Here is a 144,179-nt window from a genome sequence, read left to right as displayed (position 1 = left end):
GGACCAATAGCTTTTGCTTTCTGTTGTATGCAAGCTTTGTTCAGATGGACAAGTGGAACCTCCTTTGCCTTTTTGTTACTCCTGTATTTATTAAGAGGACTATTATGCATAATGATAGAATTTTTATTTCTGAGCCACCATCCTCTCAGGTTTGATGCTGTTCAGGCAGCGCCACAGCTTTCTCCTCAAACGTCCCAAGCTTTAACGGAGTCACAGGCAGTGCCCTGTCGTTCTTTTCATTCTCCTGGGGGAGTATTTTTGAAAGCAGAAATCGCTGCCCAGGTATCTTCTGCGGTATCTGAGGCATTAGCTGCTATTCCCATGCTTCAGGGAAAACGCAAGAGGAAATTTAGAGATTCAGATAGTAAGGTTTCTGATCCTGCTCTGACAAATCAAGTTTTTTCTCATAAATCTGAAGAGGAAGATATGTCGGTAGCCTCTGAGGGCGAAGATTCGGATAGTGTAATTCTTTCTTCTGATTTTGAAGTCGTATCCTTCAGTGTTGCTAACCCTAAGAAATCTAGTAAACGTAATAAATATTTTGATGTTCCTTCCCCTGTGGAGGTTTTTCCTGTGCCGGACTGTGCTACGGAAATTATTACAAAGGAATGGGAGAGACTTGGGATACCTTTTTCCCCATCTCCTATTTTTAAGAAGATGTTTCCTGTGGCTGACTCTATTCAGGAGTCATGGCAGAGGGTGCCTAAAGTGGATGGGGCAATTTCCACTCTGGCTAAGAGAACTACTGTTCCTGTTGAGGATAGCTGCTCTTTTAAAAATCCAGCAAACTAGAAGCTAAAGGCTTATTTAAAGAAGATGTTTGTTCATCAGGGTCTGCAATGGCAACCTGTGGTGTGTATTGCCACTGTGACTAGTGCAGCAGCCTATTGGTTTGACACATTATCTGAGTCTCTTCAAGCAGAGACTTCTTTGGAGGAGCTCCAAGATAGGATTAACGCTCTTAAATTAGTCAATTCCTTTATTACTGACGCTTCTTTACAGGTCATTGAGTTGGGAGCTAAGATTTCTGGTTGTGCAGTTCTAGCGCGCAGAGGTTTATGGTTAAAATCTTGGTCAGCGGATGTTTCTTCCAAGTCCAAGCTTTTGGCGATTCCTTTTAAAGGGAAGTCCTTGTTTGGACCTGGTCTGGCAGAAATTATTTCTGATATCATGGGAGGTAAAGGGTCTTTTCTGCCACAAGATAAAAAGAATAGATCGAAAGGACGCCAGAGTATGTTTCGTTCCTTTCATAACTTCAGAGTTCAGCCTTCCTCTTCCTTTTCAAAGCAGGAGCAATCCATGTCTTCTTGGAAACCCAATCAGTCTTGGAACAATGGGAAGCATTCAAAGAAACCCACAGCTGATTCCAAATCAGCATGAAGGGTTTGCCCCCGATCCGGGACTGGATCAGGTAGGGGGCAGACTTTCTCTTTTTGCTCTAACATGGATTTGGGATGTTCCAGATTCTTGGGCCGTGGACATAGTATCCCATTGTTACAAATTGGAGTTCAAAACTGTTCCTCCCAGGGGCAGCTTCCATCTCAGGATTATCTGCAGACCAGATAAAAAGAGAGGCGTTCTTGAAATGTGTTCTGGGCCTTTTCGACCTGGGAGTAATAGTTCCAGTTCAGGAACAGAGTGTAGGTTTTTACTCCAATCTGTTCGTGGTTCCCAAAAAAGAGGGAACTTTCCAACCGATTTTGGATTTAAAGTGTCTAAACAAGTTTCTCAGAGTACCGTCTTTCAAGATGGAGACAATACGTTCCATTCTTCCTTTGGTTCTAGAGGGTCAGTTCATGACGACCATAGACTTGAAGGATGCGTACCTTCATGTTCCAATTCACAGGGATCATCACAAATTTCTGAGATTCGCCTTTCTAGGCAAGCATTTTCAGTTTGTAGCTCCCAGAATTCTCTCAATGGTTCTGGGGGCTCTTGGCAGCGATTCGGTCTTGGGGTATTGCTGTAGCGCCCTATCTGGACGACATTCTGGTTCAGGTGCCATCTTTTCAACAAGCAAACTCTCATACAGAGATCTTGTTGTCTTTTCTACGTTCCCATGGATGGAAAGTGAATCTGGGAAAGAGTTCCCTTGTTCCAGCTACAAGGGTAGTTTGCCTAGGGACCATTATAGATTCCCTATCAATGAAAATATTTCTGACTGAGGTCAGAAAAACAGTCATACACATAAAGGATAGAGTGGTGTGAGTAAATTAAAAGTAATTAAATAAAGTTAAACTTTTAGCATTTGAAACACAAACGCTTCTCTGCAGGATCAATGTTAGAACATATAACAAGTCACCTCACTGTGATTGTCAATTCAGCATAAAGCCCAACTTGGTAATGCACATAGGGGTGGGCATCAACAGTGCTCTCTTACCCTCCACCTGCAACTCTGCAAACTTTGGAGATTACTGGGACCACGACAAATCAATGAGAGCTATCTGCTCCCCGTTGTCCTCCGCCTCCCTCGGCGTCTCCAGCACAGAGCGATCCTCAGGTGACCAGGCACTTCCGGGTGACGTCACTCGTTACTTGTAATTTGCGACTTGATCCTGTAGCAGAGCGTGGAGTGAACAGCTGTGCGGCTGCACGGATCTCTGGATTTAGCAGCAGAATTCACAGGAAAAGAGGCGATCCACGTCAGCCAAAGTAAAAACTTGAAGTTTTATTGAAATCAGTTTAAAATAAAATGGAAGAATACAACATACAGAGTGAGCGCAGCACTTGGCTTACGCGTTTCGGCTAGCAAGCCGTAATCATAGCCTATGGTGCTGTGCTTGCCTCTGTTATTTAAGAGCAAAAGAAAAGAGCCCATTGGCTCAGAGTCAATTGAAATTAATTCATTAATTAAGAAACACATGTGCGCTACTCTGTTAACCCTATAATGCCTGGTTCTGCAAGAAAGAGAGGGGGACAAAACAAATGATCCTAACAAACCATATATATATGAAAACATTCAATGTGCAAAAACTGACATAACTGGCAACATGGGATAATTGTCATGAAATAATCAATGTGCATTCACAGCATGTTATGAAAAATTATTTATATTATTTTTATTTAATGAGATATCTAGTTCATGTCTCACTTATTCCCAGAAATTTATCATGTCAAATTTAGAATTTAATCCATTTGGCACCCTGGTTTCTAGTTTTAAAATCCAGAAGATTTCTCTTTTGGCTAAAAGTCGGTCTAGGTTACCACCCCGTTTTGGCAAAGCTACCTTTTCAATAGCACACAATCTAAAGGTGTTTAAATTGCCATTGTGAATTTTTGCAAAATGTTGCACCAATGGGGTGGATGCCTTACCCAAACTTATAGTGGAGAGATGTTCTCTAATTCTTGAATTCATGTCTCTTGACGTAAGACCTGTGTATTGCATTTTGCACTGAATACATGTAATAAGATATGACATAATTGGTTCTTCAGTTTAAACATGAACGTATGTCAAATCTATTGCCATTCACCATAGACTCAAAACATTTGGTAATCTGGACATATTCACATGGGCGACAATGATTGCTCCCGCATCTATACATCCCTACATGTTTGAGCCAAGAACTGTTGGTACTGGGTGACTTTTTCAATTGTGTAGGTGCCAATAATGAACCAAGGTTTTTGCTTTTTTTGTATGAACATCTGATACCTTTGTCTACTACCTTATTAAGATGCTCATCAGCCGCCAAAAGTGAGAAATTCTTCCTCACTATTTTGCAAATGTCCTGTTATTGGGCACTGAATTCTGTTACAAAATTGACTCCATCAAACCTCTTTCTGTTGGAACCCCTCCTCTTATCAGCTCCAAACAACTGGTCTCTTGGAACAGAATCCACAACTGCTTGTGCTCTGGTAATATCTTGTTTAGGATACTTTCTCTCCATCAATCGTTTACTGAGGTCAGACGCTTCTTTCTGATATTCAGAGGGGTTAGAACAGTTGCGCTTGAGCCTAATAAATTGGCCTTTCGCTATTGCGAACCTAATTTGCTTCGGATGACAACTGTTGCCATGTAAAATAGTATTCCCCGTTATGGGCTTGCGATAAACACAAGTGGCTACACCTTGGTTGGTTATACCTTTAAGCGACAAGTCCAGAAAGTTAATTTCCACTGGATTTGTCTCACAAGTGAAACTCAAACCCACATCATTTAAATTGAGGAAGTTCATAAATTGCTCAATATCCTCTGCGTTGCCTCTCCAGACCAAGAGCAAGTCATCAATGTACCTATAGTACAACTTGATTCTATCTCTATAAGGATTGCTATCTCCATATATGCGGCCCAGCTCCCACCAGCCTAGATACAAATTGGCATAGGATGGAGCAAACTTGGCCCCCATGGCTGTGTCGCTTCTCTGGAGATAGCAATCACCCTCAAACTGGAAAAAATTATGAGTGAGGAGGAACTTAATCACTCTCAAAAAAACCAAGATTCTTTCTGCTTGCCTCTCTACTGTTCGGCCATCAGTGGCTCAATGTATGGAGGTAATTGGTCTCATGGTTGCTTCCATGGACATCATTCCTTTCGCTTTGTTCCATTTTAGAACTCTGCAGTTATGCATGCTCAGACAATGGAACGGGGATCACGCAGATCTGTCTCAAAGGATAGTTCTGGATCAGCAAACAAGAGATTCTCTTCCGTGGTGGTTGTCTCAGGAACATCTATCTCAGGGAACATGCTTTCGAAGACCTTGCTAGGAGATTGTGGCCACAGATGCCAGATTGCTGGGTTGGGGAGCAGTCTGGGACACGCTAAAGTCACAGGGATTCTAGAATCGGGGAATCAGCTCTTCCCATGAACATCTTGGAGTTGAGGGCAATTTTCAATGCTCTGATGGCTTGGCCTCAGTTAGCTTTAGCTGCAGATGTGCAGTCTTTTTGTCAGGCCTTGGTCAGAATCAGGCCTGTGTTTATCGGTTTCTTCTCATTGGAATCTGAAATTTGTTCTTAAAGTTTTGCAACAGGCTGCATTTGAGCCAATGAATTCCTTGGATAATAAGTTATTATCTTGGAAGGTTTTGTTTCTTGTTGCTATTTCTTCTGCTCGGAGAGTCTCGGAGCTCTAAGCTTTGCAGTATGATTCACCTTACCTTATTTTTCATTCAGATAAGGAGGTTCTTCATACTAAGTTAGGTTTCCTTCCTTCAGTTGTTTCAAATAGAAATATTAATCAGGAAATTGTTGTTCCTTCTCTATGTCCTAATCCTTCTGGTCATAAGGAACGTTTGTTGCACAATCTGGATGTTGTGTGTGCTCTGAAATTCTACCTTCAGGTGACTAAGGAGTTTCGCCAGTCTTCTGCTCTATTTGTTTGTTTCTCAGGGAAAAGTAAAGGTCAGAAAGCTACAGCTACCTCTCTTTCTTTCTGGTTGAGAAGTGTTATTCGTTTGGCCTCTGAGACTGCTGGACAGCAGCCTCCTGAGAGAATTACAGCTCATTCCACTAGGGCTGTCTCTTCTTCTTGGGCTTTCAAGAATGAAGCTTCTGTAGAACAGATTTGCAAGGCTGCAACTTGGTCTTCGCTGCATACTTTTTCCAAATTTGATACTTTTGCCTCAGCCGAGGCTTCTTTTGGGAGAAGGGTTCTTCAAGCGGGTGTGCCTTCTGTTTAGGTTACCTGTCTTGTCCCTCCCTAATCATCTGTGTCCTCTAGCTTGGGTATTGGTGATGCCGTGGACTCGCCATATCTTAGGAAAGAAAACATAATTTATGCTTACCTGATAAATGTATTTCTTTCCGGATATGGTGAGTCCATGGCCCCACCCTTTATTTAAAGACAGTTATTTTTTACTACACTTCAGGTACCTCTACACTTTTTATGTTATCTTCTTTTTCCATTTCCCTTCGGCTAAATGACTGGGGGTTATGGTTAAGGGAAGTGATATTTAACAGCTTTGCTGTGGTGCTTTTTGCCTCCTCCTGCTGGTCAGGAGTGATATTCCCACTAGTAATTGATGAGGCCGTGGACTCGCCATATCCGGAACTAAATAAATTTATCAGGTAAGCATAAATTTATGTTTTTCTTAGTTATATTAGTTTAAATATTGACAAAATAAGTGTAAACGTTTAGCTTTCATAAAGCAATGAATAAAGTTTCCCTCTGTGCTTAGGCCAGATAGGGACAGTTATTAATTAGTCATTACTAGAAAGTACAGCCAATCACTGTGTGGAATAGTCTGGAGTCTCCACTTTTAACAGTAATTAGTAATTCCACAATTTTCTGTAAAAAATTACAGGGAAATGAGACAAAAAACAACAACAAATAATGAAAGTATATTTTATGTTTTTAATTCATATAATTTAACGTTTTTTATTACAGTCTCAGTGTACAATGTACCTTTTAATGCCAAAGTTTTAGTACTTGATCTAACACAAAAAAGACAACTATACAGTTCCTATTGCCCTTAAAGGGACAGTCTACACCAATTTTCATATAACTGCATGTAATAGACACTACTATAAAGTAGAATATGCACAGATACTGAGATAAAAAAATCCAGTATAAAACATTTTAAAACTTCCTTAGAAGCTCCAAGTTTAGCATTGTTAATGAGCTTAGGCTGGGACACCCAGTGAAAGGGGCTGAGAAATCAGGAAGAACAGACACTCCTCCCTTCCCTGCATATGAAAAGACCCATTTGACAAAGAGCAAGCTTGAATCTGTAGACATCAGTAGACATCTAAAACTTTGGGGCTTGCTTAGGAGTCTAAAATATCAGCACAATGTTATTTAAAAATAAGCAAAACTATACATTGTTACACAAACACTCCCAGATAGGCTATATAAATGGATCCTGAACAGTATAACCAATGTAGCTAGATAATATCAACAACTCTAAACACAATGTTCCAGCATCTGTTTAAATACAAGTTCCAATTTATATGGTAAATATGGCTCAATGTGGGTTAACGGATTCAGTCAGGTTATGTGTCGTCGTGATCTGGTAATGTTGCACCTGCTCTGCTCTCCTATACCGGATGGTCTCAAGCTCTGTTTCCAGACTCGGCTGGCGGGTGTAAGAAAAAAATGCTGACCCTATCGCTGTGCAGCATGTACTCGCCCTTACAGCTTGACCTCTTATCACTTCTGCAGAGAGGTACCCCAGCAGCCTTTCATCCTCAGCAGCGTGTTTCTACTCCTCTCGTCTCACCTTACTCCGTTCCCAATATTCGACCTATATAGATGATGTCACGCCGCTCCATTAGTAGAAAACTTTATTAAAAAACGTTTTGTTCCTTCTCTTGCCTTTTATATATTGGTCAGCGGCAACATGGATTTTCTGCCTGGATCCAGATAATCTCCTCTGGAAAACTCCTAACTTCTGAATGGGAAAGGTAACTGGTGCACTCTGCATATATCAGCAAGCAGAAAAGTGGATTCCCAAACGAAGCTGTTTATATAAAACGTTATCTTTATTTCAAGAACATCTTAATATAAGCAGCAGGGTGATAAAACATAGAACAAGCTCAGACACAATAGTCTAACGCGTTTCAGCTTCCAAAGCCGTACTCATAGACCTACTTAGTGTCAAACAAATGGTTCTCTTATACTCTAACAAATAAAAACGCACACACCTGAGCTTGATCATTAATTAACTCTGTTACCTTCTCATTACATCATTTGTTTTGCTATTGGCGCTATTAAGCTCTCCATCTTCAGAGTGTATAAATATACCCCTTGCTGCAGATATTAAACGGAGTTAACCTATTATACATTAATTTTACATATTACTTAAGCAATTATAAATCATTGCTTTATCCTTGTACAGGTATACCTCACTTTACAGTGCTTCACTTTACAGCGATTCGCTAATACAGCGCTTTGTGGAGCTGAAGTTCATCCTCCAAGCATTATGAAATAGTGCTGTAATCATTGTGAGATTGCGAGAAAAGTGACTGGTACTATTTTGTTATGCGCAGTTCACTCTGTTTACAGCTTTACAGTGCAATCTGTGTCTCAGTGCTATAGTTTGGCAAATTTTACTACAGTAATTGTCACTATTTTACAAGTATAGTATTTATTGAAATCTGTGCTGTGCTAGTGTTAAACGAAACTTAGCCCTATTGAACCCATAATATATGCTAGTTCAAACATGTTTTCAAGTTTTTAAACACACTGGCAAGTGGAAATAAAGCTAAAACTGCCTTGTTTCACTTTAAGGCGGTTTTCACTTTACAGCGGGGCTCCGGTCCCTAACCCGCTGTATGAGCGGGGTATACCTGTACTTGTTTCTTTATATGTGTATATATGAGAAGACAATAAACTATGAACGATAAACAAATGTATGTTCGAATGCCATATATAATATATAGCGTGTGATAATATATATACACATATTTTCAAATTCCACTTATGAACTATAGCGTTTAACGATATATATATATATATATTTCCAAAATGTTTAGAGCTATCACTTCCCATATAAGTTAAATGCATATAATATATATACACCTGTTTTCAGATTCCATATATGATCTATAGTGTTCAGAGATATATATATATATATATATATATATAATATATATATATATACACACATATATTTCCAAGTGTTTAGAGACATCACTTCATATAAGTAGCAAATACATATGCAGCAAATATACAAACATATCATTAATATTCAGCATATTTAGATAGCCGCTCTTTGTATATTAAGAAAAGAAACTGTTACTGCTATATCTTATCATCATTCACAATCATATGTAATCTATTAGCAATGATTTTTTATTTCTTATATTGCTTATCTACATCATACCTTTGTGTTTTATCTGTTTTATGTATTAGCGTGTAACTCCATTTGTTTTATTTCCAATAGTTAAAGGGACAGTCTAGTCCAAAATAAACTTTCATGATTCAGATAGAGAATGTAATTTTAAACAATTTTCCAATTTACTTTTATCACCAATTTTGCTTTGTTCTTTTGGTATTCTTAGTTGAAAGCTAAACCTAGGAGGTTCATATGCTAATTTCTAAGCCCTTGAAGGCCGCCTCTTCTCGCAGGGCATTTTGACAGTTTTTCACCACTAGAGGGTGTTAGTTCATGTGTGTCATATAGATAACACTGCTCACGCATGTGGAGTTCATGTGAGCCAGCTCTGATTGGCTAAAATGGATGTCTGTCAAAATAACTGAAATAAGGGGGCAGTTTACAAAGGCTTAGATACAAGGTAATCACAGAGGTAAATAGTGTATTATTATAACTGTGTTGGTTGTGCAAAACTAGGGAATGGGTAATAAAGGGATTATCTATCTTTTTAAACAATAACAATTCTGGTGTAGACTGTCCCTTTAATTAAATCAAATCTAGTTCAAACCCAATGGTAGTCTAGTATCCATGGAGTTACACGCTCATACATAAAACAGATAAAACACAAAGGTATGATGTACATAAGCAATATAAGAAATAAAAAATCATTGTTAATAGATTACATATGATTGTGAATGATGATAAGATATAGCAGTAACAGTTTCTTTTCTTAATATAAAAAGTGGCTATCTAAATATGCTGAATATTAATGATATCCACCATATACAAAAATTTCTGTGCACCTATATTTTTGCACACCCTGATTTTTTTTACCCACTTTTTTCACCATCCACCATTTTTGTTTTTTTGTTTTCCATTCATTTTTTCCCCTTTTTTTCTCATTTTTTCTCTTTTGATTTTTCACTTATATTTTTTCACACGTGTTATTTTGGAATCACTATCTTCAACATCAACACATTGGATTTCTTTTGCAAGATGTACCGAGTCCACGGTTTCATCCTTACTTGTGGGATATTGTCCTAACAGGAAGTAGCAAAGAGAGCACCACAGCAGAGCTGTCTATATAGCTCCCCCCTTAACTCCACCCCCCAGTCATTCTCTTTGCTGGCTCTAAGCTGGAAGGGTAAAGAGAAAAGGTGTTAAACTGTTAGTTTTTATTTTATTTTCAATCAAGAGTTTGTTATTTTTAGTTGAAATAATTTTTATTGAAAAAAAATAAATCAAGAATACAAAATACATCACATTGCATATGTTTTCTCATTATAATTTTAACAATTCTCTTCTCTTTTCCTTGGAATGAGCCTTTTAATTAAAAGTCTTTTGTATTTATTAAGGCTCAACATACATGACCAAAAAGTCTATGGTACTTCCAGTTTCAAAAGTATAGTTTGGTCTTTAAGTCCGAAGAGAGCTAATAAACAATGTGATTCAACTTACATTCATTGAGAACTACAAAGATTGAGAGATGCATCAAATCAAAAAAAACAGAGGACATGACATTCTTTAGTGGCAACCTCTCCATCTTCGCGTCATTATATAGTATTCTCTGTTAAAACATTTCCCTCTACCCCTTCCCCCCTACATTATAACTATAAACCAAAACTCCCCCCCCCTTCCCCCCCTTCCCCCCCTCATTGAAGCATCTAACATTCACTTGCCTGTTTTAGTATTACATCAGCCGCCGGTCCAGGGAGAGAGAACCCCATTGCCTCCGTATCAGCAGCCGTCATCGTCCCCCAGAGTCACCCTTTGATTCCTTATTTATAGTAGCAGTGTGTCTAGTCTACCTAATTGTGTTCGGTCAGTGGCCACTTAGTATCCAGTAATTCCAGATTTTTAAAAACTGCTCGTGATTTGCTTGTATCAGTGATGCTGATTCAGCTAGCGTGTATGTTATCTTAATTTTCTCCATCACTTCCCCCCAGGAGGGAGCTCCCACCTTCCAATATCGTGCCACACAAATCCTTGTAGCTGTACATAGTGTATGTATGAAAGTGTTTGTAGCTGAGTTAAAAGGTTTTATGTGTTCGTTTAATAAAGCTTGAGTCTGTGTTAAGGTGATATTTTCCGACAGCACTTCGCTCAATAATCGAGACAATTTGGACCACACTTGTTGTATGTGTGGGCATTCCCACCACATATGGATATATGTTCCAATATCTTTGCAACCTCTATAACAACTTTTGCTGCCATTTTGGGTATAATGTGATGTAACTATTGGGGTGAGGTACCATCTAAAGGCAGTCTTAATACAGTTTTCCCTGAAATCTGCGCTGATCATACCCTTTCCCGACTCGTGAAAGATCTTTTCCCATTCTTCTTTGGAGTGTATTTTGTTAGTGTCGCTTTCCCATTTTTCCATTAAAAGGGATTTAGTAGTGTGCTTAGCAGTCTGCAGCGTGATGTATAGAGTGGAGATCTGTTTCTTATGTCGGAATCTAGTACTGCAAAGTTTTTCAATCACCGTCTTGGGTTGTCTTGTATGTGGGGGTAAGGTCTTAGTAATGACTGAAGCTATCTGCAGATATAGGAACCATGGTAGTTTTTCTGGAAGTATTTTGTCTTGTATCTGTTGATAAGTTGCTATTTTACCGTTGTGTAGAAAGTCAGCTACTCTATAAAGTCCCTTATTTGCCCATTTACTGATCAGCCCCTGTGAGTCCCTATCCATCAGTGTTCTTAGTGGTCTCATTAGTGAGTCTGGTGGTAGTAGCTTTAGGGTGGTGGTTAATGAGTGCCACATCGACATCATCTCCCCTGTAAATTTCGAAGCCCCAGTCACTTTGACCTTATCTCTTGGGTACCTCCATATAACTTCGTCAGAGTGATTATACCCCATCATTAAAGTTTCTACTCTCACCCACACCAACTCCATGTGTTGGTTACTCATTAAAGCAGTTTGTGCTAGTCTTGCCGCTTGGTAATAGTTGAGTAAGTTTGGAACTCCGACCCCTCCTAATTGTCTATGTTGCATTAAAATTTGGGATGGTATCCTAGCTTTTTTGGCTCCCCTTATAAATCTGATTAAATCGGCTTGGAGTTTGTTAAGCTCTGGTATGGGAATCCTGATTGGCAAGGCCCTGAAGAGATATAAGAGCCTCGGGAGGATGTTCATTTTAATCGCCGACAATCGGCCGTACCACGAAAACCCTTTAGTTTTCCAGGTTGTAATCTCCTTTCTTATTGTCTTATATAGGGGGATATAATTTAGTCTATAGAGTTCTGAGGTGTCGCCGGATAACCGAATTCCCAAGTATTTAATTGCCTCTTTGGCCCATTCAAATGAAAAATTAGTTTCAATGATCTTTTTAGTGTGGGCGGGGAGAGCGATGGATAATGCCTCACATTTCTCTTGATTAATTTTGTATCCCGAAATGTCTGCGTAATCCTGTAGGATCTGGTATAACTGAGGCAGAGATTCCATTGGATTGGTCAGGGTAAGAAGAACATCGTCTGCAAACAAGGATATTTTAAATTCCTCTTTACCAATCAGGACTCCATGGACCTCTGGTGTTAAACGGATCTTCGCTGCCAATGGCTCTACACAGAGAGCGAACAGAAGCGGTGACAGGGGGCAACCCTGTCTAGTACCATTCCGGATGTTAATTCTCTTAGATTGGTAGCCTGCCGCTCTAATGTGTGCTGTAGGGTGTAAATATATACCTCTTATAGCTTGAACAAATGGACCCTTAAACCCCAACCTACCCAGAACTTCAAACATAAATCCCCAGTCTATCCTATCGAACGCCTTCTCCGCATCCAACGATAGGATCAGAGAAGGCGTTCGTGTCTTATTTAAGTAATCAACCAGGGAGATCGTGCGTCGTATATTATCAGGGGCCTCTCTTCCCGAGATTAACCCCACCTGATCCGGATGGATTAGGGTTGGCATATGAAACTTAAGTCTATTGGCTAGGATTTTAGTGAAGATCTTTATATCTTGATTGATTAATGATATTGGTCTATAGCTTTGGCAAAATTTAGGATTTCTTCCTGTCTTAGGGATTACCACTATCTTAGCTTGTAAAAGGTCTGTGGGGATTGTCTTCCCTTGTAAAATATCATTGCAAAATGTTACCACATGTGGTACTAGAATAGATTTAAAAAGTTGGTAATATTCACCTGGGAACCCATCCGGGCCTGCCGCCTTTCCAGGCTTAAGGTCCTTGATAGCTAACACGACCTCCCTGGTCGTCACCTTTTCATTTAATTCGTCGCTAATAGTTTTATCTATTGGTGTTAGTTTGGCGTCATCTAGAAACCTATTCAATATTTGTCTCGTCCGGTCCGTCTGTGTTACTTTTTCTCCATTATATAAATGGGCATAATATTGAGCAAACGTGTCTGCTATTTCCTGTGGATTCGATGTGTTTGTACCATCATGTTTCTGTAGAACTGGTATAGAAAAGGACTTTACTTGTTCTCTGAGTTTGTGAGCTAAATATTTATCTGGCTTATTAGAATAGATGAAATACTGTGACTTCAATTTGTGAGCTGCTCTGAGGGATGCCCTATTCATAATTGTTGATAACTCTAGTCTCTTAGCTTGCAATTCTTGAAACACTGTAGGTGAAAGGTTTTGTTGATGTAGTCTGGTAAGGGAGTCTATTTGAGTCTGAAGTAAGTCTACTTGACTTCTATTAGCCTTATTTAGGGCTGCCTTTTCTTTGATAAGTAGTCCTCTAATATAAGGTTTGTGTGCCGCCCATGTAGAAATAGGGTTAGAGGTAGAACCCGTATTAATTGCCCAATACTCTGACATGCTTCGTGATATGGAGCTATGTGTATCTGGTTTCTGTAATACAAGAGGGTCATAGTTCCATGACCGTGCTGTACTGACATGAAATGTTTCTTTAATGTTTACTTGGACTATGGAATGATCCGACCAGGCGCAAGCGTGTATGGTAGAAGATATCAAATCAGGAATCCAGATCTGGCTTAAATAAACATAATCCAACTTTGAGTATGATTTGTGTGCGTGAGAATAGAAAGTATAGTCGGACGTTTTACCATATAAGGTGTCCCAGGAATCTATAATGTTATGTGATAGAAAGATCTCCTTTATCTTTTTAACCATAGAGTTATGCCTTAGTTGTTTTTGGGTCAATTTGGTCAGATTTGTATTCTTATATGGGTACATCTCTATATTAAAATCTCCTCCCAAGAGTATTCTAGCTTGGGACCATTGTGTTAACAAGTAAGAAATGTGTGCAAAAAAAGATATCTGTGTCTCATTGGGTGCATAAATGTTACATAATACAATTTGCTTGTCTTGCAGCCTCCCACGTACAATTAAAAACCTCCCTTCTGGGTCTCTAATTATCTCCTCCACCACAAACCTCAAGGACTGGTGTATCAGAATCGACACCCCCCTCTTTTTTTTTTCTGACGTAGAATGATAATGTTGGGTATAACTTCTAGACCAATATTTTGGGACCACGTCTTTGGTGAAGTGCGTTTCTTGTAGTAATATTATATTGGCCTTTAGTCTCAAATACTGGGAAAGTGCTGTCCGTCGTTTAAGGTCTGTGTTGAGGCCTCTGACGTTATGTGAAAGTAGGTGTATGCCAGCAGTCATTACTTACAGATTTGAGTTTGGGGCTCCCCCCCCGGACCAGCTTCTTCCTCATTCACTACCATCTTTCTTAGAGAATGTGGTTGGGTACTTCCCTTACCAAAGGATGCATTCTGGTAGAATAAGCAATGTAATAGAACGAAAAGAAGATCAGAAACAGTCAAGTTACATTTTGTTTTCAACATAGCATTCGTGCAACAATGAGTGATAACAAAAAAAACAACAAAAAACAGGTATCTCCTACATTTGATAACTACTTGTAGAAGATAAATATAGAAAGTCAAAAATTCTCTAAACATTTCCCTCCCTCCCCTCTCGTGTTCCATACTCTTTATGGATACTTTATACTCCTACTGCTAATACCTCTATGTCAGGCATAATAAGCAAGTATGTTTGACTTGAACCTCTTATCGATAGTTCCCTCTCTGGACTATCTATGTCGAGAGAGTCTGTGTTAAACCTTAGTATCCTCTTCCCCACATTCTTTAATGGAGATATATTACATCACCTCAGTCTTTTGTACCCCAAAATGTGTACCCTTTAGAAGTCTCATGTCTTTGTCTTCTTCTTCGTGGCTTTTGTCCATCTTTGTCTTTGCGGCTGGCTAGACCCAAAGGTTTGTTGCTTTGCTTCTTCATTATGTGTTGTTTGTGGTAAATCCGGAGTTTCCAGGTGTAGTTTACTGCAGATTGCTGGGATTTCCGACGGTTCTCTGAGACTCAGAGATCTGCCATTGTGTAGAATATATAGGTTGAAGGGAAACCCCCATCTATATCTAATCTGATGTTTCCTCAGGATTGTGGTGAGAGGTTTTAGACCGCTTCTCCTTTGCAGCGTTTTGACACAAATGTCTTGGTAGAATTGGATCACTGAACCTTGAAATTTAAACGTAGGGTTTTTCCTTGCAGCTGTGAGAATTTCTTCCTTTTCTTGAAATCTGAAAAATCTGGTAATAACATCCCTGGGTGAGGCTTCTTCTTTTGGTTTGGCTCGTAAGGCCCTGTGCGCTCTCTCTAATTGAAATTTCTCTTCCTTTACTTCACCTGTGATGGCTTGGAAGAGCTGATGTAGGTAGATATGCAATTCGTCTGCCGTGACAGATTCCGGTATTCCTTTCAGGAGTAGATTACATCTTCGGCTTCTGTTTTCGAGATCTTCCAATTTTTCTTGTATTTCAGCGACCTCCTGTTGTTGTGTACTGAGTTGCTGAGTAAGATTAGTGAGATCTTCTGTTACTGAGGTTTCAACCTCCTCCAGAGCTGCCACTCTAGAGCCCAGGTCTGTGACATCTTGCTTTATTTCTGCTAGACTACTAGTCACAGTGCATTGGAATGCATCCATTTTTTCCCATAGTTTATCAAAGTTTTTATTGATATCCTGTTTCGACACCAACTCCTTAAGGTCAGCTTTTGTAGCAGGGATAGATTCGTCTTCAAAGGTCTGTGAATCAGAATCAGATTCTATATCTTCATCTGCAGCATTGTTAGTTGTTTCTAGAACCTTTTCCTTCCTAGGTTTAAAAAACATAGTTGCCGTTGGAGTCTTAATTCCTTGGGAGGATTTAGTTTGTTTTCTAGCTGTCATTTTAGCTGTTTAAAGTTCGTTTTTGAAGAAGCTTAGTGTCAGTTTTCAGATGGGATTATTGGTAGATATCTTTTCTGCTTTGTAGAGCTTTTTATAACTTCAGGAAAGCATACAGTATATATTCATTTTACCACCGTGTAAAGGTTGGTCATTATCAGTATATTGTGATTACAACAAAATGTAATTTGCTAGAGCTCTAGTCTGTTAGTGGGTGATATTTGTTGCAGGATCCAGTGCCTTCATAGTTGAGATAGTTCAAGTATTTGTAGCTGTTTTAATGAATCTTTTTATGAAGTATTTTTGCAGGCATGGTACAGAACTTAAAACATTTTTATAATAGACATAGCAGTCTCCTCTTGTTTTAAGGTTAAGGTTCTTTTTATTGTGTCTGGCATAGGCTATTTACAAAAGGGTAGCAGTGTTTTCTCTTAGTACCTCAGGCCTCTGTCTATAATGTGTGTGTATAGTAGGCCATGCAAGGGTTAACTGAGTCTCCACTTCTTATTAGTATTGCGCCATTAGTTGTAGGATTATCATATCACGTTATGTATATGTACAGTTTGTCTGGTTAATACTTTCTTTTCAGCAGGCGCTTTTAAGTTCAGAGCCCTGTATATGATTATTTTGCTTCACCTCTCTCTTATCATCGTCTGCCTCTGAGAGGCTTTTACTGTTTATTAGTCTCTTAGAATTAGTGGCCACAGATAGGGGTTGTTCTTATATAACATGCCCCTCAGCGAGGGTCGTTTCATATATCATTCACTGTTGTTTATCGTTAATCGGCACTTCGCCGTCTGCACCTTTCATGCCTATTCCTGTTTAATTTGTCACTGCTCCGTTCAGGCTAAGAGCTCTCACTCCGTCCTCCCTTATTGCTAATAAATTCTTTCCGGCCCCGGCTCGGTATAGTACCGCCTAATCTTTTTGTAAGTAAGGGCTGAGGTCAAATTTAGATTGACGTTAGAGACTTTGTCTATGCAGGTTACGCAGAAAAGTTTTACCTGCTACATGCTGTGTTGGTGACCTCGTGGTCAAGATGGCGGAGCGCTCCGCATATTCCCCTCTGCAGCCGTTGCTCGTTAGTTCACTTGCTCACCGGATCAGCTTTCGGTCTGTATCCTTAAGGTTCACTACCCTTCCATAGCCATTTTCCTGACGTTGTGGGAAGTTATATGCCCCTTGAAAGTGGTTAATCAAGCAGTACTTAGCGGAGCTCTGAAATTACACCACCATCTCTGTAAGCCTCCAGGCTCCGCCCCCCGAGTTTGTTATTTTTAAATGGTACCGGTGTACTATTTACTCTCAGGCAGGACTTAGATGAAGATTTCTGCCTGGAGGATGATGATCTTAGCATTTGTAACTAAGGTCCACTGCTGTTCCCACAGAAGCTGAGGAGTACAGGAAAACTTCAGTGTGAGGAACGGTTTCTTGCTATACAGCAATGAGGTATGTTCAGTCATTTTTTCTGCAGAGACTGTGTTAACTCAGAAAGGCTGACAGTTTCCCCATTAGGGGAAGGGTAAGCAGTAATCCTGGTTATATAAGGGGCATTACTAGCTTACATACAGGGCTAATCTTATGGGCACTCAGTTTGTGTATAATATATTGGGCAAACGTTTGTGTTTTATGGGACGTATGTTTGAGGGTACACTTGGCTTATTTAAGGGTTTTTATAACCCACATGGCTTTCAAAAGAAGGTTTTTGTGTAGGCCCCAGCAACATCGAGTGAGAGGGGCGGGGCCTATTTTCACGCCTCAGTTGCTCACTTAGTTGATGCAGGCAAGCAGCAAGCAAGTCTCAAGAGGTCCTGGTACTCTTCTGGGGCCCAATCGAAGCTTTATTCCAAAAGAATCATTCCCTAAGGGCAGGTAGGGCTACAGCGGAGCTGTGGCAAGGTGCTGATAGGGTTTTTTTTTACCGGTTTTAGACATTTGTCAATCCGGTTTTTTTTACAATTTGGGGTATATTGCTTAGATATTTGTGGTGCAATCTTACTATAACTTAGTGGGTGTACTGTAAAAATTTCAGAAAATTTGAGGCAATTTTAAGCATTTTTGCAGTTTGTGTATGTCTTTTTTTTCTCTTAAAGACACAGTACCGTTTTTGAAAATTGTGTTTTTTTTCATTAAATAAAGTGTTTTCCAAGCTTGCTTGTCTCATTACTAGCCTGTTCAACATGTCTGACATTGAGGAAACTCATTGCTCAATTTGTTTAGAAGCCATTGTGGAAACCCCTCTTAGAATGTGTCCCACTTGTACTGATATGTCTATAAATTGCAAACAGCATATTTTGACTTATAAGAGTTTGGCATTGGATGATTCTCAGACAGAAGGAAATCAGGTTTTGCCATCTAGTTCTCCCCAAGTGTCACAACCAGTAACGGCCGCACAAGCAACGCCAAGTACTTCTAGTGCATCTAATTCTTTCACCTTGCAAGATGTGGCATCAGTTATGAATACTACCCTCACAGAGGTTTTATCTAAACTGCCAGGGTTGCAAGGGAAGCGCAGTAGCTCTGGGTTAAGAACAAATGCTGAGCCTTCTGACGCTTTAGTAGCCGTATCCGATATTCCCTCACAATGTTCTGAGGTAGGGATGAGGGAGAGATTTCTGATTCAGGAAGGATGTTCCCTCAGACAGATTCAGATGTGACGGCATTTAAATTTAAGCTAGAACACCTCCGTTTATTGCTCAGGGAGGTTTTAGCGACTCTGGATGATTGTGACCCTATTGTAGTTCCAGAGAAATTGTGTAAAATGGACAAATTTCTAGAGGTTCCTGTTTACACTGATGTTTTTCCGGTCCCTAAGAGGATTTCGGACATTGTTACTAAGGAATGGGATAGACCAGGTATTCCATTCGCTCCCCCTCCTGTTTTTAAGAAAATGTTTCCTATATCTGACACCATGAGGGACTTATGGCAGACGGTCCCTAAGGTGGAGGGAGCTATTTCTACTCTGGCTAAGCGTACAACTATACCTATTGAAGACAGTTGTGCTTTCATTGATCCTATGGATAAAAAATTAGAGGGTCTCCATCAAGGTTTTCTTCTTCAACCCATAGCGTGCATTGTTCCTGTAACCACTGCAGCTGCCTTTTGGTTTGAGGCTCTAGAAGAGGCTCTTCAGGTGGAGACCCCACTAGATGATATTCTGGACAGAATTAAGGCTCTTAAGCTAGCAAATTCTTTTATTACAGACACCACTTTTCATCTTGCTAAGTTAGCGGCAAAGAATTCAGGTTTTGCCATTTTAGCGCGTAGAGCATTATGGCTTAAGTCCTGGTCGGCTGATGTGTCATCAAAATCTAAGCTTTTGACCATCCCTTTCAAAGGTAAGACCCTATTCGGGCCTGCACTGAAAGAGATCATTTCAGACATCACTGGGAGGGAAGGGTCATGCCCTTCCCCAAGATAAGTCAAATAAGTCAAGGACCAAACCAAATAATTTTCGTTCCTTTCGAAACTTCAAGGGTGGTCCCGCTTCCTCTTCCCCTGCTGCAAAGCAAGAGGGGAACTTTGCTCAATCCAAGCCAACCTGGAGACCTAACCAGGTTTGGAACAAGGGTAAACATGCCAAAAAGCCTGCTGCTGCCACTAAGACAGCATGAAGGGGTAGCCCCCGATCCGGACCGGATCTAGTAGGGGGCAGACTCTCTCTCTCTTTGTTCAGGCCTGGGCAAGAGACGTTCAGGACTCCTGGACCGTAGAAATTGTAACCCAGGGGTATCTTCTAGATTTCAAAGATTCTCCTCCAAGGGGGAGATTCCATCTTTCTCAATTGTCTGTAAACCAGACAAAAAGAGAGGCGTTCTTACACTGTGTAGAAGACCTTTTTACCATGGGAGTGATCTGCCCAGTTCCGACAGCAGAACAGGGACAAGGGTTCTACTCCAATCTGTTTGTGGTTCCCAAAAAAGAGGGAACCTTCAGACCAATTCTAGATCTCAAGATCCTAAACCAATTCCTAAGAGTTCCATCCTTCAAGATGGAGACCATTCGGACTATTTTACCAATGATCCAGGAAGGTCAATATATGACCACCGTGGATTTAAAGGATGCGTATTTACACATTCCTATCCACAAAGATCATCACCAGTTCCTAAGGTTTGCCTTTCTGGATAGGCATTACCAGTTTGTGGCTCTTCCCTTTGGGTTGGCCACGGCGCCAAGAATCTTCACAAAAGTGCTAGGGTCCCTGCTGGCGGTCCTAAGACCGCGGGGCATTGCAGTGGCGCCTTATCTAGACGACATCCTAATTCAGGCGTCGACTTTCCAACTAGCCAAGTCTCACACGGACTTAGTGTTGGCCTTTCTAAGATCTCATGGGTGGAAGGTGAACGTGAAAAAGAGTTCTCTTATTCCTCTCACAAGAGTTCCATTCCTGGGAACTCTGATAGATTCGGTGGACATGGAAATTTTTCTGACGGAGGTAAGGAAATCAAAGATTTTAACCACCTGCCGAGCTCTTCATTCCATTCCTCGGCCGTCAGTGGCTCAGTGTATGGAGGTAATCAGACTTATGGTAGCGGCAATGGACATAGTTCAGTTCGCTCGCTTGCATCTCAGACCACTGCAACTATGCATGCTCAAACAGTGGAATGGGGATTATGCAGATTTATCTCCTCAGATAAATCTGGATCAAGAGACCAGAGACTCTCTTCTTTGGTGGTTGTCACAGGATCACCTGTCCAGGGGAATGTGTTTCCGCAGGCCAGCGTGGGTTATAGTGACGACGGACGCCAGCCTACTGGGCTGGGGTGCAGTCTGGAATTCCCTGAAAGCACAGGGTTTGTGGACTCAGGAGGAGGCCCTCCTACCGATAAATATTCTGGAATTAAGAGCGATATTCAATGCTCTTCAGGCGTGGCCTCAGCTGGCTTCGGCCGGATTCATCAGGTTTCAGTCAGCCAACATCATGACTGTAGCTTATATCAATCATCAGGGGGGAACAAGGAGTTCCTTGGCGATGATAGAAGTTTTCAGGATAATCCGATGGGTAGAGACTCACTCTTGCCATCTATCAGGGATCTATATCCCAGGGGTAGAGAACTGGGAGGCAGATTTTCTAAGTCGTCAGACTTTTCATCCGGGGGAGTGGGAGCTCCATCCGGAGGTGTTTGCTCAACCGGTTCAGCTATGGGGCACACCAGAATTGGATCTGATAGCGTCTCGTCAGAACGCCAAACTTCCTTGTTACAGATCCAGGTCCAGGGATCATCAGGCAGTACTGATATATGCTCTAGCAGTACCCTGGTCGTTCAACCTGGCTTATGTGTTTCCACCATTTCCTCTCCTTCCCCATTTGATTGCAAGAATCAAACAGGAGAGAGCTTCGGTGATTTTGATAGCAACTGCGTGGCCACGCAGGACTTAGTATGCAGACCTGGTGGACATGTCATCTCTACCACCATGGACTCTGCCACTGCGACGGGACCTTCTAATTCAAGGTCCATTCAAGCATCCAAATCTAATTTCTCTGCAACTGACTGCTTGGAGATTGAATGCTTGATTTTTTTATTTTTTTTATTTTAAATAATGTTTATTAAATATAAAGAAAAAGATACAATATTTCCCAAGTTGTTACAAATAATTATGGGAATATGTACAATTATAAGCAAACCTCTTTAACATGGGTTAGCTACGTGTGGTAAAATATGGATATCTGTAAGTCTCTGGTTAGATTCCATGAGCGTCCGTGTTACAGTTTCCTATTACAAATTTCCTTGAGTTCCTGTTAGATAAATGTCCAATATATCCCATTCGTAACATATAAATTGCCATCAGTAACCAAAACACTTATTCCCATAAGCAAAGTACAGAGATAACAATGATGTTCTAATTATATTAAACATACAGATATATGCAAGGCATTCAACCCTGCAGTAAAAAGAAAAACCAAAAAGAAAACACGACTCATAACAATAATTCAAGTATTACATCGAAGAATCCAATGTTTCATATATGTTGTATATTTCATCTAGTTCAGATGTGCCATACAGTTCAGTTCGGGCCCCAGACAGGTTCCCCCTCCCCCCCCCCCCCCGTGACACAGCCTGGGCTGTTGATGTGTTCCCCCCTTGACCACATCTCCAACATCATCTCATGTGTGTCCAGCTGACCAGATAGGAGTGGTATCTTTCTAGTTGCAATGTGGTATTTACTTTTAGCTTCCACTCTGATAGTGTAGGTATGCAAGTGGACTTCCAGTGAAGGGGGATCAAGATTTTAGCACAGGATAGGAGTATAAGTAGTGCTTTTTGTGCCTGATTCTGGAATTTGAATGGAAGGTGTAGTAGTAGTATTTCTGGGGATTTAGGGATTGTTAGATCAATGATTAAGCTAATTTCTTTCCATACCTCCTCCCAGAAGGGGTTTAGTAATGGGCAATCCCACCACACGTGGGCCATGTTACCCTCCAAACCGCACCCTCTCCAGCATTTTCCCGAGGTGTTAGGGTAAATCTTTTTCAATCTATATGGAGTGAGGTACCACCTGCTCAGAAGTTTGTAATGAGATTCCTGTGTGCGTGCTGAGATGGAAACCCTTTTTCCCAGGAGAAACATGTGCCTCCATTCCTCAGTAGTGAAGGTATATCCTAATTCCCTATGCCATTGTGTGGTGTATTGAGGTAGGACGTCATCAGATGGTATCAAAAAGAGTTTATAAATGATCGAGATCACATGTCTAATTTCCATGGGGGACAAACATAACTGTTCAAATTTCGTCAAATTTCTACCGAAGAGGTGTTTGGATTTATGTGAGCTGATATAGTGTAGTATTTGAGAGTACGCAAACCAAGAGTTTGCTAATGCGGGATGGTCATCGCATAGTTCCTGCTGTGTTTTAAGTCTCCCTTGGGTCAATAGGTTACCTATACAATTCAAGGGGGTGGCCGGGGAGTCCGCCGCCACTGTCATGTGCAGAGGTAAGTCGTGGTTATCGTAAATAGGTGTGAGAGGTGCATAACTGGTAGAGATGTGATTCTGTGGCTATTATTTTGTCCCATTCATTAAGCAGTTCCTCTAACAGTGGTAGTCTGGATATATCGTTTGGTCTGTGTTTTTTGTCAGTCCAGAACAGAGTAGCTGGGTTAGTCCTATTAATGGCCTGTGAACCCACCAGTTTCCAGGCTTTGTCCACTAAAGTTTGGCACCATTCTACTACCCTCTGAAGCAAGACAGCCCGTCTATAATATTGGATGTGTGGTATACCCAGTCCCCCCTGCTCTCTTGGTAGGTGCAGAGTTTGTCTATTAATCCTCGGTCTCACGCCTTTCCATATGTATTCCTCAATTAAAGCTTGTAAAGAGGGAATAAAAGGGCGAGGGAGTGCTATAGGGGCGGCCTGGAGTAAATATAATTTCTCTTATTAAGTGTATCCAGTCCACGGATCATCCATTACTTGTGGGATATTCTCCTTCCCAACAGGAAGTTGCAAGAGGATCACCCACAGCAGAGCTGCTATATAGCTCCTCCCCTCACTGCCATATCCAGTCATTCTCTTGCAACTCTCAACAAAGATGGACGTAGTAAGAGGAGAGTGGTGTATTATAGTTAGTTTTTTAACTTCAATCAAAAGTTTGTTATTTTTAAATGGTACCGGAGTGTACTGTTTCATCTCAGGCAGCATTAGAAGAAGAATCTGCCTGTGATTTCTATGATCTTAGCAGAAGTAACTAAGATCCACTGCCGTTCTCATATATTCTGAGGAGTGAGGTGGGAATGGCGTGCAGGTTATCCTGCAATAAGGTATGTGCAGTTAACATATTTCTAGGGATGGAATTTGCTAGAAAAATGCTGCTGATACCGGATTAATGTAAGTTAAGCCTTAAATGCAGTGATAGCGACTGGTATCAGGCTTATTAACAGAGATACATACTCTTATAAAAGTGTAATATAAAACGTTTGCTGGCATGTTAATCGTTTTTATATATGTTTGGTGACAAATCTTATTGGGGCCTAGTTTTTTTCACATGGCTGGCTTGATTTTTGCCTAGAAACAGTTTCCTGAGGCTTTCCACTGTTGTAATATGAGTGGGAGGGGCCTTTTTTAGTGCCTTTCTGTGCAGATAAAAATACTGACAGAGACATTCAGCTTCCCTCTGCATGATACAGGACATCTCTGAAGGGCTCAAAAGGCTTCAAAGTCGTGTTTGAGGAGGGTAACAACCACAGTAGACTGTGGCAGTTGTTGTGACTGTGTTTAAAAAAATGTTTTTGTCATTTATTATTCTGTTTTTGTTATTAAGGGGTTAATCATCCATTTGCAAGTGGGTGCAATGCTCTGCTGACTTGTTACATACACTGTAAAAATTTTGTTAGTGTAACTGCCTTTTTTCACTGTTATTTCAAATTTTGTCAAAATTTGTTTCTCTTAAAGGCACAGTAACGTTTTTTATATTGCTTGTTAACTTGCTTTAAAGTGTTTTCCAAGCTTGCTAGTCTCATTGCTAGTCTGTACAAACATGTCTGAAACAGAGGATACTTGTTCATTATGTTTAAAAGCCATGGTGGAGCCCCATAGGAGAATGTGTACTAAATGTATTGATTTCACCTTAAACAGTAAAGATCAGTCTTTATCTATAAAAGAATTGTCACCAGAGGGGTCTGTCGAGGGGGAAGTTATGCCGACTAACTCTCCCCACGTGTCGGACCCTTCGCCTCCCGCTCAAGGAACGCACGCTAATATGGCGCCAAGTACATCAGGGACGCCCATAGCGATTACTTTGCAGGACATGGCTGCAATCATGAATAATACCCTGTCAGAGGTATTATCCAGATTGCCTGGGGTTAGACGAGATACAGAGCGCGTAGATGCTGTAAGAGCCATGTCTGATACTGCATCACAATATGCAGAACCTGAGGACGGAGAGCTTCAGTCTGTGGGTGACGTCTCTGAATCGGGGAGACCTGATTCAGAGATTTCTAATTTTAAATTTAAGCTTGAAGACTGTCCCTAAGGTGGAGGGAGCAGTTTCTACTTTAGCAAAGCGTACCACTATCCCGGTTGAGGACAGTTGTGCTTTTTCAGATCCAATGGATAAAAAATTAGAGGGTTACCTTAAGAAAATGTTTATTCAACAAGGTTTTATTTTACAGCCCCTTGCATGCATTGCGCCTGTCACTGCTGCGGCGGCATTCTGGTTTGAGGCCCTGGAAGAGGCCATCCATACAGCTCCATTGACTGAAATTGTTGACAAGCTTAGAACTCTTAAGCTAGCTAACTCATTTGTTTCTGATGCCATTGTTCATTTGACTAAACTAACGGCTAAGAATTCCGGATTCGCCATCCAGGCGCGTAGGGCGCTATGGCTCAAATCCTGGTCAGCTGATGTGACTTCAAAGTCTAAATTACTCAACATTCCTTTCAAGGGGCAGACCTTATTCGGGCCTGGTTTGAAAGAAATTATTGCTGACATTACTGGAGGTAAGGGTCATACCCTTCCTCAGGACAGGGCCAAATCAAAGGCCAAACAGTCTAATTTTCGTGCCTTTCGAAATTTCAAGGCAGGTGCAGCATCAACTTCCTCTGCTTCAAAACAAGAGGGAACTTTTGCTCAATCCAAGCAGGCCTGGAAACCTAACCAGTCCTGGAACAAGGGCAAGCAGGCCAGAAAGCCTGCTGCTGCCTCTAAGACAGCATGAAGGAGCGGCCCCCTATCCGACAACGGATCTAGTAGGGGGCAGACTCTCTCTTCGCCCAGGCATGGGCAAGAGATGTTCAGGATCCCTGGGCGTTGGAGATCATATCTCAGGGATATCTTCTGGACTTCAAAGCTTCTCCTCCACAAGGGAGATTTCACCTTTCAAGATTATCTGCAAACCAGATAAAGAAAGAGGCATTCCTAAGCTGCGTACAAGATCTCCTTGTAATGGGAGTGATCCATCCAGTTCCGCGGACGGAACAAGGACAGGGGTTTTATTCAAATCTGTTTGTGGTTCCCAAAAAAGAGGGAACCTTCAGACCAATTTTGGATTTAAAGATCCTAAACAAATTCCTCAGAGTTCCGTCATTCAAGATGGAAACTATTCGAACCATTTTACCCATGATCCAAGAGGGTCAGTACATGACCACAGTGGACTTAAAGGATGCCTACCTTCACATTCCGATTCACAAGAATCATCATCAGTTCCTGAGGTTTGCCTTTCTAGACAGGCATTACCAATTTGTAGCTCTTCCATTCGGGTTGGCTACAGCCCCAAGAATTTTTACAAAGGTTCTGGGCTCACTTCTGGTGGTCCTAAGACCGCGAGGCATAGCGGTGGCTCCTTACCTGGACGACATCCTGATACAGGCGTCAAGCTTTCAAATTGCCAAATCTCATACAGAGATAGTTCTGGCATTCCTGAGGTTGCATGGGTGGAAAGTGAACGAAGAAAAGAGTTCTCTATCTCCTCTCACAAGGGTTTCCTTCCTAGGGACTCTAAAAGATTCTGTAGAAATGAAAATTTACCTGACGGAGTCCAGGTTATCAAAACTTCTAAATGCTTGCCGTGTTCTTCACTCCATTCCGCGCCCCACGGTGGCTCAGTGCATGGAAGTAATCGGCTTAATGGTAGCGGCGATGGACATAGTGCCATTCGCGCGCCTGCATCTCAGACCGCTGCAATTATGCATGCTCAGTCAGTGGAATGGGGATTACACAGATTTGTCCCCTCTACTAAATCTGGATCAGGAAACCAGAGATTCTCTTCTCTGGTGGTTATCTCGGGCCCATCTGTCCAAGGGTATGACCTTTCGCAGACCAGATTGGACAATTGTAACAACAGATGCCAGCCTTCTAGGTTGGGGTGCAGTATGGAACTCCCTGAAGGCTCAGGGTTCATGGACTCAGGAGGAGAAACTCCTCCCAATAAATATTTTGGAGTTAAGAGCAATATTCAATGCTCTTCTGGCTTGGCCTCAGCTAGCAACACTGAGGTTCATCAGATTTCAGTCATACAACATCACGACTGTGGCTTAGATCAAGCATCAAGGGGGAACCAGGAGTTCGCTAGCAATGTCAGAAGTCTCCAAGATAATTCGCTGGGCAGAGACTCTCTCTTGCCACCTGTCAGCGATCCATATCCCAGGTGTAGAGAACTGGGAGGCGGATTTTCTAAGTCATCAGACTTTTCATCCGGGGGAATGGGAACTCCATCCGGAGGTGTTTGCTCAATTGGTTCTCCATTGGGGCAAACCAGAATTGGATCTCATGGCATCTCGCCAGAACGCCAAGCTGGGTCCAGAGACCCAGAAGCGGCACTGATAGATGCTCTAGCAGCACCTTGGTTCTTCAACCTGGCTTATGTGTTTCCACCGTTTCCACTTGCTCCCTCGTCTTATTGCCAAAATCAAACAGGAAAGAGCATCGGTGATATTGATAGCGCCTGCGTGGCCACGCAGGACCTGGTATGCAGACCTAGTGGACATGTCATCCTTTCCACCATGGACTCTGCCTCTGAGACAAGACCTTCTAATACAAGGTCCTTTCAATCATCCGAATCTACTTTCTCTGAGACTGACTGCATGGAGATTGAACGCTTGATCCTATCAAAGCGTGGCTTCTCCGAGTCAGTAACTGATACCTTAATACAGGCACGAAAGCCTGTCACCAGGAAAATTTACCACAAGATATGGCGTAAATATCTTCATTGGTGTGAATCCAAGAATTACTCATGGAGTAGGGTTAGGATTCCTAGGATATTGTCTTTCCTCCAAGAGGGTTTGGACAAAGGATTATCAGCTAGTTCTTTAAAGGGACAGATTTCTGCTCTGTCTATTCTTTTACACAAGCGTCTGGCAGAAGTTCCAGACGTTCAGGCATTTTGTCAGGCTTTAGTTAGAATTAAGCCTGTGTTTAAACCTGTTGCTCCTCCATGGAGCTTAAACTTGGTTCTTAAAGTTCTTCAAGGGGTTCCGTTTGAACCCCTTAATTCTATTGATATCAAACTTCTTTCATGGAAAGTTCTTTTTCTGATGGCTATTTCCTCGGCTCGAAGAGTCTCAGAGTTATCTGCCTTACATTGTGATTCTCCTTATCTGATCTTTCATTCAGATAAAGTTGTTCTGCGTACAAAACCTGGGTTTTTACCTAAGGTGGTTTCTAACAAGAATATCAATCAAGAGATCAATCAAGAGATTGTTGTTCCATCATTATGTCCTAATCCTTCTTCAAAGAAGGAACGTCTTTTGCATAATCTAGACGTAGTCCGTGCCTTGAAGTTTTACTTACAGGCTACTAAAGATTTTCGCCAAACATCTAACCTGTTTGTTGTTTACTCTTAGAGGAGAGGTCAGAAGGCCTCGGCAACCTCTCTTTCTTTTTGGCTTCGGAGTATAATCCGTTTAGCCTATGAGACTGCTGGACAGCAGCCTCCTGAAAGGATTACAGCTCATTCTACTAGAGCTGTGGCTTCCACCTGGGCCTTTAAAAATGAGGCCTCTGTTGAACAGATTTGCAAGGCTGCAACTTGGTCTTCGCTTCATACTTTTTCCAAATTTTCCAAATTTGATACTTTTGCTTCTTCGGAGGCTGTTTTTGGGAGAAAGGTTCTACAGGCAGTGGTTCCTTCCGTTTAAGTTCCTGCCTTGTCCCTCCCATCATCCGTGTACTTTAGTTTTGGTATTGGTATCCCACAAGTAATGGATGATCCGTGGACTGGATACACTTAACAAGAGAAAACATAATTTATGCTTACCTGATAAATGTATTTCTCTTGTAGTGTATCCAGTCCACGGCCCGCCCTGTCCTTTTCAGGCAGGTCTAAATTTCTAATTAAACTACAGTCATCACTGCACCCTATGGTTTCTCCTTTCTCGGCTTGTTTCGGTCGAATGACTGGATATGGCAGTGAGGGGAGGAGCTATATAGCAGCTCTGCTGTGGGTGATCCTCTTGCAACTTCCTGTTGGGAAGGAGAATATCCCACAAGTAATGGATGATCTGTGGACTGGATACACTACAAGAGAAATAAATTTATCAGGTAAGCATAAATTATGTTATTCTCGGCAAGACGTTCATCTTCACGACCCCGACTCTGTCGAGCCAGGAGATGGACTTGTTTCCATTCAGAAAAGTTCCTGGCTATCTCTTTTTTCAAGAGCACATAGTTGGCCTCAAAGACCTCTAAGTGATTTCCCGAAATGTGGATTCCCAGATATTTCAATGACCCATTCCTTTGCAGGAATGGGGAGTGGTTCCTGAGCCAGGATTGCATTTCTGGAGTTAGGGAGATGCCCAAGATTTCTGATTTTGTGAGATTAAGTAGATAGTTAGAGACTAATCCATATCTTACAAATTCTGCTAAGACAGCGGGAATGGATGTGAATGCTTGATTATCATATAATATATAATATCTTGATTCAGGCTCGAAAGCCTGAAAGCCTGTCACCAGGAAAATCTATCATAAGATATGGCGTAAATATCTTTTTTGGTGCGAATCCAAAGGCTACTCATGGAGTAAGATCAGGATTCCTAGGATTTTGTCCTTTCTTCAAGAAGGATTGGAGAAAGGATTGTCAGCTAGTTCCTTAAAGGGACAGATATCTGCTTTGTCTATCTTATTGCATAAGCGTCTGGCTGATGTCCCAGACGTTCGGGCTTTTTGTCAGGCTTTAGTTAGAATCAAGCCTGTGTTTAAACCTGTTGCTCCGCCATGGAGTCTAAATTTCAGGGGGTTCCGTTTGAACCCATGCATTCCATAGATATTAAGCTTCTATCTTGGAAAGTTCTGTTTCTAGTTGCTATCTCTTCAGCTCAAAGGGTTTCTGAACTATCTGCATTACAATGCGACTCGCCTTATCTTGTTTTCCATGCTGATAAGGTGGTTTTGCGTACCAAACCTGGGTTCCTCCCTAAGTTTGTTTCTAACAGGAATATCAATCAGGAAATTGTTGTTCCTTCTCTGTTTCCTAATCCTTCTTCTAAGAAGGAACGTCTGTTGCACAATTTGGACGTGGTTTGTGCTTTAAAGTTTTATTTGCAGGCAACCAAAGATTTTCGCCAATCATCTTCTTTGTTTGTTGCCTATACTGGAAAGCGCAGAGGTCAAAAGGCTATGGCTACCTCTCTTTCCTTTTGGCTGAAAAGCATCATCCGTTTGGCCTATGAGACTGCTGGACAGCAGCCTCCTGACAGAATTAAAGCTCACTCCACTAGAGCGGTGGCTTCCACATGGGCTTTTAAAAATGATGCTTCTGTTGAACAGATTTGTAAGGCTGCGACTTGGTCTTCGCTTCATACCTTTTCCAAATTTTCCAAATTTGATACTTTTGCTTCTTTGGGAGAAAGGTTTTGCAAGCAGTGGTGCCTTCCATTTAGGTTCCTGTCTTTTCCCTCCCTTCATCCGTGTCCTAAAGCTTTGGTATTGGTATCCCACAAGTAAGGATGAAACCGTGGACTCAGTACATCTTGCAAAAGAAAACAAAATTTATGCTTACCTGATAAATTTCTTTCTTTTGCGATGTACCGAGTCCACGGCCCGCCCTGTCTATCAAGACAGATAGTATTTTTTATTGAAAACTTCAGTCACCTCTGCACCTTATAGTTTCTCCTTTTCTTCCTTGGCCTTCGGTCAAATGACTGGGGGGTGGAGTTAAGGGGGAGCTATATAGACAGCTCTGCTGTGGTGCTTTCTTTGCTACTTCCTGTTAGGAAGGACAATATCCCACAAGTAAGGATGAAACCGTGGACTCGGTACATCGCAAAAGAAATAAATTTATCAGGTAAGCATAAATTTTGTTTTTCACATCTATACTCTTGGATGAACTGTAATTGACACTGACACATTGAACTTTGGATACATTGATCACTATATATATTTTTTTCCAGGACAAACCTATAATGCTAGCCCATTGCTAGACAGTATATTTTCATTGTGCAATATCCACTGTTAACCCAAGTCTGTTCTATTTGCTTTAATTGTGCACACTTTGTACATCTAGTGCACATCACTGTTTACATTATTCTGTATTCTCATTATTTTTAGACATGGATCCATGTATTTTAATGTATTAGTTAATATATGTAATAGTTTATGTATGTACAACACATTAGGTAATATTGGTAGTATCGATTATTTGTACTAGGTGTTTATGTATTAGGTACTATTTTATTATTTATTACTAGGTATTTATCCAAGTGTAATTTGTGCTAGGTATTCACGAATAGCATGTACTATTTTTTATCATTAGCTACTTTTTATCATTAGGTATTCATTAAAGTGTTAATTATACTTATCTACCTCAGCCTTTTTGGCGCTTCCCTCATTTCTTACAATATTAATGATATGTTTCAACATACACAATCTTTTTCTGTTAATCAACTTATAAGACATATAAATATCTTTCACTTTTTTAATGCTTGATACATGGAAAGTATTACATAGCCATAGATACAGAACACTGATATTATTTATGTATATTTGCTGCATATGCATTTGATACTTATATGAAGTGATGTCTCTAAACACTTGGAAATATATGTATATATATATCGCAAAACACTATAGATCATATATGGAATCTGAAAACAGGTGTATATATATTATATGCATTTAACTTATATGGGAAGTGATGTCTCTAAACATTTTGGAAATATATATGTATATATATATATATATATATATATATATATATATATATATATATATAGTTAAACATTATAGTTTATAAGTGGAATTTGAAAATATGTGTATATATATTATCACACGGTATATAAAGCAATGATTTATAATTGCTTAAGTAATATGTAAAAATCATGTATAATAGGTTTACTCCGTTTAATATCTGCAGCAAGGGGTATATTTATACACTCTGAATATGGCGAGCTTAATAGAGCCAATAGCAATACAAATAATGTAATGAGAAGGTAACATAGAGTTAATTAATGATCAAGCTCAGGTGTGCGTGTTTTTATTTGTTAGAGTATAAGAGAACCATTTGTTTGACACTAAGTAGGTCTATGAGTACGGCTTTGGAAGCTGAGACGCGTTAGACTTTTGTGTCTGAGCTTGTTCTATGTTTTATCACCCTGCTGCTTATATTAAGATGTTCGTGAAATAAAGATCAAGTTTTATATAAACAGCATCGTTTGGGAATCCACTTTTCTGCTTGCTGATATATAAATGGATTGTCTACAAAGCATTTATGCAAAGAAAAATCTAGTGTACAATGTCCCTTTAAATATAACGTCATTATCTCTTCCATCATCCAAATAATTATTTAACCTACACAAGAACATGCAAGGAACATATTTACTAAACAGTATCTACATCATTTATGGTTATTTAATCTTGCCTTTATGTTTAAATATTTTTTATTGTCATTATTTTGAAACTTTGAAAAAAAATTACAGACATACCTTCCCCTCCATGTAATTCCCTCTACATGAAGGTTAGGAAGAAGACATTCAGTATAACATCATTTATATAGCAAACAATATAGCTAATGTGGTAAGGTTTACAGTGCTCTACTCATTCCCAATGAAATTTGAATGTCCTTTTGGTTTCTGGAATGAAAGATAGGTGGTAATATTCATAGGTCATCTTTTTCACATGATGATTTGAGTATCTTCCGTGGTGTTAGGGACCCTCTCTCAAGGGGTAGAGCAAATATCTAATTTAACTTCCATATTCACCTGTTATTGAGTTACGATAGCAATTTCACAGTATCTGATGTCACCTGAGTTAACTCTACATAAATTAACTTTAAAGAGGTATATCCTCCTTAGGAGGTAAAATTATATAAATAGGATATAAAGAAGAGAGAAAAAAAAAAGGGGGAAGGGGGGATGGGGGGGGGGGAGGGGAGTGACGACACAACCTGATGTGATTATTAGGGAGTGATTTCGCAGTAGGTAAAATCACTCGTTATTTTTGTGTTTCACTTTTTTATTTATTTAGCTATCCAGTAATACCATATCGCTAGGAAAGTTTCTCTATTGTCTAGGGTGTGAGATGCCAGCTCATACATAGTATATGTATATTGGATTTTATTATAAATTTCCGTCCAGGTTGGGCTGCCTGTCTTCCAATATCTGGCTATGCATGTCCTTGTGATTGTACACAATATCCTAATAAATGTGTTGATATGTTTATTAAGTGTACTAATATTTATGTGTAGAAGGGCCTGTTGGATGGTAAGATCTATACTTTCATTCAGTATGTGACTAAGGAAGGAGGATAGCTGTTGCCATATCCCTGTAATTTCTTTGCAGTCCCACCACATATGTTTGTATGTTCCTGTCTCCCCGCACCCTCTGTAACATAAGGGACTTCCCTGTGTGTGCATATGAGCCGTTCTAATGGGTGTTAGATACCATCGGTGTATAGTCTTGATTATGTTTTCCTTAAGATCTACACTTATAAGTCCCTTCTCAGCCTTTAGAAATATCTTTTCCCATTCTTTAGTTTCTTTAGAAATGTGGAGATCCCTTTCCCAAGCTATCATAGTAGGGGTTTTGATTTTATTCTGTGATATTTGAATATTGGTATAGAGGATAGTAATAGTATGTTTATCTCGTTCTTGCGATTTACAAAGATGTTCTAGTGGCGCGGTGTACCTTTCTCTTGGATGTTTCAGATATATCTGGGTGGCTGAATGAATCTGTAGGTATAAATACCATCTCAATTTCAAGGGGGATAATTTTTCTTGAAGTTGGTTAAATGTGAGTGTAGTACCTCCCTCTATAAAATCTGCTACTCTATAGAGACCCTTATTTTCCCATTTCTGCAGTTGGTCCCAGAGTTCTCTGGGCAAAATATATTTTATCGGGATGTATAAGGAATATTGTGGAATAAGATTGTATTTGGTTTTTGCTTTCTTCCAGGTAGTTATTGTGGTATTTGTAGTGTAGGGTCTATATGATTCTTGTTTGGATTGTGCTTTCTCAGGATCCCAAATAATGGTATCCGTTTCCCCCCAACCACCCAGCGTTGTTTCTAGAGTAGGCCAGATAATTTCTTTATTTCTTTTTAGTAATAGACTTGTGCTAATCTGGCGGCGTGGTAATATTCCATTAAATTGGGGACCCCAATACCTCCCAGAGTCCTGTGTCTAGTCAGGATAGATTTAGCAATCCTGTTCGTTTTGTCTCCTCTTATATAGATTAGTATCTCTTTTTGCAATGAGTCTATATCTGTTTTGACAATTTGGATAGGGAGTGTTCTAAAGAGATACAAGATCCTTGGCAAGATAGTCATCTTAACTGCGGCCACTCTGCCTAGCCATGAAAATCTATAGGTTTTCCACTTTGATAAATCTTTTTTAATTTGTTTGAACAATGGGATATAATTTACTTTGTATAGATGTGTAGGGCAGGAAGGAAGGTGAACTCCAAGGTATTTTAATGAATGTTTCATCCATTTGAAGTTGAAATTAGTTTCTAATAGCGTCTGAATCATTTGTGGTAGTGCAATGGATAGGGCTTCACATTTTTCTGTGTTTATTTTGAATCCCGATATGGTAGAGAAGGTTGCTAGTGTTTGGTAAAGGTTGGGTAATGATACTAAGGGGTTAGTCACAGTCAATAAAATATCGTCGGCAAACAAAGCCAATTTATGTTCCACTTTAGCTAACTTAACTCCCGAGATGTCTACTTGAGAGCGGATTTTGGCGGCCAGAGGTTCAATGCAAAGGGCGAAAAGTAATGGAGACAAAGGACAACCTTGTCTAGTCCCATTACGAATTGGGAAGGGTTGTGATTTGTATCCTGCAGATGAAACCTGAGCTCCCGGCATGGAATAGATAACTTTTAATGCCTTAATGAATGCCCCCTCAAACCCCATTTTATGCATCACTACAAACATATAATTCCAGTCAATTCTATCAAACGCCTTCTCCGCGTCTAACGATAAGAGCAGAGAAGGCGTCTGTGTTTCATTTAAGGTCTGAATTAAGTTGGTGACTTTGCGGATATTGTCTGGAGCTTCCCTACCTTTGACAAAGCCCACCTGATCTGGGTGGACTAGTTGTGGTATAATATGTTTTAATCTGTTTGCCAATATCTTTGTAAATATTTTAAGATCTTGGTTAATCAGGGATATTGGGCGATAATTTTGGCATTTCTTGTGATCTCTCCCTGGTTTGGGAATTACAACTATTTTTGCTGCCAGGAGCTCAGGTGGGATGGCCCCCCCTTCCATGAGATGATTACATAGTTTGACAAGGTGTGGAATCAGTGTTATTTTGAACAATTTATAATAGTCGCCTGGGAAGCCATCTGGGCCCGCCGCTTTTCCCGGTTTGAGATCTTTGATAGCCCCTAGTACTTCTACTGTGGATATGGGGGAATTCAGGGATTCTAACTGTTCCTTAGATATAGTCTGTAATAGGTCGTGGTTGAAGAAGGATGAGGTAAGTTTTTCAGTGTCTTTGTTGTGTAGGACTTTTTCCCCATCATATAGGGCACCGTAATATGTTGCGAAGGTGTCTACAATTTCTTGTGGGTGTGAGGTTACTGTGTTATGAGGTGTTTCAATCGCAGAGATTACTGAGGCTCTACATCGTTCTCGGATTTTATGTGCCATGAATCTGTCAGGCTTATTAGCAAATATAAAATATTGTGATTGTTGGCGTTGTATTGTTCTGGTGGCTTGTGAATGAAGCAGTGTAGCTAATGCTGTTTTTTTTAGGTGGAGAGCATTTGCATTGGCTTTTGTCTTATTGAACTTATGTCGTTTTTCCAATTCCTCAATTTCTGAGTAGAACTGTTCTAGTTGTTGTCTATATTTTCTAATCTGCTGCGCTTTTTCCTTAATAAGTATCCCCCTTAGGACTGCTTTATGAGCCGCCCACGTGATCCCTGGATTAGTTGCAGTATCTATATTTATATGCCAGTATTCAGTTAGTAATCTCAGTACTTTGTCATGTGTTTGGGGGTCTCTAACATATGATTTGTCAAAGGTCCAAGTTTTACTTCTGTTTGGGTCACACAAACCCTCTACCTGAAGAGTGAGGATCGAGTGGTCCGACCATACGCAAGTGTGTATCTGGGAGTTGTGTAATAAAGGTTGTAATATCTGACTTACATAAATGTAATCTAATCTGATGTAGGATTTATGTGCAGCGGAGTAAAATGTAGTGTCGTTGGTCGAGCCATATAGTGTTGTCCAAGTTTCTATGAGGGAATGAGGTAGTAGGTGTTCCTGGATTGATTTGACAATGCGATTATGTCTGTTTTGTTTGTTGGTTAGGGGTCTGGATTCGGTCGGGTTAATAGGTCTCATGGTGATGTTAAAATCTCCTGCTATAAATATTTTGGTGTGGGACCATTGTGTTAGTAAGTTTGAAATTTGTTGGAAGAAGCTGTGCTGATTCTCATTTGGAGCATAAACATTGCATAGGGTAATTTCGGTATCTGAAATTCTACCTTTCACTATTATGTACCTCCCTTCAGTATCTGCGATAGTGTCTTCCTGTTTGAAATTGAGTGAAGAATGAATGAGGATGGATGTGCCCCGCTTTTTAGATGTGGTGGTTGAGTGAAAATGGGTATTAAAATTTTTTGCCCAATACTTTGGGATATTATCTTTAAGTAGATGGGTCTCCTGGAGAAATAGAATGTTGGCATGTAAAGAGGTGTACTGTGTCATCGCCATCCGTCTTTTTATATTAGTATTTAGTCCCCTAACATTATGGGATATTAGTTTTATTTTGGGGATCATGTCAGTGTGTTTGTTTTGGGTTGGTGTAGTGAGATTTTTATTACCTGAGGATCTTCGGGTTGTAAACCTGACATTACCGGTTGTAGTCGATTTGAAATGTAATTGATAGGAAGTGTTGTGTCGTCACTGGGGATGGGAGGGAAGCTAGGAAAGAAAAACAATGTTAATAACATAGCAAACAGTGCTGTGGAATCCTCAACAGAAGGGTTCCTAGGAGTAAAACTATTATGCATTCTAAAAGTAAACATAAACTAGTATGATACTAATTTGTCCTGGGGGAAATTAAATTTCCATAACAACTGATAACTTTTCTAGTGGTGAAACTTAACAGGAGGCTCTGAGTGACAAGTGGGAAAGGTCCAAAGATTTGTAGTTGCAGATGCTTTCAAGGTGAACGAAGGCTATCTCTGGATATTTTTCTCTCAGTCCATCTTTCCGACTCTCAGGCTCCTAAAGTAGTATAGTTTGAGTTCCTGTATCCATGCCACAAACAGGATACCATCTAGGAGATTTTCCCCCTTGTTTCCTTTATTTTTTGTTTTTTATAATTGATATTCTGCCATTTTAGAGAATCTGGGTGTTTGTCTTGGCCTTTGTTTTTCTCTTGATTTGGTGTTGTGCTTGGGATACTGGGTGTCTCCAGTGATAGGATGTTGCAGATCTCAGGAATATCCTCAGGGTCTTTTAGTGTGACTGTTTTGGAGTCTTTAATAATGTGTAGGGCAAACGGGAACCCCCATCTATATGGTATCTGGTGTTTTCTGAGCATAGTGGTAAGAGGGCGCAGGGATCCCCTTCTTTGCAGTGTTCTGACACTGAGGTCTTGGTAAAATTGTATGATGTTGCCCTGGTGTTTATAAGTTGGATTTTTCCTTGCGGCTTGTAGGATTTTTTCTTTGTCTGGGAAGAAAGTTAGTTTAATTATTATGTCTCTTGGGGGCAGGCCTGGTTTGGGTTTGGCTTTTAGTGCCCTGTGTGCTCTTTCTAAGTGGAAAACATAGTCAGCTGGGGAATTTGTGATTTGGGAGAAGAGTTGGGCAAGATAGCGTGGGAGTTCTGTGGGGCCCACCTCCTCAGGAACTCCTTTAAGTCGAATGTTATTCCTCCTACTCCTGTTCTCCAGATCTTCCATTTTATCCTGGAATTCCTCCAATAATTGTTGTTGTGAGGACATGGTTTGGGACATTTCGTCCATTTGTTCCACCATGGAGTCTTTTTGATCTTCAAGTGTTTCAATTCTATTGCCCATCTCTTGTAGGTCAGATTTGATTTCGGATAGGCTGCTGGTCACAGATGAGTGAATAGTGTCAATTTTCTCCCATAGCCTGTCAAAATTCTCTGCAATGTCCTGTTTAGATACTAAATTTCTGAGGTCAGCTTTTGTCAAAGGACTTTTGTCTTGTGGTGATTGTTGATGGTCAGCGTCCAGCTCCTCCTCTGCTTCTGTGTCTGTCAAGTGTTTAGCTGTCTGAGATGGTTTGAAGAATGTGGACACAGCTGTTGTTTTGGTTGTTTTGTCTCCCTTTGTGAGTCTTTTAGTGGACATCTTGACGTATCACAGATATAGCCAAGAGAGTGGTATTGTTTACTGCTAGGGATGAATCTGCTATCTTCTGGAGTAGCTGTTTTTTGCCAGATCAAAAGCCTTGCAGTGTATGTACTTGTATTTTGATTGTGGAAACCCAGATTCAGTTTTAATTGTTTGTCTCGAGGAGGCAGATCATTTAGGATAACAAGAGGTAAGTTTATCAATCTTTAAAACATGGTATGACTCATATCAGTGTTATGTTTATTATTTTAGATCTCCTTCGGTTCCCCCATTAGAAATTTTCCTTTCTTAGGATGTAGTTTACATTTTATTCCTCTTGTTCTCCTATGTTATATTATCCCAGGAGTATATCAGGAGGTAGTTTAAGTGTAGTCGGACTCTGGGGAGTGCTGAGAAGTATGTGTTTCAGCGCCCGATGTGTCTGCTGTAGGTTACTTTTCTCAGTTGTAGGGTGACTTCAAGGTTAGTTGTAGAATATTATGAATTAGTGATCTCCCTCTCCTCAGGGTATTTATCCTCACAGGATGATCTCGGGAAAAGGTTCAAGGGGTATGACCTGCCACCACTTTGGGCTGGCAGGAAAGGGGGGAGGAGAGGAAGGTGACAGGAGGTCCTCCTATAGTACTGCCGCTATGCTATAGCTGATTGTTGGGGGGAGCTTTTAAGTGTCCACTTAATGATAGGAGCAGACGTTAGAATGTGGATAAAGAGTGGATAAGGTGTTTCTAATGTGCTTGTAGAACGTTACTTTGAGGATTCTTTTGTAGTGGCAGTTGAATGTATGCCTCTGTCTTGTGGTTAGAGTGTTAAGGTGTATAAAGTCACTGCAGAGGTTAGAGAGTAAGGATTTGGGGATTCCCCCTTCACTAGCCGGAACCTATATTGTAATATATCCCGGTTATCAACTGGGGTCCAGATCACCTGGGCTATGCAAATATCAGCCTGCAATGCAGTAGGGTAGTCTGTCTATATTGTATAACACACTGTTGTTTGGGAATCAGTTAGATTGTGGATCACCTGCAGCGTTTGTTTTCTTTTTTCAGTATAGGTCAAACCGCCACAGCAGCACACAGAGACTTTCCCTCTCCCAACTCTAATTATTAATCTCTTTTGTTTGTCAGATAGTACGATGTTACTTTATAGGAGTTTGTTCAAGAATTGATTGCTGCTGTTATTCAAAGGCAATATAGTATGATGCAGTGATCAGATTGGTCTTAAGGTTATCGTAGCGATCAGATCCTGTGTTATAATTTGTACCTTGCGGTTATAATGTTCCCACACTCTTGCTCTTACTCAGTGTCAGCAGGATATTTATATTATGTGTGTACCGGGAGTTTCTCAGTCTCTAAGAGAGCAGCTGAGCTGTGTGTTTTTACTTTCTATGTCTCTTGTTGGAGCCAGCTCTCTCCGTCTCTTCAGGGTATGCTACCGTGACATCACAGAGCAATGGCGCTGTTTCGCGCTCTTTTGCCCCGTATCGCCAGCAGTGACTACTGTTAGGGTATTTATCCCTCAGTGATCTTCCGACTCACCGGTACTTTCAGGCGGTCCCCTCATCTGTAGTCGGCAGGAGTCGGACTGTCTGCTTGAACTTCGGGTTCCGCTGCTGCAGATGAGCGGTTACTGTTTCGTCTGTGCTAGTTCTCCAAATAAGTAAAACAGAGTATATAGTCCCCAATCCTTTAGTGCCACCGAAGACCCAGTGTCTTAGTTTAGATAGCCAGCATCAGTAAATCAACTATAGTCCACTTTTTAATGTAAAATTATCAAAAGTATGCAGGAGCTCATTCACTCCACGTCTGTACTCCTCTCAGGCTAGCTCCGCCTCTTAATCTTGCCTTTAAAGGGATATGAAACCCAATTCTTTATCTTTCATGATTCAGATAGAACATGCAATTTTAAGCAACTTTCTAATTTACTCCTATTATCAATTTTTCTTTGTTCTGTTTGGTATCTTTATTTGAAAATCAGGGATGTAGGCTTAGGAGCCGGCCCATTTCTGGTTCAGCACCTGGGTAGCGCTTGCTGATTGGTAGCTAAAGATACCAAAGAGAACGAAGAAAAAAATATAATAGGAGTAAATTAGAAAGTTGCTTAAAATTGCATGCTCTATCTGTATAATAAAAAAAACACATTTGGGTTTATATATCGGCTACATTCCTATAATAAAATATGACAATTGGCATTAACAATATGTTAGGGCAAAAAGAAAAGCGTGTGGAACTGCTAACTTTGAATGTACTAGCCGACATATTTCATGAATATACAAAGAAAGAACAATAATGAAAGGTGTAAAAAAATTCACCCATGGTATGAATGATGGCCAGGATTAACCAACCCTGCACCAGTCACCTGTTTGGCACAGAAAGGGTTAAAAGACCCTCTCCACTTTAACCAATCTGTCTCAGTCTAGCCACTCCAGGGAAGCCTGTGACTTAGTTCAGTGGGTGCAAGGGATAACAACACTCTCTAGTCTGTCCTAGACTTAGAAAAAAATGCCCAAACTCCCCTTTAATGCCACCCACACTAAGCTATCTCTAAGATGCCACCACTTAAAGGGCCAGTTTACTCAAATTCTAAAGATTATCTTGCAGCATCAACACCATGTGCACAGATGATTTATATATTTATTATATATATATATAATTTATACTGAAAATGAATATGTAAAAACAAATGTTTATACCTTTTTGTATGTTGTATTTCACATGCAGTCCACAATGATCACGGAACGCCTGGTTAAAAGGGATGGACAACATCGCATTTTCTGCCCGCCTCCTGTCCAATCATATGCATGCAATTAATTAGATGCACAAAAATATTTTGTAATTATGCACATGCGCAAAATAGTCAGAGTGCGCCCCACTAGTAATTACCAAGCGCACAATGTCGTGGGTGCGTTGTCAGATGTGATGTTAAATTTATTATACTGTATTCCCAAAGTTATCATCATTTTACATAAGATCCCCCTGCCCCATGGAGCCACATATTAAATGGCTTGCTTCTATAGATCTAATTTACCTGATTGAAGAATCTACTTCTCAGAGGATGCTCAAACATGTACAACAGCTCCAAGCTTTTATGCAGCGCAAGCCAGTGTTCACACTTGCAGTGACGTCACCGTCAGGCAGGGGCGGCGCATGCGCTATTGGAGGATGCAGTATAGATGGACTGGACACTCGGCACAAAATATTGCTATGGGCTTAGGTTACCATTTTAAAAATGGACAATTCAACATATAACTTATTTAATCAAAAACCAAATACAATACAATAATCAGCCATACCAAAATTACATTTTAATTCTCTTTTGTTGTTTGTAATTGTATTAATTTTTGAGTAAACTTTCCCTTTAAGATTTATTATATGGGAAATCTTAAGGAAAACCCAGACTAACAAATGAAATCCCAGAATACTATTTAGCAAAAAATAATCTAAAATCACAGTAATAATTCCACCAGTTTCTTTCAGTAACAAGGTTCAATTATTAGACAAAGGCAAAGACGTAATAAAGGAATTATTTATTATGCAAAAAATGAGGCACATATGTTAACAAATAGGATTATACACAAGCAAACCATTTTAAAAAATAAAAAGGAGAAATAACAGACCTAATACTTTACTAGCTTTAGATGTCTGTGCCAGGGAGATTGACAAGAAAAGATGGTCACTCACTCTGTAACAGCCTCCCATGTAGAATAAACAACTTGTATTGTTAGACACACAATTTTATACCTTATTTTCTGATATCAAATTGCTTGACCAAACCTTTTCGAGGGGGGCTAGGAAACCCCTCTCTTTTTACGACATGTCATAAAGCTCAGAATCTTTGGCTGAAATTATATAACATCTTATAAATTCTGCTATGTATATCTAGTTCATATAAACAGATAGGCAATCCCTTAGTGATGTGAGGAGTATTTTGATACCAAACATTATATATTTTGCATTCTTTAAGTTTCTGAGGCATTATGACATAAAAACTATATTTGCAAGGCTAGTTGTCCTGTCAATGACCCCAGTCCAGTGCCTGGATAGAGGCACTGTGTTCCATCATTCTTGTGCATCTTACAAACTATTTATGAGGGCTCTGGCTTATCTAAGGGAAACACAGCAACAAATTTCTTTCTGAAAAACCAAATGATTTTAGCACACAAGCTAAAGAAATGTAACCCTTTAGCATCTAAATCATGATGTATTCATAACAGTATGTTTGGCAGAATTCTTCCAGAAATGCAATACTGACTTGGTATAGAGAAGACTGACTTTTGACTATATATATAGTGAAACAAATGGGTAGCGTCAGCACTTTTATTGAGGTAACAAACAAAATAAAAACAGCAACGTTTCGAGTCAACACAGACCCTTAGTCATTGTTTTGTTTGTTACCTCAATAAAGCATGGATACTTTTACTAAAAAGTGCTGACGCTACCCATTTGTTTCACTATATGTATATGTGAGGCTGGCAGACCTCACTAAGCATACGTGCACTAGTCAAGAAAGGATAAATATGTTGAAATATATGCTGGAATAACAAAGAAAGAAAGGTGCTGGACTTACCTATTGGAGTTGTGCCTATATATATATATATATATTTATATATATATATATATATATATATATATATATAAACACACACAGCAAGGGGTATATTACTGAATATATAAAATATGTACCAATGAACAATAAAACCTTATCACTAAAAAGAAACGTTAGGATCAGGTACAAGTAAAAAATATAAGAGTCAATTGTAAAAGAAGTGCAACAACAAGCGAATTCACCATCATTATATCAGACAGAGAAATTAAAGGGACACTGAACCCACATTTTTTTCTCTCATGATTCAGATAGAGCATGACATTTTAATCAACTTTCTAATTTACTCCTATTATCAAGTTTTCTTTGTTCTCTTGCTATCTTTATTTTAAAAGCAGGAATGTAAATCTTAGCAGCCAGCCAATTTTAGGTTCAGCACCATGGATAGCACTTGCTTATTGGAGGCTTACATTTACCCACCAATAAGCAAGCATAACCCAGGTTCTCAAACAAAAATGGTCCAGCTCCAATGTATCACATTCTTGCTTTTTAAATAAAGATAGCAAGAGAACAAAGAAAAATTGATAATAGGAGTAAATTAGAAAGTTGCTTAAAACTGCATGCTCTATCTGAATCATGAAAGAAAAAAATTGGGTTTAGTGTCCCTTTAACAGATTAGGCAGCCCTCACAATTAAAATTCAATCTCAGGTAAAGACACAGCAGCTCCCACAATTGAATTGCCCCCACTGGATGAATTTTGCACTCCTAATGAACTGAAATATAAGAAACCTCTCATCTGAAGAAAAAAAAAATCATCTTTACAAACTTACAAAATTACGTGATCTACACAGAAACTACAGCTACGAAGAGATTACAAGGACCTGCTCAGATATATACTAAATATATACATTTGAAATACAAGAGTTGTGAGAATATTTGCAGCTAAAAGGCACTGCTAAAATCACAAACCAAAACCAGTACTATACAAATTCATTCCACCAACAAAGACCCCTAAGCAGCGCTCTAACAGCAGTCCGTAACAGTTATGCATATATCCAAATGACTATCATGTGAACAGTACCTTGATTCCAAGATTAGCCCTCCAGCTCAAATGTCTTATGCTCCAGTCCCAGTGCTCTCCGGTATACAGAGCTCAGGCGTTAGTTCCAGTCGTGGTCTGTCACCTCCCACATAGATCCTCCTTCGGTTACGTCACGAGATGAGCACTGTGGCCGTGTCTAAGTTGTTAGCAGTGTATCGCATACAGCGAGTGCCCGCAAACCGCCAACAGACTTGCTAGTCTGTCACAATGTATCAGTAGAAAAAGCAAAAAAGGCGAGGCAGGGCAAGCAGGAAAAATTAAAACTTAACGTTTATTGCCAGAAAAAAAAAACAAGTAGATAAAATGCAAACCCAGAAACATCGGTATCTCAAATTTACTAAACAGAAGTCAACAGAAAAGACAAAAAAAAATACTAGAACCTCTCACTCTCATTAAAGCAGGAGCTGAAAACTAAGAAAGACAGCAGTTGATGCTTATCCCAAATAGAGTTATTAAAGGGACACTGAACTGAAAATTTTTCTTTCGTGATTCAGATAGAGCATGCAATTTTAAGCAACTTTCCAATTTTACTCCTATTCTCAATTTTTCTTCGTTCTCTTGCTATCTTTATTTTTATTTTATTTTTTAAAAAGGCATCTAAGCTATTTTTTTTGGTTCAGACCTCTTGGACAGTACTTGTTTATTGGTGGGTGAATTTATTCACCAATCAGCAAGAACAACCCAGGTTGTTCACCAAAAATGGGCCGGCATCTAAACTTACGTTCTTGCTTTTCAAATAAAGATACCAAGAGAATGAAGAAAATTTAATTATAGGAGTAAATTAGAGAGTTGCTTAAAATTGCATGCTCTATCTGAATCACAAAATAAAAAATTTGGGTTCGGTGTCCCTTTAAATTCTACTCCAGAATTATTATTTTTTTTTTTTTTTATTGTTTATTCTTACTGGAGCACAGTTAAAATAAGCAGGTAATTAGTAAACATCTTTATTAATCTGCTCTCACCCAAGGTAATCCTGAAAATTTGGCCTGTTAGGGAGGCCTGAGAACAGGTTTGAAAACCAGTGCCATAGCTGAACACATAAATAAACACAATAGGCCCCATACCAATAGACTAACTCCTTAGCATAAACATTCCCAATTACTAACTTGCAGCACCCTCTAGCTTTAACACACAAAAACAAAAGTACTTTTTAAAGGGACAGTAAACACCTTGGGCCAGATTACGAGTGGAGCACAAACGTTTGCGCCTGAGCGATAAGGGGTTAATCGCAGGTGTTTGCACTCGTCGGGCTTACCCCTGGTATTACAAGTTGAAAGTAAATGATTACTGCGACTTTAGAGCTCTGGGTAAATGTTTCTCAAAACAAAAAAGTTGCATAAAACATGTCAAAAATACATTACAGAGTTTAGTTACACTCATTATAACTAATAAATAATAATAAAAGTTATATATAAAAAAAAGATATACAGTATATTGCACACAAAAATTATAAGGGCTCAAAAATATGAGGTCTCAGGTGTTAGAAAAAAAAGACAGGCAAAGGGCTTTAACATTGAGATAAATACATATACACGGCTAATGATGCATATGTGTCGATAAATAGATAGATAGATATGTCTATATAAATATATATATGTATACATATATATTTATGTATATATATATATATATATGTGTGTATTTATGTATTTACGGGCATATATACACAAATAAATACATATGTACACATATATAGACGTATATAGACGTGCATTGGAGCCTTTTGCAGTTAAGTAGATGGAAACATGTAAAAGCATATTAATGTGATATTCATATTTAATAAAGTGTTATAATGTGTATTTACTTTAAAAGGACAGTCAAGTCCAAAAAAACCTCATGTTTTAAAAAGGGCATGTAATGTTAAACAACTTTCCAATTTAGTTTAATCACCAATTTTGCTTTGTTCTCTTGGTATTCTTAGTTGAAAGCTAAACCTAGGCAAGCTCATATGATAATTTCTAAGCCCTTGAAGGCCGCCACTTATCACGTAGTTTTTTTATTTGCTTTTCACAACAGGGGAGAGCTAGTTCATGTAAACCATATAGATAACATTGTGATCACGCCCGTGGATTGTGGCAGACACTGCACTGATTGGCTAAAATGAAAGTCAAAAGATAATAAATAAAATGTCATGTGATCAGGGGGCTGTCAGAAGATGCTTAGATACAAGTTAATCACAGAAGTAAAAAGTGTATTATTATAACAGTGTTGGTTATGCAAACCTGGGGAATGGGTAATAAAGGGATTATCTAAACAACAAAAATTCTGGTGTTGACTGTGCCTTTAAATATTTCACATTTCAATGTTCTGCACATGGCATTATATGTTCTAAGTATTTTTAATAGATATTCCTATGTATATATCTATACCTATATAAATCATATAGATGTATAGATATAGATATAGATATATATTGTACCATTTATATAGGAATATGTATTTTTGAATAAATAGAACATATTCTTCTTTGTGAAGAACATTGGAATGAGAAATATTCATATTTTCATGTGCTCTACTTGTAATCTGGCCCCTTGTAATTAAAATACATTTCTGTTAAGTTGCTACAGAATAACATATTAGCCAAGTCTTAATGATTTTAAAACAAATCAAATTAACATCCTTTCGTCATGGATACCAGGCTGCCAAGGCTACCCCCACCCCCCCCCCCTACTACTTGGCTCATTCCTTTTTACACCAGTTTTGGCCTTGTCAGGGTTTACTGGATCTCGCAGACTCTTCCTGTTTCTTGTTTTACTGTTTGTACCTCCTCACGGAAGAGCTGATCGCTGACCACCTAAACCCCTTTCAGCTGGTCGGGCTCCTGGAACTACTGTCCGGTCGCACCACCCCGGTAACCTGCTACCCTTTATCCAGCGGTCCTTTTGGGGTTTGGTACCCCCTAGGGAGGGCAAGAGGTGGGGTGATTGCCGGAAGGGAGCTCCCTTGGGAACTTGGGGGTTTGGACCCCCCTCTAAAACCCTACACCCCTGGCTTACCCAGTGTACATTTGATCAGTTGCCGCTCCGGCCCCCAGTGATGGATCGTGTCGCTTTTTCGACTGTGGCATCTGGGGACTGAGGGCTTTCCAACGACACTGGAAGTGCCGCCGCTCCCCCAGGATCACCTCAAACCCACCACCTCTATATCACTGGGACTCTATGAGACTATGGACACTATGGGGGCGCCAGCCTGTCTGGAGGGGCAGGAATGGCAGGAGATCTTGGGATCAGATAAGGCTCTGAATGTGTATATAAGCTGTGTGGTTTTCCCAATGAAGTCTGTTCATGTTTCACCTTAATATTGGTCTTGTCTGGTTATTAGGGAGGGCTACTTGCTATAATCACTTTCCAGCTATACAGCTACGGGGAGGAAGCAGGACCTTTTGGTGGATCTACCCAGTCGGGGTAGCCGGTGTCCGTCACACCTTTTTACTGCAATTATTTAGCCAAACCCACAATTAGCCTTATTTGGAGGAACCTATTGTGTGATATTGAGATTATCAGTTGGTATGAACCATATCAACCTGTTGTTATGTGCACAATGGTAGAGTCAGGAAGTGCCTCTTGCATTGTGTGTGTGTATAACATTCTTAATAAAGTTTACAGTTATGAAGACCTGTGCTTGATCTCCTTATATAAACTAAGATAAAACATGGTGTCAGAATAAGGAGTTCCCTGCTTCCATCTGAACTGACAAGCAAGGACTCTGAGGAATCCATAAGAAATCTTTGCAACAAATTGAAAGTGTGAGAATCAAGGCTCTGGCAGAGTGACTACAGCTTCTTGTCATAAGTGCATCATAACTTGTACAATTGACTGATTCTAACAGCACTATAGACTTTTATATTAATACTGCATAATTTACAACAAAAAGAAATCTAGAGTCAGTAACATTAAGAAGGAAAAATTAAATCCTCCACCAGAATTGAAAATGACTGGTAATATGGAAGATGCATGGCAGAGGTTTAAGCAAAGATTCCAGCTATTTGTTAGAGCTATAGGAGCTCAGGAGCAAGATGATGAACAAAAGATCACACTTTTTCTGAAGCAGGATCAGCAGCAATAGATGTATACAACACCTTCACATTTACAGATGAAGAAAGGGATGTTTATCAGGATGTTCTAGCAAATTTGAACAGTACTGTGTACCTAGACGCAATGAAACCTATGAAAGGTATCTTTTCAGATGTAGAATGCAGAATGAAACAGAGACTATTGAGGAGTATGTAACAGACTTAAAATTGAAAAGTAGATCATGTAATTATGGAGCAATGTGTAACTTATTTATCAGAGACCAGTTAGTCATGGGCTGCAGAAATATAAGGGTTAAAGAACGCTTGCTCAGAGAGAAAGATTTAACACTGGAAAAGGCAGTAGAAATTTGTCAAAGTTCAGAGGCAGCACAGGAACAAGTGCGCACACTCTGCCACAGTACAGCAGCAACACCAGTAATGTCAGTTACAGTGGGGAAAAACAAAGTGCATCCACATTATGAAAATAAAATGAAAGGAAAAAGTTTTATCACGCAAACAGCAAATTCTCAACCTGAATCAGACTGGCTATGTACCAGATGTGGAAAGCAGCATGGCATAAGACAATGTAAGGCTTATGGGCAAATCTGCAGAAAATGTGGGAAAAGGAATCAGTTTCAAAAGATGTGTAAAGCTAAAAAAACGGTTCACATTGTTGACCAGTCAGAAAGTGAGGAATCAGAAGAATTCTTTATTGGAATACTTGACTTAACCAAAGCTACAGATAAGGAGTGGGTCATTGAAGCTATTACAAATGGCACTAATATTGCTTACAAAGTAGATACAGGTGCACAAGCTAATTTGATGCCCGAGAGCAAGTATCACCAACTGAAGAACAAACTAGAACTGCTGAAAAGCTCAGTTAAACTAACGATATATAATGGGGATTTTATTCCAGTGCTTGGCAAGTGCAGTGTGTTCCTAGAATATGGAAATCAAACCCATACAATGAACATTCTGGTAGTTCCAGGAAACAAACCAGCTCTACTGGGTCTTCAAATGTATGAAACTTTAGGACTGATTAAAAGGGTAAATGCCATTGATGGAACTAATAAAGAAGAGGACATAGAACATTTATTAAAAGACTATGCTGAAGTATTTGAAGGAATAGGATGTCTTCCAATGCAACATAAAATACAACTAAAAGAAGGTTCTCGTCCAGTAGTGCATGCCAGTTGCTCTAAGGGATCGTCTTAAACGGGAACTTGCAAGGATGGAGGATAAAGGTATTATAAAGAAAATCAAGACACCTACTGAATGGGTTCATTCTATGGTGTTGGTGGAAAAACCGGATGGGGGTCTCAGAATCTGTATTGATCCCAAGGAACTGAATAAAAGCATCTTAAGAGAACACTTCCACTTACCAACAAAACCAGAATTGCTTGGGGAGCTAAGTGGAGCAACTGTATTCAGTAAACTGGATGCATCCTCAGGATTTTGGCAAATTCCACTGGAGGAAGAAAGCATGAAACTCTGCACTTTCAATACTCCTTATGGGAGGTACTGTTACAAACGACTGCCCTTCGGCTTGTGTTCAGCACCAGAAGTGTTTCATAGTACCATGCAGCAACTTCTTGAACGAATACCAGGCACAACTGTATTCATCGATGATATTCTGATCTGGGGTAAAACCAAATAAGAACATGATGAAAGGCTAAAGATGGTCTTATATGTTGATAAGGAGAATAATTTGAAGTTCAATAAGACAAAGTGTGAATTCAGAAAAACTTAAATTCAATATTTGGGAGAACAACTCACTGGATGTGGTGTTTTACCAGACATGAAAAAGATTAAGGCAATTACAGAAATGCCACAGCCAGAAAATAAGCAAGATATCCAACGCTTACTAGGAATGGTGAATTACCTTGGCAAGTTCATACCTAATTTACCAGACAAAACTGTACTAATGCGACAACTACTCAGAAAAAACTATGCCTGGTAATGGTCAGAGAATCACCAGAAAGAAAAGGTTACCAGATTAGCCACGGTCATAAAATTAGAATAAAATGCATTTGTTTGCAGTTGTTATCAGTTAAAGCAAATTAGGAACATGTGTCAAGCTCGTGACACACTGCACCTGAAGCCGGGCGCAGCTAGGGGAAGAGGCGATGCGCGGACATTTGCGTTCAGTGTGTCTTCCTACTTACCTCATGCACGTCAGCTTGCAAGGGCCCGCGTAGCTGAGCGCTGCAAGATTAAAAATGTCATCTTCAGCCAATCACCTCACGCGTAAAAACCTGCACGTCAGGACACGGGCAGCCAATCAGATTCCTCCAGACAAAGAAGCATCTGGTGAGAGGAATCTATTGGTCAGCGCACTGCAGGGAGAAGGGAGGGGGAAATGACGTAAATGCGTTATTTTCACTGCCTGTACTGACCATGTGTGAGGGAAGGAGGGAGCCAAGCTGGATCCTGGAGGACACGCACAAGGTAGGAATACAGTGTAGACAAGCTGCGAGGTGAAGGTTGCAAACTTTTCTAGCTGCTTTGCATTGCTTCGCATCGCTTTGCGTGCAGTGTGTCACAGCCTTTAGTCTTTAGAAGTCAGCAGGTGCATTTTAATTTCTAAGTATTAGACATTGCTCAATTTTCAGAGCTAAGTTACATGAAAAGGGGACAAAATAAATAATACAAAATATACTGCAAAGTAGTTTCATTATGCATGACTAAACATTTGATATACAAATCTCAAGGTGTTTATGGTCCCTTTAAAAATGCCATTATTTTCCAACATATAACTTGTGAGAAATTAGGCCCAGTTGCACTTATGTTAAATTAAAGCAAATATAAACGGGAGGCTGGGGATATGCAGTAGTGGGTGCTATGCTGAAGACTTGAGAGGGTTTCTGACTATTCCAAGGACACAAGGCATTTTAACCTATACTAAGTTACCACTTACACTGTGTAAAATGTATTTATTGGCTAGTATACATGCAATCTTATTTTATTAATCCTATATACCTACAAACTGCAGAAGAAGCAACTCTTGGAAGTGTGCAGTGCTGACTGCAAGTGTCTGTATCAACTTGTAAAAATGTTTAACAAACTAAATGTAATGAATATGTCAATACATTCAGAGATTGAATCAGAATCATCAACAGAAAATCTGACCCTCCTTAAAGGTGATAACAGACTCCATATTCATTTTGAAAACCCCAGGTACAGGTAGAAATCCCTTTCTGCTTGTTACTGGAAAACGTTTGGATTTCACAATATTTGTATATTTGCATGTGTAAAATGAGACAGCCTGGAGAGGAGTTTTGGGACCAAATGTAAACAACATTATCTTGTCTTATCTTGTAGGCATGTGCATTTGTAACAAAATATATAATGGGAAAAGGATATTTCTTTCCTTTTCATGAAGCGAATATCCAAATTATTGAATCAACTAAATTAAAGAAATACTGATATCAGTATTCATTTGTTTTCTTTAAATAGTCTTTAGGGGTTAACTCTAGCGTACTGGAGACTAACGCTAATCCTGACTCTTCTTCATAGAGTCTCAGGTCCATTAATGGAGACCCTGGGATCGACTGCGCTAAGCCTCCTATAAACGCAGCCTGGAGCTCTATGAAGCGCAGTTCTCCAGCACACTAGAGGCAAGTATAATGCTACATTGGAACTTTTTCACCTCTAGAAAAGGAACATTTACTTTGTTTAACGTAAAAAATGTAAATGTTCCACTAATATTCAGTATTCATTTAGTTTTAAACAAAACAAATATTGAATAATGCAGCAGATAAATATTCAGGGGAAACTAATTTCACTGAATATTCATTCTGAAAGATTCGGACAAACTGAATTTTTCCTCTGTTGCCCATGCAGTTAGGTCTGTAAATAATTGGACACTGACACAAGTTTTGTTATTTTAGCTGTTTACCAAAATAAATTCAAGTTACAGTTAAATAATGAATATGGGCTTAAAGTGCAGTCTCTCAGCTTCAATTTGAGGGTAGTCACATCCAAATTGGAAGAAAGGTTTAGGAATTTCAGCTCAGTAATATGTAGCCCCCTTTTTCTCAAGGGCACAAAAATAATTTGACAATTGACTCAAAAGCTGTTTCATGGACAGGTGTGGGCTATTCCTTCGTTATTTCATCATCAATTAGGCAAGTAAAAGGTCTGGAGTTGATTCCAGGTGTGGCATTTGCATTTGGAAGCTGTTGCTGTGAACCCACAACATACGAAGTGAAAGTGAAACAGGACATCCTTAGGCTGCAAAAACAAAATATATCAGAGAGGTAGCAGGAACATTAGGAGTGGCCAAATCAACAGTTTGGTACATTCTAAAAAAAAAAAAAACAATGTACTGGTGAGCTCTGCAGCACAGAAGGGCCTGGACGTCCACAGAAGACGACAGTGGTGAATGATCGTAGGATCATTTCCATGGTAAAGAAAAAAAACCTTCACAACATCCAGCCAAGTGAAGGACACTCTTACGGAGGTAGGCATATCAATATCCAAGTTTACCATAAAGAGAAGACTTCACAAGAGCAAATACAGAGGGTGCACCACAAGGTGCAAACCATTCATAAGCCTCAAGAATAGAAAGGCCAGATCAGACTTTGCTAAAAAAATATCTAAAAAAGCCAGCCCAGTTCTGGAACAGCATTCTTTAGACAGATGAAACTAAGATCAAACTGTACCAGAATGATGGGAAGAAAAAAGTATGAAAAAGGCTTGGAACGGCTCATAATCCGAAGCATACCACATCATCGTACGGTGTAGGCAGTGTGATGGCATGGGCATGCAGGGCTTCCAATGGCACTGGGTCACTAGTGTTTATTGATGATGTGACAAAAGATAGAAGCAGCCGGATGAATTCTGAAGAGTATAGGGATATATTGTCTGCTCAGATTCAGCCAAATTCAGCGAAGTTGATTGGACGGCGCTTCACTTTACAAATGGACAATGACCCAAAACATACTGTGAAAGCAACCCAGGAGTTTTTTAAGACAAAGAAGTGGAACATTCTGCAATGGCCGAGTCAATCACCTGATATCAACCCGAACGAGCATGCATTTCACTTGCTGAAGATAAAACATAAGCCAAAAAGATCCACGAACAAACAACTGAAGACAGCTGCAGTAAAGGCCTGGCAGAGCATCACAAAGGAGGAAACCCAGCGTTTGGTGATGTCCATGCGTTCCAGACTTTAACCACTCTAATTACATTTGAGCCCCTGAAATAAGAGGACTTTGTATGAAAATGATTGCAATTCCTAAACGTTTCATACAATATTTTTGTTCAACCCCTTAAATTAAAGATGAAAGTCTGCACTTCAATTGCATTTCAATTGTTTCATTTTAAATCCATTTGGGTTGTGTACAGAGCCAGAATTATGAAAATTGTGTCAGTCTCCAATTATTTATGGACCTACTTGTATCTATTAATTTAAACAACTTTCTAATTACCAATTTACTTCTATGATTACATTTTCTTTGTTTTCCTGGTATCTTTTGTTAAAAAACAAGGACGTAAGCTCAGGAGTGTGCAAGAATGTTGTCTATTTGCAAAAGGACAATATGGCAGCAGTGCCATGTAGTTCACCAGACACCTACCTAGGTATCAGAAAAAAAGAAGAAAGCAATCCCAGTGCAGATAAAAATACACACTTTACTGGATAAAAAACTTCAGTGTAGTGAAGAGACAAAAACGGTCTTACGCGTTTCGGCTTACAATCATGCCGTAATCATAGACCATCTAGGTATCTCTTCAACAAAGAATATCATGAGAATAAAGCAAATTTGATAATAGAAGTAAATTGGAAACTTTTTCGAAATCTTATGCGCTGAATCACAAAATAAAATTTTGGGTTTCATATTCCTTTAACCCCTTAACTCATACACATTTGAGTATATGAGTAAGTGCCATCAGGGGGCAAGAAACGTGTCAGACTGTAACTCCACGAGTTACCTCGCCATATCTGTAAGTCCTTTTTTACATGGAATAAAGTTTTGCTGTTTTTAAAATATTTTCCTTTTTCGTAAGTAGTACCTGCCGTTTTCTTCTCTCATTGTTCATTGATGCAGTTTGATCCACCGCTTAGGCTACAGCACTCCGGGTAACAAGGGTTGCTCTTCTGCTTTTTGGGACAATACTTCTGGTTCACTCTGTAGCACGCTGAGAGCTGCAGTACTACTCGCCTCTAAAGTCTACACCTTAGTTATCTTAATGTCTTACCTTAGATTAAGCTCCAAATAGCCTCCTGCATCTTGTCTATATCATTCAGCAGGAACAGTAAAAAAATATTTTAAAATTAATATTGTTTCTGACCACTTTGAAAAGACTGCCAAGCTCCGCCCACAGATGACATCACAATCTAGGGTGCATATGGCATCCAGTCACAAAAGGCTCACAAGTTGGATTCAACAGACTGTCAATGCTATTCAGCAGAGTGCATAGATGCAGCTCAGATTGTGATGTCATCAGTAAGCGGAACTTGGTAGCCATTTCAAAGTTGCCAGAAACAATATTTATTTTAAAATAACTTTTGTACTAATCCTGCTGCATGATATAGACAAGGTGCATGAGGCTGCTTGCAGCTTAATCTTAGGTAATTCATGTAATTGGCAAGAGTCCATGAGCTAGTGAGGTATGGGATATACAATCCTACCAGGAGGGGCACAGTTTCCCAAACCTCAAAACGCCTATAAATGCACCCCTCACTACACCCACAATTCAGTTTTTACAAACTTTGCCTCCTATGGAGGTGTTGAAGTAAGTTTGTGCTTGTTTTTTATGATTTCTTCTATGATAAGCGCTTCTAAGCATTCTGAAGCCCAATTCTTTTCAAAGTACAGTGTTTGTCAGAGGGATGTGAAGGGAGTATTGCCTTTTGATTTTATGGTTTTCCTTGCGGGAAATCTTTTCAAAGGTTCTCTATTATCGGTCGTAGGGTTTCATCTCCTACCTCCCTTTTCAGATCGACGATATACTCTTATATATCATTACCTCTGCTGATATATTTTCAGTACTGGTTTGGCTATCTGCTATATGTGGATGTGTGTCTTTCGTTAAGTATGTTTTTCTTGGCTTGCGAGGTCGCAAAATGCTGTTCTTTATTGCATCATTCTTAGCATGAGATTTTTTTGGCACAAAGGTACGTCTTTGATGACACAAAGTCGTAATTTCCGGCGTCTTAGTTGACGCCAGGTTTCCTTGCACGAGGTTGCGTCTGTTATGATGCGAGTTGTGTCATTTCCTGATGTTGTTGGCGCAAAAAAAAATTTCAACTTCCTTTTGTGTCGTGCGTCATACTTGGCGCCAAAAAAAATAGTTTTTTTTTCACCCCACTTCCTATATGCCTCTTGCCTTGTATATCCTCAGAGGGCTATGCTGTTTGCATTTTTTCCCATTCCTGAAACTGCCATATAAGGAAATTGTAAATTTTGCTTTAATGTTGTTTTTTCTTTTACATTTTGCAAGATGTCTCAATCTGAAAAAAATTACACTAGAAAAATAATTATATTTTTGGGTTAGTTAAATTTAAACTAATGTTGTTAGGGAGATATCAGTGGTGGCAGTAGTCACAGCATATGCTGTGAGCCTTAAACACACAGCTGAAAGCCAGGCAAATGCTAATAAGAAAAAAAAAAAAAAAAAAACGGCACGAAATATAGCCCTAAAAAGGGCTTTTTGGGGTGCTGTGCTTGCAGCAGAGATGAGTGGAGTCCTTCTGGGCTGTAAATACACTAGCCTAGCTATGTTTTTTCTATTAATGTCAGGAGCAAAAACACAACACGTCCTCTCATTAAAAAAGCAAGGTCGTTATGAGTCTAAAATGGCGGATTCCGAGTAGCTTGGAGTGTCTGTGAGGGAGTGTCTGATGTTGATTGGCTCTAATGTGTCAGGCGGCTGTGACATAAAGGGTCAAAGTTTCCACAATGATGACACATAGGGGCGGATCGAACATCGCCATGTGTTCGCCCACAAACGGGAACGCGAACAACCTATGTTCGCTGTGAACCGTTCGCGGGCGAACAGTTCGGGACATCACTAATCCAAATTAATGAATCAACTAAATTAAATAAAGAAATACTGATATCAGTATTCATTTGTTTTCTTTAAATAGCCTTTAGGGGTTACCTCTAGCGTACTGGAGACTAACGCTAATCCTGACCCTTCGTCATAGAGTCTCAGGTCCATTAATGGAGACCCTGGGATCCACTGTGCTAAGCCTCCTATAAACGCAGCCTGGAGCTCTATGAAGCGCAGTTCTCCAGCACACTAGAGGCAAGTATAATGCTACATTTGGAACTTTTTCACCTCTAGAAAAGGAACATTTACTTTGTTTAACGTAAAAAATGTAAATGTTCCACTAATATTCAGTATTCATTTAGTTTTAAACAAAACAAATATTGAATAATGCAGCAGATAAATATTCAGGGGAAACTAATTTCACTGAATATTCATTCTGAAAGATTCGGACAAACTGAATTTTTCTCTGTTGCCCATGCAGTTAGGTCTGTAAATAATTGGACACTGACACAAGTTTTGTTATTTTAGCTGTTTACCAAAATAAATTCAAGTTACAGTTAAATAATGAATATGGGCTTAAAGTGCAGTCTCTCAGCTTCAATTTGAGGGTAGTCACATCCAAATTGGAAGAAAGGTTTAGGAATTTCAGCTCAGTAATATGTAGCCCCTTTTTTCTCAAGGGCACAAAAATAATTTGACAATTGACTCAAAAGCTGTTTCATGGACAGGTGTGGGCTATTCCTTCGTTATTTCATCATCAATTAGGCAAGTAAAAGGTCTGGAGTTGATTCCAGGTGTGGCATTTGCATTTGGAAGCTGTTGCTGTGAACCCACAACATACGAAGTGAAAGTGAAACAGGACATCCTTAGGCTGCAAAAACAAAATATATCAGAGAGGTAGCAGGAACATTAGGAGTGGCCAAATCAACAGTTTGGTACATTCTAAAAAAAAAAAAAAACAATGTACTGGTGAGCTCTGCAGCACAGAAGGGCCTGGACGTCCACAGAAGACGACAGTGGTGAATGATCATAGGATCATTTCCATGGTAAAGAAAAAAAACCTTCACAATATCCAGCCAAGTGAAGGACACTCTTACGGAGGTAGGCATATCAATATCCAAGTTTACCATAAAGAGAAGACTTCACAAGAGCAAATACAGAGGGTGCACCACAAGGTGCAAACCATTCATAAGCCTCAAGAATAGAAAGGCCAGATCAGACTTTGCTAAAAAAATATCTAAAAAAGCCAGCCCAGTTCTGGAACAGCATTCTTTAGACAGATGAAACTAAGATCAAACTGTACCAGAATGATGGGAAGAAAAAAGTATGAAGAAGGCTTGGAACGGCTCATAATCCGAAGCATACCACATCATCGTACGGTGTAGGCAGTGTGATGGCATGGGCATGCAGGGCTTCCAATGGCACTGGGTCACTAGTGTTTATTGATGATGTGACAAAAGATAGAAGCAGCCGGATGAATTCTGAAGAGTATAGGGATATATTGTCTGCTCAGATTCAGCCAAATTCAGCGAAGTTGATTGGACGGCGCTTCACTTTACAAATGGACAATGACCCAAAACATACTGTGAAAGCAACCCAGGAGTTTTTTAAGACAAAGAAGTGGAACATTCTGCAATGGCCGAGTCAATCACCTGATATCAACCCGAACGAGCATGCATTTCACTTGCTGAAGATAAAACATAAGCCAAAAAGATCCACGAACAAACAACTGAAGACAGCTGCAGTAAAGGCCTGGCAGAGCATCACAAAGGAGGAAACCCAGCGTTTGGTGATGTCCATGCGTTCCAGACTTTAACCACTCTAATTACATTTGAGCCCCTGAAATAAGAGGACTTTGTATGAAAATGATTGCAATTCCTAAACGTTTCATACAATATTTTTGTTCAACCCCTTAAATTAAAGATGAAAGTCTGCACTTCAATTGCATTTCAATTGTTTCATTTTAAATCCATTTGGGTTGTGTACAGAGCCAGAATTATGAAAATTGTGTCAGTCTCCAATTATTTATGGACCTACTTGTATCTATTAATTTAAACAACTTTCTAATTACCAATTTACTTCTATGATTACATTTTCTTTGTTTTCCTGGTATCTTTTGTTAAAAAACAAGGACGTAAGCTCAGGAGTGTGCAAGAATGTTGTCTATTTGCAAAAGGACAATATGGCAGCAGTGCCATGTAGTTCACCAGACACCTACCTAGGTATCAGAAAAAAAGAAGAAAGCAATCCCAGTGCAGATAAAAATACACACTTTACTGGATAAAAAACTTCAGTGTAGTGAAGAGACAAAAACGGTCTTACGCGTTTCGGCTTACAATCATGCCGTAATCATAGACCATCTAGGTATCTCTTCAACAAAGAATATCATGAGAATAAAGCAAATTTGATAATAGAAGTAAATTGGAAACTTTTTCGAAATCTTATGCGCTGAATCACAAAATAAAAATTTTGGGTTTCATATTCCTTTAACCCCTTAACTCATACACATTTGAGTATATGAGTAAGTGCCATCAGGGGGCAAGAAACGTGTCAGACTGTAACTCCACGAGTTACCTCGCCATATCTGTAAGTCCTTTTTTACATGGAATAAAGTTTTGCTGTTTTTAAAATATTTTCCTTTTTCGTAAGTAGTACCTGCCGTTTTCTTCTCTCATTGTTCATTGATGCAGTTTGATCCACCGCTTAGGCTACAGCACTCCGGGTAACAAGGGTTGCTCTTCTGCTTTTTGGGACAATACTTCTGGTTCACTCTGTAGCACGCTGAGAGCTGCAGTACTACTCGCCTCTAAAGTCTACACCTTAGTTATCTTAATGTCTTACCTTAGATTAAGCTCCAAATAGCCTCCTGCATCTTGTCTATATCATTCAGCAGGAACAGTAAAAAAATATTTTAAAATTAATATTGTTTCTGACCACTTTGAAAAGACTGCCAAGCTCCGCCCACAGATGACATCACAATCTAGGGTGCATATGGCATCCAGTCACAAAAGGCTCACAAGTTGGATTCAACAGACTGTCAATGCTATTCAGCAGAGTGCATAGATGCAGCTCAGATTGTGATGTCATCAGTAAGCGGAACTTGGTAGCCATTTCAAAGTTGCCAGAAACAATATTTATTTTAAAATAACTTTTGTACTAATCCTGCTGCATGATATAGACAAGGTGCATGAGGCTGCTTGCAGCTTAATCTTAGGTAATTCATGTAATTGGCAAGAGTCCATGAGCTAGTGAGGTATGGGATATACAATCCTACCAGGAGGGGCACAGTTTCCCAAACCTCAAAACGCCTATAAATGCACCCCTCACTACACCCACAATTCAGTTTTTACAAACTTTGCCTCCTATGGAGGTGTTGAAGTAAGTTTGTGCTTGTTTTTTATGATTTCTTCTATGATAAGCGCTTCTAAGCATTCTGAAGCCCAATTCTTTTCAGAGTACAGTGTTTGTCAGAGGGATGTGAAGGGAGTATTGCCTTTTGATTTTATGGTTTTCCTCGCGGGAAATCTTTTCAAAGGTTCTCTATTATCGGTCGTAGGGTTTCATCTCCTACCTCCCTTTTCAGATCGACGATATACTCTTATATATCATTACCTCTGCTGATATATTTTCAGTACTGGTTTGGCTATCTGCTATATGTGGATGTGTGTCTTTCGTTAAGTATGTTTTTCTTGGCTTGCGAGGTCGCAAAATGCTGTTCTTTATTGCATCATTCTTAGCATGAGATTTTTTTGGCACGAAGGTACGTCTTTGATGACACAAAGTCGTCATTTCCGGCGTCTTAGTTGACGCCAGGTTTCCTTGCACGAGGTTGCGTCTGTTATGATGCGAGTTGTGTCATTTCCTGATGTTGTTGGCGCAAAAAAAAATTTCAACTTCCTTTTGTGTCGTGCGTCATACTTGGCGCCAAAAAAAATAGTTTTTTTTTCACCCCACTTCCTATATGCCTCTTGCCTTGTATATCCTCAGAGGGCTATGCTGTTTGCATTTTTTCCCATTCCTGAAACTGCCATATAAGGAAATTGTAAATTTTGCTTTAATGTTGTTTTTTCTTTTACATTTTGCAAGATGTCTCAATCTGATCCTGTCTCAGAAGCAACTGTTGGAACCCTGCTGCATGATCACAGTTCTACCAAAGCTAAGTGTATCTGTTATAAATTAGCTGAGATTATATCTCCAGCTGTAGTATGTAACAGTTGTCATGATAAGCTTTTGCACGCAGAAAATGTTTCCTTCAGTACTAGTACAGTTTCTGTTGTTCCTTCAACACCTAATGTACATGATATCCCTGTTGATATGAGAAATTATATTGCTGATGCAGTACAAAAGGCTTTGTCTGCTATTCCGCCTTCTAATAAACGTAAAAGGTCTTTTAAAACTTCTCATAAAATTGATGACATTTCTAATGACCGACAACATACTGAAATATCCTCCTCTGATGAGGATCTCTCTGATTCAGAAGATCCTACCTCAGATATTGACACTGACAAATTTACTTATCTTTTTCAAGATTGAGTATATTCAATCCTTGTTAAAAGAAGTATTGGTTACTTTGGATATTGAGGAGTCTAGTCCTCTTGATATCAAAACTAGTAAACGTTTAAATTCTGTTTATAAACCTCCTGTGGTTACTCCTCAGGTTTTTCCAGTTCCTGGTGCTCTTTCTGATGTGATTGCTAAGGAATGGATTAAGCCTGGTACTTCTTTCATTCCTTCTTCTAGGTTTAAAAGGTTGCACCCTTTGCCAGCAGCTAGATTAGAGTTTTGGGAAAAAGTTCCCAAAGTTGATGGGTCTATTTCTACTCTTGCCAAACATACTACTATTCGTATGGAAGACAATACTACTTTTAAAGATCCTTTAGATAGGAAAGTTGAATCTAATCTAAGGAAAGCTTATTTATATTCTGGCTATATTCTCAGGCCTGCCATTTCTATGGCTGATGTTGCGGCTGCATCAGACTTTTGGTTGAATAGCTTAGCGCAACAGGAAACAGATCCTGATTTGTCTAACATTGTTTGTTTGCTTCAACATGCTAATCATTTTATCTGTGATGCTATTTTTGATATCATCAAAATTGATGTTAAATATATGTCTTTAGCTATTTTAGCTAGAAGAGCTTTATGGCTCAAATCTTGGAATGCTGACATGGTATCTAAGTCTAGATTACTATCTCTTTCTTTCCAAGGTAACAATTTATTTGGTGTTCAGGGGGGGAAGGGAGTTTTTTTTTGCCTCAGGATAAAAGATCTAAGGGTAAATCTAAAGCTTCTAATTGTTTTTGTTCTTTTCTACAGAATAAGGAACAGAAAACCAATCCTTCCCCTAAAGACTCTGGTTCCAATTGGAAACCTTCTTCAAGTTGGAATAAATCCAAGCCTTTTAAGAAATCAAAGCCAGCCCCCAAGTCTGCATGAAGGTGTGGCCCTCGATCCAGTTCAGCTGGTGGGGGGCAGATTTAAATTATTCCAAGACATTTGGGCAGATTCTGTTCAAAATCAGTGGATTCAGAGTATTGTCTCTCAAGGGTATCGAATAGGATTCAGAGTAAGACCTCCTGTGAGAAGATTCTTTCTCTCTCACGTTCCAGCAAATCCAGTGAAGGCTCAGGCTTTTCTGAAGTGTGTTTCAGATCTAGAGATTTCAGGGGTAATAATTCCAGTTCGGTTTCAGGAACAGGGTCTGGTGTTTTATTCAAATCTATTCATTGTCCCAAAGAAAGAAAATTAATTCAGGCCAGTTCTGGATCTGAAGTTTTTGAATAGTTTTGTAAGAGTCCCAACTTTCAAGATGGTGACTATGAGGACTTTTTTGCCTTTTGTTCAGCAAGGTCATTATATGTTCATGATAGACTTACAGGATGCATATCTTCACATTCCGATTCATCCAGACCACTATCAGATTCTGAGATTCTCTTTTCTAGACAAGAATTACCAATTTGTCGCTCTTCCATTTGGCCTAGCAACAGCTCCAAGGATCTTTTTGAAGGTTCTCGGTGCCCTTCTATCTGTAATCAGAGAGCAGGGTATTGCAGTGTTTGCTTATTTGGACGATATCTTGGCACTAGCTCAGTCTTTACATTTAGCCGAATCTCACACAAATCAACTAGTGTTGTTTCTTCAGACATGGTTGGAGGATTAATTTACCAAAGAGTTTCTTTCAGACAAGGGTCACCTTTTTAGGTTTCCAGATAGATTCAGTGTCCATGACTCTGAATTTAACAGACAAGAGATGGATGAAATTGGTTTCAGCTTGTCAAAGCCCTCTCAGTCTCAATCATTACCTTCAGTGGCTATGTGCATGGAAGTTTTAGGTCTCATGACTGCAGCATCGGACACGATCCCCTTTGCTCATTTTCATATGAGGCCTCTACAGCTTTGTATGCTGAATCAATGGTGCAGGGATTATACTCGGATATCACAATTGATATACTTAAATCCCAACATTCAACTCTCTCTGACTTGGTGGTTAGACCATAATCGTATAGTTCAAGGGGCTTCTTTTGATCATCCTACCTGGACTGTGATCACAACAGATGCAAGTCTTTCAGGTTGGGGAGCTATCTGGGGATCTCTGACCGCACAAGGGGTTTGGAAACCTCAAGAGGCGAGGTTACCAAACAATATTTTAGAACTCTGTGCTATTTTCAGGGCTCTTCAGGTTTGGCCTCTGTTAAAAAGAGAACCATTCATTTGTTTTCAGATGGACAATATCACAACTGTGGCATATGTCAATCATGAAGGTGGAACTCGCAGTCCCCTAGCTATAAAATAAGTATTTTGGATACTTTCTTGGGCGAAATCCAGCTCTTGTCTAATTTCTGCGGTGCATATCCCAGGTGTAGACAATTGGGAGCGGATTATCTCAGCCGTCAGACCTTACATCCAGGGGTGTGGTCTCTCCATCCAGATGTATTTTGTCAGATTGTACAGATGTGGGGTATTCCAGAAATAGATCTGATGGCTTCTCATCTAAACAAGAAACTTCCCAGGTACCTATCCAGGTCCAGGGATCCTCATGCGGAGATGGTGGATGCTTTAGCAGTTCCTTGGTTTTACCAACCTACTTATATCTTTCCACCTCTAGTTCTACTTCCAAGAGTGATCTCCAAGATCCTTATGGAACAATCGTATGTGTTTCTGATAGCACCAGCATGACCTCACAGGTTTTGGTATTCGGATCTTGTCCGGATGTACAGTTGCCAGCCTTGGCCACTTTTAAGAACAGACCTTCTGTATAAAGGGCCGTTTTTCCATCAGGATCTCAAATCGTTAAATTTGAAGGTATGGAAATTGAACGCTTAGTGCTTAGTCATAGAGGTTTCTCTGACTCAGTGATTAATACTATGCTACAGGCTCGTAAGTCTGTGTTTCAAGGAAGATTTATTATCGAATTTGGGAGACCTATATTTCAAGGTGTTCTTCTCAAAAATTATCTTGGCATCCTTTTAGATTTCCTAGAATTTTACAGTTTCTTCATGATGGTTTGGATAAAGGTTTGTCCGCAAGTACTTTGAAGGGACAAATCTCTGCTCTTTTTATTTTATTTCATAGAAAGATTGCTAAGCTTCCTGATATTTACTGTTTTGTTCAGGCTTTGGTTCATATCAAGCCTGTTATTAAATCAATCTCTCCTCCTTGGAGTCTTAATTTGTTTTTGAAGACTTTGCAGGCTCCTCCTTTTGAGCCTATGCATTCTTTAGATATTAAACTACTTTCTTGGAAAGTGTTGTTTCTTTTCGCTATCTCTTCAGCTAGAAGAGTTTCCGAATTGTCTTGTGAGTCTCCTTTTCTGATTTTTCATCAGGATAAGTCTGTTTTGCGGACTTTGTTTAAATTTCTTTCTACGGTTGTGAATTCTAACAACATTAGTAGGGAAATTGTTGTTCCTTCCTTGTGTTCTAATCCCAAGAATACTCTTGAAAGATTTGTTGTCTTCTCTGGTTCTAGAAAAGGTCAGAAAGTTTCTGCCATTTCTTTGGCATCTTGGTTAAAGCTTTTGATTCACAAGGCTTATTTGGAGGAGGCACAGTCCCCGCCTCAGAAAATTACAGCTCATTCTACTAGATCAGTCTCCACTTCTTGGGCTTTTAAGAATGAAGCTTCAGTTGATCAGATTTGCAAAGCAGCAACTTGGTCTTCTTCTTTGCATACATTTACAACATTTTACCTTTTTTATGTATTTGCTTCTTCTGAAGCAGTTTTTGGTAGAAAAGGCAGCTGTTTCAGTTTGATCTTCTGCTTATGTTTGAAGTTTTTTTTTCTTTAAATTTATGAGAAAAACTTATTTTTTGTGGATTTATTTTTTTCAGCGGAAAATGGCTGTTTTGATTTTATCCCTCCCTTTTTTAGTGACTCTTCTGTGGACTTCAACATCTTGGGTATTTCTATCCCATGTGTCACTAGCTCATGGACTCTTGCCAATCACATGAAAGAAAACATAATTTATGTAAGAACTTACCTGATAAATTCATGTCTTTCATATTGGCAAGAGTCCATGAGACCCACCCTTTTTTCTGGTGGTTATGATTTTTTTTATTTTTTTAAAAAAAATCTTTTTATTGAGAGAAAACATGTGAGTACATACAACTATACCAACAATACATCATGATTCCCAATCTTTTTTTGATAAAACGAGGATTGAGTCCTTGTTGAGGTGCGCAAATATGAGATGCAAAACACATAAACCAAAACCAGTCTCGGGGGAGGCAAGGTAATACCACACCGCAGGCCACCCGATCTGACGGCAGCACTCCCAAAAGTAGGATAATGGCAGATATCTGTAGAAGCAGAGAACAGAGAGAGGCGCCTTATGGGACAGTATCGTAGTGTCGCTAATATGCAGATAGAGGCAGACAGCACACACAGGTGGAAGAATACTCACAAGTGAGGCGGCATAAACGTATGCCAAACTAGACAGGACGGAACCTTAGTCGCCCGCCAGACGGTCCAATGGGAGAAAGACTCTCACGTTCCAGTGGTCCAATCCGCTACGGCGGACAAAGGCAGACGTCAGGTGCCCACAGCGTCTGTGGGAGGATCAATGGCTCAGAGTCCTTAGTGCAAGTGATAGAATATTGCTCCACACATAGGATCTAACACATATGAGTTCATGCTGATAACAGGCTGCAATGTCTGTGCTCAGGAAGAAGGTTCCCTTATTCACTCCAGTTACATCAATACCTGATATCTCTCAGTGCTCTGGCCGTGTCCAGCTACAGCTCCACAGGAAGTAAATGGGAGGACTTCCTGTGGAGCTGTAGCTGGACACGGCCAGAGCACTGAGAGATATCAGGTATTGATGTAACTGGAGTGAATAAGGGAACCTTCTTCCTGAGCACAGACATTGCAGCCTGTTATCAGCATGAACTCATATGTGTTAGATCCTATGTGTGGAGCAATATTCTATCACTTGCACTAAGGACTCTGAGCCATTGATCCTCCCACAGACGCTGTGGGCACCTGACGTCTGCCTTTGTCCGCCGTAGCGGATTGGACCACTGGAACGTGAGAGTCTTTCTCCCATTGGACCGTCTGGCGGGCGACTAAGGTTCCGTCCTGTCTAGTTTGGCATACGTTTATGCCGCCTCACTTGTGAGTATTCTTCCACCTGTGTGTGCTGTCTGCCTCTATCTGCATATTAGCGACACTACGATACTGTCCCATAAGGCGCCTCTCTCTGTTCTCTGCTTCTACAGATATCTGCCAATCTTTTTTTACACAATATGTCTCCATGTTTGAAGTAAATAACATTGTTGGCAATCATCAACTTCATCATTTCAGTCACTTACATCATATCAATAATGTACAATATACTGCTTTACAAATTGTCAAAAGACCCACATGTATCTAACTCTCACATTTTATATTTTATAGAGAGACAAGAGTTTCTCTCTCACCTATCCTAAACTTAATTCAACAACAAAACTAACCTTATAGCTAAACTATCTAACTAAGTTAACCATTGAATTGTGCTATTATATATTCAGTTTATTGGTTGTTCCCAGCTATCTTGGTGGTCCGGCAAAAAAAAAAAAAAAAAAAGGGAGGGAGGGAGGGGACAGAGAGAGTGAGGAAAAGTCAGTGAAATATTATATGATTACATTCTCCCCGTAGGGAGTCTTCTAAGAATATATTGGTATTGCGAAAAGGTGAGAGCAACTGCCGCTGGATTTCCAGCTCAAATGTTAAAATTAGTCTACGCCATTTCCGCAGAAAAAAATTCAGTCTGTTACCCACATCCACTCTAACGTCAATTTGTTCAACAAATAATTTTGCTTTCAGCATATTTCGAAAATAGGCCATTGTAGGGCTCTTGGTATCAGTCCAGCGTTTAAGTATACTTTTCCTTGCCAGTAGTATAAGTAGGGTCAATTCTGAGTCAAATTGTCTGTACTGTTGGTTCCAACTCAAAAGTAGTATAACCTTAGGTGTAAAATCAATCGGAATATCCATCTTTTTATTGACCCAGTACTGTAATTTACTCAAGAACTGTTTAATCATGGGGCATTCCCATATGCAGTGCAACAGGCCAGGGGATTCTGCAGAGCACTTAGAACATGTATTAGGCCAGTCAGGAATCCATTTGGCCAAACATTTGGGGGTCATATATGCCTTATGCAAGAACCTGGTTTGTGTTTCTCTCAGATTAGCTGATAAAGTGTCTTTTCTAACTTTTTCCAATCCCTCCCGAGCCTCCTCCCATGTAGCATCCTGTAGTCCCTCTCTCTGCCATCCCACAAAGAAGTTTAGTTGAATTTGCCGTAAGCGTTGTTGCAGAAGAGTTTGGTATATCTCTGACAAAGAGAATCTCCCCATTTTAAATAAAGTCTGGGTGAGTCGAAATGGTGAGCCCTCCCAAAAATCTGGTCCATCTCTGACTAATGCATCCACATAATGGCGAACCTGCATTTACGCATAAAAGTGACTATTCGGAAGATTGTATTCTCTTTGCAATACAGAGAAAGGCTTCAAAGTTTTCATCAGTGGTTCTACCAGCAAGCCAATATTCTTCAAACCAAGTTTCTCCCATTGACGAAATGGTTTTGTATCCATACCCGCCGGGAGGTCCGGGTTTCCACTGAGGGGAAGAAAAGTAGAACCAAGATTTGCTTTATTTAAAAATTTATGAGCTAGGTGCCAAGCTTTTATAGGATCCTGATATAAAGGATTTCCTTCTAGTAATTTAGCTGAGCTTGACTTTGGCATATGCGGCAAGTACGCTAAGGAGATGCCTCCCAAAGTTGCTTGCTCCAAGTCATTTCTATAAAAGTGTCCCATGCTCACCTGCCAGTCAAGTACCAAACGGATCAAAGCTGCCCAATTATAGAGCCTAAAGTCCGGTAGGGACAAACCACCATTAAGTCATGGTCATCTTGTCTACCGAGATACGAGGTCTGCCTCCTCGCCAAATTAAGTATCACAAAGCAGAGTTTAAAGATTTCACATCGCTTTTAGTAAGCAATAGAGGTAGCATAAGCATAGGGTATAGAAGGCGGGGTAAGATCACCATCTTGAGAAGACCGACCCTACCCACCAGTGATATAGGGAGAGACTTCCAGCTTCTCATCTGGCTACTCAATTTAGCACACAAAGGCGCCAAATTGGTCGAATATAATTTATTGGGGTTCATATGTATCTGAATGCCCAAGTAATTGATTATCTGGTTTGCTATTGTGAATGGGTACTCATGGTCCAACTCCCTAATTTTATGCAGCCATAGAATCTCCGATTTTTGCATATTGGCCTTATAACCCGAAAATGATCTGAAGTCTTTTAGTGTCTGTACAATAGACAGTATATGGGTCCTAGGATCCTGCACAAATAGCAGCATATCGTCCTGCGACCTCAATACCCGGGAACACCTGATGCAATTTAATCGCCAAAGGCTCCAATGCCAGGTTGAATAGTAAGGGAGACAGAGGGCACCCCTGTCTTGTGCCCCTCTTCAACATGACATCTGAGGAGAATAAATTATTGACGCATATATTGGCAATGGGAGAAGAATAAAGATTCTCAATAAAAGAGACAAAGGGACCCAAGAAGTTGAACCTAGTCAAAGTATGAAAGAGGTGTCGCCACTCCACCCTATCGAAGGCCTTTTCTGTGTCCAAGGACAATAGAAAGGCCTCCGGAAGTTTACCCCCCCACCTCAGACTGCTTCACAGTCCAGAAGTACTGAAGAATCTGTAGCACTCTACGTACATTTACCACCGAGGATCTTACCAGCATGAATCTGGTCTGGTCTTCATGGATCAAATCCGGTAGGATAAATTTAAGGCATTTTCGCTAATAATTTTGTCAATATCTTATAGTCAGAGTTTAATAGCGATATCGGCCTATAAGACTCCGGAAGAAGAGTATCCTTACCCGCCTTAGGGATGAGAGTAATATAGGCAGCAGTGAAGGTCCTAGCTGGCTTGTTTGTGTCCGAAAAGTAACCTGCATAAAGATCAGTGAGCACCGACACCACTCTTGTTTTCAGTAATCTATAAAATTCTATAGGCAGCCCATCCGGGCCTGCCGCCTTGCCTAGATTCAGAGACATGATCGTCCTATCTACCTCTTCCCTAGAAATGGGCGCATTAAGCTTGTGTAATTGCTCATCCGACACCTGCGGCAGCTCAATGGAATTCCAAAATTCACGCATAATCTCCCCTGAGTTACATTGATCACTAGCATAGAGATTAGAATAGTAAGAAGCAAATGCTTCCACAATCCGTTTGGGGTCTTTAACCAAAGTATCCCGATCTTTAAGAGCAAAAAAAAAAAGGCCAAAATATCGCCCGTTAGAGCCACCTTTGCCATTTGCCAAAAGAGCTCTGGAGTCGACAAATGTTGTGCATTTTGGTTCGGAAATCATCCCAGCACTTCTCCATATATTGTTGAAACTCTTGAGAGGTAAGCAAATATTGTGGAAATCTAAGAGTTCTGCGATTGTTTAGGCATGGCAGAGTGTCCAAAAAGAGCCCTATAGGAGCATGATCAGAAACCACCACTTCCCTAATTTTAACGTCTACTATTTGGGGAATTAAGGAGGTAGAGGTCATAAATAAGTCAATACGAGACATGGTGGGCGAGGCCCGGGAGTCACATGTAAAATCTTTGCCATCCGGGTTTAACTTGCGCCATATATCAATAACATCCAGTGATGATGTCAGAGATTGAAACATTCTTAATTCAAATTTGTTGCTAACCTTAGGTTGCGGCCCATTAGTCTGTCTACTGTGATCCCTAAACCTGTCACACTGAGGATTGGGAGTGAGATTGAAGTGACCCCCAATTATAAGAGGGGTATCCAGAAATGGGGTCAGTATTCCAATCAGATTATCCCAAAATGCCTTGTCTTTTTTGTTGGGAGCATAGATATTACACATTGTGTACCTTTTGCCAGCAATTGTAGCCTGAACAAAAATATAACTTTCTTCCGGGTCATTCATTAATGTCACATCATCAATGTTTAGTTTTTTCCCAAATAAAATAGCTACCCCTCTGCTGGCAGATTTGTAAGATGCAAACTCAAACCTCCCAACCCAATCCCTCTTTAGCTTAGTGTGTTCTAAGTCAGTTAGGTGCATCTCCTGCAAGAATGCGATATCCGCGCCTTTCTTTCTAAGCTGTGTTAGTATAATCTTTCTCTTGACGGGGAATGTATTCCCCCCACATTCCAAGAGTAAATACTAGATTTCAATGACTGTTAAGATACTCAGTATGTGTATTGACATGAGGAATGCAAAAGGGAGAGAAGAAGGAGGAGGAGAGAGGTAAGGGGGAAAAAAAGGGGGGGGGGAGAGGAGGAGAGATTCTCACCCACCTCAGTGCTGAACCACCACATCCAAAAACATCTGAACAATATCGTCTGCAAAAGAGTCTGTAAAAGAATAATGTCAAGAAACACCATTTTGTAGCCTCAAACATCTTTGTCTTAATCCAATCCCATCTTCCAAACAGTATACCCAAGCATAAATATCAGTGGCAACTCAATCGGTTACCATTGAGGGGTACTCTCCCTCTCATGTAGGGGGCCCCCTCTTAACAACTGAATTTGAAAAAAAAAAAGAAATAGGTTAACAATGAACTGTAAACATATCTTTTAGCTCCTATCATAAAGTTTTCACATTTCTGCCTCCACATTTCCCAAGTTAAGGAGCAAATCATTATGTCCAACCAGGGCAAATTTATTAAACACATGTTGCCCTAACTTAACAAAAACCATTAACCAAAATAATAAACCTATGTCCTGAACATAGGGGCAGGAGATTTCCCTTCTAGGATGAAATACCATGCCTATTCTGGCTTCAAGAGCCATCACTTAAGCTAAATATTGAGAATCATTATTGTTCCTAGTACAGGACGATCATTCAACCCTCTCCCCCCCTAGCAGAACAAGGGCTCCTGGAACCACTCTCTGCATCTAGGAAGTCTTGCACCGCCTGTGGGGAGTCAAAGAATTTAGGGCCTCTGGAGGTGGCTAGTTTTAGTTTATCAGGGTATAGTAAGTAGGCTTGCCTACCTTCTCTGTGTAATCTAGATAGAACATATTGAGGAAAATTCCCTGCATCTTTTCATCAGATCTACAGAATAGTGTTGAAATAATAGGATCCTAGAGTTCTCATAAGACACCTCACCCATTTTTCTATATGCCCTGAGCACCGCCATTTTAGTCTGAAAGTGGAGGAATTTGATCATTATAGGCTTTGCTTGCGCATTGTGATCCATAGCCGGTTTTTCTGGGCCTACTCTGTGCGCTCTCTCTACACTATTCAGCAGAGCATCAGTGGGGATACCTAGTAGAGAAGGGAGGGTGGTTTCAACAAATTTTAAAATGTCAGCTGGTTTTACAGATTCAGGCAGTCCTAGTAAGCAAACATTATTCTGCCTCGATCTATTTTCTAGATCATCAACCTTTTGTAGTAGTGCTATTGAATGTTTCTCTAAGGATACAATTTTACCAATATTAGCATTTTGCGTGTCCTCAAGGTCAGAAACCCTTGTTTCCACCTCGATACCCTTGTCGAAAACTGTTTAACCTCTTCTGCTAAAGTGTCAACCCCTTTCTGAAGGTTTGTTTGACTATGGGGTGTGGGTCTAGGGAGTGTCCCTCTTGTAAGGAGTCAAAGGAGGATGCCTGAGTGCCAATGTCTAGTCCTAGTTTGGCCCTGCGATCAGCATTTTTGTTACAATTTGCCATTATAGTTGGGATAAGGTATTTCTCCATACACACCAAAACTTACCACTTCTAAAATGAGGTCATCAGATGTGTATGAGTTTTATTTAGTTTAGCAACGCACCTCCAGCTAATCACTACCACTCCTTTAGGTAAAAGCAATAGTAAATAAATATATAGCACCCCCTATAACAAATCATAAATACATATCAAGTATTGCAGAGGGATGCCAAATGGGGCACAATTATGATAGATATTTAAGATACAGTTATGAGTCACCTAAGCCCTAGAATTTTTTACAATCCTTCTGTGGAGAAATATTATCTACCCTATAAAAACAGAGGTTAGTTAAACCAGTACTTTTACAAATATAGAAACATACAACTTATGCTACACCTAACGAGTGTCCAGAGGGTCAATATTGTAGTGGTTTTCTAAAATGCAGTGAGTCACAGAAGTCTTGTAGTGAATCATATAACATTGCTGCAAGAAAAAGTGTTAACCATCCTGTAACAACAGAGATCATATACTCAATTAAACCAATACTCTATGAGCATGTAAATCACAGGCACACAACCTGTACTGCATTCAATAGGTTTTAAAGGGAGCACAGTATGATAAATATTTGATGCGTAGTTGTGAGTCAGAGTCACAGCAATCTTGAACAAGAGTGTGCACTTCTATCAAGCCTCCATTCAGCCTGTTTTCACTTATCCTTGCCAAGCATATTCAAAGGCAGCTGTGTTCAAAGTCAGTCCCAAATGTTATCCCAAGGGTTCTTTGCTCCAAGTTATGCCCCAATTTCAATAAGTTCTCAGTGGGAGGCCCCGCAGCGGTACCTGCACAGTCTCTTGTAACCCCTTTAGTCTCTAGTGTTATCGCCTTGCTTAAACATACAGGCAGAAGTCTCTGTCACATAGGCCTCTCCGCAGTAATGGGTAAACAAAAATAAAATGAGTCTTTGTCAGGTATCAGCAAAGTCTTACCAGCATCCGCTGAGAGATTCTCCTCTGTGGGCAAAGCAGTGACAGCAGGGTAGTCCGTTAATACGAGCAGGTGATCTGCTACATTACAAGCAGGCTCTTGATGTTGGATGGTGTCACACTGCCTTCTCACTGATTCCCTCTAATGCAGCACAGGGTAAGGTGGGTCCGTTGTTCCCTCAGGCACTTCAATGCCGTCTCTCTCACTGCAGGCCTCTCTAAGTAGCAGCGTGTTCGCTGCGCCACGTGGCCCCACGCAACCGTTCCTCCATCACAAACAGAGGCAAAGAATCTCACCCAAGCTGCAAGTGTGGCTAGCCAGGTCCGTTCCCAACTGATAATTCGTACCAGTCAGTCACACCGTCGGTGTGCCATGCTCCTCTTCACTCTTCTCCTCGTCTATCTCAAACCAAGAGGGCCGACACTACCTCCGTGAAGATATCCGTCTACCTCCAAGTAGTAGCTGTATTTTGGACCTCAGTGGGGGAAGATGTTTTGATTCAGCCCTTCTAGCACCCAGACACGATCTCCGTCAAGGGCAAACAGGCTTGGGCTTCAAATTTGACATAAATTTCACTTATACAGCTTATAGCATACACGGAGCTCAACACCAGAGCTGTTGTCTTTAAGCCCGCCCACCGGAAGTCCTCGTGGTTATGATTTTTTGTATAAAACCCCAATTATATTTTAAGTTCCTCTTTTTTTAATGCTTTTTTAATCCTTTTTCTATCACCCCACTACTTGGCTATTCGTTAAACTGAATTGTGTGTGTGGTGAGGGGTGTATTTATAGGCATTTTGAGGTTTGGGAAACTTTGCCCCTCCTGGTAGGATTGTATATCCCATATGTCACTAGCTCATGGACTCTTGTCAATATGAAAGAAATGAATTTATCAGGTAAGTTCTTGCATAAATTATGTTTTCAAAGTGGCCAGAAACAATATTTATTTTAAAATAACATTTTTCCTATTCCTGCTGCATGATATAGATAAGGTGCATGAGGCTGCTTGCAGCTTAATCTTAGGTAAGACTTTAAAATGACTAATGTGTAGATTGTCCCTTTAATCCCTTTGGAGGGGTTTTATTTACAAGCAAGAATGCAGTAATAAAATGCTCTAAAATAGAGAATTTTCCTTTTGCACTTTTAAATCCCTTTATGATTTATAACTGGATTATTGTGTAGCCATAATAAATTAATCTAGGAGTTAATGCTTGTGTTGGTCACACAATGCATAATCATTGCTGCATGGGACCATTTCTAATGTATAATTTCTTGATTAGACACGGTAAACAATTTGACATTACCAAATTACAATACAGTAAAACAAATACACATAGTGGACTACTTAAAGGGACAGTTTACTCAAAAATTTTCTCCCCTTTAATTTGTTCCCAATGATCCACTTTACCTGCTGGAGTGTATTAAATTGTTTACAAGTAGCTCCTTTACCCATATATTAGCATTTGAAATTGTTAATTTAGCATGTGGTATCCCCACCTATTCTGAAAGTTTGTGGCCGCGCGTACCAGCTATAGATAAGCTTTGTAAACACAGCCAGCAGAAGAAATTACACTCCCAGTGTGATAAAGCAGAGATAAGGTAATAAAATGTTGATTTTCCATTGTTCTCTCAAAGTATTGGGGATTGTTTTAAGGACAGATATAAGATAAAGAAGCAGGTATATGTGCACAATGTGATACAGTAATGAGATCTGATTATACCTACAAGCTCAACCTATTTTATTAGGCTGTGGCTTCAAAACACAAAATCAGAGCTTTAATATACAGAAATAAACCTTAAAAAGCTAATTTTCATACATTTTTTACTCTGCAGTTGGTAAAAAAAGCAATTATAAACACATTAAGGGAAAAACTATTTTACAGTATACTGTCCCTTTAAGGCCAAACAACGAGTTCAGCTTCACAAATGACAAAGATATTCTAACAGATCAGGAAACTGGAATTCAAACCCCATGAGATTTTTCTAACAGGAAACAACAATCATTAGATCATACAAAGAATGCTTATCTGATTTTCAGATAAACACAAATTAAAGGGAGTATCTTTTTAGAAGAAAAAAAAATGAATATTAATTGCATTTATTATAGGAAAATTTGACTGGGCCAAACTATTCATTATTATATTATTTTTAGGAAGCATTAATTTCTCTTTATTCATTAAAGTCAAAATTAAACTTTCATGATTCGGATAGAGCATGCAATTGTAAACAACTTTCTAATGTGCTTCTGTTATTAAATTGAAGAGTAAAACTAGGTAGGTCTATAAGAGCTCAGGAGTGTGAACGTGTCTTTAGTACTCTATATCAGCAGTGTTTTGCAACATTGTATATCAAAGCTACAAATAATATTGCAAAACATTCCTGCCATAGAGTACTAAAGACATGTGCACACTCCTGAGCTCTTATGAGTCTACCTAGTTTTACTCTTCAATAAAAGATACAAAGCAAATTTGAAAACAGTAATAAAATGGAAAGTTGTTTAAAATGACATTCTCTATCTGAATTATGAAAGTTTTGACTTTACTTTTATGTCTCTTTTTACAATTGTTTAAAAAGCCTTACTCAGCAAGGGGCAGCATTGCACAAGCAGTTCACTAGAACTGCTTGTGCAATGTTAAATTGCATTCAGCGATGTCTGTCGAACATGATCCGCTGAGCAGAATATGTCGAACAGACACTTGATAAATCGACCCCCAGGTGTGGATCTTGTATTTTAGGAACAAGAAGAATCTGGGGCCTGGACATTGTTCAAGGTATAGCAGACCCCTTAATAGGCTAAAGGCATAATTTTAGTCCCAGGTTGGAGACAAAACTCAAAAAGTGCCATTATAGCGTGTCTTTCCCATCTGTTCCATCAAAGGGATAGGCAAAAAGAAGAAGAGGCACAACTGCACATGCAATAACTTTATGGACATAAAGGGCTAAGTTCTTAATATGTGGAATGTACCATTAGATGCTTGTCATAACTAAGTTGTTCTGACCAAACAGTTCCTCAGAGACAATCCTGTAAAATATGTTTGGCAATGGGTTCACAGTTAAATTTACAGTTCGTGGGAGAGGTCTTAATTAGGGTGAATGTCTTAATGTAATGTATGTACCACAGTGATATCAATGGGGATCAGAAACTATCATTTTGTGATTAGAGTTGTATTTGAGTCATATTTGATGCAGTTACTAAAATGGATCCTCAATGAAAAATCTGGTATTGCTTTATGGCAAGACGTATAGGCTTCAGTCAGGTAGAAACCCTTTCCCTCTTAAGGCGACACAAACTCAACACAAGGGGACAAGTTAAAAAAGGGTTAGTAATGGAAAATGTAGGCATTTAAGCTGGATAGATCAATTAGAAGATTACCACAGGTTAAAAAGCACTCATGAGGAAATCCTGTTCCCAATGGAAAATACTATGTTTTTATCTTTTTACTCAAGCTTGTAACACACCCCAAACATATGGACATTTTGGACGAGGTTACAGGCAATTTTGGATCATCCCACATCTAACTTGGCCTCCAAGTGCCATCCCAACAAGGACAAGCAGCTGCCAGAGCAGTCAGAGGAATCCAGCAACCTATTCGTTCTATATCACAGTCCTAGAAAGATTCCAGTGAATAATGCAGTTGCACGCTTCCACCTAAATACAGCCCTGTTAGTATAGGGTAGTGAGGGCTAACCTTGGCACCCCAGAAGTTTTGAAACTACATATCCCATGATGCTTAGGCACTCTGCAGTCTAGTTATGCATCATCGGAAAAGTAGTTCTGAAAGATCAAGGTGCCAAGGGTAGCCATCACTGGTATAGGGGAACCAGATCTGAGGGCAAAAGGGACACTTCATTAATAACACGCAACATACTAAAAATCAAAAGGATTAATTATTAGACTACATTTTGGTTGTAGTGTTCAAACCATTTATTTTAAATTAAATAATGAATAAAAATAATAGCTGCCACTTTTATCAATAAACAATTTTAAATTCAGCATTTCTGAAAACAATATACACCAGGGATAATTAACTGTAATTCCTACCAGTCGTAACTAGTGATTTTTTTAAGCTGGTTAGGCATAAGACTCATCTGTGTATGGAACTTGTTATTTTATATTTTGAAAGGTTTTTCTTCTACCTCTTACCCTAACACATTTAGTAATATAAATAAAATATTCACTACAGATCTCACTTTGCAATAAAGTACATAGGGATAATAGTAATTATTAACCATTAACTCAAAGTAATTTCTCGTTGTTCAACTCTCTCTACTGTTCAGCCCTGTCTCTGCTTTTCAAAAAAAATTAAAAACAGAAAAAGTTTACTAGCCATTTAAGATAGAATAATGTTTTTTTCCTCATAAACACAACAGCACATTTATCGCAAACTGCATGTCCCTCTTGTAACCTACATGGTGCCTCATACAATTTTCAGCATTAAGGAATATTGACTGAACCTTTAGACAGCAGTAGACAGGTTGCCTCCATATGGCTCCCCCTTTCCCACCACACCCAGTATCCTAAATCACCTGTAGTTGGTCTAGACAGTCACTCCCATCCCTCATCACTGCCATTGTGTATCCCACCCCATTACCATCAACTACTTGTAGCTTGTGCAGTCGCATCTGTGTGTTCCCCAGGGTATCATGAAGCCGGTGATGTGACTGGCATCTCTCCAACACAGCTCCAATGCTGTCTGCCACCCAGAATTTCTATCTTTTATTGTGGGTGTGGGCGCGGCAGGGCCAACAAACAGTTGCACATTAGCAGCGCAGAGCTTCTCCCTGACCTGCTGTGCTGTGATGCTGACAGATAGCCCCCCCCCATGAGGCAGCTATGGGAGCTGTCTCAATTGAGGGTTTATTTGATTGGCTGATTGGATTTTGAATGTGTGACTGGCAGTGGCTGAAATTGACAGTGGAGCTGGCACTCCTATTACCACTGTAGTAGCTGTTGCGCAAAGGAGAGATAATAATTAAGTGGTGGAATCCAGCACAGTCCAGTAGGGAGACCCTTAATGAGCAACTCCCAAAGCTCACAAAAGGTTATATAAAAAATGAAGAGTGGTCTCCAGTAATGCAATAACAGCTTTATTCAGAATTCCAGGACAGGATCCATAAAAACACAACATTTTTGGGTCAATACTCCTTAATCATGTGATACATGTGTCATCAATTCTCATTACTTATATAGGTGTACACCTGAACTTAACCCTTTCTAAACTTTAACTTATCATGCCTTGACACACCTTCACCACCTAGAGGATGAGAATTGAACACAACCAAAAAACAGCTTTGAAGCAATCAGGATCACATAGTGCATTTAAACTTGTATAAATAGTTACAATGCTGAACAACAATATTATTGATAAGAGACTCAAAATGCAACATATATCCCAACCAGAAATATCATACAAAATCACAATCAATATCTAACAAATATGATCTATATAAATCTACCTGGGAATAGTAAATAATGGGAATGCGTAAAATACAGCCTTCCTTTATCCCAAAAAATCAGATACAAAAAATCAATAGAAAGCAGACCAGTTAATCTCCCTATTCATGCCCCTAGGTTCCAAAGTATCTAACTGAAAAATCCAGTAGGTCTTGCGCTGTTTAATCAACAGATCCCTGTTCCTATCTCTCCTGGGTATTTTAATTTGTACAATAATCTGAAAGCGGAGTTAAATGACGATGTCCCGCTGTCAGGAAATGGTGGGCTACCGGGGCAGAGATTACCTTACATCTAATATTGCTTTTGTGTTCCATGATGTGATCACAGATCCATCTAGTGGACTCACCCACATAGACACGCCCACAAGGACACTTAAAGGGACACTGAACCCAATTTTTTTCTTTTGTGATTCAGATAGAGCATGACATTTTAAGCAACTTTTTAATTTACTCCTAATATCAAATTTTCTTCATTCTCTTGGTATCTTTATTTGAAATGCAAGAATGTAAATTTAGATGCCGGCCCATTTTTGGTGAACAACCTGGGTTGTTCTTGCTGATTGGTGGATAAATTCATCCACCAATAAAAAAGTCCTGTCCAGTGTTCTGAACCCCCAAAAAAGCTTAGATGCATTCTTTTTCAAATAAAGATAGCAAGAGAACAAAGAAAAATTGATAATAGGAGTAAATTAGAAAGTTGCTTAAAATCTGAATCACAAAAGAAAAAATTTGGGTTCAGTGTCCCTTTAATCATGTAAACAACATAGCAAGTATTACAGGTAAAGGGATCTTTATAAAAAAAAAATTATTGCCAGTATGTGGATGAAGAAAATAGGGGCTCTTAATATTTGAACTGCAATTTATGCAACCCAAACAAGGGAAACAACCTACGTTCTTTTTTGTAATAAAATTTTGTTCTGACCCTTTACCGAACCTAGTATCAGCTTTAAATAATATATCACGTAAACTTTTGCTACGTTTATAAGCCGGCATAGGTGGCTGTTGGAAATGCTCAATATTGGGGTTGCATCTACTTAGTATATCCCAATGTTTCCAAATTGTTTTAGTGATAATCGAACTTTGCCTAGAAAATTCAGAGACAAAAGTAATCCTTTTTTTTAATCAAATTTTGGTTTACTAGATTTTAATAATAATTATTTCTGAATAGGCTTTACTTCACTTATAACCTAATTGATCAGACTTTGAGGGTAGCCTCTATCAAGGAACTTGCTGCCCATTTCCTCCAATCTAACAGGACCATTGTTGTCATCTGAGACGATCCGTTTCACTCTTAACATTTGGCTACATGGTAGAGATTTAATTAATGCAGGGTGATGTGCACTATCAAAATGAAGTAAGCTGTTCCAATCAGTTTCTTTCCTAAAAATATCTGTTTTTAACTCAAAACCATCTTTGATCACAGTAACATCCAAAAAAAAAAAAATTTGACCTCACTCCAAGATAATTTGAATTTGATATTAGTAGTAGAGTGGTTCAATTAATCAATAAAAAGGCCCCAATGTCGCCAACCCAAATGCCAAAAATATTGTCAATGTAGCGTCACCAGGGCATGGGCGCAGCAGGGCCAACAAACGGTTACACATTAGCAACGCAGAGCTTCTCCCTGACCTGCTGTGCTGTGATTCTGACAGATAGGCCCCCCATGAGGCAGCTATGAGAGCTATCTCAATTAAGGGTTTATTTGATTGGCTGATTGGATTCTGAATGCGTGACTGGCAGTGGCTGAAATTGACAGTGGAGCTGGCACTCCTATTACCACTGTAGTAGCTGTTACTCAATGGAGAGAGGCAGACCTGTTAGCTGCCTCTCTCCATAGATTTCATATATATTTTCTTTCAATATGAAATTATTATTTTTCTATTGCCTCCCCTGCCTCCCCTGACCGCATGTCAGTAGTTCACCAACTGCAGAGCTGCTAACAGCTGCAGACATTGCATGATGCACAAATTGCATGCCATGAGAAAAACAAAAACAAAAAACAGGATGTTTTGGCATCCCTTCAAAAAGTTGGAGATATTGGGACAGTGTATTTAAAAATGGGACGCCTGGTCACCGTATGTTAGTAAAATGTGCTCCCCTTATGGTATGGGGACATTTGATCCCTGACTGACTTTGTAGATGATCTTAACAAATCAGTTAATGGTATTACATTCTCTTTAACTTGTTGTGAAACATAAATTCAATTTTTGGATACCCTTATATACTGTATAAGGCTGATTGTGAATTAAAAGCTGATATTTACACAAAACCAACTAATAAAACAATACTTTGGTTTTTGAGAGCTTTCATCCTGTAACAGACACAGATTTAAGTCATTAGGTTAATAAAGTGTTAAGAAATTGGCATATATTACAGACATGCCATCCTGGAATTAATGCTTTTCATGATTTCCCTATGCCAGCCTATAAAAGGGGACCCAATGTTAAGGACAAGTTAGTCAAAGCAGATGTTGGGGGTGAAAAAACTATGAGACACAGTACCATAGGCAGACTGAGGAAAGGATGTTTCCCTTGTCTTTCCTGCATTAATTGTAATTCTATGATCAAGGGTGAAAAAAATCTATCATCCCTATACAGGAAATAAATATTCCATTAAGAGGGACTATCTTACTTGTTCAAGCTTTAAAAGAAAAGATTCGGATCTCAATTCCCGGTAAAGTAAAAACAATGTTCTTTATTCAAACCAGTTAAAAGGGCATCATAGTAGAGGCTTCAGCTGGAAGAGCGTAAAGCGGATCTTACGTATTTTGTCCGTTGGCCGTAATCATAGATCTGGTCCTCCTTACTGGAGGTATGCTTTTAAAGGGATATTAGCCCCTCCTATTTTAAAAGTTAATTAAAAACAAAAATTAACATTTCTGTACAAGTGCTCATCTAGTAAATATACACACAAAAAGGCGGAAAATTCATTCATAGTGCTAAATTCACATTTCATTGTTTATAAATTTGGAAATTATGATAATAGTGACATCAGCTACTTATTGTTAAAGCTACTAAAAAAATCTATCATCCCTATACAGGAAATAAATATTCCATTGAGGGACTATCTTACTTGTTCAAGCTTTGTAATCTATATTATAAAATGCCTGGGTTCTTTATTTTATGTTGGACAAACGACAAAAGAGGCCCGGGAAAGAATTTCAGAACATAAATAAACATTAGGTGCAAAAACCTTGAGGCCCCAGTTTCGTCGATTTTTTTACATCCTGGACACAATTTAAGTCAACTCCATCTTCAGATAGTGGAGAAGTGGTAACAGGGAGACTCTTTTATATAGAAGTGAAATATATTGGATACATTAATGAGCTATTATGACCCCTAGAGGTTTAAATCATGGATGTGATTGGACTGTATTCTAGCAATAATACATACAGTATATATTCTCTTTTTGATTAAGTAGTTTGTAGATAATTCAAATGAAACTAAGGTATGCTTCCCACAATAACCTTTACTGACACAAAATTATTTTGATATAAAACATTTTTTAAAATATTTTTAGGTTTTAGATACATAAACAATGATGACCACAAGAGGGGGTAATTGTATAATTTTGTGAACATTAAATGAAAAAGTTTAAACATTTTTTCTTATTGGGTGGCAGTACACATTTGTATGTCTTTTGGTGCCTAAAAAAACGCTTTTTAAACACTGATTTGTTAGTGGTAAGTCAGGCATGAATAAGGGCTATGTGTATGCCCGAGACTTTGCTGTATTTTGTTGGACCCTGCATGTGAAAATAAAGGTCTTTTTAATTTTAAACAGCTGAGGACTTTTTTTTGACTATCTCCCCTTATACCCATTGTAGGGCTAGATTACGAGTGGAGTGTTGTCTATCTCTTCCTCGTTAACTCTGCTAGAATGAGGTGTTTTGCGCGTCAACAAGTTGAAAAGTAAAAAGTGTTTGCATGAGCGCTTACCTGACGCGTGCACACGATCGGGTTGATTGACAACCCCTGATAGCAGCCGATTGGGCGTGAATCTGCAGGGGGCAGCATTGCACCAGCAGTTCACAAGAACTGCTGGTGCAATGATAAATGCAGACAGCATATGCTGTTTGCATTGGCATTTATCGATGTACAGCGGACATGATACGCTACATTGTATCATGTCCGCTTGCACTATGATAAATATACCCTTATGACTTAGTTATGTGGGTACAAGGATTAACAAACACACTCTCTAGTCTTTACTAGACCCAGAAAATGCACAAAATACCCTTTTAAGACCACCCACACTAAACTATCTTTGCTGTTACCACTGCAATTATTAAATGGGAAATCCTCAGTAAAACTCAGACTAATAGATTTTAAGAAAATAAAAAAAATAATAACACAATTTGTCAAAAATCACTCTAAAAACACAATATTGTTATAACTGTCTCTTTGGTAATGGGGTTTATATATTTGTCAAAGGAATATTTCAAAGAATATTTATTATGAAAAAAGCCACAATGCATGTACATATATAAAATAGCAAAGAAAACTACCCAAATAACAAGAGAAAATAACAGAACCAATAAGTTTACCAGCATAGATATCTGTCTCTAGGGAGAATAGAGGAAAAATGGTCATCCACACTATTGTCCATAACCTCCCATGGAAAATGACAACATTATTTAGCTAAATTCAACATTAAATACATTTTTGGCAGAGATAAGGTTTCTGGTTAGTCCTCTTTAGAGGGGGCAAGAAATAAAACAAAATGTAACCAGGTCATAAGAATCATTGTACCATGCCTCTGGTATAGCTACCAAATCTAACTTATTTTAAATCATTATTGCAGTAAGTTTGGGTAATTTATTTACTACTGTACATTGCAAGCATTTGTACACATTGCACTGAAAATATTACTAGAATTGTTAGATCATTTTGTTGGTCAATAAATCTACTGCTTATATTATTCAAAGCCTTTGGGCTCCATTTATAAAGCAGCGAATGCTGCTTCTGAGGCCCATCGTTCCAGGCCTGCCTGAAACGGAAGTTAAGAAGCGGCGCTCATAAGACTGGTGCTTCTTAACCTGTCTGCCACCTTTAAAGTGGCGGATTAAAATCATTCCGATCCGATCGGGATTATTGACAGCCCTTGTGAACAGGGGGGCGGTATTGCACAAGCATTTCACTAGACAGCATATGCTGTCAGCATTTAGGGATGTCGAGCAGACATGATTTGCTATAGTGAATCATGTCCGCTCAACATTTAATAAATTTACCCCTTTGTGTGAAATGTAGCCACCCCTTTTATAATAGGCCATAAACCAACTTTCAAGACCTGGCTAATATTCTATGACTTTATAATTCTATTAAGGTACATTAAAGGGACATTAAACCCATTTTTTTTATTTCATGATTTAGATAGAGAATACCGATTTAAACAACTTTCTAATTTACTTCAATTATCTAATTTGCTTCATTCTCTTGATATTCTTTCCTGAAAAGCATATCTAGATAGGCTCAGTAGCTTCTGATTGGTAGATGCATATAGATGCCTCATGTGATTGGTCACCAATGTGCATTGTTATTTCTTTAACAAAGGATATCTAAAGATCGCAGCAAATTAGATAATAGAAGTAAATTGGAATGTGGTTTAAAATTGTATTCTCTATCTGAATCGTGAAAGAAAATGTTTGGGTTTAATGGCCCTTTAAGTAACAATACATTTTTTTGTGATTTCTCACATCATGGAACCATGGGGATTATTTTGAAACCAGACATGACATATATGTCATATTTGGTTACACCAGTAACATGAAATGATCAAAATGTATCCTGGTGTGTATTAGAATGATGCTAGGGAATCGGAATGTTTAGCAGGTGATACCTGTTGACTATCAGCCAGTTTACAGGTATAAACAGGATACTGAAAGATAGTCATAAATTAAGTCCAGCACAGAAAATAAACTGCCTCATATATCAATAAAAGTTAGCCTGATTTTAGATATGTACCAGTTTTTGCTGAAGGGATGTATATCCACTTCTGTAATATAAGGAGTTCCTTTTTTAACAAACAGAAAGAAAAGAAAAATATATCATAACACACTATCTCAGGCTAGTTATCTCAGGATATTATCATGGAAGCCCCATATCCACATATCTCAAATCAAATCCACAGCCTCTATCAGCCCCATACTCAAATCAGATGTCACAGAAGTATCTTAAAGGGACACTCAGGTCAAATTACATTTTCATGATTCAGATACAGCATGTAATTTTAAACAACTTTCCAGTTTATTTCCATTTAAAAAAATGTGCACAGTTTTTTATATTTTTACACTTTTTGAGTCACCAGCTCCTACTGAGCATGTGCAAGAATTCACAGACTTTACGTATATGCATTTGTGATTGGCTGATTGCTATCACATGGTACAGGGGGAGTGGAAATATACATAACTACTCATTTGAAATTCAGAGTAAATGCTATTGTATTGTCTTGTTATCTTGCATTTGTTGATTATGCAAATCTACTGTGTTTACTGGTCCTTTAATGCTGCAAAACCATATACCAATCAGACCATTGGAATTGTCACACCATACCCAAATCAAACATTAGATCAGAATTATGTCCCTGTAACCCAGACCTACTTTGTGCCTTAGATCTGACAACTGATCTTGCAACCCTATACCCATATCAGACCTTAAATCAGACACCTGGACCTGCATACCCACATCAGACCTCAGAAAAAACATTGGCCCTACAACTCCATATCAAAATCAGACTTTATAGCAGACAATGAAGCTTACAGACATGCCGGCCTTACACCTGCCCCCTCATCCTGCAGCTCCATAACTTAATCAGACCTCAGATAAGATCCCTGCCCCGGAAACCTCATATTAAAATCAGACCATAATTAAAACACTTGACCCTGTAACCTCATACATACATCAGACCACAGATTAGACCTTCTGACTTGCAGTCTCATATCAATGCTAGATCTATAATCAGATTTCTGGACCTGAAGGTCCATAACCACAACAGACCTCAGATTAGGGTTGGATATAGGGTTGGATATAGGGTTGGAGGCCCCTTGACCTCCAACCCTATATCCATATCAGTCTTGCTCAAACCCCTAAACCAGTAACCCAATACATTAAAAATTATATCATACCTCTAGCCCTGCAACCCCATAAGATCTAATATCAGACCACTTGCCAAGAAACCCCATACCCTCACATACAACCCCTGGGCCAATAAAATGATCCTACAGATTAATTCCCAAATCATGCCTCAGATAAAATGTATGACCCTGCAACCTCATAAGAATCCTGATTTGTGAAACTCAATACCCATATCAGACTAGGACACCTTGTCCTGCCTTCCCATACTCACAACAGAGCTTCAATCAGACCCTTAGACCTGCAGAACATACACAAGCCAAATCTAAGATCAGAACCACATAAGATATTGGATCATATGTTAACCATCAGGTTGGTCACTATATATAACACTATTCAGACCACTAAGATTCTGAGAAACTACATGTTAGCTTGGGAATACAAATTACAAGGCTGTCTCTAACAACAACAATGGAAAGATATATATTAGAAAATGGGAAGCTCTTCAGATTCCACCTCTGTAGTAGAAACAAACATCAAGCCGCTAGCTAGATGGTACTTGAAGCCACATAAGGGTATATTTATTATAGTGCGAGCGGACATGATGCGATGTATCATGTCTGCTGCACATCGATAAATGCCGACAGCATACGCTGTCGGCATTTATCATTCCACCAGCAGTTCTGGAACTCATTTTGCTTAACATAAATAAGATATATTATTGTCCTGTCAATTACAATTAGAACCACAGGTCCTTTTATTCAACTTATTAGAAGGGCTTAACTGTATTATCAAACATAGGCTCTGACAAAATTTTATTAATGTAGCTAAACAACTAATTGCAATAAATTGGAAGACTAGTACAATCCCCACTATTGAGAATTGGCAAGACAGCATTCATAAATCTCTTTTGTTGGAGCGCTATTACTACTTTAAATCCAGAAAACTAGAGGTATATCAGGCAATGTTGTTCTAAAGGGAATCATATGTGGGGCGCTAGTGAGGTTATCACTGTTGAAGCCCAACTAACTCAACGTTTATCATGCAAAATGTTATGAAAAGACATTAGATATATGGAGATAGTGGCTTTATGAGTAGCTGGACAGATTTATCCTGATCCCTAGACATTTTAGCACTCATATAGGAGTAATTGTTTTTTAATAATTTATACTGCACAGAAGTATTTCATTTTATTTTGTTTTGTCATTAGGTTACTTTTTTCTCTCTCTCACATAATGATCTGTTCTAATTTTCTTTTATTTAAACTCTGTAATGTTCTAAAAGAAATATTACTGTGCAACTGTCATCTTTGAAATAGCGGACTTTTAGCAAAGAAGGACTTTAATTGACTGAGATTTGATATCATAATTGATGTATCAGATGTAGTTATTTACATTTATATCTAATAAATGTAAAAGATGCTATGTACATTGTTTCTTGAACATTCAATAAGAAATTAATAAAGAAAAAAGATATTGGATCATACAACTAAGATGCATAAACAAATCAGAGTTCAAATCAGATTTCTGGACCTGCAAACTAATTTCTGTACTACATCTCAGATAGGACATTTTAACCTTCACTACCAAACCCATATAAGACTTTAGACCAACGCCATACTAAAAGTGCACTTCTATTCAGAACCTGGACCTGCATTCTCGTATCAACAGCAGACCTCAGATAAGACCCCTGGTCCTACAACCTCATATCAACACATTGACCTGTTCAGCCTTTTCTACACCAGGACTCATCTGTAATGTTTGTGGGATATTTTCTTATCAATCCAATCCTGGCCAGTAGTCTCTTTATCCCAGAATCAACTGGAAAGATAAAGAAATATCCCAGAACTAAGTTTAACTAATTTAAAGAATGAGGTAGTACAGGAACAGCAAACACCATAAACAGTAAGGGTTAATGAGGAGCAGGATACACAGCTTAGTAGGGATCAGAAATAAGCAACCAGTTCTATGCCCCTGAGAAACACATAAATAAATGGAATGCTCACCAGGTGGTGCACGGTTTAATGAGAGCAGGCAGTTCAATCTTTCTGAGAATCCAAGGGTTAAGCAAAGGAAGGGTCACAAGACAACGCAGAGTTCAGTCCAATAAAGCACAATAGCAACAGCAAATATAGCACCCAGGAGTACACAGGGCAAACCTATACTAGGGCAATTAGAGAGTGAAGGAGTTTACCTTAAATAGGCGCAAGCTCGCACCCAGGTGGAGGCACAGATGCAGCAGAACCTAGCAGAATGGTAGTTGTGGAGCATGACAATGGCGTCACTGCCACTTGCCGCACAACAACCAGAAGCGGTATAATAGCGACAGTATGACATAGTCTTCCCAAAAGGGTACCTCCGGGACCCTAGGCCGACTTGGAGGGATGAGCAGCATGAAAGATGGAGACAAGGGAAGGAGCATGCACATCACAGACAGGAACGGTCAGCCACTGAGTAACCTTTCCAGTGTACCAGGTATTACAGTTGCCTGCGTCTGCATCTACGTCTAAAGTCAGTATCTTAGCAATTTCATATTCTGGTTCACCTTAATACAACAATGGAAGAGGAGGAGAGCTGACTTGTGTAAATCTATTTACAAGATAGGGCTTGAGAAAGGACACATGAAAGATCGGATTGATGTGCAAAGAACTGGGTAGGGCAACTTTATAGGCGACAGGAGAAATTCTTAATCTCTTAAGAACTTTGTAGGGACCGAGCGTAACTGAGAGTGTATTCGATGCCAATGAGAAGAGAGATCACAAAACTGATGTTCAGCAGCAGGAACCCCCACAGAAGGGGCAGAAAGAGTAAAGACACAAGGTTGGTAACTGTCAGCTGCTTGAAAAGGAGACCATTGAAGTGAGGAGTGCCAGTGACTGTTCTTGGCAAGTTCTGCTAAGGGTAGCAATTCAGACTAGTTTCAATGCTGTAAATTTACATAAGCTCTGAGATAAGCCTCTAGGACTTTTTTTTAGAGGGCCTCTTTCTGAGATGATATTCAAGTGAATGTCATGAAGTAGAATCACATGGGAATGGAACAGATCTAACAATTCCTGGGCAGTAGGTAGCTTGGGTAAAGGTACAAAATGTGCAAGCTTAGAAAATTGATCCACTACAACCCAGATTACTGTATTATTGTTGGAAGGAGGTAGATCCACAACATTATCCATGGCAATGTGTGTCCAAGGCTGCTTTGGAATGGGCAGAGTTTGAAGGAGACCATGAGTTAAGGATCAAGGAGTCTTGTTGATGGCACATGTTTGACAGGCCTTGACATACTCTTGGGTATCAGACTTCATGGTAGGCCATGAGACATGTTGAGAGAGAAGTTCAAAGGTTTGCACCGAACCCCAAAGACTGGACAACTTGCTATCATGAGCCCAGGACAGCACAGGTGTACGGAGACTCGTAGGCAAAAAAGGATATCAGAAGCAGTAGGAGTCTGGGGATTCTTTTGAGAAGAAACATGTTGAGTTAACTAATCAAACAGGAGGGAGGGATGATATGTTTAACAGGGGTTTCAGGGGAATCAGTGGACTGGAAAAACTGACGGGACAGGGCGTCTGCCTTCTAATTTTTGGTCCCAGGAAGATAAGAGACCACAATGTTAAAATGAGAGAAGAATAAGGCCCATTTGGCATGTCTCGGATTGAGACAGTGAGCAGTTTCCAAATACGTCAGGTTCTTATGATCAGTAAGGATCTGAATAGGGTTATCAGTTCCTTCTAGCCAATGTCGCCATTCAGTAAGTGCCATCTTGATGGCCAAAAGTTCACAATCTCCCACATTATAATTCCTCTCTGTTATGGAAAATCAATTAGGATGTGGAAGGGTCCTTTGGGTCAGGACCGCACCAGCTCAGAGTCATCAACCTCTAGGGTGAACTGAAGATCAGGATCAGGATGGCGTAGTACAGGAACAGTACAAAAGGATTTTTTCAAAAGAGAGAAGGTGTCCACAGCAGCAGAAGCCAGTTCTTGCAGTCCCTGTTATGTTTGGTAAGGTCAGTGAGTGGAGAAGTTTTAAATAAACTTACGATAATAATTTGAAAAGCCCAAAAATCTCCTGCTCTATACATTCTTAGTGCTTCATTTCCCACATATCTACTAACAGACCCATTCCCACATTACATTTCAGATCAGATCTCAGACTTTGTAGTTCTAAGAGACCCCTGTACCTGCAGCCCCATAGCTATATCAAACAAGACCCTAAGCCCTTTAGACTTATACTTCAGTGGTAGACCACACATACATCAGACCGTAAATCATAGCCTTGTCCCTGAAGCCCCTCACTTATCAGACCTCAAATTCAGGCCACTGGACATGCAGCCCCATACCTGCATCAGACTTTAAAAGACCACTAGTTCTGTAACCCTACAAACATATTAGACCTCATATAAGACCTCTGGACATGTGGATCTATACTTCCATCAAACCTTTTTTTTAATTGGTCTCCAGAACTGCACTCCATACTCAAGGTAAGTTCTTACCAGGAATTTATAAAGCAACATAATTATGCTTTCCTCCCTTGCATCAATGCCTCTTTTAATACATGTGTCATGGTTATGGCCTCTCTAACAGTATAGAGATAAAAAAAAATGTTCAGTTGCAAGCTGAGAAAGTCCAAGAAAAACTACGAACTGGGCCAAAGCCAGAGATAAAGTCAGGTAAGTCCAATATTTAAAGGCAGGCAGCAAGTAGTACCAAACTAAGTTAAGCCAAAAAATCAAGTACAGAACAAACAGGAACTTAAACACAGGAAAGACTCCAATGCCAGAGCAAGGAGTAAAGACCTAGGCTACTCTATATATAGTCAGAGAGCACTCGCTTGATTGGCTGGCATCCAGGGAGGGTGGCGCTGGGAAGCAAATGTACTGATGACAATGTTCTTCCACAAACTTCTGCAAACAAGCATCTTCTAGTGGCACAACCAGAGCAAGACAGACTCTGAATCTGAAGTCTCCTGGTGTGGTCTCAGGGGAGCACAGTGAGGGACGTCACCAGCGGTGTCCCCATTGTGCAGTTTGTATTTTGGCACAAAAAGAACTTAAGGATCCAGACAGTAGTTTCTGGGATCCTGGCCCCAATCTTCAAAACATCAACAGGCCGACGAGAAACTACCTGATTGGGTTTGCCAGGCTCACAGTCTAAAAAAGTGGGTTGAAGCTTTTCATGCCGACAAGTAGCGATGTGTCTCCTATAGGAAATTATAGGGATAGTGGCTTCATCAAAAATCTGCCCACATCATCATTCGTCTGCGATATCAGTGGAGGGAGGGCTATTTTTTAAGTGTTCCTACTCAGAACGGTTAGTTTGCTGAAACAAAAAGTGGTAATTATGCTTTCCTCCCTTGCATCAATGCCTCTTTTAATACATGTGTCATGGTTATGGCCTCTCTAACAGGATAGAGATAAAAAAAAAACTGTTCAGTTGCAAGCTGAGAAAGTCCAAGCAAAACTACGAACTGGGCCAAAGGCAGAGATAAAGTCAGGTAAGTCCAATATTTAAAGGCAGGCAGCAAGTAGCACCAAACTAAGGCAAGCCAAAAAATCTAGTACAGAACAAACAGGAACTCAAACACAGGAAAGACTCCAATGCCAGATCAAGGAGTAAAGACCTAGGCTACTCTATATATAGTCAGAGAACACTCGCTTGATTGGCTGGCATCCAGAGAGGGTGGCGCTGGGAGGCAAACGTACTGATGACAATGTTCTTCCACAAACTTCTGCAAACAAGCATCCCCGTTGTGCAGTTTGTATTTTGGCACAAAAAGAACTTATAGGATCCTGACAGTAGTTTCTGGGATCCTGGCCCCAATCTTCAAAACATCAACAGGTCGACGATAAACTACCTGATTGGGTTTGCCAGGCTCACAGTCTAAAAAAGTGGGCTGAACCTTTTCATGCCGACAAGTAGCGATGTGTCTCCTATAGGAAATGATAGGGATTGCGGCTTCAGCAAAAATCTGCCCACATCATTATTCATCTGCGAAATCAGTGGAGGGAGGGCTATTTTTTAAGTGTTCCTACTCAGAACGGAACACTTCAAATAATGCCTGTGAAAACCAGTACCTAATCTGCAGGGCAGCACTTGGAATATATCTCACTACTGGCGATGTTTTCCCATTTAAATGCAGGTTACTCCGACAGAACACAAACTCCCACAGAACGCCTAAATCTACATCATGTCTGTGATCTACCTTAATAATAAAGACAAAAAAAACCTTGCTATTAAAACTATAGGAGCCATGTGGATACAATGCAATGCTTTATGTATATGTATCCGTTTGCACAATGCAATACTATGTATTTTAAGTATTGTATTGATACATAAACATAATAATTATTTTTTGTTATATAAATATTTTATAAAAGACAGTAGGGGCAACTTTATAGTTTTACATAGCTGCATAATGTTTAACATTGCAAAGTTAAACAAATGCAGTTATATAAATGTTAAGGTGCGGCTACTGACCTTTATAACATATTTATATAATGAAAAATAAATATTATTGTTTTAAAAAAAATAAAACACCCAACAAAAAGGTGTTTCAAATTGAGACGATAATTAAATTAATATGCATTATATAAGAAAATACATATAAATAAAACATTGTGTATACATATAATGCAACTATAAACTATTAACCCCTTATGTGTTCTCAACCCAGTACAACCTAACCCCACTACACTATTAACTCCTAATCCGCCTTATCCTGCATCACAAACTACCCCTACACTCATAACCCCTAACCTACCATAACCCATCACTATTAACCCCTTACACTATTAACCCCTTATTTGACAAAACCTTCACCCAATAAACCCCCTAACCTTTTAACCTCTAAACCGCCACAACCCCCACAACAATAAACCCTACACCACTTAAACCCCTAACAGCTAACCCCACCAAGAACCCTAACCTTAGACCCCTAAATAAAAAAATAAAAAAATATTTCTAAAAAAGCCCCATACTAAAACTTAAGTACCCTAAAAACTAAAAGCCCCTATGAAAAAAAAAACTATAATAAAACTAAAATAACGTATATTTAAAAAAAAAAAGCAAAAAAACCCTGGAAGTTTTCATACGAAGCTCTTCTCTGGGATTCTTAGGAGGCAGAATGGAGCAGGTCTGGATAAAGTGTTCTAAACCCCCACAGTAAAAACTGAGTGCTTTGAGCCTCCACTGTGTCATTTATTTTCTAGTCAGGGATGAGCATTTAATACCAGGTGATATTGGTGACGTTTCCCTTTATCTACAATGAGCTTGGCTCGACTCAAGTGCTCTGCTGTGTAGTCTGGCTGATGACTTAGATGGAAAATGTATGTCAAACTTGGCCTCTGCATTCTTATGGTTAAAATTGTTGTTCATCTTAACTGCCTGGGAAGCAGCTGGCAAATGCTGGGTCACTAAAGATATCATGAGGGTCAAGTACTGGACAGCTTTAGCAAGTAGTGCCATTTGCTGAGTGATGATCGGGACCAGCAGAAACTGGACTGTCATGGCTTGAGCCAAACCTGCAAGCTCCATAAGTTTTTGGCTATGGAATTCTATCAGGGTTATGACCTCTCTAACAGGATGGAGCCCAGTGGTAAGGTAGCGGGATGCTGGTCAGATTGCATAGAAATAGACTGGAGACTTAAATATATACAACAGTCATATTTATTAGGAGAAAGTTTGACAGGCAGATATTGAGTAATGTCCTGAAAGAGATTATACTGGGAAACAGGTACAGGCAAGTGTTAACTGGAGCAAACTTTACAAATTAGTATAATTGATGTCAGCATTTCAGGGGGAAATTGAGACAGACAAGAGCCAAATTCTCAAATGTCCGCTTCAGGGCCAAGGATTGGAGTGCCCACTTCAAGGATTGTGGGGAAAACTATATAAATATGTCTATATATGAAATAATTTACTTATATTAATTTGCTCAAATTGTACAAAAGTAACTTCAGAAGATCCCTCTTTCACTCATTCTCTAAAGATTGAGAACTACTAATGAAATTACCTTCAAAAAGGTTTCCTGTCTAGGGAACAACAGGTTTCAAGAACTAAACCCCTATGGTGAGGGAGACACTGCATGTAGTGAATGAGCACAGTGAACACTGGTGACAGGAACAAGCTAATTCTCACCCTTGTGTAATATAAACAAGGAAGAGGTTATGCAATTCTACCTGTTCTTGAATACACAATTCTGTCTAGGAATTAAACCCTGACAGCTGGGAACCCTATGACTTAATTTATAAAGTATATAAATTGTAATGTTGCACGAAATAACTTGTCTATATAATATTCATGTAGTTAATGTGCATCAGTACTGTATAAATGTACCAAAGTCTAGGATAACCAACTTCCTATAGTTAATATGTATATATATTATAATGTATATCTGATACCCAGTACGTGATACTAACTATGAAATAAGGATTTTTGAACCAATATACAAATATGCATGATATACTAACTTATATTTAGAATGTATAAATGGGATAGGACATTCTAACCCAATACATATCATATGTTGCCTTAAAACTCACCAGATATGAAATACCTTACACACCATATAAAATCAGAAATGATAAACATAATGCAATATCTAATTATTTACCTCACCAAAACTCATCTGGGTATGCTTCGGCCTAATACTGGACCAATATATTTTAATTGCTTGCTGTAATTGTATTGCTTCAGACTTGAAAAAGGAAGACACTCTTCCGAAAGCTTGTCATGTTATAAATGTATAGTTAGTTGAATAAAAAAGTATCATTGCTCAATGCAATACTTGTTATTTTGATATCTAAGTATATACATATATATATACATATATATATATATATATATATATATATATATATATATATATATATATACTGTATATATATATATACTGTATATATATATATATATATATATATATATATATATATATATATACATATATATATATATATATATATATATATATATATATATATATATATATATATATATATATACACACATTATGTATACATATACATCCTTCTCGACTATATAACTAACCAGAAATATTTAACCTTGAAGCACATTAAATCAAACCAAGAGGGCAAAACTTAACAAATGAGAAAATAGATCTCACGGAATCCTTTGCCTTTGTGGCTATAACTCCCTGCTCTGACATTGAAATCTTTGAGGCTAAGACAATCTCAGATTCTAGCTGACTTGTTAACACAGAAGAATACTTGGGCCATATTGCTGCCTACATGGCAAACCAATGGAAACTTTTGCCAGTGGGCGAAACACTACTCAGACACACACAGAGACTGATTTTCATATTGCAAAAATTAGGATCGGTAACGTATAAAACTGCCTGATATTATAATAATCACTATAGTTAAAATTTCTTTAAAAAAAGTACTTATATCAAAACTGGGAAGTCTCTGAAGTTATTATTGTGATTAAAAATGTGTTTTACACTTATAATTTAATATTTTATAGATGTTTATCTTCTAGAGTAGCATATGCATTACAAGTTGAAAGTAAAACGTTTTTTTGCACAAGCGATAACCCGACGCGCATTAGAATATCACGACCGTGTTAACGTATTCTCCCATAGAAGTCAATAGAGCAAGAAAGGTTGAAAAAAACACCTTAATTGTGCGAAAACCTGATCGCATATTCTCAAGTGCACTAACCCGACATGAAAATATGATTATTTAACATTCTAATGTTCTTCACATAACAGAATCTGTTCTATTTGTTCATAAATACATATTTCTACATATATCTGATATTTTTTGTTAAACTATATAACTATATATATATATATGATTACATATAGGTATACAGGGAGTGCAGAATTATTAGGCAAATGAGTATTTTGACCACATCATCCTCTTTATGCATGTTGTCTTACTCCATTCTGTATAGGCTCGAAAGCCTACTACCAATTAAGCATATTAGGTGATGTGCATCTCTGTAATGAGAAGGGGTGTGGTCTAATGACATCAACACCCTATATCAGGTGTGCATAATTATTAGGCAACTTCCTTTCCTTTGGCAAAATGGGTCAAAAGAAGGACTTGACAGGCTCAGAAAAGTCAAAAATAGTGAGATATCTTGCAGAGGGATGCAGCACTCTTAAAATTGCAAAGCTTCTGAAGCGTGATCATCGAACAATCAAGCGTTTCATTCAAAATAGTCAACAGGGTCGCAAGAAGCATGTGGAAAAACCAAGGCGCAAAATAACTGCCCATGAACTGAGAAAAGTCAAGCGTGCAGCTGCCAAGATGCCACTTGCAACCAGTTTGGCCATATTTCAGAGCTGCAACATCACTGGAGTGCCCAAAAGCACAAGGTGTGCAATACTCAGAGACATGGCCAAGGTAAGAAAGGCTGAAAGATGACCACCACTGAACAAGACACACAAGCTGAAACGTCAAGACTGGGCCAAGAAATATCTCAAGACTGATTTTTCTAAGGTTTTATGGACTGATGAAATGAGAGTGAGTCTTGATGGGCCAGATGGATGGGCCCGTGGCTGGATTGGTAAAGGGCAGAGAGCTCCAGTCCAACTCAGATGCCAGCAAGGTGGAAGTGGAGTACTGGTTTGGGCTGGTATCATCAAAGATGAGCTTGTGGGGCCTTTTCGGGTTGAGGATGGAGTCAAGCTCAACTCCCAGTCCTACTGCCAGTTTCTGGAAGACACCTTCTTCAAGCAGTGGTACAGGAAGAAGTCTGCATCCTTCAAGAAAAACATGATTTTCATGCAGGACAATGCTCCATCACACGCGTCCAAGTACTCCACAGCGTGGCTGGCAAGAAAGGGTATAAAAGAAGAAAATCTAATGACATGGCCTCTTTGTTCACCTGATCTGAACCCCATTGAGAACCTGTGGTCCATCATCAAATGTGAGATTTACAAGGAGGGAAAACAGTACACCTCTCTGAACAGTGTCTGGGAGGCTGTGGTTGCTGCTGCACGCAATGTTGATGGTGAACAGATCAAAACACTGACAGAATCCATGGATGGCAGGCTTTTGAGTGTCCTTGCAAAGAAAGGTGGCTATATTGGTCACTGATTTGTTTTTGTTTTGTTTTTGAATGTCAGAAATGTATATTTGTGAATGTTGAGATGTTATATTGGTTTCACTGGCAAAAATAAATAATTGAAATGGGTATATATTTGTTTTTTGTTAAGTTGCCTAATAATTATGCACAGTAATAGTCACCTGCACACACAGATATCCCCCTAAAATAGCTAAAACTAAAAACAAACTAAAAACTACTTCCAAAAATATTCAGCTTTGATATTAATGAGTTTTTTGGGTTCATTGAGAACATGGTTGTTGTTCAATAATAAAATTAATCCTCAAAAATACAACTTGCCTAATAATTCTGCACTCCCTGTAGATATATAGAGACATATAGGAATATCTATTTATAAATACTTAGAACATATCCCCCTTATGTGCAGAACATTGGGATGTGAAATATTCACAGTAAATACACAATATAACACCCTAAAAATGAATATTGTATAAATATGATTTTACATGTTTTCATCTACTTGACTGCAAAGGGCTCTAATGCACTTATATATGTCTATATGTAGTTATTTGTTATTATGTGTATATTTGTCTGTAAATACATATATACACATAAATACATATGCACACAAATATATATATATATATATATATATATATATATATATATATACATACATATATATATATATATATATATATATATATATATATATATATATATATATAGACATGTATATGTATGTATCTCTACATTAGAACCATTTGCAGTCCTTTTTATTCTAACCTCATATCTTTCAGCCCTTATAACTTTTTATGCAAATTTTAAAAAATGTGTAATTTTTGTATTAAATAGTGTTATTATGAGTGTAACTGTACTTTTATATGTCATTTGGATGTGTTTTGTGACACTTTTTTGACAAGTGCTCTGAGGTCATGGTAATTATTCTAGTGTAACTCATGATTGCGCTCACCCGTTCACATTTACTTTTAACTCGTCTTACGTGTGTTCCTTCCGTGGAGCACAAACAACTGCAATAAACACAATATCACTAGCGCAAAACAGTTAGCGAGCCACATGTAATCTGGCCCGTAATGTATAGGAAATTAATTTATCCGTTGAGACTAAAAGACTTGTTAGCAATATTTTATTTTATTATAAAGTATTCTAAGGTTACATTCGATTCTGAGCTACATTTCATTTGCTGATAATAAATGCTGGGTAGTTGATCAATCATTATAAGGCTCCTAACTAATATATTTGATTTATTGACAATTGTGTTAGGTCTGATAATCAGGAATTAGATGTGATGATATCATATTATTGAATTGTTTTAACAAAGTTCCTGCTGATTGAAGTTTTACTTGAAACTCACTAACTAAATCCTGCTAATCAGTCATTTGTGTATCTGACTAATATTGTTGGTTTAGTTTTGCATTGATCTAGAAGGTTTTAGATTGTGCTGCCTGATATATTAATTTTATTAATATTGCATTTTCCAATACAATATTGTGCTCATATTCATAGTATAATAGACAATTTAATTCAATTTGATTTAATTTTAACAATTTCTATAGCTTGTTTTGTACTTTAATATTGTAATAAATTTTCTATATATATTTTATTATAAGGGCCAAGTAATAGAGTGCCCCATTCAGGGCCAGGCAAAGGGGGTGTCTGCTTCAGGGCCAAAAAGGATACCAGGGTGCTGAATACACTGCAAAAGTCAGAGGAAGAAATTCCACAGCACCACAAATATTATTATTATTATCGGTTATTTATAGAGCGCCAACAGATTCCGCAGCAAATAGATTCCAAAGATTATTATTTTGTTTCATACCACATCCTGCAACGTTTCGTCCTCTCAAGCCTTAATCATGCATATGGCTCAGACTCATCTATACCTGTGATTTATAGGCTAGTTAATTAACACAAATTGTACCCAGATGGTACCTAAGTTGTACATGTAATCATTATACGCCATCTAGTGGCCCGAATCTCTCATTACATACATATGTTAAACCATTTAAAAACAATAAAAAAAGAGTGCATATAACACCCCACCATTTTCTACAAGACCAATCATTACTTTATATGGATTATATGACATTCTTATGTAACTTATTTGATCTCTTTTTGACCTCACATAAATCTAATGAAAAATCACATAAATACAGAAAAATCAATTTCCCTATTTAAACCTTTAGGGTGCATAGTACTCTCTAAGTGATATACCCAGTAAGTTTCATTTTGTTTTAAAATCTTATCTCTGTTACTACCTCCCCTTAATTTGCCAACATGGTCAATGATTTGCCATCTCAACTGACTAACACTATGACCTGCTTTTAAGAAATGACTGGACACAGGAACTTCAGTGTCTCCACATCTGATATTAGATTTATGTTGATTTAATCATTCCCTTGCTTTTCTAATGGATTCTCCTATTTAAATTAGGGAACATGGGCATTTGATCAGGTACACAATGTATGTCGTCTCACATGTATAACATCCCTTTATTGCAAATTTATCTCCTGTCCTAGGGTGATAAAAATATTTAATGACAATTTGAGCAAACCAGGCATGGGTAAGAACCAAAGGACCTCTGGGTAATAAATCTCTGGCTTGTTTTTTTTCTCTGAGCCTATATAACTTCTAACCAAATGGTCCATAAGGTTTCTCACTATCCTGTAAGCAATAATAGGTTTCTGCTTGAATGGCATTATGTCTTTATTACAATCCTTTAAAATTTGCCCAATAATTTTACATATATCTTCACTGTATACTTTGAATAGAGATGTTAAAAAACAATTTCCTATCCCCTTCTACTTTTTCTTTGTTGGTATTATCTAACATACTTTCCTTTCCTAATTTCTTAATTTCCTGTTGTATGAGTTGTTTAGGTTAACCCTTCTGTATGAATCTCATCCTCATTTCATTCATTCTTGTGGGTAGTCTCTGTGTGTTACTCACAATTCTAGTAACCCTAAGTAGCTGACTCCTAGGGAGAGATTTCTTTAATTTATAAGGATGGAAACTATCAAAAGCTAACATAATGTTCCTATCAGTAGGTTTTTCTATAAAGGTCTACATATATAAATTCTTGTGTCGAAAAAATCAACGGACTCTTCACTAAAGGAGAGAGTGAATTTAATACCATCTACTGCTACATTAAAGGACTCCACAAAAATATCAAAGGATAAAGTCACCTAGCCTAAACTAAACTGCCAATGGCCCTTAAAAGGGCCTTTTGCGGGGCATTGCCCCAAAGAAATCAGCTCTTTTACCTGTAAAAAAAAATACAAGCAACCCCCCAACAGTAAAACCCACCACCCACACAACCAAACCCCCCAAATAAAATCCTATCTAACTAAACCTAAGCTCCCCATTGCCCTGAAAAGGGCATTTGGATGGGCATTGCCCTTAAAAGGGCATTTAGCTCTTTTTCAGCACACACCCTAAGCTAAAAATAAAACCCACCCAATAAACCCTTAAAAAAAAACTAACACTAACCCCTGAAGATCCACTTACAGTTTTTGAAGACCGGACATCCATCCTCAACAAAGCCGGGAGAAGTCTTCATCCAAGTGGCAAGAAGTCCTCAACGAAGCCGGGAGAAGTCTTCATCCAAGCGGCAAGAGGTGGTCCTCCAGACGGGCAGAAGTCTTCATCCAGACGGCATCTTCTATCTTTATCCTTCCGACACGGAGCGGCTCCATCTTCAAGACATCCGGCATGGAGCATACTCTTCTTTCGATGGCTACTGTAGAATAAAGGTTCACGCCAAACATATCATCTATAAAACGCCACCAATTGGCGCCATAACTTTTAAACAATTTGTTAGCATAGACATATGTCTTGTCATAAATAGATTGGTGTATGATAGGGCAACATTGGACCCCATAGCTGTTCCCTTCACCTGTACAAACCAGCTATCCTGAAACAAGAAATAGTTCCAGTACAATACCAGAAATAGTAATTCCTCAATAAACTCAAACTGCATAGAGCTATATATGCCACTATTTGTTAATATTTGTTTGATGATACCAATCCCTGTTTCATGTTTAATTGAGGTACTGTATATAACCTTTTATCGTCTAATGTAAATAAGATGTATTTATAGCCAGGTAGGTGCACATATTTCAGTTTAGATGAAAAATCTCTTGTGTCCTTAATGTAAGATGACATTCTCACCACCTCGGGTTGTAATATTTTATTGATAAAGATAGCAATGTTGGTAAACATAGAGTCCACACTGGAGACTACAGGTTTACCAGGTGGACTCTCAGGACTCTTATGGACCTTGGGAGTAGTGTAAAATATGGATGTTTTAGGGTAATCCTTATATAAGTATTCAGATTTTATTTAGGACTCCATTTGCTACTGCTTTAGTGAGTATTTGTTTAATCTCCTTCTGTATCTTGAACACAGGATCCCCTGATAACAATTTATATGTATCTAGATCTTGTAGTTGAGATTTAGGGGCCGTTTATTATTAAGCAGCTGGCGGACATAATTCACTGTCAGCATTTATCATTGCACAAGCATTTCTAATGAAATGCTTGTGCGATGCTGCCCTCTTCACATTCAAGGCCAATCGACCACTAGCAAGGGGTGTTAACCATCCAGATCGTATCTGATCAGGATGCTTATGCGGAATGAGCAGCATTCACTGCTTAATAAATCAGCCCCATAATCTCTTCTACATAGTACGCTTTGTCTAGTACTATAGTTGCACTTCCCTTGTCTGCGGCTTTCACTAGAATCTCCTTTTATTTTAATGTCTTTATAGCTTGTCTTTCTTCCCTTTTAAAGTTATTGTATCTAAAAACATCTTTTATTACCTTCATTTTTTATCTTATCTTTTAACTGTAACCACTCATTGCTAACTATCGGCTAGATTACGAGTTTTGCGTTATGAGTGAAAAGCTTCGTAACGCTGCTTTTTCACTACCGCTGCTATTACGAGTCTTGCAGGTATATCTGTGCCGCACACTTTTTTGGCCGTAATGCAACGTAACTACCGCAGCTTTCAAAAAGTCATTTTTCAATGGGACTTCCATAGCGCCGGTATTACGAGTTTGCCTGTCCGGCCAAAAAGTGGCAGCCCATAACTACAAGATCCATAAACTGAAAGTCAGTAGTTATGGCTTTTATGTTACAAAGTGCTAAAAAGTACACTAACACCCATAAACTACCTATTAACCCCTAAAGTGAGGCCCTCCCGCATCGCAAACACTAAAATAAAATTATTAACCCATAATCTGCTGCTCCGGACATCGCCGCCACTATAATAAGCATAATAAACATATTAACCCCTAAACCGCCATACTCCTGCATCGCAAACACTAGTTAAATATTATTAACCCCTAATCTGCTGTCCCTAACATCACCGCAACCTACATTACTGTTATTAACCCCTAATCTGCTGCCCCCAAAATCAGCCAATAGGATTGAGCTCACATTCTATTGGCTGTTCCAATCAGCCAATAGAATGCAAGCTCAATCCTATTGGCTGATTTGATCAGCCAATAGGATTGAAGCTCAATCCTATTGGCTGATTGCATCAGACAATAGGATTTTTTCAACTTTAATTCCGATTGGCTGATAGAATTCTATCAGCCAATCGGAATTCAAGGGACGCCATCTTTGATGACGTCCCTTAAAGGAACCTTCATTCTTCAGTAGCCGTCGACAGAAGTGGATGCTCTGAGCCAGATGTCTTGAAGATGGAGCCGCTCCGCGTTGGAAGTATGAAGATAGAAGATGCTGTCTGGATGAAGACTTCTGCCCGCCTTGAGGGCCACTTCTTGCCGCTTGGATGAAGACTTCTCCCGGCTTCGTTGAGGACTTCTGCCCGCTTGGATGAAGACTTCTCCCGGCTTGATGAGGATGGATGTCTGGTCTTCAAAAACTGTGAGTTGATCTTCGTGGGTTAGTGTTAGGTTTTTTTAAGAGTTTATTGGGTGGGTTTTATTTTTAGCTTAGGGTTTGGGCAATGGAAAAGAGCTAAATGCCCTTTTAAGGGCAATGCCCATCCAAATGCCCTTTTCAGGGCAATGGGGAGCTTAGGTTTTTTAGATAGGATTTTATTTGGGGGTTGGTTGTGTGGGTGGTGGGTTTTACTGTGGGGGGGTTGTTTGTATTTTTTTTAACAAGTAAAAGAGCTGATTTCTTTGGGGCAATGCCCCACAAAAGGCCCTTTTAAGGGCTATTGGCAGTTTAGTTTAGGCTAGGGTTTTTTTATTGGGGGGTGGGCATTTTTATTTTGATAGGGCTATTAGATTAGGTGTAATTAGTTTAAATATTTGATTATTTCTTTTTTATTTTGTGTAATTTAGTGTTTATTTTTTTGTAATTTAGTTAATTGTATTTAATTAATGTAATTGATTTAATTGTAGTGTAATATTAGGTGTTAGTCTAAGACAGGTTACGTTTTATTTTACAGGTAAATTTGTATTTATTTTAAATAGGTAGCTAGTAAATAGTTAATATCTATTTACTAACTAGTCTACCTAGTTAAAATAAATACAAACTTGCCTGTGAAATAAAAATAAAACCTAAGCTAGCTACAATGTAACTATTAGTTATATTGTAGCAAGCTTAGGGTTTATTTTATAGGTAAGTATTTAGTTTTAAATAGGAATTATTTAGTTAATGATAGTAATATTTATTTAGATTTATTTTAATTATATTAAAGTTAGTGGGTGTTAGGGTTACACTTAGGGTTAGGTTTAGGGGTTAATAACTTTAGTATAGTGGCAGCGATGTTGGGGGCGGTACAGGACTTCTCTTGTGCAGCACCAATCATCTGGAATGCACTTCCCAGAGCTGTTAGACTTTCCCCTAACCTTTCCTCCTTTAAATGCTCCCTAAAGACCTTTCTGTTCATGGAAGCCTATCTCTAAATCAGTAAAAAATTAATTCTACCTGCCTAACTGCTGCCCCATCTAACTCCACACTAACATCATTCTCACCTTTGCAGTCCCCACCTCCTGTTTCTCACCCTCCTACCATCTAGATTGTAAGTTCCCACGGGAACAGGGCCCTCAATTCCCCCTGTATTTGTTTTGTTAAACTTTGGTGTCTTCTATATTGTATTGTACTGTACTTTTATCTTTGTACCCATGGACAGCGCTGCGGAATCTGTTGGCGCTTTATAAATAAAGAATAATAATAATAATAATAATAATAATAATTAGGGGTTAATAAGTGTAGGTAGGTAGCGACGACATTGGGGACGGCAGATTAGGGGTTAATAAGTGTAATGTAGATAGAGACGACATTGGGGGCGGCAGATTAGGGGTTAATAAGTGTAATGTAGGTGGCGGCAATGTTGGGGGCAGCAGATTAGGGGTTAATAAGTGTAATGTAGGTGTCGGCGATGTCGGGGGTGGCAGATTAGGGGTGTTTAGACTCGGGGTTTATGTTAGGGTGTTAGGTGTAAACATAAGTTTTCTTTCCCCTTAGGAATCAATGGGGCTGCGTTACGGAGCTTTACGCTCCTTTATTGCAGGTGTTAGGCTTTTTTTAGCCGACTCTCCCCATTGATGTCTATGGGGAAATCGTGCACGAGCACGTAAAACCAGCTGAAAGTAGTGCTAGTATTTGTGTGCGGCATGGAGCTCAACGCTACCATATTGCCCACTAACGCCGGGTTTTTGCAAACCTGTAATAGCAGCACTATAGGGAGGTGAGCGGTGGAAATAACTTGCAAGTTATTACCGAGCCGCTCATAACGCAAAACTTGTAATCTCGCCGTATCTTTGTAAATGCTTCAACATTGCCGTTGCTATACAATGGAGTAAAGTTAGACTTCTTTCTCAAACCAAAATGCTTTGCTGTAAACCCTTTTTGTGTCAGTATATTATCACTTAACTCCATAGTGGTAGCTTCATAATCGTTTTAGGGGTTAATAAGTGTAATGTAGGTGGTGGCGATGTCGGGGGCAGCAGATTAGGGGTTAATAAGTGTAATGTAGCTGTCGGCGATGTCGGGGGCAGCAGATTAGGGGTTAATAAGTGTAATGTAGGTGTCAGCGATGTCGGGGGTGGCAGATTAGGGGTGTTTAGACTCAGGGTTTATGTTAGGGTGTTAGGTGTAAACATAAATTTTCTTTCCCCTTAGGAATCAATGGGGCTGCGTTACGGAGCTTTATGCTCCTTTATTGCAGGTGTTAGGCTTTTTGTTAGCCGGCTCTCCCCATTGATGTCTATGGGGAAATCGTGCACGAGCACGTAAAACCAGCTCAAAGCAGCACTAGTATTTGTGTGCGGTATGGAGCTCAACGCTGCCATATTGCCCACTAACACCGGGTTTTTGCAAACCTGTAATAGCAGCACTATAGGGAGGTGAGCGGTGGAAATAACTTGCAAGTTATTACCAAGCTGCTCATAACGCAAAACTTGTAATCTAGCCGTATCTTTGTAAATGCTTCAACATTGCCGTTGCTATACAATGGAGTAAAGTTAGACTTCTTTCAAACTTCTTTCAAACCCAAATGCTTTGCTGTAAACCCTTTTTGTGTCAGTATATTATCACTTAACTCCATAGTGGCAACTTCATAATCGTTTTTATTAAGCATGACCTGTAACCTTAAAGTGCGAAAAAAAGGTCTTCACTTCTGATGAAATGTTTAAAACCGTTTGTTCAACGACTTCCCTCCTGCTTGAGCTCTGTGTCTTGTTGGCCTATGTGGCAGTTCATGTGCTTCCAGTCACCTCGATGCTGCCTTCGTTTCTGGAATCTAAAAAAGTTGGAGATGCTCTCCCAGCTGAGGAATCACTGGAAGTGCTGATTGCATCATAAGTATGCATCAGTGCCTCACGTGGTCCGCTCTTGCTTCGTGTGTTACCACAGCAACGTCGGCAATACATGTAGCTTCTCTGCAGAGGAAACTGGCCTCTCCATCTGTACAATCGCCCATTAAGGTAATCTTGCTCCTCCCTGACTAACTTTGAGCATTTCTTCTCCTTTAGTTCCAATTTGGATTTTTTGATTTTAGCATCAACATCTTTTATGATTTTATCCAGCTCCTCCACTGTCAGCAACTTGCTCAATTCAATTTTGTTATAAGACACCTGTTCTTTCTGTGTCTCCACGTCCTTAAACAAATATTTGACAGTCAGGAGCATCATATCATATGAACACGTATTCAAGATTGCCTCGAATTTAACACAGTATTCCTCATTATTTTTTAGCAGTGTGGGTCATGTATTAATTCTGAGACCCCTAGGAATATGCCACACTCTATGATATTTGGCAAGGGTGGTGGCATGTAGATCCCATGTCATTATTCTCCTCTTGGCTCTCGCATACTCTTTACGAAGATCTTCTGTAGGGATATTACTCAAAAAGTCAGTCTAATATTTAGAGGCAGGCAGCAAGTAGTACAATATATAGGCAAGGGCACAGCCAGGAAATCTAGCACAGGACAAACAAGAACCAGGAACAAAAACACAGGAAAGACTCTGATACTAGAGCAAGAAATAAAGACCTAGGTTGCTCTATATATAGTCAGAGAGCACTACCATGATTGGTTGGGATAAAAAATGGTGGAGCTGGAAGCTAATCCCTACCAATGATAATATTCTTCCACAAATTCCTGCAAACATCCTCTAGTGGCAAAATCAGACTCTGAACCCGGAGTCTCCTCATTTGATCCAAGGCGGGGCCCAGTGAGGGCAGCCACCAGTGGTGTCCCTGTCATACAGTTTGCATTTTGGTATTTAGGATCCTGACAGTAACTTCTGGAATACTTAAAACATGCTAGTTTCTTATTAGTATTAGAAACCACTGCCCTTCCATTGCATTCTAATTCTTAGCTTGTTTTTTTTTTTTTTTTTAAATATTATTTTTATTCAAGATTTTGCAAATCCATAACATAACAATTGGGGACTCGCAGGACCCCTTTTTCAACAATATAAATAAATAGGATAATGGGTCATCTGACCCTACACAGAAAATTCTGTACATTTGAAAAGGAAAACAACTGAAACAAACAAAAAAATAAACAGGATAAATCCATTCGGATTCAAATACATCAAGTTGGCCTCACCCTGTACAGAGACAATGTACAAGTTTTTTCTCGCACGGGTGAGCGGATCTGTGGTAATACAGTAGAGCACTTCAGCTTAGATATTTCGAGTGTTAAGAAAAGAATGGGGGGGGGGAGGAAAGGTGGGAGGGCACATATGTGTGGGGTAGGGTGGGGAGTATGTTACAGTCAGTACTTCTAGGTAACTGCGCACGCTATCCGTCAGGGAGAATAGTCAGGTCATTAACTGTCAGTTTGGGCGTCATTCGCCAGGACTTGTGGGTGCCACAAAGTATCATGGTTGTTCTTCCAATCAGCCCAAGCCATTTCAAACAGGTCAGATTTGTTCAGGTCAAAGTATATCACCTTTTCCATAGTGTACAGATAGGCCATTGTGTGGATAATATCCTGCCAGCTAGGAGGAGCATCTCTTTTCCAAGCCCGGGCTATATTAGTTTTAATCGAGGCCAAAAGATAGACGCCAAAGAGACTCTGGTGCTTGGGAAGGGCGTGAAGACCTAGATGGAGAAGAGCAAGCGCTGGACCAGCAGAGACTCTAAAGCCGTAATCAGCAAGGGTACGTATTCCTCTTTCCCACAGGGGTCTAATGATGGGACACTCCCACCATATATGTAGTAAACTACCATGGAGGCCACAGCCTCTCCAACATAGTGGAGACTTTCCTGGAAACATTTTAGACAAGCGGCTAGGAACATAGTACCAATGTGAGAGAACTTTGTAGTATGTCTCAAACATCATTGCACAATGTATAGTCTTCTTAGTCAGCTGGATGGCTCTTTGCCAAGAGTCGATAGAGATTTCAATGCATAGAAGGGAGTCCCATCTTAGAAGATGCGGAGCCAAAGTAGGTGGGGAGGTGCCGTCCAGAAGAGCATAATGTCTCGACAGTGGCCTGACAAGTCTACGCCCTCCTTGCCAGATAGATTCCCACGGAGTAGGAGGGCGGGAAGCGGACGGAAGGAAGCTCCAGCTTCTTAAAAAGCTTTGGATCATAGTAATTTCAAAAGTGAGGAACCTAGGGGTGGCAACTTGCTGATTTAGCTGCGTTAAAGTTATAAACTCGTCTGGCTGTGTGGCGGACCAAAAGTCTGAGACTTTAGTAACCCCTAACCGAGCCCATGTGTTCGGGTGAGTGTCAGGCAAGCCCGTAAGTAGTCCAGCTACCGAAGTTATAGGAGAAGGATGGGGAGCGATGAGCTGACGATGCCTAAGCCTATCCCAGGTTGATAGGCACTCCAGAATGACCAGATTACTAATGCCCATCGTTCTGCAGCTATGTGGTGGAATCCATATAACATCTCAAAGGAGAACATTGGATGGCAGTGATGCCTGCTCGAGTTTTCTCCACCTGTCGCGAGACTGGAGTACTCCCCATTGGGAGATGTGCGTTAGCATAGCTCCTTCGTAGTATTTCACTACCGACGGTGATGCGAGTCCGCCTAAGGGAACGGGGAATTGCAAAGTCCTATGAGCAATTCGGGGGGTGTTGCCTTGCCAAATGAACTTTGTGATCTCACTTAGCTTGTTTTTTATTATTACACCTAAATCCCTTTCCTCTTCTGTTTTTCTAAATCTAGTCCCATTTAAATAATAAGTAGCCTGCATATTTTACTTCCAAAAAAGGGAACCTTTACCAGTATTAAATCTCATTTGCCATTTACCAGCCCATTCTTTGAATTTATGTAAATGCTCTTGCAAAGCAATTACATCCTGCTCTGACCCAATAACCTTACACAACTTTGTGAAAAACTGCAAGAATAGAGATGTTGCTATTTAATCCTTCCTAAAAATCATTAATTAAATATTAAAAATAACAGGGCCCAGTACTGATCCCTGGGGGACTCCACTAATTACCTTTATCCAATTTGAATATTTAGATTTACTACTTCTCTTTGCTTCCAGTCTTTTATCCTGTTATTTACCCATGAGCTAACATTTTCAGATATTCCCAGTCCTTTTATTTTGTACAATAATCTCTCATGTGGCACTGTATCAAAATACTTAGCGAACTTCAAGTATATTACATCAACTGATTCCTGTTTATCTATATTTTTACCTCAAGTTCAGACCCATTGCCTTGCAATGGTTACTTCGTAAAGGGACACTGAACCCAAACGTTTTTGTGATTCAGATAGAGCATGCAATTTTAAGCAACTTTCTATTTTAAAAAAAGAAGGCATCTAAGCTTTTTTTTGGTTTAGCACTTTGGACAGCACTTTTTTATTTGTAGATGAATTTATCCACCAATCAGCAAGAACAACCCAGGTTGTTCACCAAAAATGGGCTGGCATCTAAACTTTCATTCTTGCATTTAAAATTAAGATAGCAAGAGAATGAAGAAAATTTGATAATAGGAGTAAATTAGAAAGTTGCTTAAAATTTCATGCTCTATCTGCATCAGGAAAGAAAAAAAATGGGTCCAGTGTCCCTATAACTGCATCAGACCTAAGATCACATCCCTGGACCTACATTAGACCTCAGATCTGAACCCTGGTGATGTGTGGACCTGTGGTCTCATACCAATATCAGACAAATAATACCCATGGCCCTGCAACACCACACTGAAATCTGACCTTGCACCAGTAACCCTATACCCAATCTTGAGATAAGACCCAAGGCCCTCCAACTCCATACTAGACTAGACTCAATCAAAACTTGATTATGCAGACCTCAAATCAGACTCTTGGCCTTCCAAACCCATATCAAAAGCAGACCTCTTATAAGACCACTTGCTCTGAAATATAATGCCTGCTTAAAACTTCATATAAAACCAATAGCCCTGCTACACCATAGTCACATTAGACTAGATCACCTGCCCATTAAACTCCATATCTAAATCAAACCTCACTTTCATATCCACATCAGCCTAGATCAGACTTATGTGTTATATATCATCACAGCTTAAGCCAAATAAGACCTTAAATAAGACATCTAGCCCTACAACCCTACAAATCAGACTTCAAATCAGATCCCTGGGCCTGAAGTCCCATATAAAAATCCTAGCATACGGAACCCTTGGTCCTCAAATCATATTGCTGGCCCTGCATTTCAAGAATCACATTAGACCTCAGATCAGACCTTCTGCAACTCTATATACACATTTTGGCCTGCTACCACATACCCACATTCAACTATACCATACCCTTGGTCCTTCAGATCCATAAACACAACATACCTAAAATCTTATATTATATCACGAGTCCCATACCCAGATCAGATTTCTGACAATAACATCAGCCCAAGAGCCCTATACTCATATCAATCCTTAAATCAAAGCAGGTTCCTGGTTCATCAACCTAATACTCATGTCATGCATCTAATGGAACCCCTAACCATGCAGCTCTACACTCTCATAAGACTACCTAAAATCCCTGTCTCTGCAGCCCCTTACATATATCAGTCTTCAGATTAGACCACTTCCCTGCTAATTCATACCCAAGCCTCTGGATTTGCAGAACCATGCCAACATCAGATCTCTAGCCCTGTAGCTTTATACACAAATCAGTCCTCAGAAAAGACCCCTGGAACTCCAAATCCAAACCTATATCATACTCCAAACCAGCACCCATGACTTGAAGCCCATACCCATTTCAAATTATTCTTTAAATAAGACTCCTGGTCCTTACACACCATGTGAAATCAGACTTTATTTAGGATCCCTAGCCTTACAACCCAATTGCCGAAACAGACTTCTATAAGCCCTGCAGCCTATATACACATCAGATCCTCAAATAAGAAACATGGCCCTTCTGCCATACATCCCACACTCCAGGTACTCCACCTCTATATCTTAATCAGGCCTCTGGATCTGCAGTCTCACAAACAAGACATCAGACTGAATATCAGACTTGTCAGACACCAGGAAAGACTGCTGGCCCTGCATCCTTATACCTAAAACAGACATCAGATGAAAGCCCTGGATCTCCAGCCCTCTAACTACATCAGACCTCAGATCAGACCCCTCTTCCTTTGTTTTCCACCCATAGAAACATGTTCTAGATTAGACCCTAGACTGGCCTGCATGAGACCTAAGATGAGATCTCTGTACCAGATCAACACAACTCCCAGTACACTCACTCTGATCCTGCCTACATTAAAGTAGCTCTGGCTTGCACTTACCTGACAGCCTCTTAGTTCAGCGTTCCTCTATATGAAACATTGAAGCCTGTCTTCTGCAGCGACTGCTGCCTTCCTTAGGCGTGCACAGCCTAATTTTAAGGGGCTATGCCTATTTAGGATCTCCCACCTATATGGCCACAAATGTTGGAATTCCTATATAAATCCACTCAGCCCATCACTTTAGGCTGAGTTATTGAGCAGATCACCTTGTTTTTACCTGCTTTCATCTCTCTCTGTATCCTGTGTTGCATCAACCTTTTACTTTCCTTGTCTCTTGATAGCACTTACCTGAATCCTGCTGTACCAGCTGCACTTACAGTACCTGGTATCCTGTGCAAACCTCACCAACTGTATTTGGTGTACCAGCTTCCCTTACCTGGTATCTTGTGCCAGCCTCACCAACTGTACCTGCTAGGTTTCACATGTCTGCATAGTCTCCTGTACTTGCTGTACCAGTGGCAGTTTATCTGAATCCTGCTGTACCAGCTGCACTTACCTGGTATCCTGTGCCTGCCTCACCAACTGTACCTGTATACTGTGTCATTGTCACCAACTACACCTGCTGGTTTTCCCATGCCTGCCACATCTCCTGTGCTTACTGGACTTACCTGTTATCCCTTGCTAGCCTCACAGCTGTATCTGCTGGGTTTGCCTACTGAGTCTCCTGTACTTGCTATACCAGTGGTATTCTGTTGAGTTTCTTGTGCTTGCTGAATCTCCTGTACCTTGTTGTTGAACTGATCTCCTGGTACTAAACCTTTGGCCTCTCCTTTGACTTTGCTATTGCTTATACAAAAAGAGAGAAGCGTTCAACCTGGGAATGAACAATAGCATAATAGCTTGCTCTATGGCTAGTTGCCACACTAGGAACAGCCTCTTTTTGCTCAACATGTGCCTTTTACAAAGAACAAATTTCCTGTAGTATATCAGTCTGGTCCTGACTAAACAGTAAAGTCCAGTACCAAAATACCAGGCAATCACTTTCTGAACGAGAGAAATGGCAAAATTGCAGGCGAACATTTCAGCCTACCGTGGGCTTTGTCAGTGAGGTGCAGCCACATCCCTCTAGGCATATTGAGCAACTCCATATCCATAGCAGACAAGATAAAAAGTTCATACATGTCCAAGCAGTGTGCTGGAGAGGACGTAATTCCTGAAGCTCCTGAGGAATTGTCTACAATCTACCGATTACTGAAATATCAAAACTGCATTTTCAACAGATCTATTGCAATTACTGATGCTCAATCATGAGAGGATCTTTTACAGCCTATATTAGCTGTTTATATGAATCTAGAGCCAGGATCGGCAGATTGAGGCCTAGAGCGGCAGCCCACTAATAGCCATTTCAAATTATTCTTTAAATAAGACTCCTGGTCCTTACACACCATGTGAAATCAGACTTTATTTAGGATCCCTAGCCTTACAACCCAATTGCCGAAACAGACTTCTATAAGCCCTGCAGCCTATATACACATCAGATCCTCAAATAAGAAACATGGCCCTTCTGCCATACATCCCACACTCCAGGTACTCCACCTCTATATCTTAATCAGGCCTCTGGATCTGCAGTATCACAAACAAGACATCAGACTGAATATCAGACTTGTCAGACACCAGGAAAGACTGCTGGCCCTGCATCCTTATACCTAAAACAGACATCAGATGAAAGCCCTGGATCTCCAGCCCTCTAACTACATCAGACCTCAGATCAGACCCCTCTTCCTTTGTTTTCCACCCATAGAAACATGTTCTAGATTAGACCCTAGACTGGCCTGCATGAGACCTAAGATGAGATCTTTGTACCAGATCAACACAACTCCCAGTACACTCACTCTGATCCTGCCTACATTAAAGTAGCTCTGGCTTGCACTTACCTGACAGCCTCTTAGTTCAGCGTTCCTCTATGTGAAACATTGAAGCCTGTCTTCTGCAGCGACTGCTGCCTTCCTTAGGCGTGCACAGCCTAATTTTAAGGGGCTATGCCTATTTAGGATCTCCCACCTATATGGCCACAAGTGTTGGAATTCCTATATAAATCCACCCAGCCCATCACTCTAGGCTGAGTTATTGAGCAGATCACCTTGTTTTAACCTGCTTTCATCTCTCTCTGTATCCTGTGTTGCATCAACCTTTTACTTTCCTTGTCTCTTGATAGCACTTACCTGAATCCTGCTGTACCAGCTGCACTTACAGTACCTGGTATCCTGTGCAAACCTCACCAACTGTATTTGGTGTACCAGCTTCCCTTACCTGGTATCTTGTGCCAGCCTCACCAACTGTACCTGCTAGGTTTCACATGTCTGCATAGTCTCCTGTACTTGCTGTACCAGTGGCAGTTTATCTGAATCCTGCTGTACCAGCTGCACTTACCTGGTATCTTGTGCCTGCCTCACCAACTGTACCTGTATACTGTGTCATTGTCACCAACTACACCTGCTGGTTTTCCCATGCCTGCCGCATCTCCTGTGCTTACTGGACTTACCTGTTATCCCTTGCTAGCCTCACAGCTGTATCTGCTGGGTTTGCCTACTGAGTCTCCTGTACTTGCTATACCAGTGGTATTCTGTTGAGTTTCTTGTGCTTGCTGAATCTCCTGTACCTTGTTGTTGAACTGATCTCCTGGTACTAAACCTTTGGCCTCTCCTTTGACTTTGCTCTTGCTTATACAAAAAGAGAGAAGCGTTCAACCTGGGAATGAACAATAGCATAATAGCTTGCTCTATGGCTAGTTGCCACACTAGGAACAGCCTCTTTTTGCTCAACATGTGCCTTTTACAAAGAAGAAATTTCCTGTAGTATATCAGTCTGGTCCTGACTAAACAGTAAAGTCCAGTACCAAAATACCAGGCAATCACTTTCTGAACGAGAGAAATGGCAAAATCGCAGGCGAACATTTCAGCCTACCGTGGGCTTTGTCAGAGAGGTGCAGCCACATCCCTCTAGGCATATTGAGCAACTCCATATCCATAGCAGACAAGATAAAAAGTTCATACATGTCCAAGCAGTGTGCTGGAGAGGACGTAATTCCTGAAGCTCCTGAGGAATTGTCTACAATCTACCGATTACTGAAATATCAAAACTGCATTTTCAACAGATCTATTGCAATTACTGATGCTCAATCATGAGAGGATCTTTTACAGCCTATATTAGCTGTTTATATGAATCTAGAGCCAGGATCGGCAGATTGAGGCCTAGAGCGGCAGCCCACTAATAGGCAGCTTCTTGGGTTACACTGTTATTCCTGGACCACATACACTGAGATCATTATTCTAACTCGTCTACTGTGGATCACACTATTACTTACAGCTCTTTTACCCTTTGGGTCATGGTGCATACGAGTGCGTGCAATCAAGGCGAGGCGATGATACAGCACATGGATGAAAGCTATTTCAAAGTGGAGAGACTCCTGCAAGTATTATTAAAGAGAACACTACCTAAAAGCTTTTTTAAACAGCCCGATGAAGAGGGGAGAATCTCAGTTGATAAATCTCTACCTGGTCGGCCTGCTAATTTGGATCCGCATAGCAATGTATCCAGTGGGTTGGCACAAAAGCCATCTCAAGCAAACAATTTTAAAGAAGTTCCAGCCAACAATGACTACTCACTATTACATTCACCACCATCGATCCTATCACAGAGGGATTCCCGCCCTCCAAGCTACCACAACTTAATAACAGTGTCACACAGAATGATCCATTATCCTATGGAGTCACCAATCTCCCACCTTATGAAATGATCACTCTCTCAAAACTACATTTCACATTAAATGGGATGCTCTACCAACTGCAGAATGATACCTATGAGTGAAAGAATCTCGACTTTTTAAAGGCCAATGATGGTCATATACTTTATGTACTGATTGATGTGCCTTTGGTGAGAGATCTTTACATTGCCATCTTACCTCTTCAAAGACCACCTCAACACAGTTTTGTTTCTACTTCTTATAAGACTGCAGTTGATATAACTGTAAAGGTTGACAAAAGACATGCTTTTCCTGTATATTGCCGCTCTGTATTTTGGGGCAAAGTAACATAATTGAATGTTAACCTGTTGAAATTAGTTATTTTCAAGTGTGCAGTTAATTTTAAACCATTACTAACACACAGCTATTGTTACAGCGCTAATACGCTAAAAACTTTCAAATCACCTATACTGCTTCTATCAATAAATGAAATAAAAAATAAATAAAATTGAATTAAAGTTAAAATAAAATGAAAAATGAAATTAAATAAACATATATGAATTGAACTAATTTAGATCAGTGAAATAAATAATTAAGAACATAAACAAACTTCACAGTAGGAAATTTGATAACAATTTGCACATAGAGTTCAAACCTAAAGTCCCAATGTATTTCAATTTTTCACAGGAGTAGATGGAAATCCAAAAGAATGGGTCTGTAGGCAAACTCAAGTTGATGCCGCTTCTTTTTGGTGATCTTTTCTTGAAATCACCAGGGTTGAGAGAAGAACTAGGGCAAATGAGTACAAGAAGCGCAAGAAGCCTTGAGTCATTTATGGTTACAACAAGTAAAAATAATCAACATAAAAACTTACATTCAAGTAAGTAAATTCATGCACCAAGTTCACAAAACAGCCGCAGTACAGGACCGGATCCTCAGGCAGATATGTCCAAACAGATTTCAAAAAGGACCGCCGAACAGAGTCGGCGTCTGACGTCACTATAAGGATCCGGCACCGGAGCGTCCCCCTGCAGGCCTAAGCCTCCTAGACCGCTGTCGCTGATACTATGACCGGAGCACAGGAGCACTAGTTGCGGTATCCCTACGCGTTTCGTCCGGATCCCGGCCGGACTTTTTCAAGGGTTGTTTGTTAGTAGAGTAAATTGAATGCTAAAGTGCTGCTATGGGCCATCTATTTATACCATAGGAGAGGAGCGCCCTCTATCGGTATATTAATATAATGATATAATGATATAATAATGATGACCGGCATTAATACAAAATAAAAAACAAGGTTATATACATACAAAATTAAATACATACATTAACAAATTGCATATAAAATACATATAAAATACAATATAATGTAAACCAAAATACATACAAAATACATATCTCTAAATTCATAAAAATCAGATACAATGATTTTGAAATACATAATTCATAAAATTCATAACCTTTAAAATTAATCTATCTACCTAGACTCTATGTTTGAGATTGAATTACCTATATAGACACAGATTCTATGGAAATTTGTTAGAAAAAAAAACTGAAAAATGAAGAAATAGAGGAAATAGTGAAGAATGAATATTGAAATATTGATTTGGACCTTGCAGCATATATGTAATTTATTAATGTAATTTATTGAGGTCATATCTATATATTTTTCAGGTTTAACTTTATAGTACTAAGTGTTCATGCTCAAATATTGCCTTAGTCAAAAATCACCTCTATTTCTTCATTTTTCAGTTTTTTTTCTAACAAATTTCCATAGAATCTGTGTCTATATAGGTAATTCAATCTCAAACATAGAGTCTAGGTAGATAGATTAATTTTAAAGGTTATGAATTTTATGAATTATGTATTTCAAAATCATTGTATCTGATTTTTATGAATTTAGAGATATGTATTTTGTATGTATTTTGGTTTACATTATATTGTATTTTATATGTATTTTATATGCAATTTGTTAATGTATGTATTTAATTTTGTATGTATATAACCTTGTTTTTTATTTTGTATTAATGCCGGTCATCATTATTATATCATTATATCATTATATTAATATACCGATAGAGGGCGCTCCTCTCCTATGGTATAAATAGATGGCCCATAGCAGCACTTTAGCATTCAATTTACTCTACTAACAAACAACCCTTGAAAAAGTCCGGCCGGGATCCGGACGAAACGCGTAGGGATACCGCAACTAGTGCTCCTGTGCTCCGGTCATAGTATCAGCGACAGCGGTCTAGGAGGCTTAGGCCTGCAGGGGGACGCTCCGGTGCCGGATCCTTATAGTGACGTCAGACGCCGACTCTGTTCGGCGGTCCTTTTTGAAATCTGTTTGGACATATCTGCCTGAGGATCCGGTCCTGTACTGCGGCTGTTTTGTGAACTTGGTTCATGAATTTACTTACTTGAATGTTCTTGCGCTTCTTGTACTCTTGGCTTCTTGCGCTTCTTGTACTCCTTTGCCCTAATTTTAAACCATGTTATTCTTACCCGGTACTTAGCTTATTGCTGTTTTGCATAGTTAACTCTTTCATGATAGGGTCATAATTTCAACATTGGAACAACGTTCCCATGTACACAAATTAAAATCCCACGATCCCTATGACGCTTGGCACACCCTCCAGACCGCGATCACATCCAGGAAGTGCCATTGGTTTCAAGACAGCCAAACGGCTATGACGTTGTATTTCGTCCTAACGGCGCTAAAGCCCAGTGCCGTTTGGACGGAATACAACACCATAACGGCGGTAAAAGGTTAAGAATCTTTCACATTTGTTTTTATAATGCTTACTACTTGCAACTATAAGTTTATCATAGTAGAGGTACTCCTATTTATATTCACCAACGAGTAGCAGTGCTAAAATATTTCCCTAAACACACTGTAGGGCTCACTATTAGAGGACCAAGCACTATCTAGATATACATATATGTATTGCTTTATTTTATTGAGACCCCTTATTGTTATCATTATTATTCAGTTTAATTTATTTATTTTATGTATTTATATTTTTCTTTCATTTAAGTGTCTATTGCTCACACTGTGTGACGTGGCTGGCGGCCGAAGTTGTGGGTCATGTGAGGAGCAAAGTTACTATCTTTGTTTAACTCTTACATAAGCACTTAAAATAGAGCTTACCTCTTTAACACATCTGGTCCCTCTATAACTAGTAATTTAAAACACTTCGGGGCCTATTTATCATAGCCTTGATAGGGCCAAATACCCCTGTTTCTGCTCGAGCCTTCAGGCTCGCCGGAAACAGGAGTTAAGAAGCAACGGTCTTAAGACTCCTTAACTTGTACGCCGCCTCTGAGGTGGCGGACCGCAATCTGCCCGATCGCATACGATTGGGTTGATTGACACCCCCTGCTAGCGGCCAATTGACCGCGAATCTGCAGGGGGCAGCATTGCACAAGCAGTTCACCAGAACATGCATATGCTGTCGGCATTTATCGATGTCTGGCAGACATGATCTCTACAGCGGATCATGTCTATCAGACAAATGATAAATCAGCTCCTCTATATCAATCCCTAGCTAATATATTTTCCTTATGTTTATATTATATAACGTTATTATCTGTTATATTCTAATAGCAAGGGGCTTACCTCTTCATTTACATGTTATATTATTTGTCATCCATGATCCTCCTGAGTATCATTTAAGGGACACTTAACCCAATTTTTTTCTTTCATGATTCAGATAGAGCATGCAATTTTAAGCAACTTTCTAATTTACTCCTATTATCAATTTTCTTCATTCTCTTGGTATGTTTATTTAAAAAGCAGGAATTTAAAGCTTAGTAATCAGCCAATTTTAGGTTCAGCACCCTGGATAGCGCTTGCTTATTGGTGGCTACTTTTATCAAACCAATAAGTAAGCATAACCCAGATTCTGAACCAAAAATGGGCCGGCTCTTAAGCTTTACTACATTCCTGCTTTTTAAATAAAGATAGCAAGAGAATAAAGAAAAAATGATAATAGGAGTAAATTAGAAAGTTGCTTAAAATTGCCTGCTCTATCTGAATCATTAAAGAAAAACAATTTGGGTTTAGTGCCCCTTTAACATATCACCAAACTCATCTTATGTACCACGTTCAGAAATTTCTCTTCTTTTAAGTTACTGTCTATGCCCAACTCCTCTCTAATTAGACCCTCTACTTATAAATGGAGGTTATCTATTAATATTAGACATGTGCGATTCGGTTTGGTTTGATTCAGAAATTCGGAAAATTCGGAAAATTCGGCGATTCGGATCGAACTGAATTTCCGAATTAAAATGTTGCCGAATTTTCTGAATCGAACCGAATCGATTCGTAAATTTGGATGGCCATTGGGATTACACTAGTATTATACAGTATGTTAGGTTAACACCTAATATACAGTATAATACTAGTAAATTCCCACCTAACACTTACCGAATTGCCGAATTTCCGAACCGAATTGAACCGAATCGAACCGAATCAATCCGAATCCAGCCGAATTTCTTCGAATCCGAAACAAATCGATTCGAAATTTTCCGAATTCGAATCGATCCGAATTGAACTTCGAAAAATTCCGAATCGATCCGAACCGAAGCGAACCAAATTTTTTCGCCATGCACATGTCTAATTAATATCTCTTGTATTAATCTGGTTTGCACTGCAATACTTAAAGGGACATTAAACACTAAATAAATGCTAGATAGAATGACACATTTAAAGAAAAGAAGAATATAACATGTAGATGTATTTTTAAAGTTTCATTAGGTGTTTAAATATTGACAAAATAAGTGCAAAATTTTAGTGACTATAAAACAATGGGAGCTGCCATGTTGTAACTTAGGTTACCTTCTCTGCTGTGGCCAATTAGGAACAGTTATAAATAGGTCACTATAGTGTGCAGCCAATGGTTGTGTAGAATATAACAGTGTTCTGCACTTCCATTTCTAACAGGAGCTGAAAAGTTCACAATTTCATAATGGAATTACAGGAAAAGGGAACAAAATAAAGAATGAAAGTATATTGCAGAGTTTTTTTTTTATATATATATATATGATTTATTATTTTATATTACCATATCAAAATGTTTAATGTCCCTTTAAAATGTAAATACTGCAAGTCTAAGAATGATTATTCAATTCTGCAACTCACTACAGAGCTGATAATTCCTTCTAAACCACTTTCTAGCTTACACTGGCAGAAGGTCTTGTTAAAATCTTTGTTATATAACAGTTGTGTTCATTTTACATTTCTATAAAAATGGGGTCCAAAAGAGGCGTCTTAAGATATATAGAAGGAAAAATGAGGGCTGGTCTAGAAAACAATTAATATTATTTTGCAAATATGATGTAGAAATATGATGTGGAACATTGCTTTTTTTTTATTGTTGTATTTTCATCTGTTTCTTTTTCCTGTGCCCTCAACCTCAGAACAGACTCCAGGTTGAACAAAGGAATTATTTTTTGACCTATCTGAAACACAAATGTTCCTTGTCATTAGTTAGACAGAATATATGACACTTTATAATGAATATTTAAAGGGACATTGTACACTAGATTTTTCTTTTCATAAATGTTTTGTAGATGATCCATTTATATAGCCCATCTGGGAGTGTTTTTGTAACAATGTATAGTTTTGCTTACTTATTAATAACATTGTGCTGATTTTCAGACTCCTAACCAAGCCTTACATTGCCAGATGTATACGCGCGTTTACAGACTCCTGCTGGCTCCTGTTTGTGTTATCTGTCTTTTCATATGCAGGGGAGGGGATGTCTGCTCTTTTTGTTTACCCAGCCCCTTTCAGTGGGTGTCCCAGCCTAACATTATCAACAGTGCTAAACTGGGAGCTTCTAAGGAAGTTTTAAAAATGTTTTATACTGGATTTTTAGATCAGTATCTGTGCATATTCTTCTTTAAAGCAGTGTCTATTACATGCAGTTATATGAAATTTGGTATACACTGTTGCTTTAAGCTACAAAATCATCACTATAGATTCATACGGCTGATTTATCAAGGGCTGAATGGTTCCTGATGCCCCTGTTTCTGCGCGAGCCTTTAGGCTTGCCAGAAACAGCAGTTATGACGCAGCAGTCTTAAGACCGCTGCTTCTTAACTGGTCCGCCTGCTCTGAGGCTGCGGACATCAATCCGCCCAATCTCATACGATCAGGCTGATTGACACCCCCTACTAGCGGCCGATTGGCTGCAAATCTGCAGGGGGCGGCGCTGCACTAGAACTGCTTGTGCAATGATAAATGCCGACAGCGTATGCTGTCGGCATTTATCGATGTGCGGCGGACATGATTGCTACAGCGTATCATGTCCGTCCGCACCATGATAAATCTACCCCATGATATCTTATATATGAGGTTAAATTGATTTTCTAACAGAGATGCTACATGTGCTGTTGTGTCACTGAGATCAGCACCGTGATCATGAATGCAGAAGTGATTTCACTGTTATACAAAAGTCTAACACAGCCTTTTTTTAATTGCTTTGGAGCAGTGTATTCATTACATTATGCCAGGACTGTACAGCTCTAGCATACTACTATAATTTTATGTCCTTTTTAAATTTGTGCTACTAACTCCCCATAGCCCGTCTCCCACTGTTATTTATATTGAAAACATTTTTAAATACTTTTAGATTTGCTGCCAAAAGACAACGGGCCATTATAGTGCAAAAATCACAAGCTCCAATTTGAAGGAAAATGTAATTTTGGCACTAACGACCCTGGACATCTATGTGTTTAATCCCCATTTAGGAGTTAAACACATAACGAAAGTACTGATTGGGAGTCTCAGAGAAATGCTGGTTCCAAGCAAGCAGAGACTATAAGTGGCGGGGTTGCGAGACTGCTTCTGCTGATTGGGTCTACAAACTTGTCTCCATTCCTTTGTGGCTTTGAAGGGGTACTTTGCAGGAGTTAAATACATAGGGCTAGATTACAACCAATATTGTGACTCTTCTAACTTGTGCACATATTACAAGTTGAAAGTAAACTCATTAGCTTGAGATCAAATTATATTTGTTTGTGTCGAGTTTGTGTGAGTGAACACCTAGGGGCCGCTTTATCATTGTGTGAGCGGACATGATCCGATATTGCGGATTGTGTCCGCTGCACATCGATAAATGCCGACAGCAAATGCTCTCTGCATTTATCATTGCACCAGTAGTTCTTGTGAACTGCTGGTGCAATACCGCCCCCAAACCGCCCCCTGAAGGCTCCCCAGAAACACAGGCATCAAGCTCCCCCTAGTGTAAAGTGTAAGGGTAACAAAAAATGTGCACTAAATACAACATAAATAAATTAAAATAAGGTGTTACACTCATATATACAATATCTGATAAAAAATAGTCACATAATTATAAAAACTTTAAAAGTGTTAAAAGTTATTGAGTATATTTAAAGGGATACTGAACCCAATTTCTTTTCTTTCATGGTTCAGATAGAAAATTCAATTTTAAGCAACTTTCTAATTTACTCCTGTTTTCAATTTTTCTTCGTTCTCTTGGTAGAAGAAAGAAGGGGGTTTGTGAATTGGCGCAAAGGAAAAGAGAAAACTTAAAATATATACAATAATATCAAAATAAAATAAAATAAATACAATAAATTAATATTCACAAGCACAGTAATAACAAGTAATATTAAGATTTTAAGAGTTAAATTACTATTAAAAGTTCAATTGAGGTCTATTAGACTTAAATAACCTGATAAAAAGATCATATATAAATGAAAATAAATATAAAGTCACTCAACAGTAATGTAAAAGACTGGCGGAGAGCAAGACACATGAAAGCTGTAATTGAAAATCAAGGTTATTCCACCAAATATTGATTTCTGTACTCTTGCTATGCTAAAATATTAGTATTGTGTTTAAAAATGAATATGAACTTGTTTTTGTTTGCATTATTCAAGGTCTGAAAACACTGGATCTTTTTTGTTATTTTGACCAGTTATTTTCTGCAAATGCTCTAACTGACAATATTTTTATTTGGAATTTGGGAGAAATGATGTCTGTAGTTTATAGAATAAAGCAAAAATGTTAATGTTACTCAAACACAGACCTATAAATAGGAAAACCAGAGAAACCGATAATTTTGCAGTGGTCTCTTTATTTTTTCCAGAGCTGTATATTTAAAAAAAAAAAAGAATGTTTTCAACTATGTGAATGTAAAGTATTCATAACTTTTTAAGTGTGCTCTATTGAAGTCTATGGGGAGACGTTAACGCGGACCTCAAGTTAGCGTGCAATTTACTTTTATGCGCATGTTAATCTGCCCACGTTAAAAGTTTACTTCCAGTGGTGTTTGCTCACGAGTGGAATCTGGCACATAGACTTGCAGGTTTGCTAGTAATAAAATTGTACGATCATGTAATTTTTGGAGTAAAATGATGCTTTAAAAGGGACACTGAACCCATATTTTTTCTATCATGATTCAGATAGAGCATGGAATTTTAAGCAACTTTCTAATTTACTCCTATTATCAATTTTTCTTCATTCTCTTGCTATCTTTATTTTAAAAGCAGGAATGTAAATCTTTACAGCCAGGCCATTTTAGGTTCAGCACCATGAATAGCACTTGCTTATTGGAGGCTGACATTTACCCACCAATAAGCAAGCATAACCCAGGTTCTCAACCAAAAATGGGCTGACTCCTATGCATCCCATTCCTGATTTTTAAATAAAGATAGCAAGAGAACGAAGAAAAATTGATAATCGGAGTAAATTAGAAAGTTGTTTAAAATTGTCTGCTCTATCTGAATCACGAAAGAAAAAAAATTGGGTTAAGTGTCCCTTTAAGGGAAAGATGCAAATGCTTTCTCCAGATTGAGAACTCTTTTTCCATCTGTTCCATGTATTATATGATTTGAAAATGAGTAGCGATAAGGGGATTCAGGGCAGATTTTACATATATGTGTGGAGAAGATTTTTTTTTTTGCAAACAATTGAGTATATATCAAAAAATGTTCATGTTTAAGCAGTCTTAAAATCAGAAAAGAGACATGATTCTTGAAAAAATCCCAAATTAACTCTCCATTTGCAATACCCTATGGAAGATTTAGTGACATTAAAAAAAGTCTATACTGGCTAATGAGGACAGGTTAAGACCTTTTGAGGCAAAGTAATCTCCAGGGACCAAGGCTTAAAGGGACAGTATACTATAACATTGTTTTTCCCTTAATGTGTTTCCAATTACTTTCTTTTACCAGTTGCAGAGTATAAAATGTATGAGAATTTGCTTTTTAAGGGTTATTTGTGTATATGAATTAGCTGATTTTGTGTTTTGAAGCCACAACCTAATAAAATGGGTTGAGCTTGTAGGTATAATCAGATCTCATTACTTTATCACATTGTGTACATTTACCTGCTTCTTTATCTACTTATATCTATCCATAAACCAATCACCAATACTTAGAGAGAACAATGGAAAATTAACATTGTATTACCTTATCTCTTCTATACCCCACTGGGAGTATAATTTCTTCTACTGACTGTGTTAACACAGCTTGGCCTTGAGGCCAAAAACTTTCAGGATGGGTGGGGATACCACAGGCTAAATAAACTATTTAAAATGCCAATATAAGGGTAATGGAAATAGTTGTAAACAATGTAATAAACTTCAGCAGGTAAAGTGGATCATTGGGAACAAATTAAAGGGGAGAAAATTTTTGAGTAAACTGTCCATTTAAGCAGTTGTTTTTTATGATTTAGCAAACATACAGACTGCTGGGTCTTTATAAAACAAAAGTTATGTTCTCTGTAATTAGAACCCAGGGTACTCTCAGTCCCAAAACACAAATTTAAAAAGTTCAGGTAAAGAAAGTTTCTTAAAAAACACAGGTCTGGAGTATAAATCAAACACTAAAAAATAGTAAAGGAAAGTACACCTTGACCCTCCGATTATCCCTTGGACATAGTCAAAATGGCAGATTTTATACCTGTAAGGCACTAGATTTAGAATAATAAATGTGGGAATGCTCTGAGACTGTCCCTAAGAAATTAAAATAAATCCATACACACATTACACCTTTTATTTAAAAAAAGGAAAATATCTTTCAAATGAAGTGTCACCAGAAAATGTGACTTTTTTTTCTTCTTTTATACATTTTTTATTCCAAACAGTAAGAAAAACAAAGAGCATAAAAAAAAATAATGCATAAACATTGATATTATGGGGCCGAATTATTATTGTGTGAGTGGACATGATCCGATATTGTGGATCATGTCCGCTGCACATCGATAAATGCCGACAGCATACGCTCTCTGCATTTATCATTGCACTAGCAGTTCTTGTGAACTGCTGGTGCAATGCCGCCCCCTGCAGATTTGCGGCCAATCAGCCGCTAGCAGGGGTGTCAATCAACCCGATCGTATTTGATCGGGTTGATTTCTGGCGATGTCTGTCTGCCGCCTCAGAGCGGGCGGACAGGTCATGGAACAGTGGTCGTTAGACTGCTGCTTCATAACTTGTGTTTCTGTCGAGCCTAAAGGCACGCCAGAAACACGGGGCATCAAGCTCCGTACGGAGCGTAATAAATATGTGAATATATGTTTACACATTAAATGCAAACTGAAAAAACAAAAAAAAAGCACAACAGAGAAAAGAGATACCATTTTCTAGAAAGTTGTTAAAGGGACACTCAATAAAAAATAAACTTTCATTATTCAGATAGAGCATGCTATTTTAAACAACTTTCCAATTTACTTCAATTAACAAAATGTGCACAGTCTTTTTATATTTAAACTTTTTGAGTCACCAGCTCCTACTAAGCATGTGCAAGAATAAGTGTGTATGCATTTTTTCAAATTTTAAAATTGTCAGAAAAAAAATCTACTACTCATTTGAAGTTCAGACTAAGGCCTCTAGTTATCAACGTGTCTACTTACCTGCCTTCGCCGGCCCAATACGCCCGCCTAAGCTCGCCTACCATCGCCGCCGCGGACCTGAATACGCTCGCCAAAGTTAGCAAAAAAGCTGTCAAAAAGTTGCGCACCAAGTACGGGGCGATGAGCAGCGGACTGTGATAGTTATCACTCATCTGATCTCGCTGCTCTTCGGCTTTTCTACAGCTTTATTGATAAGCTGTCACTAAGCACCCACACTAAACTACACTGTTCTACCCCCTATACCGGCGCCCCCGGAGCCCCCCGCAACTAAATAAAGTTATTAAACCCTAAACCGCCGCTCCTAGACCCCGCCGCAACTATAATAAATGTATTAACCCCTAAACCGCCGCTCCCTGAGCCTACCGCCACTCTAATAAACTGATTAACCCCTAATCCGCCGCTCCCGGACCCCGCCGCCACCTACATAATACCTATTAACTCCTATCCTGCCACCCCTATACCGCCGCCACCTATAATAAATTTATTAACCCCTATCCTGCCGATCCCGTACCCCGCCGCAACTAAATAAATTGTTTAACCCCTAAACCGCCACTCCCGGACCCCGCCGCCACCTATATTAAATTTATTAACCCCTAATCTGATCCCCCTACACCGTCGCCACCTATAATAAATTTATTAACCCCTATCCTGCCCCCCCTATACCGCCGCAACCTATATTAAACTAATTAACCCCTAAACCTAAGTCTAACCCTAACCCTAACACCCCCCTAACTTAAATATTATTTTAATAAATCTAAATAAAATTACTCTTATTAACTAAATTAATCCTATTTAAAACTAAATACTTACCTATAAAATAAACCCTAATATAGCTACAATGTAATTAATAATTACATTGTAGCTATTTTAGGATTTATATTTATTTTACAGGTAACTTTGTATTTATTTTAACTAGGTAGAATAGTTATTAAATAGTTATTAACTATTTAATAACTACCTAGCTAAAAGAAATACAAAATTACCTGTAAAATAAATCCTAACCTAAGTTACAATTAGACCTAACACTACACTATCATTTAATAAAATAAATGAATTAACTACAAATACCTACAATTAAATACAATTAAATAAACTAACTAAAGTACAAAAAATAAAAAAAACTAAGTTACAAAAAATAAAAAAATATTACAAGATTTTTAAGCTAATTACACCTAATCTAAGCCCCCTAATAAAATAACATAGCCCCCCAAAATAAAAAAAATGCCCTACCCTATTCTAAATTACGAAAGTTAACAGCTCTATTACCTTACCAGCCCTTAAAAGGGCCTTTTGCGGGGCATTCCCCAAAGAAATCAGCTCTTTTGCATGTTAAAAAAAAAATACAACCCCCCCCAACATTAAAACCCACCACCCACATACCCCTACTCTAACCCACCCAATCCCCCTTAAAAAAACCTAACACTACCCCCCTGAAGATCATCCTACCTTTAGCCGTCTTCAGCCAGCCGACCAACGATGGAACAGAAGAGGACATCCGCAGCGGCCGAAGTCTTCATCCAGGGGGCGCTGAAGAGGTCTTCCATCCGATAGAAGTCTTCATCCAGACGGGGTCTTCAATCTTCATCCATCCTGAGCGGAGCCATCTTCAAAGCAGCCGACGCGGAGCCATCTTCATCCACCGACGCCTACTCGCCGAATGAATATTCCTTTAAGTGACGTCATCCAACTTGGCGTCCCTCGAATTCCGATTGGCTGATAGGATTCTATCAGCCAATCGGAATTAAGGTAGGAAAAATCTGATTGGCTGATCCAATCAGCCAATCAGATTCAAGTTCAATCCGATTGGCTGATCCAATCAGCCAATCAGATTGAGCTTGCATTCTATTGGCTGTTCAGATCAGCCAATAGAATGCGAGCTCAATCTGATAGGCAGATTGGATCAGCCAATCAGATTTTTTCTACCTTAATTCTGATTGGCTGATAGAATCCTATCAGCCAATCGGAATTCGAGGGACGCCATCTTGGATGACGTCACTTAAAGGAATATTCATTCGGCGAGTAGGCGTCGGTGGATGAAGATGGCTCCGCGTCAGCTGCTTTGAAGATGGCTCCGCTCCGCTCCGGATGGATGAAGATTGAAGACCCCGTCTGGATGAAGACCTCTTCAGCGCCCCTTGGATGAAGACTTCGGCCGCTGCAGATGTCCTCTTCTGTTCCATCGGTGGTCGGCTGGCTGAAGACGGCTAAAGGTAGGATGATCTTCAGGGGGGTAGTGTTAGGTTTTTTTAAGGGGGGATTGGGTGGGTTAGAGTAGGGGTATGTGGGTGGTGGCTTTGTTATTTTATTAGGTGGCTTAGATTAGGTGTAATTAGCTTAAAAATCTTGTAATATTTTTTTATTTTTTGTAACAGTTTTTTTATTTTTTGTACTTTAGTTAGTTTATTTAATTGTATTTAATTGTAGGTATTTGTAGTTAATTAATTTATTTTATTAAATGATAGTGTAGTGTTAGGTTTAATTGTAACTTAGGTTAGGATTTATTTTACAGGTAATTTTGTATTTCTTTTAGCTAGGTAGTTATTAAATAGTTAATAACTATTTAATAACTATTTTACCTAGTTAAAATAAATACAAAATTACCTGTAAAATAAATATAAATCCTAAAATAGCTACAATGTAATTATTAATTACATTGTAGCTATATTAGGGTTTATTTTATAGGTAAGTATTTAGTTTTAAATAGGATTAATTTAGTTAATAAGAGTAATTTTATTTAGATTTATTAAAATAATATTTAAGTTAGGGGGTGTTAGGGTTAGGGTTAGACTTAGGTTTAGGGGTTAATTAGTTTAATATAGATGCCGGCGGTATAGGGGGGGGCAGGATAGGGGTTAATACATTTGTTATAGGTGGCGACGGTGTAGGGGGGTCAGATTAGGGGTTAATAAGTTTAATATAGGTGGCGGCGGGGTCCGGGAGCGGCGGTTTAGGGGTTAAACAATTTATTTAGTTGCGGTGCAATTATTTAGAGCTGCTGGTGCAATGCTGAATACGGAGAGCGTATTGCTCTCCGCATTCAGCGAGGTCTGTCGGACCTGATCCGCACTGTCGGATAAGGTCCAACAGACCTTTAATAAATAGGCCTCATGGTGTCTTTTGCAAATTTCCAATAGTAGTGACCCCTGCACCATACAAGTTCAAACATTACTTTCCTTTATCTATCTTGCTTATTGCCTTATTAGGGTCTAGCCTCAATTCCAGTTATTCAATACAAATCTAGTTCTTTCCCCCAGCATTTATACTTATTTGTGTCACCTATCAAGGGTGACAAGATTTGTTTCTGAACTGAGATCTCTAAAACTTTAATGAAACCATACCATTTCCAAATTAAATTTTCTAATCTTTGTTCTCTTTCAAATAAAACATCTTTCAAATGAAGTGTCACCAGAAAATGTTGGAAAATGTGACTCTTTCTTGTCAATAAATCCAATACATTTTAAAGGATCAGTAAAGCTAATCGTTTTCGTTTATGCATATATTTAGTACTGTCCAAAAGAAGAGGTGATATCCAGCTGGTAAAAGGTAACAACTTTATTGGAAATTAATTAAAATGCGGAGAACAACACAGCATACACTTGACACAAGAGGATATAGCGGAGCAAAACAGGCTTACGCATTTTGGTGGTAAGCCGTAATCATAGCCTTGCCTGGTTACCTTATTGGTTAGAACCACAATGCCTATATCCTCATATCAAAAAACCTGATTGGTTGTAAACAATAGCCAACCGCTAGAGCAATTTAACAAGTGAACTAGATCTGAAAAAGAAAGGAAAGTAACAAAGTAAGTAGCTTATTAGATACAAATAAGATACAGTGTAGTTTATATACAATTAGGTTGAACACGGGCCCTAGTACCGTAGAATAATAATACACCTTGGAATAGACAAATAGGGAATCAATTAAAGGGCCAGCAAAGAACATGTAATTTAGTTATTAGGTACAAACAGCAATAAAACTGCAATTTTCTAGATACAGCAGGTCACCTAAATCATACATAAAATCACAATACAAAGGTATATATATATATATATATATATATATATATATACATACTGTATATGTACAGGGAATGATACATAGAAAGTGTATAGTTGAAATATTGTGGTAGATATGCAAATTATATTATCATCGATCAAATGGGGATGGAAGCATTACAAAGAAGAATATGTGATCGGTGTCACTAATAATGAAGTCACATGAATCCCACAACATTGTAATGCATAGAAAGGCAGAAACTATATGCATTAATGTTAGATCACTATATCTATGATAACTTATCAGATCCACATTAACTAATTAATCTGACTCTATCCAAGAGTGGAAAACAAAAAAAAAGGCTAAAAATATTGAAAATTGAAGTTGACTTACACCCATAATATGGGGGTTAAGAGGAAAGAATAAAGAACGGACAACAGAACTATGAAGCAATAATATATTATTCCCAATAATTTCTGAGTTCTACCAAGTGTTGAGACCTTCTAGAATTCTAGTTTGTAACCTAAAAATCCAGAATGCGTCCCTCTTGGCTAGCAACTGGTCTAGGTCCCCATCTCATTTTGGTCTGCATACCTTCTTAATAATACACCAACTAAATGTATTTAAATTTTTCTGATGAAATAAGGCAAAGTGTTGTGCTAGGGGGGTAGATGATCTACCTGTACTAATCATAGAGAAATGTTCTCTCATACAGGAATTAACATCCCGTGTTGTGAGTCCCACATATTGGAGTCTACATTGGGTACAGTTTATCAAATAAATGACGTATGTATTAGTGCAATTCACATGTTTGATATCAAATGATTCCCCTGAAAAGAAAGAGGAGACAGTTTTGGTTATCCTGACATGTTCACAAGGTTTTCATTTTCTATGCCCACATTTGTACATACCTACACAAGTTAACCATGAACTGGAAGCTTGGATGTTTTCTTTCAGTTGTGTAGGTGCTACGATATTACTTAATGTGGAACATCTCCTTGAAGAGCATCTTAGTCCTCCCTCAATCAAGTCAGTTAGTTTCTCATATGCAGCTAGGAAAGGAAAATGTTTCTGTATAATCTTAGTAACCTGTGAGAACTGAGCACTGTACTCAGTAACAAATGTTATCCCCTTAAACTTTATCTCCAGGTGGTTTCTTAGCGTCCTGTAAAAATGTTCTCTTGGCAATTTGTCTACCTCTCTCCTTGCTCTGTTAATGTCCGTAGGGGAATAATGTCTTTCCCTTAGTCTCATAGCTAGAAGGTCAGCTTCATGCAAATAATCAACATTTCTAGAGCAATTCCTTTTCAAGAGGGTGAATTGACCCTTTGCTACCGTGTATGGGGTATGTTTGGGGTGGCAGCTTGTTGCGTGAAGCAACGTGTTCCCAGAGATCGGTTTTCTAAACACATTAGATACAACTTTACTGAAGTCTTCACCAATAAGGACCAAATCCAGATAGTTGATCTGTGTAGGATGGTATTCAAATGTAAATTTTTAACCCACTTGGTTAACATTTAACCAATCTATAAATTCATGTATCGGGTTCTCTGGTCCATCCCACATAATAGACCCTGTTTATCTACATCTACATAAGTAGCTAGAGCATAGCTCCAGGGCATAAAGATGTTCTATTGCAATGTTCCCCGCCAGTGACTGTTACCTGTGGGATTTTTTCCTGTACTGACCCTAAAATTACTTAATATTTACAAAGACAGACTTGCCTATGACAGATTATCTCTTGAATTGAATTACTCTGATTTCCCCTGGTGATTTCATTATCTGTCGTGGGGCTCTTTTACACTGTGTGCTAGTTTTGGAGAATACATAGCTTGCTCTCTTGGTTATTGTTAACTTACCACCTCTGGTTGCCCATAGTCTGCATCTCTTCTCATTATCTTGACAAGTTGGTAAAACCTGTTCCTCCCACCCCATAAAGAACAGAACATTGCTCCATTGTCTCTACTTTATAATCCTCATGCACATCTGATGCGATGAGATGTAGGAGCACACTTTGTTCATTCTCAATGGGGCAAGTGGTATGTCTTGTTATCCCCCAGTAGCAAGATAATGAAAAAAAAAGATATAGACTACGGTCGGAGGGGGGGGGGTAAGTAAAAAATGAACTGTGGAGGACATAAAAGTCTATTTACATATTGATTTAGACAATGGCATCAGCACTAGTACACTCTAAGCAGTGCAGTAAAGTATATGTCATTAAATAACTTTACTGTCCCTTTAAACATAAAAATGAGGTTTGGTCAGATGTAGCAGCGAGTGTAAGAAATTACAACTGCTCTGTGATTCCATGGCAAAATTTCTTTTGTGTTTGCTATATAAAGTTATTGGAAGTGCAATTAATTGTGATACATAATATATCAAGAAAATCAAGAATATCGAGGCATCCACACTTGCTGGACTTGCAAAACAAAATCTAAATTTATTAAACAGACATGTGACGTTTTGAGGCAAATGTGACGTTTCAGGACAAACATGTCCCTTCACTACATGTTTTCATCTACTTGACTACAAAGGGCTCCAATGCACTTATTCATATGTATTTATGTGTTTATATGAGTATATATGTCTGTAAATACGTAAACACACATATAAACACATATATATATATATATATACATATCCATCTTTAGACATGTATATGTATGTATCTCAATGTAAAAGCCCTTTGCCTGTCTTTTTTTTCTAACACCTGAGACCTCATATCTTTGAGCCCTTATAACTTTTTTGTGCGATATTTCTTTTAATATAATTTTTATTAGTGTTACTATGAGAGTAACTGTACTTTGTAATGTATTTTTTATATGTTTTGTGACACTTTTTTGGTAGCTTTCATCTTGTAATATGGGTGAAAAACCCAACACCCGCAAGCACCCGTTATAAACCTCTTTTTCGCTTGTGAGTAACTGTTAGTGCTCCACTCGTAATCTAGCCCATTGTCATTTACAGCATTTATTTATTTGCAAAAAATTACAACTGATCAAAATAACAAAACAAATAAAGATGCAGTATTTTCAGACCTAGAATAATGCAAAGAAAACAAGTTCATTTTCATTTTTAAACGTTTGAACTTAGCAAGATTTCAGAAATCACTATTTGGCTGAATAACCCTGATTTTCAATCACAGCTTTTATGTGTCTTAGTATGTTCTCCACCAGTCTTTCAAATTGCTGTTTAGTGACATTATGCCAATGCTGACACATAAATTCAAGCAGCTCCGTTTTGTTTGATGGCTCGTGACCATTCATCTTTCTCTTGAACACACTCCAGAGGTTTTCAATGGTGTTCAGGTGTGGGTATTGGGCTGGCCATGCTAGGGTCTTCCAAGATAACCTTGTACAGTGCCCTTTACAGAGATAAATCAGTCCGATTCCAGCCTTGCTGAAGCAACCCCAGATCAACTCCAATTTGACAGACGGTGCAAGTCACTATGGCTTGTAGGCCTCGCCAGGTCTCAGTCTAACCATTGTTGGGCAAAATCTGAAAATTAATTAATGTGTTTATCTTGCATAGACTGTCATGAGATGCAGGGCACAGCATAGAAGATACAATGCTATTTTATTGCAGAGCATAGAAGTATACAGACTGCACAACTGTCATGTTCTGTACTGTCTCTTTAAATATTTAGTTACTTCAAGTTTTGCTGTACTATTTCTTTAAAAAATTAGCTGCTACAAGCTGTGCTGCTTTAAAAAGAGGCTGTGTGCCTTTTCCAAATTGCTTGGAAATTTGTACCCTGAAGGTTTCCTGGCCAAGTTCATCATAGCTGAATTGAAGTTATATCTTGGCAACTTGAATAATACTTTTGATCTTTTTGTTTTTCACTTTGCATATTGTTGCTTTCAGTCTCTTGCTGCATATTTGTTTCCGGAGTCACAGATACTCTGTTTAACTTCAGCTGATCATTGCCGGATCTCCTGACATCACAGCCTCATTCTGGTGCCGACAGTTTGATGCATCTCTTCATCTCTGATTTTCGCCAAACTAAAGCTCAACTCCTCTGCATAGATCATTTAGCTTTCCGGACCATCTAAGCTGTCAAAAATAGGACTGGCTGAGTAAGTTAAATTAACTCTCTTTTCGGATTATCCTCCATTTCTCTAGTAAGTGTTTTTGGAAAACTTGCATCACCAACTTTCTAAGGTTTAGCCTTTCAGAGAGCCTGAAGGATGAGTTAGCAAGGGTTGATTTACCAGACACATTAGATGGGTTAATTGGTTTATGTATATCCATTGATATAAGACTGTGTGAAAGACGTAAAGAACGTGGTAACTATGATTATAGTAGGAATAGATTCTCAATACCCTCCATAAAGGTTACGGAAGAACCCATGGATGTTGGATTCATCAGAGGACCACTCAGCCCAGAGGAAAAGACTCGCCACCGCACAAACAATTTATGCCTTTATTGTGCAGCAAAAACTCATGAGGTCAAAACATGTCCTCTTACTCACTAATAGCTAATACTCCAGAACTGATTACTCATTGTCAAATTTCTCTCTCAATACAGTGGGACCAACATCGGATTGAAACTAATGCCATCATTGACTCAGGCGCCTCAGTATTATTCATTGATGCTTATTTTGTTAAAAATAATAAAATTCCAATTATTAAAAAAGCAAAATCTTTTGTCTTGCGTGTTTTTGATGGCACATTTTCATCCAAGGGTCCCATAACTCATCAAACAATGGGGCCTATCTATCAAGCTCCGAAGCTTGACGCCCCGTGTTTCTCGCCAGAAACAGCAGTTATGAAGCAGCAGTCTAAAGACCGCTGCTCCATAACCCTGTCCGCCTTCTCTGATGAGGCGGACAGGAATCGCCGGAATTCAACCCGATCGAGTACGATCAGGTTGATTGACACCCCCTGCTGGTGGCTGAATGGCCGTGAGTCTGTAGAGGGCGGCGTTGCACCAGCAGCTCACAAGAGCTGCTGGTGCAATTCTGAATACAGAGAGCGTATTGCTCTCCATATTCAGCGATGTCTGTCGAACATGATCCACCCTGTCGGATCAGGTCCGACAGACATTTCAGAAATAGGCCTCAATACCTCTACTTATAAAAGGAAATGAAAACCATTGTGAAATTTTGGAGTTTGACATAACCACATCTCCAATGTTCCCTATAGTTTTAGGGCTAAAGTGGTTACAAAAACATCAACCTGAAATAAATTGGGTGACTTCAGAGGTAACATTTAAATCACAATTTTGTAAACATAATTGTCTTAATGTTCCCTCTATATTACAACTCACTGAAGAATCTATACCCATAGAATATATAAAATTTAAAGATGTTTTCAATAAACTTGAAGCAGAGAATCTACCACCTCATAGGAGCTATGATTGCCCTATAGAGTTACGTCCAGGGTCTCCTATACCCTATGGACGCATTTATCCTCTCTCACAGCCAGAACTTAAACATTTAAAGGAATATCTTGATGAGGATTTGAGGAAAGATTTAATTCGTCCAAGCACATCACCAGCAGGTGCTGGAATATTTTTTGTTAAAAAAAAGATGACACTTTAAGCCCCATCATTGATTACAGAGAACTCAATAAACTAACTGTAAAAAACAGATATCCATTACCACTAATTCCAGAACTCATAGAAAGATTAAGTACAGCCACAATATATACCAATCAAGACCTCAGAGGGGCATATAATCTCATAAGAATTTGTCAAGTAGACGAATGGCTCACAGCATTTAGAACCAGGTATGGTTTATTCGAGTATGTTGTGATGCTATTCGGACTCTGTTACGCTCCAGCTACATTTCAGAATTTCATAAATGATATCTTCAGAGATTTATTAGATGTTTTTATGATCATTTATTTAGATGACATTCTCATTTATTCAGATAATTTAACTGATGATATCACTCATGTTACCACAGTTCTCTCTAGATTACGGAAACACCAACTTTACGCTAAACCAGAAAAGTGTATCTTTCATGCTATTGAATTATCATTTTTAGGCTACAAAATCAGCCCAATTGGTATACATATGCAAGATGATAAGGTCTCAGTAATAACCTCCTGGCCTGTACCCAAAACTAAGAAACAACTTCAAAGATTTCTTGGATTCTCAAACTTTTACAGGAAATTTATAAAAGGTTTTTCACATATAGTCAAACCCCTCACTCAGCTCACCGGTAATACAAAACAAATAAATTGGTCAAATTAAGCTCAAAAGGCTTTCGAGTATCTAAAAACTTGCTTTACAACAGCACCTATTTTACATTATCCAAATCCGGATTTACAATTCACCATGGAGGTGGATGCATCTGATGGCAATAGGTGCAATTCTATCACAACGGAAGACACTCAGTGATCCACTACATCTTGTAGCCTATTTTTCCAGAAGATTGTCTCCAGCAGAACAAAATTTCCCAATTGGAGAAAAATAACTTTTGGCCATAAGAGCCTCTTTGGAGCATTGGAGACATCTTCTGGAGGGAACAAAGATTCCTATCATGATTTTCACAGACCATAAAAACATAGAATACCTTCAAACTAATCGAACACTCTCTGCACGTCAAGTAAGATGGAGTTTGTACATATCCAGATTTAATTATCAAATTCTCTATAGACCAGGAGCGAAAAACGGGAAAGCTGACTCCTTATCAAGACAAATCGAACCAACAAAACTATCACTTCCGCCTTTTACTTTAATACCGTGTAATCGTATCATGCTTTTACAACAAGATTTAATAACCACAATACGGAAGGCACAACAACAAGACAAAGAAATTCCAAATGGTCTTCAAAATCATGAAGTTACAGGTCTGTTATCCTATAATGATCGTGTATACATACCATCAGAATTACAGGAAGAAACAATTAAATCTATACACGATTCCATTATGTGTGGACATCAAAGCATCCAAAAAACATTGGAACTCATTCAAAGAGAATATTGGTGGCCGAAGATGAAAAATTCCATAACATCATATATTAACTCTTGTCAAACATGTATTCAAACTAAACCAGATATCCAAAAACCATATGGATATTTAATAAGTTTACCCGTTCCTACTCGTCCATGGGACTCTATTGCACTGGATTTTATAGTGGTTCTCCCAAAATCCTCAAATTACACTACCATAATGGTAGTAGTTGACCTGTTAACCAAAATGGCCCATTTTATACCTACCCAAAAGATACCAACAGCATCTCAGACAGCAGATTTAATGATGCATAACATCATCAAATTACATGGATTACCAAGTTCTATAACATCGGATAGAGGAAGTCAATTTACTTCCAAGTTCTGGAAATAACTTTGCCATCGTCTTCGAATAAAACGTAGATTAACCACAGCATATCACCCTCAGTCCAATGGACAAACAGAAAGAACTAACCAAAGTTTGGAACAATATTTAAGAACTTATTGTTCAGGTAAACAACAGAATAAGCAGAATTTCTATCTTATGCTGAATTTGCTTATAACAATAGTAAAAATGCCTCTACTAAACATTCACCATTCTATTACAATATGGGTTCCACCCATCATTCCATGTAGAACCGACTATACATTCCCAGTCTCCAGCTGTAGAGGATTTTGTAAATAACTTATTCCAAACTATACAAATGCTTAAAAACAACATAATAGAGGCACAACAGAAACAACAGTACTATTATGATTTACGAAGAAGAAGATCTCCTGAATATCAAGTCGGAGATAAAGTATGGCTTTCTACTAAATATCTGAAGTTAAGAACACCCTCCAAAAAATTCAGTCCTACTTTCATTGGTCCTTATGTGATCTCTAAAATCATCAATCAAAATGCTGTTTCTCTACACTTGCCGTCACTTTGAGAGTACATCCAACGTTACATGTGTCTCTACTAAAGCCTTTCACTGCACTCTGACAACAATCTAATTCAACATCTTATCCACCTATATCTGATGATCAGGAATATGAAGTGTCAGAAATTTTGGACTCCAGGAAATACAGGGGTGAGTTTCAGTATCTCATTCATTGGAAAGGTTTCTCCACTGATGAAAATACATGGGAACCTTCTTCCAACTTTTCTGCAGATCATCTTATATCCCTATTTCATAGGCGTCACCCCGAGTGTCCTAAGCCTTGAACCCCTGAGGTGTTCTTAGTTGGGGGGACACTAGCATGTTCTGTACTGTCTCTTTAAATATTTAGTTACTTCAAGTTGTGCTGTACTATTTATTTAAATAATTAGCTGTGCTGCTTTAAAAGGAGGCTGTCTGCCTTTTCCAAATTGCTTGGAAATTTGTACCCTGAAGTTTTCCTGGCCAAGTTCATCATAGCTGAATTGAAGCTATGGGGGGTAGTTATCAAGCCAGTATGAACAAAGTTAGTACTCCCTTCCGTAAAGTGGCTGCTAAGCACCCCTCTGTACCTGGGTTGAGTTGTGGAAAGTTCACTTATATAACGCTAACACATTACAACTTAGATGTGTATATGGGACTCACTTTCCGCTGGTCTCTGGTGCTCGGTCCTGGGGGAGATGAAACCTGGCTGCTTCCTGCAGCTGTCCGGCTCCGCCGCTCTCTCCCCTCCTCAAGCTACCCGCCGTCTGCGGTCGTGTCCGTGTGCGTGCGTCTGAGCTCAGCCGGGCGTATGACAATGCGCTCCTGTCACTGCTCGCTGCTCCTAAACTCTTCTGCGGTATCCCGGTTGGGTGCAGGTAAGGTTATTATCACCGGAGCTCCTAGCTGGTTTAAGGTAAACTTGAAAAAAGAAGGAAGGAAGGAGTTCCGGTCTTTTTAGATTTTCATCAAACTTTCCAGATTTATTAGAATAAAACTTTGTACAACAACACTTCTGTTTACTGTCACAGAGGCTGCAGCACAGGTTGGTGGTCACTACTGCTGACGCGTTTCGGCGGAAGAAGCCGAAACGCGTCAGCAGTAGTGACCACCAACCGTGCTGCAGCCTCTGTGACAGTAGTTATCAAGCCGTCAACCTCAAATACGCTGGAATTCCGCAGCGTATTTGTGGCAAGGCTGATTCGCCTTAGTTATCAAAGGCTAGACACCGGCAAAAGTAGAATTTTGTGACGTAAGCTTCGATCCGCCGGACTCAGTCCAACACAGATCGATTCTTACGTCACTCCAGATGTTCCGCACACAAGTGCGGCACAATCTGACTACTTTTGCTAGTTATCAAAAAACTAGCAGGTACGCTCGGCACTTTTCAGGCCCAGCGTACCTGGTTTTCAATCCGCCGCCCTGGAGGTGGCAGATCCCATAGGAATCAATGGGAGTCTGACCATAGCGAAAGTACAAGTTCGCTGCTGCCCGACATCCCATTCATTCCTATGGGAGCTGTCTACACCTAACACCCTAACATGTACCCCGAGTCTAAACACCCCTAATCTGTCCCCCCCTACACTGCCGCAACTAAATAAAGTTATTACCCCCTAAACCGGAGCCCACCGCAAGCTACTCTATACATATTAACCCCTAAACCGCCGCTCCCTGACCCCGCCGCAACTATAATAAATGTATTAACCCCTAAACCGCCGCTCCCTGACCCCGCCGCAGCTATAATAAATGTATTAACCCCTAAACCGCCGCTCCCTGACCCCGCCGCAGCTATAATAAATGTATTAACCCCTAAACCGCCGCTCCCGGACACCGCCGCAACCTACATTATACCTAGTAACCCCTATCCTGCCCCCCCTATACCGCCGCCCTCTATAATAAAGTTATTAACCCCTATCCTGCTGATCCCGCACCTCGCCGCAACAAAATAAATAGTTTAACCCCTAAACCGCCGCTCCCGGACCCTGCCGCAACCTATATTAAATTTATTAACCCCTAATCTGCCCCCCCTACACCGTCGCCACCTATAATACATTTATTAACCCCTATCCTGCCCCCCACTACACCTCCGCCACTGTAATAAATGTATTAACCCCTAAACCTAAGTCTAACACTAAACCTAACACCCCCTAACTTAAATATTAATTAAATAATTCTAAATAATATTTCTATTATTAACTAAATTAATCCTATTTAAAACTAAATACTTACCTTTAAAATAAACCCTAATATAGCTACAATATAAATAATAATTATATTGTAGCTATCTTAGGATTTATTTTTATTTTATAGGTAACTTTCAATTTATTTTAACTAGGTACAATAGCTATTAAATAGTTATTAACTATTTAATAGCTACCTAGCTAAAATAAAGATAAATTTACCTGTAAAATAAAAACTAACCTAAGTTACAATTACACCTAACACTACACTATACTTAAATAAATTATTCCTATTTAAAACTAAATACTTACCTGTAAAATAAACCCTAAGATAGCTACAATGTAATTAATAATTACATTGTAGCTATTTTAGGATTTATTTTTATTTTACAGGTAACTTTGTATTTATTTTAGCTAGTTAGAATAGTTATTAAATAGTTATTAACTATTTAATAACTACCTAGCTAAAAGAAATACAAAATTACCTGTAAAATAAATCCTAACCTAAGTTACAATTAAACCTAACACTACACTATCATTAAATAAATGAAATAAATTAAATACAAATAACTACAATTAAATACAATTACATAAACTAACTAAAGTACAAAAAATAAAAAAAGCTAAGTTACAAAAATAAAAAATAGGTTACAAACATTTAAAAAATATTACAACAATTTTAAGCTAATTACACCTAATCTAAGCCCCCTAATAAAATAACAAAGCCCCCCAAAATAAAAAAATTCCCTACCCTATTCTACATTAAAAAAGTTCAAAGCTCTTTTACCTTACCAGCCCTTAAAAGGGCCTTTTGTGGGGCATGCCTCAAAGAAAACTGCTCTTTTGCCTGTAAAAGAAAAATACAATCCCCCCCAACATTAAAACCCACCACCCACATGCCCCTAATCTAACCCAAACCCCCCTTAAAATAACCTAACACTAATCACCTGAAGATCATCCTACCTTTAGTCGTCTTCACTCAGCCGAGCCACCGATGGAACTGAAGAGGAGATCCGGAGCGGCAGAAGTGATCCTCCAAGGGGCGCTGAAGAAATCTTCCATCCAATGAAGTGATCCTCCAGGCGGCACTGAAGAAGTCTTCCATCCGGGCGATGTCATCTTCCAAGCGGTGCTGAAGAAGTCTTCTATCCGGGCGATGTCATCTTCCAAGCGGGGTCTTCAATCTTCATCCCGCCGACGCGGAACATCCTTCTTTCCCGACGGACTACCGACGAATGAAGGCTCCTTTAAGGGACGTCATCCAAGATGGCGTCCCTTCAATTCCGATTGGCTGATAGGATTCTATCAGCCAATCGGAATTAAGGTAGGAAAAATCTGATTGGCTGATTGAATCAGCCAATCAGATTGAAGTTCAATCCGATTGGCTGATCCAATCAGCCAATCAGATTGAGCTCGCATTCTATTGGCTGATCCGATCAGCCAATAGAATGCGAGCTCAATCTGATTGGCTGATTCAATCAGCCAATCAGATTTTTCCTACCTTAATTCCGATTGGCTGATAGAATCCTATCAGCCAATCGGAATTGAAGGGACACCATTTTACAGGTAATTTTGTATTTCTTTTAGCTAGGTAGTTATTAAATAGTTAATAACTATTTAATAACTATTCTAACTAGCTAAAATAAATACAAAGTTACCTGTAAAATAAAAAATAAATCCTAAAATAGCTACAATGTAATTATTAATTACATTGTAGCTATCTTAGGGTTTATTTTACAGGTAAGTATTTAGTTTTAAATAGGAATAATTTATTTAAGAATAGTGTAGTGTTAGGTGTAATTGTAACTTAGGTTAGTTTTTATTTTACAGGTAAATTTCTCTTTATTTTAGCTAGGTAGCTATTAAATAGTTAATAACTATTAAATAGCTATTGTACCTAGTTAAAATAAATTGAAAGTTACCTATAAAATAAAAATAAATCCTAAGATAGCTACAATATAATTATTATTTATATTGTAGCTATATTAGGGTTTATTTTAAAGGTAAGTATTTAGTTTTAAATAGGATTAATTTAGTTAATAATATAAATATTATTTAGATTTATTTAATTAATATTTAAGTTAGGGGGGTGTTAGGGTTAGTGTTAGACTTAGGTTTAGGGGTTAATAAATTTATTACAGTGGCGGCGGTGTAGTGGGGGGGCAGGATATGGGTTAATAAATGTATTATAGGTGGCGACGGTGTAGGGGGGGCAGATTAGGGGTTAATAAATTTAATATAGGTTGCGGCAGGGTCCGGGAGCGGCGGTTTAGGGGTTAAACTATTTATTTAGTTGTGGCGAGGTGCGGGATCAGCAGGATAGGGGTTAATAACTTTATTATAGAGGGCGGCGGTATAGTGGGGGGCAGGATAGGGGTTACTAGGTATAATGTAGGTTGCGGCGGTGTCCGGGAGCGGCGGTTTAGGGGTTAATACATTTATAAGAGTTGCGGCGGGGTCTAGGAGCGGCGGTTTAGGGGTTAATACATTTATAAGAGTTGCGGCGGGGTCTAGGAGCGGCGGTTTAGGGGTTAGTAACTTTATTGAGTTGCGCCGGTATAGGGGGCGCCGGTATAGGGGGTAAAACAGTGTAGTTAGTGTGGGTGCTTAGTGACAGGCTAGCAATAAAGCTGTCAAAAAGCCGAAGAGCAGCGAGATCGGATGAGTGATAACTCTCACAGTCCGCTGCTCATCGCCCCGTACTTGGTGCGCGGCTTTTTGACAGATTTATTGATAACTTAGGCGAATTTTTTCAGGTCCGCGGCGGCGATGGTAGGCGAGCTTAGGCGGGCGTATTGGGCCGGCGAAGGCAGGAGAGTTGACACGTTGATAACTATCCCCCTATATCTTGGCAACTTGAATAATACTTTTGATCTTTTTGTTTTTCACTTTTGCATATTGTTGCTTTCAGTCTCTTGCTGCATATTTGGTTCCGGCGTTACAGATACTCTGTTTAACTTCAGCTAATCATTGCCGGATCTCCTGACATCACAGCCTCATTCTGGTGCCGACAGTTTGATGCATCTCTTCCTCTCTGATTTTCGCCAAATTGAAGCTCAGCTCCTCTGCATAGATCATTCAGCTTTCCGGACCCTCTAGGACTGGCTGAGTAAGATAAATGAATTCTCTTTTCGGATTATCCACCATTTCTCTAGTAAGTGTTTTTGGAAAACTTGCATCACCAGCTTTCTAAACTGTTGTAAACTTGCTCTGTATAATCACTATTGAATCCCAGCATTATTCCGCTCTTTTTTGTGTGTCTATTTATTGGAGTGAAGGACTTCCATACCTCTTTTATATGCATACATATCACTCTGGAAATAATTTTTGGTTAACCATTTCCTATTCATTCTGAACCGGTTATATCTATATATTTGTATCATATTCAGCAGTAATTATTCCTTGGTGTTAAAGATAAAACCTTTTAGGAGTAGTTATTTGCATAACAACTGCATCTTGTAGCAATTAGCAATTACAGAAATTAATTGTTTAAGCAACAAATGCTACAATTTGCATACTCAGTGTTAAACCTATCATTTTTATTTCTACACATAGATCAATATATAAAATATCTGACAACAACACATCAGACTTAGTAACTGAAACATAGACCTTAATGGCCCCTATCTGGTGAAGTCACACTCTCATCACATCTTCCCCTTTTTCAAAGGATAAAACATAAAAAAAATTTAGAGTACAACAAATAACAAGGTATACAAGAAGCATACAATTTTTATTTATTTTTTAGTGTACAATAAACAAGTTATAAGAGAATATATATGAACAAGAAATACAATCCTGTCTCGGACATCAGGGTAGACTACCCTAGTCCACAGTGATCATGGGATTATTCTGCCCATTCTTCTGGTCACTACTCTAACTACAGCGCTAATCCCGGTAGCGGGCTGGAAGTTTCACCACTCTTCCACTTGACATCATTTTACATGAACTATCCTCTGATACAGAAGAAGGTGATTGAAAGTCTGCTGGAAGCACAGAAATATCTCGCTGTGGTCTTGCTGAGGGGAAGTCACCGCTCTTAAAACAGCGGATCCCACCCGCTGTGGCTCTGAGGCATCCAGTCCCAAACTCTCAGGTATTGGCTGAAAATGTCTTCTATTTCGACGTGTGACTGTCCCTCCTTCAGTAAGGACTACATAAGACCTTGGTTCTGGAGAGAATCCTATTACGGTAGCAGGCGTCTTCCATTTCTTCACATCATCAAGTTTAACTCTGACATTTTGGCCCACATTTAGCTCCTTCAAGGGCCTCACAGAGTGTTTTCTGTTGTAGAAGAATCGATAGCCCCTTTTCGCCTCTTCATATCTCCTAAGGACCTCATCCCGAGGAACAGAGGGGGCTGGCTGGAAGACACCCACAGAGGGTAGAGTAGTGCGGACCTGATGTCCTAGCATCAACTGTCCCGGGCTAAAACCTGTGGCTTGGATGGGAGTTGCCCTATTGGCCAAGAGAGCTAGGTACGGCTCAGATTGCTTCAAAATTAACTTGGTTGTTTGAACTGTCCTTTCGGCAATTCCATTGGCCTGCTGGTAATGCGGACTTGACGTAGAATAGACAAAATCATATTCACTGCTGAAAGAACTGAACTCCATGGAAGCAAACTGCATTCCATTATCACTCACTAGCTACATCGGTATGCCCCACCGGGTGAACAAGCTTTTAAAACAAGTGTTATTGGCCAGACTGGTGGTCTCATTCAGGGGTGCAATCTCCAAATACCTGGAATAGTAGTTGATCACAACCAGGTACTTCTTCCCATGAAGTTCACACAAATCTGTGGCTATTTTCTGCCACAGACCTGCAGGCAGTGGGGTAGAAATTAAGGGCTCTCTTCTCTGAGTAGTCCAGCGTTCCTGGCAAAAGGCACATTTTGATAAATGGCTTGCAATGTAGGTACTGATCCCAGGCCACCATACCGCGTAGCTGCCCTTTCTCTGCACTTTGTAGTACCCAAGTGGCCATCGTGAATCCTGCTTAACATCTCCTGCTGCATGCTAACAGGAATAACAATGCGGTCTTGGAACAGCACTAAACCATCCAGCTCCTTCAACTGTGACCTCTCTGACTGGTAAGAGCTCAAAGACATCTAGGCTGCCTGGCTCTCTGCAGCCATCAGGGTACGGGAACAGTAGGTGATGGGAAGTAGTTTGTTCTTATTCAGCTGCAGGAGGGCGGCCCCTAGTCCATAACTGCTCGCATCAGTACTAATCACTGTCTTTTTAGAAGGGTCGTAGAACCCCAACACTGGGGCAGACCCTGACAGAAACTTGACCCGTATAAGAGCATCTTCCTGTGGAGGTCCCTAGACCCAGGAAACATCTTTCTTCAACAATTCAGTGATAGGGTGGAGTACTGTGGATAAATCTGGTAGGAACCTGCCCACATAATTCACAAGGCCCAATATTTGTCTCAGCTCGTGTAGAACAAATATTGTTTAAGGACTTTTCATCTGCTCAATAGCAAGGATTTTATCAGGGTCCGGCTTGATGCCATTTCAATTGATGATATGCCCAAAATAAAATAACATAACTCAGATTTTCCAAAATGGCATTTCTCTTTATTTAATTTCAGCTCGGACTCTCTAATAGTCTGCAGCACACAACTCAATCGCTGATCATGGTCTTCCTGTGTAGATCCATACACTAAAATATAATCCATGACGACTCCCGTGCCCTTGTGGTCCCTTAAGAGGGAACTCATCTCTCTTTGAAAGATTTCAGGAGCAGAGGGGAGTCTGCAGAAGCAAAACCGACCTACCGGTGTAATGAAGGTAGTCAGTTTGGGGCACTTTGGGTCTAGCGGTATCTGCTAAAAGCAACTGGAAGCATCCAGTGTAGAGAAGAACTTCACCCCAGCCAGTTTTGGAGCTATGTCTTCAAGCGTTGGCAACACATATCTCTCTCTTTTCACCGCCTCTTTCAGCCGTTTCAAGTCTACGCAGATGCGTATCTTCCCATT

The sequence above is a fragment of the Bombina bombina genome, chromosome 6 (genome assembly GCF_027579735.1).
Source record: "Bombina bombina isolate aBomBom1 chromosome 6, aBomBom1.pri, whole genome shotgun sequence".
NCBI lineage: Eukaryota > Metazoa > Chordata > Amphibia > Anura > Bombinatoridae > Bombina > Bombina bombina.
Note: the sequence above shows the minus strand (reverse complement) of the source record.